Source organism: Cucurbita pepo, chromosome LG04 (assembly GCF_002806865.2).
Source record: "Cucurbita pepo subsp. pepo cultivar mu-cu-16 chromosome LG04, ASM280686v2, whole genome shotgun sequence".
NCBI lineage: Eukaryota > Viridiplantae > Streptophyta > Magnoliopsida > Cucurbitales > Cucurbitaceae > Cucurbita > Cucurbita pepo.
In genome coordinates, this window is record NC_036641.1 from 1052908 (window position 1) to 1175450 (window position 122543).

At 36.0% G+C, this 122543-nt stretch overlaps 14 protein-coding genes across 16 annotated transcripts; 7 read left to right on the plus strand and 7 right to left on the minus strand.

Annotated features, from left to right (window-relative positions):
* The first annotated feature begins 14388 nt into the window (after nucleotides 1-14388).
* On the plus strand, nucleotides 14389-15076 carry LOC111793825 (protein RADIALIS-like 3). The gene is made up of 2 exons (XM_023675876.1): nucleotides 14389-14748; nucleotides 14874-15076. Exons 1-2 carry the CDS (start codon nucleotides 14486-14488, stop codon nucleotides 14899-14901), a joined length of 291 nt encoding a protein of 96 aa, XP_023531644.1. The 5' UTR covers nucleotides 14389-14485; the 3' UTR covers nucleotides 14902-15076.
* A 6966-nt stretch (nucleotides 15077-22042) lies between these two features.
* LOC111793856 (protein RADIALIS-like 3) lies at nucleotides 22043-23508 on the minus strand. The gene is made up of 2 exons (XM_023675918.1): nucleotides 23062-23508; nucleotides 22043-22301 (listed from the first exon to the last, which is right to left on the minus strand). Exon 1 carries the CDS (start codon nucleotides 23477-23479, stop codon nucleotides 23063-23065), a length of 417 nt encoding a protein of 138 aa, XP_023531686.1. The 5' UTR covers nucleotides 23480-23508; the 3' UTR covers nucleotides 22043-22301; nucleotide 23062.
* Nucleotides 23509-40342: 16834 nt separating this feature from the next.
* LOC111793790 (probable LRR receptor-like serine/threonine-protein kinase At2g16250) lies at nucleotides 40343-45741 on the plus strand. Its single transcript, XM_023675832.1, has 4 exons — nucleotides 40343-42579; nucleotides 43604-43732; nucleotides 43880-43902; nucleotides 44988-45741. The coding sequence occupies exons 1-4, from the start codon at nucleotides 40763-40765 to the stop codon at nucleotides 45599-45601; spliced, it is 2583 nt and encodes an 860-aa protein (XP_023531600.1). The 5' UTR covers nucleotides 40343-40762; the 3' UTR covers nucleotides 45602-45741.
* A 1112-nt stretch (nucleotides 45742-46853) lies between these two features.
* LOC111792175 (NADH dehydrogenase [ubiquinone] iron-sulfur protein 8, mitochondrial) lies at nucleotides 46854-50190 on the minus strand. Its single transcript, XM_023673509.1, has 8 exons — nucleotides 50031-50190; nucleotides 48956-49034; nucleotides 48712-48765; nucleotides 48506-48597; nucleotides 48305-48418; nucleotides 47491-47558; nucleotides 47315-47426; nucleotides 46854-47230 (listed from the first exon to the last, which is right to left on the minus strand). Exons 1-8 carry the CDS (start codon nucleotides 50082-50084, stop codon nucleotides 47135-47137), a joined length of 669 nt encoding a protein of 222 aa, XP_023529277.1. The 5' UTR covers nucleotides 50085-50190; the 3' UTR covers nucleotides 46854-47134.
* Nucleotides 50191-50636: 446 nt separating this feature from the next.
* LOC111793910 (protein NUCLEAR FUSION DEFECTIVE 6, chloroplastic/mitochondrial) lies at nucleotides 50637-51984 on the plus strand. Its single transcript, XM_023675980.1, has 3 exons — nucleotides 50637-50846; nucleotides 51000-51118; nucleotides 51746-51984. The coding sequence occupies exons 1-3, from the start codon at nucleotides 50710-50712 to the stop codon at nucleotides 51763-51765; spliced, it is 276 nt and encodes a 91-aa protein (XP_023531748.1). The 5' UTR covers nucleotides 50637-50709; the 3' UTR covers nucleotides 51766-51984.
* A 402-nt stretch (nucleotides 51985-52386) lies between these two features.
* Nucleotides 52387-55123, minus strand: LOC111793973 (BTB/POZ domain-containing protein At3g05675-like). Its single transcript, XM_023676067.1, has 2 exons — nucleotides 53768-55123; nucleotides 52387-52909 (listed from the first exon to the last, which is right to left on the minus strand). Exons 1-2 carry the CDS (start codon nucleotides 54929-54931, stop codon nucleotides 52640-52642), a joined length of 1434 nt encoding a protein of 477 aa, XP_023531835.1. The 5' UTR covers nucleotides 54932-55123; the 3' UTR covers nucleotides 52387-52639.
* A 5474-nt stretch (nucleotides 55124-60597) lies between these two features.
* LOC111792269 (probable receptor-like serine/threonine-protein kinase At4g34500) lies at nucleotides 60598-64726 on the plus strand. Its single transcript, XM_023673632.1, has 7 exons — nucleotides 60598-61434; nucleotides 62483-62587; nucleotides 62666-62788; nucleotides 63323-63493; nucleotides 63580-63709; nucleotides 63792-64001; nucleotides 64392-64726. Exons 1-7 carry the CDS (start codon nucleotides 60647-60649, stop codon nucleotides 64500-64502), a joined length of 1638 nt encoding a protein of 545 aa, XP_023529400.1. The 5' UTR covers nucleotides 60598-60646; the 3' UTR covers nucleotides 64503-64726.
* A 4164-nt stretch (nucleotides 64727-68890) lies between these two features.
* Nucleotides 68891-72175, plus strand: LOC111793886 (guanine nucleotide-binding protein subunit beta-2-like). The gene is made up of 6 exons (XM_023675953.1): nucleotides 68891-69259; nucleotides 69387-69481; nucleotides 69984-70408; nucleotides 70700-71051; nucleotides 71256-71369; nucleotides 71926-72175. The coding sequence occupies exons 1-6, from the start codon at nucleotides 69154-69156 to the stop codon at nucleotides 71959-71961; spliced, it is 1128 nt and encodes a 375-aa protein (XP_023531721.1). The 5' UTR covers nucleotides 68891-69153; the 3' UTR covers nucleotides 71962-72175.
* Nucleotides 72176-72561: 386 nt separating this feature from the next.
* Nucleotides 72562-80315, minus strand: LOC111793291 (coatomer subunit gamma-like). 2 transcript variants are annotated; one of them, XM_023675114.1, is made up of 18 exons: nucleotides 80146-80315; nucleotides 79593-79690; nucleotides 79430-79480; nucleotides 79132-79245; nucleotides 78844-79044; nucleotides 78650-78751; nucleotides 76670-76777; nucleotides 76359-76592; nucleotides 76021-76271; nucleotides 75703-75874; nucleotides 75440-75595; nucleotides 75292-75342; nucleotides 75022-75162; nucleotides 74754-74951; nucleotides 74509-74640; nucleotides 74247-74420; nucleotides 73703-73942; nucleotides 72562-73352 (listed from the first exon to the last, which is right to left on the minus strand). In XM_023675114.1, the coding sequence occupies exons 1-18, from the start codon at nucleotides 80189-80191 to the stop codon at nucleotides 73158-73160; spliced, it is 2664 nt and encodes an 887-aa protein (XP_023530882.1). In that variant the 5' UTR covers nucleotides 80192-80315; the 3' UTR covers nucleotides 72562-73157. The 2 variants fall into 2 exon arrangements, with proteins under 2 accessions (XP_023530882.1, XP_023530883.1); XM_023675115.1 differs by lacking the exons at nucleotides 79430-79480; nucleotides 79593-79690; nucleotides 80146-80315 and having other exon boundaries at nucleotides 79115-79245.
* Nucleotides 80316-83629: 3314 nt separating this feature from the next.
* On the plus strand, nucleotides 83630-89060 carry LOC111792307 (ras-related protein RABG3f). Of its 2 annotated transcripts, XM_023673684.1 has the most exons (7): nucleotides 83630-83836; nucleotides 84249-84275; nucleotides 84419-84518; nucleotides 84935-85081; nucleotides 85188-85268; nucleotides 85358-85503; nucleotides 88624-89060. In XM_023673684.1, the coding sequence occupies exons 1-7, from the start codon at nucleotides 83784-83786 to the stop codon at nucleotides 88688-88690; spliced, it is 621 nt and encodes a 206-aa protein (XP_023529452.1). In that variant the 5' UTR covers nucleotides 83630-83783; the 3' UTR covers nucleotides 88691-89060. The 2 variants fall into 2 exon arrangements, with proteins under 2 accessions (XP_023529452.1, XP_023529453.1); XM_023673685.1 differs by lacking the exons at nucleotides 83630-83836; nucleotides 84249-84275; nucleotides 84419-84518; ... (1 more) ...; nucleotides 85188-85268; nucleotides 85358-85503 and adding exons at nucleotides 86244-86353; nucleotides 86497-86596; nucleotides 87013-87159; nucleotides 87266-87346; nucleotides 87436-87581.
* A 148-nt stretch (nucleotides 89061-89208) lies between these two features.
* On the plus strand, nucleotides 89209-91015 carry LOC111792309 (ras-related protein RABG3f-like; the record flags this gene model as incomplete). The annotated part of the gene is made up of 3 exons (XM_023673686.1): nucleotides 89209-89301; nucleotides 89391-89536; nucleotides 90579-91015. Coding segments are annotated over 3 exons (306 nt in total), but the record flags the coding sequence as incomplete, so codon positions are not given.
* Nucleotides 91016-91221: 206 nt separating this feature from the next.
* LOC111792306 (SWI/SNF complex subunit SWI3D-like) lies at nucleotides 91222-102423 on the minus strand. Its single transcript, XM_023673683.1, has 7 exons — nucleotides 101809-102423; nucleotides 100088-100605; nucleotides 99277-99915; nucleotides 98272-98435; nucleotides 97476-98197; nucleotides 91843-92030; nucleotides 91222-91769 (listed from the first exon to the last, which is right to left on the minus strand). Exons 1-7 carry the CDS (start codon nucleotides 102275-102277, stop codon nucleotides 91503-91505), a joined length of 2967 nt encoding a protein of 988 aa, XP_023529451.1. The 5' UTR covers nucleotides 102278-102423; the 3' UTR covers nucleotides 91222-91502.
* Nucleotides 102424-109909: 7486 nt separating this feature from the next.
* On the minus strand, nucleotides 109910-110766 carry LOC111792174 (organ-specific protein S2-like). Its single transcript, XM_023673508.1, has 2 exons — nucleotides 110700-110766; nucleotides 109910-110585 (listed from the first exon to the last, which is right to left on the minus strand). The coding sequence occupies exons 1-2, from the start codon at nucleotides 110736-110738 to the stop codon at nucleotides 110118-110120; spliced, it is 507 nt and encodes a 168-aa protein (XP_023529276.1). The 5' UTR covers nucleotides 110739-110766; the 3' UTR covers nucleotides 109910-110117.
* A 4771-nt stretch (nucleotides 110767-115537) lies between these two features.
* LOC111792698 lies at nucleotides 115538-117004 on the minus strand. Its single transcript, XM_023674255.1, has 2 exons — nucleotides 116903-117004; nucleotides 115538-116737 (listed from the first exon to the last, which is right to left on the minus strand). Exons 1-2 carry the CDS (start codon nucleotides 117002-117004, stop codon nucleotides 115538-115540), a joined length of 1302 nt encoding a protein of 433 aa, XP_023530023.1.
* Nucleotides 117005-122543: the final 5539 nt, after the last annotated feature.

Consider the following 122543-nt stretch of genomic DNA (forward strand, 5'->3'; position numbering starts at 1 on the left):
AAAAGAGGAAGATAGGGCTATTTGCATGGAAAGGATGCATGAATATAGAAAGGAAACCAAAAGGGAAAAATGGGTCAACCTTATAATAATGGTAAAAAAAAAATTAAAAAAAAAAACAATTAATGCCAGCTCAGCTAAAAAAGACAATTAATGCCAGCTCAGCTCCCTCTACCAAAAGACATTACATTGTAATGTCCCATCTCATTCTCTCACCCTTCCATTACTCATCCATACTCTCTCTTCATTTTCTTTCATTTCTAACACTTTTTCTAAAACTCACTTTAGAAAATTAGAAAGTTGAAAGCTACAAGTTAATAATATATAATTATAAGTGAGCGGATAAATTACGAAAGCTAAAATCGAAATCGTTATCTAATAAAGTTTACGGTTTACAAACTTCTATTTTTACGAAAATGAGATGTGATTTTGATTGTACCTTAAAAGTGTTATATGTAACGGAGTCAAAAGAAGATGAAGTTAAAAAAAAATACTTGAGCTAATAGCTTTGAGACGACAGTGTTGCACGTGATTACGCAATTGAACACATGTAGTAATGTTATGATGGTGCGTGTTTATCCAAAGAACCGTGCTCGATGCTATGGTTTTCCTTTCAATGCTACACTCAACATTGGTAGTGTCTTAGCACTCTACACAGTGTCTTGAAGATGTAAACATGCATGCCCGAGTTTCATTTAAAGTGTCTTGACTCTGTCAAGCTTTCATGTCAGAATCCAATTTTCGAGGGTTCGAAAGTTGGACCCTGACTAAAAGGAAAGAGACCAAAAGCAAATAAAATAAAATAAAATAAAATAAATGATAAAAATGCAATAAAGTTTAAATCAAAATAAAGACAGGCAACACTATGATTAAATTCAAAATGAAATCATATTATAAGACGGTGTTGTTCAAATTTACAAATGGAGAAACGAGTTTGAGATATACAAAATATTAAAAATACAAAAAATGAACTGATGCTCTAGAAAAACACGCTCTGTGACTGCGTAGCACTCGAATGCTCCTCTACCTCAACCAGTGGTCTATGAACGCTTGGAAAAAAAAGGGTAAATATAAAAATACTTGATAAGTAATAATCGAGTAAGTTACCACGTACTTTTCTTTAGGCACTATGAAGGACAGACCAATTCAAGAATCACTGGATTGTCACCCTACTCGTTAGTGGTATGTATTATGAACTAAATTTTTTATGTAGTCCCTCGGTGGGTTTATCCTACACACAATAGTAGTTCCTCATTTTATCCCTTTATGTAGTCCATCGTCCCCTCTTAGGGAGGGGTTATCCTACAGTACAATAACAGTTTCTCATTTTATCTACCTATTCAGTTTTTCGTCCTCTCTCGAGATGGGTTGTATTCTACATACTAGTGGTTCCTCATATTATCTACTTATGTAATCTCTCGACCTCTCTCAAGGAGGGTTGTAGTCAACACACAACAGTGGTTCTCATGTTATTTACTTATGTAGTCACTCGACCTCTCTCAAGGGTAGGTTGTATTCTACACACGATAGTAGTTCTCATGTTATCAACTTATGTATTCCCTCGACCTCTCTCAAGGTAGATTATACTACACACAGTAGTAGTTCCTCATGCTGCCTACTACGTAGTCATTCGTCCCCTCTTAAGGTGGGTTTCATTCCACATATAATTCCAAATACTTATGTTATCTGCTTATGTAATTCTCCGTCCCTTAAGAAGGTAGGTTTCATTCTATACATAATAGCAACTCCTAAGCGGGCTCATAAATTCTCTCGTATAGAATTCAATACTTTATTCCAACTAGCTGCCCACCTCTCATCTAATCTCCAGCTAATATTTGTCCAACCATATCCATTTGGTTTCCCTAAGTCACCAAACACAAAACATAAAAGAATTTAAGACAACCTTTCATTCCTGTCTAAAACATTTAATGCGAATGCTTGTAGAATCCAAGACAATAGGAGAAAGCAAGATCCAAGTTATAATAATTCTTTAAAGAGTGGATAAACTTTCCAACGTGCACTAATTGTTTTATAATATTAATTAAGAGAGAGAAAGAGACATGATCACATGAAGCCTATTTGGGGTACCCCTTCAAAACAAAGGATGTCGAATGAAAGAAGTGTGTATTTAAGGGCTGTCAAAGAATTTAAGGGTTCCTCTTTGAAGGGTCTTTTCTCTTTGCCTCTTCTCTCCTTTACCCGTCAATTGGTCTAAAAAAATACCTTTAAACTTTCTAAATTTCAATAATACTTTTAAACTTTTCAAATAGTATAGAAAATTACGGTTAATTTTAGTTATCTTTTAACTTTTAAAAAGTTTTATTAATACTTTTAATTTTTTTAAAATGTTAAAAAAAAAAATACTCTTATCGTTAGTACATGTTGAAAAAATACCTATTAAATTTTAAAAGTAGCTTTAATATCTTTTACTTAGGTAAAAAGAACGATTACAAAACGTCAATATATGAACAAAAATGGCCTATCGATTCTTCATAGATTATCTCTAAACTTTTTAATGTTACTTTGAAAGTCTCGGAGTATCTTTGAAACGTGGTATTTTTAAAATTTTTAAAAAAGTTTAAAAAAAAGTTTAAAGTTATTAATGAAATTTTTGAAAACTCAAACGTATTTTTAAATATATTTGAAAGTTAAAAGGATATTTTGAAACCCTTTTAAAAGTTTAGCAATATTTTTTAAATAATGGACTGAGGTTTTCGTCCAAAACTCAATGTATTAATAAGTTTGATTCAGAACTATCCATATTTTTAATATATTTTTTTTTGAAAGGGTAAAATTATTATTGAAACATTTGAAACTTCAGGGATATTTTTATTAACTTAACCATAAAATTTTTAACCATAAACCACTTTGGTTAAATAATGAACTAGATATATAACATGAAGGTAAATAAAACATTCAAAACAAAACTAGGTTTCGGTTTAAGACACACCATTTATGTACATCTAACATCATTACATTACAACGTTAGATCATGGACAGTTGTGTCATATGTCCGAATAGAAAGAGAGAAAGGGAGAGAGCTCATAATGATCCCTCGTTTCTTTTAAGTCATGCATTACTTTCTCTAACTCAAAATTTCATCATTCAACCCTTTTCAATTTTTATACTCACTCACGTGATTCTATTAAAAATGTGTACGTGTTTTTTGTGACAATCATTTGTTTGACCATAATTTTATATATTCTTAGTTTTTTCTCGATTTTTAACTATGTTATTGATGATGGTGTTAGTATAGTTTTAAAGTGTGATATGTGAGCTCAAAGCAAATGGATGTTTCGACTTTTTGTTTTAAAATTTTAAATTGTGAGACTTTTTTTTATTAAGAATTTTAGAACTTAATGTGAATGGTGTCACTAGAGCTTCTGCCTTCTATCTCCTACGGTTCGTTGTTAGTGCTATTAGGGACCTAGATCAAACATTTAATGCCCTACCAAGTAATAGGAGTGCAGGAGTTGTATTGTCAAGCGCCAAGCCTAGGCTTGATAGTGTAGCGTGTCAAGGCGACTGGGTTCTTTATCTTGTTGAATGACCAAGGGTCTTCTGAATACAACCTTTGCGCTATAAACCCATCCTGGGAAGAGGTTGTAGGGACTACGTAAGTAATTTAGTAGCTGACAAGCACATAAGGTTGCTCCACTCGACTCAGAATGATTTTATGATCCAATGGAAGGGTCTGCCCGTTAACCTTCTAAAGATGATATTAAGACCAATAGTGACTATACTTTTTTATCAGATTTTATAAGGTAGTGGCTCAATCGAAGGTATCGATCATTTATGGTTGTGGCAATACAAGTTGACTAAGTCAAAAGAACAGTAAAGATAGTTCAGCTCGAGATAAGATATGTCATTTAGTAGATCTTCTACTCCAAAAATGGGTGAACTGCTTTCAAACTGAAAGTGAATTTGCTACGAGTAAGAGAATTGCTTATAACTCAGAGACTTTCCTACAAGCTCATATAATTATAAAGCTAAGGCGCGAAATTCCTACCGCTCAAAGAAAAACTCGTAATAACTTACTAGAAATTGATGGGATGAGAGCTTACCGGTAGGCTTCTTATTGAGTATTTTTATATTTATCCTATTTTACATTTCTTTTTTAGGTGTTACCGGACTATCAATGGAGGTGGGGTAGCATTCAAGAGCTGCGCGATCACAGAAGAGGTCGTTCTGGGGTGTCAGTCCCTATGTATTTTCGATTTTTTTTTTTCATTTATGGAATTTTGCATCCCAAACCCGTTTTCCATGTGTAGACGAACTTAAACAATGTCATCTTCCAGTAGATCTTGATTATTTAAATCTTATTTCAAAATTAAATTAGTTCAACCTATTTCATTTTCATGCATTTGTTTCTAATTATCTCAATGTCAATCCATCATGTGCATGTTACTAGGTATGCATGTTTTGTCGGTACGTGTTAAAGTTGTTTAAACGAACATTTTTTTATTCATTATGAGTGTAGGGGGACGGATTCAAATCTTTAACGTATTAGCTACTGATATATGTTTTGTGCCAAGTGGAACTATACTCACGTTAACCACAGTTATAGCTTCTTCCTGTAACAACTTTATTATCGCTCATAAATAGTATATAGATCTAATCCACCTGATCAAAGCTTGACAACAAGCGATTAGTCGTTTCTCAAAAGCCTCTTAACTGTTATCGGATGGATGTTTTAATTGAACTAAAAAAAGAGAGATGCTTTGGGTCGATCACCAAAATTTTCATTTACTATCTATACAGTTTGTCGTATAAAAACTTCCAAAATATATACAAATTCAATAATTACTAGTTAGAGATTGAAGTACTGATCTTTAGAATAAAAGTGTTAGATATTAAATTTCATAGTACGTTCTTCTTCTCCTACACAATTACTTTCTACATCTTATAGATCATATCGATACAAAATAAGATCATATGGATACAAAATCAGGTATGGGAGAAATATGCTTTTAACATAAGATTGAGCCAATGAAAGATGTAAGTGTCACCTCAAACTCAAGAAATTCATACAACAGAGTTAGTCCTCCAAGACAATCATTTTGTTTCTTGTTTGTCGAATTGTTTGTCGAAGTCAATCTCATCTTTCATACACAAACCAGCTGTTCCACCATTTCTGTTCTTAACAATTTTCTTGGGGGGCTCACCCTAAGACCAACAACATGTTTTTGTGGACATGGAATCTTAGGACCCATTTGAAAACACTTGCACCAACTATTTTCTATTCAATCAAAATAGGGAAATTGCAATTCTCCATTTAGAAATGATTAAGGATAATGTGTTATCTCTATAATTAGGTTAACATGCAAATATTCTTATCCCGTCTCTAGCAAGGATTACCTGGCAGACATGCTGGAGTTGCTTAGAGTGAAGAATCTCAAGTAAAATCAAGCTTACGAGAGAAAATGTGAATCAATAAACTTGATTTAAAGAGAATTGTTAGTAGTTGATGAATTCTAGAGAGTCTCCCCTCAAGGTGTTCTTTATGCTTCACTCATTTGTTTCGGTGTACTTCGATCAAGGGCCAAAATCAACAGTGACTAGCTATTAATTCCTCCTTCCTGAAGTTATATGCTAGTTAAGTTGTTGTATTGTCTTTCTTACTTACTTATCTATAAAATTGTGAAAAAGGTTTTAGAAAATAAGGACAGTTAGGGCAGAGGCTTGTGTATAATTCGTCCGGCCGAGGCGACATGAATTTGATTTGGTTGACTCATTTAGTAGTGAGGATGAGAGTACAAACGTCATAAGAAAGTGTGATTGTGACATTCTACACTGTCATCAAGCTCCTATAGATGCGAGCTTTTACCTTCACTCATGGTCACGTAATCAACATCGACAATGCATGATTTCCTTTTTTTTAGCATTTCACACGGTGTGAATTAGATCCTCAATTGCGATTCTCCCTCGTGAATTTCCTTTTATTGTTTTTGAAACCTAGAATTAAAAAATTTTGTAAGCTCGATTCTTAATTATTTTTAGAAATTAAAAAATACAGATTTATAGAGAGATGGAACGATCAACTTGGTTGAATCTCATAATCCATCTTTTTCCTCTTTTTCTTCTTCATTTTTTTTTTCCTTTCACAATAATCAAATTTCTCTTACTTATTTGACAAAGAGTGTGACTGACAAGAAAAGTATGTCCTATCAAGTCAGACTCTTCGTAACGGGAGGAGTAGATCTTAGGAGATCAATAGCTTTATTTTTAAATCATCAAAAAGCCTAATCTCAATGGAGATACACAATATCATACCATTGTTGAGATATGTTAAGAGTTCGCTATCCTCGATAATTGATATCAAACCTATAATAGCTGCTCAGACTCCAACTAATAGAATTAGAAAACTTTAGTCTAAGTGCTTAGCACTCTGTTTGAGAAGAAGATCGTTGAGAATACAAACAAATAAGTGAATGCCTAAGAAAAAATATTTGTATAAATAACCAAGCATGCAATAGAACCATAAATTGTTTTCAAAATTCGAGAAAATGTATATAACGGGAATGATATAGAAAATTTTGATCAAAAGAATGATTTTGAATTATGTAAATTAGCTAAAGTTAAACTTATATTTGAACAACAGAAAGCTATTGGAGCCCTATATTTGAGACTTTGTAGTGTGAGAGTTTGAGACGATGCGAGAGTGTGAGATATACACTTTGTAAATACTTTGATTATTGTGATTGGTTCCCGCTCGTGGGTGCAAGAGAATTTCTTCTCTCCAAATCATTTAAATCTTTGTGTCTCTTTATTTAATTTATATTTTTGGGTGTGTGAGTGTGATCGATCTTGATTCGATTTTGCTGGAACAGTTGATGGTTTCAAAAAAAATTTGTGAGGGGAAGAGAATGAGGTATTTATGTTGATAAACTCCTTCCTAGATGCCATGGAGTCCTATGTTAGTTCCAAGTATATGCGTCCACGGTCCTAGCCCAATTGTGTTGGTTGGTTGGCTCGATGTACTTATTACATGATTCAAGATATTGGGACCTAAAGCTTTGCCTCTCTAGTTTCCACTCTTCTTCCATTTCTTCAAATGTGCATGACTTTCATATCAAGTATTAGTCAACAAAAAAGAAAAAAGACAAAAGAAAGTTAAAAAAAAAAAGTAATCGTCATACGTGCTTCAATTTGGCTAATTAGAGTCGTTATATGGTCAAGATTCATTCAAACCAGTCAATAAACACTTGAATCGTCCAAACCAGTCAATAAACGAAGAAGATCGAGAGGTAAGCCTTTCGAGATTCTAGCCTTGACTTTTCCGTAGTTGCGTCCGTTTCTTGAAGTTTTAAGTTAATTATGTTAAAATATTTTAGGAAGTAATTTTGCTCCACTTTCATAGAGAAATTTTGAGAAGGAATTGAACAGAAGATGGAGTTACGACAAATCTCAAGATCAGTAAGTTTTTTAGTTTTTGGACCAATTTTAAACGAGATTATTTCTCTCCATAGTTAACAAACGATAGGAAGATAATCTTTGAGAAAGTTGGAATAAAAATCTTCAACTTTGGTGAAGGAATAGTTGAATCTAGTTAAATAGAAAAAAAAAAATACAAACATTAGGAAAAAAAAACACCTAAATTCGATGAAAATTCGTTGCAGACTCGTAAAGAGAGAATAGATCATGACAGAAGAGACATACAATAAGAGTCATAGTATTTCGAATGTCAAAAAAAAACTTTATAGATCATGTCACGAGGTCGTTTTATTTTTCTTGTAACTTGGTGCACTTTTATGATATCTAAGTATCATATGCTTTTTGGGCACCCAACTTTGGTGGTGGATTGCTCCTTTTGCCTCTTGAAAAGTCACAATTCTTAGCCTAATGTGATTACATCCCATTTGATTTTGATACATACACTTTCAACTTCTCGAAGGGCTTACCAAAAGGTAGCCTCTCAAACCAAATTCAATACATCAAATTGCCACTTGAAGATGATGAAAGGATCCTTTCTATGGTTGGCCATAGATGTTGACATGACTAGCAAGAAAAAATGTTATCCAATAATTTTAGGACCACTTTGTTATTGTTTTCGATTAAATTCGTTTTAGAAGATCAAAATCGAATATTTTTTGGATTTGTTTAGTTTAGTTTTCCTTATATTTTCATACTATTAGATTCTTCGTTCTTATTTTTTTGAATTGCGTATAACTTTCTTTTTCATTTTTGTCATTTCTAGTTATGTGCTAATGTTGTTTATATTCGTGGATGATGTCTTCGGGAAAAAAAATAATATTTGAAGTAATGTGGTTTATAGAACATTTTAAAGTTAGATTTTGATTAAAATTTCAAAAGTATTATTAAAAAGTACGAAAATAATAAAGAAAATGCAAGTATTTTGCAAATTTAATTTGGATAACACATATGGTCTTAATGAAAATTTGATGTTGGATGAAAAAAAAAAAAAATCTTCTACTTAAGATGCATTTAAGGCCGTGAAATCAGTGTCATCGATTTCTGTGAGTGCATGTTCAATCATCTGTGACATAACTGACTTGCGACACTAGACCAAGTCATTCAGCTTGACCTTACTTCTATCTAGAGCGTAGGTCTCTCAATGTAACATCGCATCTCATAATCTAATTTTGATTTGCAACTAACATGACTCATATCCGTGACGTTTTAAAGAAGAAGAAAAAGATGGAGGAGGAGGAAGATTTAGTCAAGAGAATGAGAGGATTTAGTTAATACTTCGATCGAGCTTCTAAACCCACGATGTCGGCAGCTACTTCTATCAAAGATTTGCGGTTTTTTGATAGTTGATTCTCCAAAAAAGTTTAGAGATTTTGACCCTTGAACAAAAGGCTACAATTGCTCGAGCTCTAGATAAAGAAAATAAAATTTAGGTATAGCTATGACCTTTCATAGAGAAATTTCTTGTAACACTCGAGCTCAACACGTATGTAATATCTTTGACTTTTTTCTTTATTTTTCAAAATTTTGGGATTTTATCGGAAGTGGTAGAGGTTGAATTTTAAAGAAATGTAGAAGGAAAAAAAATTCTCTTGTATGACCTAGAAAAAATGAAATAAAAATGTCAAATTTTTTTTTGGTCAAAGTCAACATTCCGGCAAAATTAATTTTTTCTAACTTGGTTGTTTTGAGGAGTGTGAAGAGTAAAGGAGAGTTAGAAAAAAAAAATTAGAGTTTGTAGAAGGGGAAGGAAGAGGAACTCAAAGAATTTGATCGAACACTAGTAGAACGAATCGGGCAAGGATTCCTCTCAAGAACTGCTCAATGAATCTAGGAGAGTAGGTTTGGGCATTTTGATCAATCGATTTCGCCATGAAACGACCCAGAACTTGAGGGAAGTTCATACGACCAAGAACTTGAGGAAGCTCATAGGTATTTGGTCTCGAATTATCTTCAAGATTCTAAGAGTTAATGTTGATATTAGGTTCTAATACTGGAATATGATAATTTAGGAGAGGCTTCTCACAAGTTTCGTGTTGAAGCTCAATTAAGAATCACATCAGAATCTAAGTTTTGGGACATCGTTAATACCGGTAAGAAAGAATAAAATTTGAAGTTTCAATGCTTATATTAAAGTGTGTGGCTAACTAAAAATTGTATATAAATTACTTTGGGATTGCTAGATATGAGATCTACAATTTTCACGAAGGAAGTAATTCGTTTCAAGTTAAGAATCGAGAAGTTAAAAAGCAAAGAAATTTGTTTGGAATGTAGAAACTAAAGAAAATTTGGAAAAAATTATGCACGAGTGTGGAAGAACATTGGCCAATCTTATGTCGACCAATAAGGGCAAAAGTGTATCCCATCTAGAGGCAGACATGTGTCACATGCATAGCGGAGAAACGTGTTCCCCCCTCAGTAGCGACATGCGATACAAAACTCATTCAACTCGAGATCTGCACACGACCCGAACCCATAACCACGACCTGAGAGCCGACCAACGTAGCAACCTACATCCAAGACTCAAACCAACCCATTATACCGACCCGCGACCTGCAACTACATTCCTTTTTCCACGCATGGTAAGTGAGTGTGAGACCCCTTCCGGCGCGTGAGTTCAATTTTTCTTGTCGTTCGATGCTCTTTGCCCATTTTTTTATCCCAATTTTGATGTGAATTAGGTCCCACTAGAGAAATTTTAGAATTTTTGGATATCTACTTAGTGAGGAATCGTATCTGGGAAGGCATGTGACAATCTTGTAAATAACCACACGAAAATTAGGAAGAAATACTTGTAGAAATCATTTAGTGTTGCATGCATGCTCGTAAAACTACATTCTATGCTGCTAGTTTCGGTAAGACGCGCTTAGGTAAAATAGATACAACATGAGATTAACCAAATTGATTGATTCTTGTATCAAGAATTGTACTATTTTGCTGCTTGTACATTATTATGCTGAGACGATGGATGAAAATTTGTGTATATGCACTTTAGTGCTTGATGGATGTTATCACCCCATTCAACATATGTAATTGTATGCATGATTAATAGTACATTAGCTCAAGGTGATTTAATGTATTAATTCTTCCGATAGAGAATGAGCAGTAGAAACAGATTAAGTCTAGGAAGAGAGCATTAGTTTAGCTAGATTGTGACCTAGGATGGAACGCCTCTAAAGATATAAGCGTCGTAGAATCATGAGAGATAATTAGAGGGTGAAGCCTTAGTACTCTGACCGAAACAGACTCGGGGAGTCGGAACTATGAAACCTGGAGACGTGAATCTTTTTCAAGACTGCCAAACCATCCTAAAGACCAAAAAGACCACTATGACATTCCTAGAAGACAATGGTAGCCTCCTAGGTCGATAGTAGCCCTATAATATTTGAGGAGCTTTTGCTTCCCTTTTTACTCTAATATGGTATTGAGGTCAATGAAGGTCGTGCTACTCACTAGTTTGATCGACTAATCTGCACGATGGATCTGTTTTATGGGTGGACGTTGATCACATGAGTAGTTAGTGGTCACCCTGCACCGAGGGTATTGATCAAATAGGTAACCAATGGAGCTAGCATGTACCATGGGGTAGCGCCCCCAATCTTGGGCGACTTCATGATCTATGGGATGGGTTGGCCAACTAGCCTCCCATGGAAGATGAGCAAACTAGTACTGACCATACTTTCCCGCACCTTGTACAAAGTTATTTCCGATAGTGTCTAATCTTCGAATATTAGTTATCATTGTGAAGGCTAAGCTAGCTTCCTAGATCTATGAACAATAATAGTGGAACCTCTAGAGCATAGAGTAAAGTCCGTGATTTTTTACTAGGTTAAGGATGTGATTAGAGACTATAAATAGGTTGCTTAATGGTTTATTAATAATTCATCCCTTGCTACAATTTTTTTTCAGGTGCATGATGCTCTTGGGGCATCTATCTCGTCCACGTATTTTTGCAGTTTGTAATATCATATACATCTTTTGTATCTTAATCTTGTTTCCTCTTTTATGAACAAACGAAACTATGTACATGTATAAAGTTTTATATTTGTTTTGGAAATATCGTTCAATGGTTAAAAATCGTGTGAAATTTTATGGTAGATTTTCATTGTTTTCTCATATATTCATGCATGCATTGTATAGTTTGTTAGTCCGTCTTACTTTTAGATGCCTCAAATTTCATATCGTAATAGCATTAGTGTTCTTAACTACTCTATTGTTAACCTAGGCCACGACATACATATGACCCTATTTCACTGGCTCTTTTATCTCTCCCACTCTATTTTAAAGAGCAGATAAGTACTTCAGTTTCCATGCGGGGGTCTTCAACCCTTCCATTTTATTCTCAGCCACGGAGTTCTATCTCTCTATCGGGAGGGCTCACATACTCCTCTTTCGACTTCAAGCCTGCCACAAAGGTGGGAGTTGGGTTGGTAATTTCTATTACCCTCACTTGTGGAAGCCTCGTTCAGCATTATGTCTTGAGATTGATCGTTGATAAGGTCAAATAGTCATTCGACTATAGCATAGGCCATGGAAAGATCTTGAACTCTTTCTTTGTAGAGCTTGGTCTTCGCCCACGACTCAACCCTCAACAAAACTAAAGACCTTGTCGCATAGTCTCAAATATTCTCAATATGCCTCAGTTCCCTTAACTTTCTTCTTGCTTTTATCTTAGCATTCTCTAGAAGAACTATGAGCGAAGTTCTTGTATAAGCTCTCAAAAGTGTCTATAGTACATTGACCATCTTGAATGTTCATGTACTTGGATCTCTATCATAATTTTGTATCATTAGATAGATGCATTGTTGCCAACAATTTGCGGCTCAAATGTACTACTCGAAGTCAAAGATAAAGTTCTCTAGAGTCTTGGCATCTTGAACTCCACATAATGACTTAGGCTCCAAGACCATTACCTTGTTATATTGGATTGCACCCGTAGCTAGGTTTTGATTCCCTACCGCTCTCATGGTGAGGTTTAGTCTTGGGCTCATACCACCACTTGAGTCATGACCACTTCAAAAGTTGCTTTTAAGTCCTTAGATATTTTTTAGACCATATGAATGATCGCTTGTTGGGTATTGTCTTGGCCCTCCATACGTTCATCTATCCAGACAACAGAGCCCCTCCAATTATCCCCACATTTCAAGCCACCAATAGTTGTAAACTTGTCTTTTAGGGTCTCACCTTAACATTAATTCATGGATGGGCATTGTATCAAGGCAGATGGCCATCTCTTTGACCATTCCAACCGGAATTTCAATAAGGTATAGCAACTGATCTTCGATCTCTACCAATCGGTCAACCTGAGACTTGCCTAATTAATTTTCATCGGGCTTGTTTGTTTACTAGATTCAAGGAATCGACTCAGTTTTGACCACTTGTCACAATCGCACTCTTGTGGCAGCGGGATAACGATGGTGCGACATGCAAACAAGTCACCCATGTGAAAGTCGAATTTTGTGGATAATCTTGACGTATGATCGAACCTTAATTCATGTTTGAGAGAAATACTTTATATAATGTGAGGGGAAAATAAGTGGAAAACAATTTAAAAAAAAAACAATGTTATAGTCTAAAAAGGGAATACGCAACGACTATAGTTTTGATAGCATATAAACTAGGTAGGAATAATTAACAACTAATCACATCTCAATTCCAATTCTTTCTTTTTCTATTGACTCTTTCCCAATCAAGATGTATGGATCCATGGGTCCTTTGTCTATATAAATCATCTTCATGGATTAACTAAAATGTGCACTATTTGCCTCTGTCATTCTGTAAGTCTTTTCCTTTTTACGTATGACATCACCACTCCCCTTGGGAGCATTCGCTCATTAGGAACTTAATTTGAAAGTCATATTTCAACCCGAACATTTTTTGGATGCCCCTAATAACCAACGAATGACAAGTACTTTTCCTTGTGTAGACATGATGTTGGTAAAAGGTCAGACTCCCCCGGTTGACACAATAAAAATAGTAAAGACCTAACTAACGTGAAAGCAAGTAAGAGGAGTTTGGACTAGATGGAAACATGTGTTAGACAAGCATGATTAGGACATCTGACGCGACCATAAACAGCAAACCTTATTCACTCCAAAACACACTAATTTCCCTCGAAGGACAAAGAAAAACTAATTAACGCTTCAAATCCATCTTCCATTAACTAATTAAACCAAAAACATCCTTCGAAGTTTCTCAATGAACACTTTAGAAATATTATTAAGCGCTCTAGATGCCTATTTAACCCAACTATTTTAATAATTTAAGTAACTCAAAATTGTGTTATGTACTAATGCCACGACCAAAATGCTCTGATACTATTTGCTGTACAAAATATCAGAACATTCAATGCTATGATACCACTTGTTGTGCACCAATGCTACAACCTTCAAATGATATGATACTCAGATGTTGTAGTGGAATGCCATAACTAAAATGCACTGATATGACTTGTTACGTAAAATGTCAGAACCTTCAATACTTTGATACCACTTGTTGTTCTATAATACCACAACAAAAAATGATTTGATACCCGTTGTTGTAGCGGAATGCAACAACCAAAATGTTTTAATACTCAATTGTTGTAGCAGAATGCCACAAAAAAAAAAAAAATGTTATGATACCCAATTGTTGTAGCAGAATGCCACAACTAAAATGTTCTGATACCCAATTATTGAAGCGAAAGCAGAAGTAAGATCGATTCCACTCACGCACCCACAAACAAAAACTAAAAAAAGAGACACAAAAGTTTTTGTGGTTTCGAGAAAAGAACTTCTCCTACATCTACAGGTGGTAACCAATCATTTTAACCCAAGTGTTTATATTACCAATCCCATCCAACAAAACTTTTAACAAAAATCAAATAGCCTTCTCACCTTTATAACTTATTCTTCACTTTATATCTTCACACTCATCCTCCTCTCACTTTCTCCTTTCGCCAACACACAGATTCTTCCAACTTGCATCCAATATATGTATATCTCTCTCAGTTTCTCCATTGATCACCATCTAAACCAGAACCCCATCTCAAAATTGTTCTTCTCCAATTCTTTTCTCAATGGCTTCGAGCTCTTTGAAGCATCTCCGACCGGAAGCAATGTGGACGGCAAAGCAGAACAAGCTGTTCGAGATGGCATTGGCTTTGTACGACAAAGAGACGCCCGAGAGATGGCAGAACGTCGCCAAGGCCATCAGCGGGAAGTCGGCGGACGAAGTCGAAAGACACTATGAGATACTCTTGGAAGATCTCCAGCGGATTGAGTCGGGGTGTGTTCCTATTCCAAATTATAGAGCTGCCGGAAATGGTGATGAAGAATTGAGGTTAGTGATGAAGATGATCAAAGATATGAAATATGGTTTATAATTTTTGTGTTGTACATCAATGAGGGAATAGAAGGTTGTGCTTTTTTCTTTGAATAATTTGCTTTTGCTATTGCTATTGCTAGGCTGCTCAAGTCGCTTAAGTTTCAATGAAGTTGGCTCAAATGGCTGCGTGGATTCATACCTATTTTACTCTACAACTTTATCTTTTAAAGCCTTTTGTGTACAATTAACGATTTGCTTCATTATTATTTGTTAATTATATATTACCCTTTGTTCAATATCGAAAGATTCTGTTGACATGACTCTGATATCATATTCGGAATCACGAGTGTCTTCATCGGTATGATATTGTCCACTTAGGCTTTGCGAGATAGTATTCCTTACTTATAAACTCATGTTCTTCCTCTTAATTAGTCAATGTGAGATTACTTCTCTCAGTAATCTTCAACGTCAAACAGATCAAATTTTCTAAAACTCTAAACTGATCAACGTTTACATTATTTTTAGGTGAAGAACTAAAAAACGTGCACGTTAGAAATTCATAATTTTTAATAGAAACGAGTCAAACTTTATATGAGTACCCTTTTAAAAGTAAATCAAAGAACGAGATTCATTCCATTGAGATAATACAAAACCTCACTAACTGAGTTTGCATATTACGAACAATCTGACTGCCTATTTATGAACAATTTGTTTACCCGCGTGGTCTATAGAAAAAAAAGACCATAAAGTCAACATCTAGAGGAGCGACCATGTGTCTGCCAGCAACTTAGTTTACTCGTGTGGTCTCTCGTTTCTCTCAAGGCCGGTTTTATAGTATATCGAGCCCGCTTAGGAGATTCCTGATTGTTTCTACACACGATAGTGGCACCTATCATGAGCAAAACTACTTATGTAGTCTCTCAACCCTCTCAAGGCGGGTTTACGGGTCATGACCTGGGATCTTGACCCATTTGTACATACAATAATAACTCTTCAAGTCAATACTGCTCATGCGGCTAGCTGTCTCATAAGGTTTCTTAACTTTTCTTCGGTGTCGTGGAGGTTTACTAGGTTCTTAGGGCGTTTAAACGGTTTAAATCTCATCACATATTTTTAGGATGCTTGAGACTAACTCCTTGAGGCTAATTCAATCTCTGGGTGCACTCAGGTCTAGATCTCTGATTTTCGCTCATGATTCTAGGTTGCTCAGTCTTCTGGAGACGTATTGACCTAGGTCAATGTAAAAACCATTTTAGCTCTAGCATCCTAATCTTAACTTGGTTCTCTCATGCATGCGTGTAGAGAGATATTCTTATCAATAACCTAAAGCACGGGATATATAATTTAATCATTCACAACAGTAAAAACATAAGCTAAAATATTCATGCAAACTCAACGAGTAGTTAACATTCATCCGTGACACAGAGAACATATCAAAATAGCACATCCTTCTTTCTAACGGAGCAAAAAGCATATTAAACAACATTCATCATAAAACTTGTCGTATATTTTGGTAATTTCATACATCTTTCCTAGCTTACTTGTCCAAATTTCCCAACTTGAAATCGAGTCCGGCCATCAGTTTCTAACTCTTGGGGAAAGTATAAAAATAGCATGATTTTCATAATTTCATTCTAGAGTTATAACAACAGTTATCCATAACATACATACAATGCATTCTCATCCAAAATTTGCTTTTATGAAGTCTTAAATATGCATATTCTAGCCACCTAAGGTAAGCAATGCTCATATGCTAACACGTCCTAGCGATCCTTACAAGTATTCTTAAAAAAGTTTGAGTGGTTACTTACTCGATGGATCGTGCCATTTCCAAGCTTGCTTTTCCTCTTGTTGAAAGCTCAAAATTTCTTAAAAATTCACTGGTAGGTTCTAATTCAAGTAAAATTGAGGTAAGTATTGAAACCGAGATGAAAAACAGTCAAAGAGGCAGAAAAGAAACTTACACGCGCCTTCAGGTGTGCAAATGGGAAGGAATATGCATTGCTTCACTCATAAGTAACCGCACACGTTATAGTGCAACATGTGGCGTGCTTAGAGAGGCATGGAAAGATCGCATCTGGTCAGGTGGTCAACTAAGGTTGTAGATGCTAAACCAGGTCGAGAATGGGTTAACGGATCGTGGTTTTAGGTCAAACCTAGGTGTGGGTCAAATCGGGTCATGTGACATGCGTCTTCACAAGATGCCAATGTATTGCTTTACTCGTTGTGCAACACGTGTCACATGCTCGATTAGTCGCACTCTCCCTCTCTCTGTCTAACATGTGTCTTCTTTAGTTTCGCCACTCCACCTGCATGAAGTGATTTCTAGTTTATATATATCCTAGTCATGCTTGTTCAAGAAGTCGTGCCCATGACCCAATGCCAGTTTCAAACTCCTTTGCTTTTAGATGCATTAGATCTTTACTATTCTTGTCATATCAATACAAAGGTGTAGGATCATTCATCAAATTCATGTCTACACCTGTCAGGGCTAAAATACCTCAAAATGTACTCCATGGGGATGTGATTAGTTATCAGTTCTTTCTACCCGGGTTATAAGCTATCAAAGTTATGGTTGTTGCTTATTCGTTTTTAGCCTATAACATTGCTTTCTTCAAATTGTTTTCAACTCATTTTCTCGCTCACATTTTCTAAAACATTTCTCTCAAACGTGACTTAAGGCTTGATCATACATAAGATTATCTGCAAAGTTCGACTTTCACATAGTTGACTTGGTTGCTGGATTAGAACAAATGTAATACAATCATTGTCTCGCTGTCGAGTGCATTTGTGACATTGCGTACGTGGATGACCTCCAACCATGTGAGGAGGCACGTGAATGCACGTGAGGTGGGCTTGTTTTCCCGGTCGGTCTCTAAGGTCTAGCCTCAATAAAATTTTGAAAGTTTGAACTTAAAACAATAAATAAAAAAAAAATTAGTCCTTGTCCGGGTGCAATTGTTACAAAGAGGCTTCCCAAATTCTTAATCGTATGTTCAAGTCATACCCAGTAAGACTTTATGGAAGCATAGAAGAATATTAAAAACCAGTCATAACTCTCCCTATTTATCTAAAAAATATGATCGCTTAACACAAGAACCCAACTCGACCCAACCTAAATTACAAGAGTTTGAATTGAGTTTGAGTTGGATTCATTTAAATTATTGAATTGAGTTTGAATCATGAGTCATGTTGTCTGCCACATGGCGCACTTTGAGGATGCGACACCCTCTTTTGCTCTTCGATGCACGAGATTGAATTAATAACTCTTTCTCTCTTTCTCTTCTCTCGGGATTGAATTAATAATTATAATAATGAAGTACACTTTTTCATGTTTCTCATCTTTCTCGTTGTCTCTCTGTTTTTCGTCTTCATCGTCATAATCTCAGAGCGTTCGGCTTCGTCATTCGTCTTTTTATTTCTCTATTGACATGGTTCTCATCTCGTAACAGACGTCGACGTCGCTAACAATCGTCTCTTTATTTCTCCTTCAGACTCTCCTCTCAATTCTCATTTCTCCGCACGATCTTGTCTTTGTGTTTTTCGTCGGACATCATCACCGACTGTCTCTCTGCTTGGTGATCCGTTCCACTTATATCGGACTTCTCCGCTCGACGCTACATTGTTTCTCTGCTCGACTTCTTTTCTCTTATCAGTTTGGAACAACCCGAACTCAACTCGAAAATTTTCGAGTTGGGTTGGGATTGGACCAATCCAACCAATCTGAACTTTTGGATTGGTCCAAAAAAATCTTTCAACCCAACTAGACCCGAACCATGTACACCTCTAGCAAACAATACCACAAAATACAAAATAAAATCCAATTCTTAATTTTCGGGACTTTGAAACTCCAGACCATGAGTAAAAAGAAAAAGACAAAAGAAAAGAAAAGACATTAAAATGTAAAAAAAAAAAAAAAAAAAAAAAAAAAAATAAAAAAAAAAAAGTCAANAACTAAAATTAAAATAAAACCAGCAAACACCACCACAATAATACGAAAGGAAATTCAATTACAAGGTGTCATTGAAAGTTATTATAAACGAGAAAATGGTTAAAATAATAATAATAATAAATAAAGAAATAAACCAATAAAAATAATTATAAAAATAGTTAAAATAATAATAATAATTAATTAATTAAGAAAAAAAACATTTTCCCACTTCTCTCCACTAACCTCTCATCCCTTCCAACAATTATCTCTCCTCAACCCATCTTTACGCCAGAAGTAACAGTTACTATAAAAAAGAAAGAGGAAAACAATAATTGTCAGATTTACTTGAGAAAAAAAAAGAAAATGATCTTTACCCAGTTGAGATTCACTGGAGATTTACGTAAAGATAGATATGATCAAAGGTATATCTTAAATCTTCATTTTCTTTTATCCTATTTTTTTTAGAAATCACAATCCATTATAGTTAGATTTCATTGAATTATTACAATGATCTACGTATGAGTTAGAAACTAAATGTCAATCATTTGTACAATTCCAGTAAATCACGTCAGATTAGTAATATTAGATTAAATTTTTATCACAGCCAAATAAATAGATTAAAGATAGAAAGACCAAATAAATAGATTAAAGATAGAAAGGCCAAGAAAACTTTTGAATAGGAAACAGTGAGATAAGAAAGATTAAACAGAGATGATCACTAGAAATTTGGAATGCATGAGAACAGAATGAAAAGGAAATGGATAAAAAATAAAAAAAAATTAGAGAATTAAAAACCACACACTAAATATAGAGGGAAAGGTAAACACAGGTTAAATACAGAGAGTAGTAAAACGCAGAATAACTTGAAATAGCTGTATCTACTTTCTTATACAATAGTAACCATGGAAAATAAGATTGTTAATAAAAATATAATTATAGATATATAATATTTTTAACCATGGACCAATGTAAATTAGAGAAATAATGTTGTAGAGTTCAAACACGAAACTAATGTCATGGGCTCATATAGGTTGACCCGGATTTCAAAGGACGGAATCAAACTTTCATTAAAGATATATTCGTGACAACAACTTAAGCTAGCCAGGTAAGTGGCTCACCCGTCGTAGGATACGCGTTATTTGCTGTATGTTGACATGTGCCTGTGGATATGCACGTGTCATTAAATTGTATGCTAGTTTAATGTGCTTAAGTACGAAATCATGTGAACGTGAATGTATGTTATGTATGCTGCTTAGTTGATGTGATATGTTATGCATGTGGCGATGCGTGGCCCTTGAACGATTATGGCTTGTTTGTATGAATATTTGAATGTAACTGCATGAATTGTATGACATGAAATACGGTAAATTGCATGAAACATAATCTCGCTAGGAATATGTATGATATGTAAAGAAATGAGAATGAGAATGACATGTAAGCATGAAAATGTGACTCGGGATTATGTTCATTAATGATAACTATAGGACTAGCGGGACCTCATGCATATTGTGTGTTCATGCATTTGGGGGGATACCCCTATCCCATCACGAGGGTACGGACGCGTACATCCAATGGCAGGACAACGATCGTTATGCCTTGCATAGCGCTGCCGTGACGGTTCTAGTTTTAACGGGTCCCGGTATAAGGGCTCCCAGAGTATGCCCACCGGCTAGGGACAGTGGCCCAGCGGTGTGCGAACTAGCTGGTGAGCCCATACTCACACGTATGGGCTGCGTGTAGAATATATGGTACACGTCCACGATTACCTGTTAGGATTACACCGTAGGGAAAACGAAACGAAACGAAAGATAGGTCCCATCATTTCATTGCATGTGATTGTTGCATAACCCCGATAGGGGGTCACTTACTGAGTATTCTAGAAATACTCAAGCCTCGTGCTACTTTACTTTTTTAGGTTAAGGCAAGGCATTCCTGTACGGCTGACGACGGCATCGCAACTCGAGATCATGGCACATGCATAGGGTAGTAGTATTTGTTTTCTTAGACTTAGGCTAGACTAGGATGTTTTTAACTTAAACCCTTATTCATTTTATTTAGTCTTTTGTTGTGTCATTTTAAAAATGTTTTCGAAACACGTAAGTCCATGGCTGTGTTTCAAGATAAAGGTTATGTTTTATGGAATTTAAATGAAGTCTTCCGCATTCAATGTTTATGGTACGTATACAGTAGCGACCTTAAATTAAGTAGAAAATTTGAGGTCGTTACATAACTTAATAAAAATAGTTATTAATGTGAATAAGTTTAAAAAAAAATGGGAGAGTATGCCGATATAGTTAAATGTTTATTCTTTCATATCCTTTATAGAAAACCAAAATCATAAATTTAACACTTTTAACAACATCGACAATTTATTAAGTTATTAATTCGTAAAAATTATGAAAAAACTGATTTAAAGGTATTACAAGTTTTTCAATCTTTTATAGAAATAAGTCCGAGTTGAATTATTGAAACGGATCAATGATTGACAAATATGATATCAACTAGATAAGCTTCGAGGTCGAGAAGATAAAAATTTGATTGAAAGTAGATTTCATTGCAAAACAACATAAATATTCATTATCCATCTAAAAGAATCGGATAATTCTTTCGATCTTTTCCTCTCAAAATTGAAAGTCGATGGAATTAATAAACTAACTTCAAGCTTAACACGAATATCAAATGAAATATAGATATTATAACTCTTCAAATCATTAGCAAATGGTTCTTCCTCCAATCCTTTTATTTTTCTATTACTTCACGATCATGATCAATGGAGCTTCTTGTTTCTCATCCTGAAATTAAAAAAAAAAAAACATTGGGTTACAATCCAACATGAACAATAATATAATATTATTCTTGTTTTTGTTGGGGGTGTGAGAGCCAATGCTGAGACATTGGTGCAGCTTTAGTTTGGAAGAACAAGAAGGGTGGCTTTCAAAAAGCTTACAAGACGATGAGTTATATTGTTTTTTTATTGAAACATATAGCCATTCATTGACACAAGAATCCAACCCAAGTGTGGGGCCTCTATTCATCGATAATGACATTCCTCTGCTCATNGAGGTCGTTACATAACTTAATAAAAATAGTTATTAATGTGAATAAGTTTAAAAAAAAATGGGAGAGTATGCCGATATAGTTAAATGTTTATTCTTTCATATCCTTTATAGAAAACCAAAATCATAAATTTAACACTTTTAACAACATCGACAATTTATTAAGTTATTAATTCGTAAAAATTATGAAAAAACTGATTTAAAGGTATTACAAGTTTTTCAATCTTTTATAGAAATAAGTCCGAGTTGAATTATTGAAACGGATCAATGATTGACAAATATGATATCAACTAGATAAGCTTCGAGGTCGAGAAGATAAAAATTTGATTGAAAGTAGATTTCATTGCAAAACAACATAAATATTCATTATCCATCTAAAAGAATCGGATAATTCTTTCGATCTTTTCCTCTCAAAATTGAAAGTCGATGGAATTAATAAACTAACTTCAAGCTTAACACGAATATCAAATGAAATATAGATATTATAACTCTTCAAATCATTAGCAAATGGTTCTTCCTCCAATCCTTTTATTTTTCTATTACTTCACGATCATGATCAATGGAGCTTCTTGTTTCTCATCCTGAAATTAAAAAAAAAAAAACATTGGGTTACAATCCAACATGAACAATAATATAATATTATTCTTGTTTTTGTTGGGGGTGTGAGAGCCAATGCTGAGACATTGGTGCAGCTTTAGTTTGGAAGAACAAGAAGGGTGGCTTTCAAAAAGCTTACAAGACGATGAGTTATATTGTTTTTTTTATTGAAACATATAGCCATTCATTGACACAAGAATCCAACCCAACTGTGGGGCCTCTATTCATCGATAATGACATTCCTCTGCTCATATACTTACAAACTGTATAATGACATCCGTTTCAAGCTAGCTAAGGGATCATTTACAACCCAATGGTGTGGCTAGGGTTTCTTCAACCCAACTAACCAACTATTTTATATAAACATGGTCGAACGGATGAACGTATGACCTTCTACTTTGATCGATACGTTTAGCTACATTACTATTATAGATTATGATCAGATATTGATTGAAAGAAAATAAATTTCAAAGATGATATGATGATGTAAACGTTCTACATCATCAGGAACAAAACTTAGATATGAATGAGGAGAACCTAATGAATAGGATATTTTGGTTTTATGTACTTTTATTAACCTGTTTCTATTGCAATGAATAGATACGGACTTCTACTAAAACTTTTGAGCCATTTGAAAGTTACGAGGAGTTACTATTGACCAGGGTGTATAAACGAGTGTTTTCAGTAACGACATTATCATGATTCTTTTTGTATGCATATTTTTGTCATCAGTGATCATGTTACCTTAGCTACTGGCTCCTGAGTTTCGATACGGGTAGGGAACACGGCCCGACTCAATGAACTTGACATCCTCCACAAGAAGTTGGTAGTGCCTTTTGACCTCCTCTTCGGTTTTTCCACCGACAGCTCTTGCAACATTGAGCCATCGGTCAGGTGTGTCTCGGTCATACCGTGCCAAAGCCTCCTCAAAGGCTTTGTTTTGCTTTGCAGTCCATGAAGCAGAGCCATGGGAAGACATGGAAGCCATGATAATAGTATAAAAATAAGGAAGAAAGGGCTCAAAAGGTTGCAAGGGAAAGAATGGCAATGTGTGTGGCAAAAGAGAGGGCAGTGGGTGGTCTTTATAAGAAGGATTGAGAAGGTTGATAGGTGGGGCAAATCCAATTGGGCAATGAGAAATGTTATTACCTTTAAAAGGCATTTCAATGATTTGTCTCCTTACAAACCATGAGATTTAGTAACGACAAAAGATGCAACAACACTTGGAAATGGAGAATCAGTATCTTCCCAAGACTTATTTCCCCTCCTACAAGTACTATTCTAGAAGCACTAGTATATTCTAGAGTGTATTCAAGTATTTCCGAGTAAGAAAAGATCGAAGATCGATGTTTCTAAACGGAAAGAATCGTGGTTGAATAAATGGGGAGAAGAGCGATTCAATTATTTTAAGAAGAAAATGAGGGTAAGTTTTAGAATGTACTTTTAAGATAATAGAAACTTATCTTCTCGAGGAATCACTGACCTACTCAACTATAACAATCGAGTTGAGGTTGATTCTCCTCACAGAACATGTAGCCCTAGATGTCAAGTTGTCACCCTAGCTTGACTTCTTGGCTAACGTTAATTTTCCTACATCTTTCTCTCATGTGTTCGATACCTGTTGATATTAGTTTAGTTTTTCTACTCTTTTGAGCATCCATCATTGATCACTATCATCTATCCACCTCAAATATAGTTGTTGTACCACTGTTGTCGGTCATCGACACAACAGGGAGGATTCCAATGCTTCAGGTTGGTGGGTTTTCTCTTTGATTTTCAATCGTTGCATATCTTGCCTCTCCATCGAACATGGTGTTCTCTATGTTGGACGTTAACCAAAACTACAGTGGTAAAAAGGACAACACAGTGAAGGTTTTGTTGTCTTTTCCCTTCCTTTATCCCTCCCGGGTTGTAACTTGTTTCTCTAATACTTTTGTCCGAACTTTGGTAAAATAGCTAATGATTCTAAATCTTGAACATTCAACGTACTGTCTAGCAAAGTTTTACAATCTTTTGGTGAGTATCAGGATTCTTGCCTCTCTTGAATTTAGTTCAGCTATTGTGAATTGAATTCTAACCCCAAATCTTATTGTCTTAGGCTCAATTGTTTACTAAAAGGGAGTAATCACATTATCCACCACCTTCCCTATAAGAACTAATTTGATCTCGACTTCTTTCACAGATGTACCGTGAGTAATAAATCATGAAGTGTTCCTTCAATCTATTATTTTATGTGAAGAATGTTGACCATAAGTTTTAGTCTCCCGTTAAGAATCAACCGTTCGTGTAAAATATACTTTAATACAAAAAATAAAAAACTAAGAAATCAATGATGAAAGAGTTGGGATACTTGACAACTATCACTATATTATTATGGGCCCATCTTATGATTGATTGAAGAATACTTTTTGGGAAATATTCAATACAATAAAATGATTTATACAACTTGGAACATGTTTGCTTCTAGTTTCCCATACTATATATATATATTTTGAACACTTTATACCAAATTTCTTCATCCATTTTAATTTGACTCGTACCAATAAAAATATTGACATCTCTAATAAATCTTCGATAATTGTATCGTTTATTGTTTATAAAATTAAAAAAATAATAATAATAATAAGTTGAATCGAGTAGGTAATTTAGTAGATTAAAATATTAACAGTCTTTCTTACATTTAACGTTTAAATCCTTAATTTTATATACTTTTGATAAAAAAAAATTTGATGTTCGAATTCATCATTTTACGCATTTTAAAATAAAATAATAATAGAAAAAGGTTTTAAAATAAAATTCTGTATGGTAGGGTAAGCTTTTGTTGGCCTCTTCCATGGAGGTTGGTGTGGACCAAAAAGGCAAAAACCAAGAATCAATCCCATTGACCGTACACAGCTATTATGCACCAAACGGTGAAAAATAAATGGATTCGAGCTTTTAACTTGGTAGTTGAAATTATACACGTCTATTAAGTTATAATCAACTTAGTAGAATTGAGTAGAGTTCGATCTTTGTCTACTTAGTCAGATGCATTATAATCATAAAGTATCCTACGACTAATATTTCCAAGCTTCCTTTTGGCCAATTTTAGTTCTTATGAATGATTTTATTCAAGTGATTAATCATCTTCGATCCAGATAAATGTTACGATATTTAGCTGATTACTCAACTTCTCTTAAAATAAAGTGTCGGGTGAAATAATTGTAGCTTTTAGAATAGTTTTTGACAAATATGCTTTTAGATCAACTCTCATGTAAAAACAGACTAGGGGTCTTGATACTTTACGAATGTGATCAAGAAAACCTATCACTAATCCCCTAAATAGCCTACTTTTTGGATGAGAAACTCTTGTGTTTTGTACCACATTTAAATGATTTTGATAAATACAAAGAATCTTGTGCACTTTTTTGGGAAGAAGATTCAAAGGGAATTGTCAAGAATATTGCCCACTTGGAGTTTTGTACACTTTCCTATTAGCCATTATTACCAAAAGGCACATCAATTACAAAGAAACATTTGATTATGAGAGTTTGGTAAGGTATTAATAAAGTTATATTTGATACTCATATGAGTTTTAATGTTGAAGAACACATAATTTGATAAGCAATAGGCTACACTATAATATCTATTGGAATATATAGTAAAGAAGGCAAGGGAAACAAAACAAAGGCATCAGGATCATAAAAGCTACGGTTGTGTCCTTCCTTGGCTTTAGACTCCAACTTGCTGCCCCTCAACAATAGTGTGATGTCTCACATTAATTGGGGAAGAGAACAAAACACCCTTTATAAATTGTGGAAACCTTCCCCTAACAGACGCGTTTTAAACCTTTGAAGGGAAGCCTGAAAGAGACAATATCTGCTAGCGGTGGGTCTGAGTCGTTACAAATATCTCCTCACAATTGAGTTTATTTTATTCATTTAATATAGAATCCACTAAACTTGTTGGGTCAATTTAAACCTTAGGGATGGGAATTAGCAAACTATGAGTCATAAACACTAGGACTTTATATTAGAGATAGCTCTCGTAATCCTCGTTACTAGACTGTTTAAGACAGTGTTGGGGTCTAGATCAGACCGACCTAACCTTTAATAGTTACGCCCATGTCCTAACCTTTGAATTTGACTTATTGGTTGAAGTTTAGGTCGACTTGTTAGATTAGTTCTCATTGGACCAAATAGGGCGACCTCGATCTTCAAACTGATGATCTATATCCAATCCAATAAATAAAAGGGTAGAGTCACGTCGGTCAACCTTTAAAATTGAGCTAATCTTGGATTAAGCCTGGACTGGAGTCGGGCAAATACTCGGGCTTTAGGTCCGTTGATAAGGTTGATAAGATGTCTTTTATTTCTACACTAATTTTTTTCTTTTTTTCTTGTTGAGCTAATGTCGAACTTTAATCGTATTTTTAAAAATTTGCAAAAAATATAAGAAGGAGACGACATATCATGATAATAAGATTCTCTAGTGATGATTAGTCGAAAACGACATCAAATAAACTTTTATTTAGAATCTCTTTCAAAGGAAACGCTTATGTTTTTACACATCCTCATATTATAACTTGGATGCTTTATGATACCCAATTCCACCCTCCATTCAAAGGCCACGTTTATACCTATACACACTATTCCCTTCTTGCGCGGTCCTCTCGAACATTTACTTCAACTTGTTATGAAAAACTAATGTTATGATTCTCGAGTAAATGAGAGATACATGAATGAACTGATACTATATCCAAATGAGAACAATTTTAAGGACATATGACTAAGAAAGGTTTAAAATAATTAAAGGTTACTAACTACGCACCATCCTTTTCAATGACTTAATCAAATGAACTCCAAAATTAAACGTGGTTTGTTTGGAGCATTTATATGCTAGGTGATCTCTTGACAATTTTCCTAGTGACTCAAGAAAAAACATATGGAAAAATTTTCACTCTTAGAAGTAATGGATAACTAACTGAAAGGGATGTAGAAAAATATCGAACCCTCAGGTGTTAACTTCTGTAACGGCCCAAGTTCACCGCTAGTAGATATTGCCCTCTTTAGGATTTCCCTTTTAGGCCTCCCCTCAAGTCGGACCCTTAGGTGTTAACTTCTGTAACGGCCTAAGTCCACCGCTAGAAGATATTGTCCTCTTTGGGCTTTCCCTCAAGTGTTAACTTCTGTATGGCCCAAGTCCACCGCTAGTAGATATTGTCCTCTTTGGGCTTTCCCGTTCGTGCTTCCCCTCAAGTCTTTAAACGAGTCTACTAGGGGAAGATTTCCACACCCTTATAAAGGGTGTTTCATTCTCCTCCCAAACCAATACGAGATTGTGTCCAAGAAATGTGGGATTCTCACAACTTCGAATTTCGAATCCTCATCCAAATCTTGAGCCTGAGTCATTACAATTTGCATTACATTTCTTTATTTATAAACAAAATCGTTATCGACAAGTCCAAATTTTAACCGAAGTAAAAATTTAAACTAAACTAAGATTTAAACCTCAAACGTAATTGAACATGTTCACACGAACAAGGAGATATCGTTGTCGGTGAAGAAAATACCAAACCGACCTAAGCAATTTTTGTCACCACCTATATATGGTCCTTCAATTGGGTGCAAAAAGCATAAAAGATTGTGTTATATTCATGCAGAATCTTTGAATGAAAGGAGCCAAAGAATTAAGAACTAAATGGCAAATGCAATACGTTTGGATTATGAAAATGAGGCATTCTCAGCAGATAATACACTTATCACTAAATGCATTTGTTAGGATTATTGTAAGGAACGTCAGCTAATTAAGAGAAAGATCATGAGTTTATAAGTAAAGAACATTATCTTCGTTGGTTGGAAAACTTAAAACAAAATCATGAGAGCTTATATTCAATTCTAAAATGTTCGAACAAAAAAGTTGTTAGCCTCGAAGGGAGGGTTTACCTCGGTGAACAATTAAATACCCGATTTTCCTTTAAAGTTAAAATTCTAAGACTTTCTTAACGGCTTTATAGACGGAATTTCAAGATAAAATAGAAGAGAAAAATGATTAAAAAATAAAACTCGAACCACTCAAGAAAATTGGGTACTTAGATCATTAAAGAGGAAGAAAGGAGAAAGGGGGAAAAAGAAAAGAGGAGTTTTAGGTTTTTTTAGACCGAGAAAGTCGAAATTCGCTCCAAACACTAGCTTGAGATTGGAATTTTACGTGTGCTTCTTCACAAGACTTGCTCAGTAGGTTGAGGACATCTATTCTAGGCTTTTGAATCACTCGATTTTATCAAGAATCGAGGAAGAACGGAAGGTATGAATTTTAGGTTTTTGAATTTGGTTTTCCTTCAAACCCGAGAGTTTTTCTTGGAATTAGATTATGATTTTTAAATATGTTGTTCCCGGAGGAATCTCACATAAGATTAAGGAAGGATGCTGGAGTTAGATTCTAATTGGAAGATGACATTCTAGCAATCATGAAGAATTGCAAGATTTGGTAAGTTCTTAGTTTTGACGATCTTTGAACGTGTTTATTTCAAACTATAGTTAATAATAAATTACAAGAAAAATACTTATGAATTAAAACTCTACAAATTTAGTGAAAGAACTGATTCGAATTTTATATAAAAATATATGAAATTTCAAAGAAATTGGTTTGAAACATAAGGATACGTGGGCGGAGAAGCATGGAAAGCGATGGTCAATTTGTGGAGACGTGTCGTCTAATCTCCCAGAACTGGAACTGAGGCACGACTTACTCCAACCAACTCAACCCAGTCCACACACCTACCAACGGAATTGCGTCACATGTTGCAATAATGAAAATTGAAGAAAAATATGCACTCGCAAAGAATCGAATTAAAGATGCGGTAACTGAACGCATGGTTAACCATGCATTAGCTCCAAGTGATTGAATGGTGATTATCCCTGTAGAAAATGATAATAGAAGTAGAAACGGATTAAGACTAGGAACCTTTGTCTTCCATACTTGAAGTTTTTTAACTTACTTGAATTATTAAACGTAGGTCGAGTATTTAAAAATACTTAGTAAGCAACCGTAATGTTATGGTCAAAAAAATACAACCACATGTATAGTACTCTTATATACACGGTTTACCACACAAACAACTGTATNATTTAAAAATACTTAGTAAGCAACCGTAATGTTATGGTCAAAAAAATACAACCACATGTATAGTACTCTTATATACACGGTTTACCACACAAACAACTGTATTATCTATGAGTTAGTGCACGCCGACCCTTCCAAAAGTCATAACACGGCTTCCAATTTGACTTAACCAATTGAAACTACAAATGTCCTAAAGGTTGTAGCCACTTGCCCAAGTGCTTCAAGAAATTCCCTATAGGCTCTAAGACAATCCTTGGGCAAGTTGCAACATTAAATCAAAGGCAGGACAAGCCTAGCTAGAGAATATAATGCGAGTATGATTGAATTCCCCCAATCATATACAATGCAAAAAGTGGGTATATAAACCAATAAATTCTTCCAATTATATATTGTCTTATTGTTGTTGCTATATCTTGTGGCTTGTAACAACACAAATCATTCAAATTCCCTTTCAAAAAACACAAATCTTTTCCTTGCAAACTTTTCAAACCCATTAAACCCTTTGTCTTTGAGGTAGCAATGGCTTCAATGTCGGGTCACGGGTGTGATGTATGAACAGCAAACCAAAACAAGGCGTTCGAAGAGGCTTTGGCAATGTATGATGAACACACACGACTGCCTCCCTACCAACTACGCTTGAAAAGTCGGTGATAAGCAAGAAGAAAAGAAGAATTCATACACATTTAGTGTTAAATTATGGAGCATGCTACTTATATAGGGTTAGGGTTTAGCTTATTTACAGCTTAATCAATGGTTATACACAGTAAAGCTATACATGGTAAATGTAAATTGTCATAAAGTTATGTACACGAAAAAGTTATATCTGGTGAAACTATATAATTATTAGATTCAACCATATATATATATATGTACCCTTAAGCAAAAGTTTGAAAATGTACTTTTTTGTATGGTCTGTATTCAGTTTAATTGGAGTCATCAATATAAACCTTTAGCCAGTATTCTTCATTACATATTCTCTTTATCGTTCTTTGTGTTTTTCTAGATCAAGTGGGTGCGTTGTTGTGTCATCTTAACATTTCGTTGCGTTGATTTTAATCTACTATTCGATGTTGCTTTGATTGTTCGTGATGATAGGCTTGACGCTCCGTGGAGCCATCTCGTGCAAGAAGAAAGTCGTTTTCTAGATGTGCGCCTTCAAATCATATTGTAATTAAACTCGAAGGAATCTACCCCCATCAACACTTTTGGTCCTGCCCATGCTTACCAACTTATAATTATATCAAATCAATCTTATGGTTTTTGAGACAGGAGATGTTTATGATACCTGAGTAAAGGAAATGTGTAACGATCCTATACTTCAGCTACCTAAAGTCGTTACTGTCATCTTAACCTAATCTCGAAATTTAACTTTTAAAACATCATCTTTAAAATCATAATTTCAACATAAACATAACATTATCAATGAAAGCACGGTCGTGGTCCTACGTATTCAAAAACATAATTTTGAAATAAGATTAAAAAGATAATAATAAATAATTCAAAACATGAAAAGCATAACAACCTATTCTAACCTAAGTCTATGAATTTAAATATGCTACTAGCCTATGCACGTGTTATGGTTTCTGATTGCGATACTATCGTCGTACAGATGCACCTTGTCTTTACCTAAAAAAATGATGTAGCACATAGCCTTAACATTTACCAGAATAATCAGTAAATGACCCAAAATGCAAATTGGAGGGGTAATCAATTTGAGGGAGTAAAGAGACGAGAAGTGGGGGAGAGAATAAAGAGAGATTTCTCCCCATTAGCTAAAGGGGACGGAGGACAAGTTTGTTATTAATGTATTAAGAATAATATTAGACCTAGACATGTCATTTAACTTCAAGGGTGAATCCCTCGATGGATGGGTTAGTTACGGGAAAACAATTTCTCTAGATAAATGGGCCGGAGAAGAAGAGTATCCCTTATCTCCATCCAATATCGTGTCACGTCTAATTTTCCCACAAAAATAAATGAAAATAGAAAATGAAATAAGTTTCGTAATTTCCACCACCTATCCAAGGTTGAGCCATAGAATTTGACGGACTGAAAGAGGTACTCACATACGCTTTACACCCAATCATTTTGGATGACACTTGTATCTTCTATATTAATTTTGAGTGGTTAACATAAACCCTTTAAAAAAAAAGTATAATTGAATTATCTAAGAATACTTGATTTTGATATGGCAACAAATTGTAAACGTTTTATATCATATAACATAGCCATCGTCTAATTGTTGTAGTCTCTTCGTCTTACAGGAACTAAACGGAGCTGGAGACTGGGATTATATTCCTCATCCCTATCCCCGATCCACCAAATCCTCTCCTCACCCCGTGGAGATCCCAATATCCGCGAACTATTTCAAGAGAATTCTCACCAAAATAAATGGAGAATTTCGTGAAAATAGAGATTGAAATAGGAGGTAGTGACAGGGATTGGAGACCTGTCCTCGCCCCGCTCCATGGCATTCATGATTATATCGTATTAGTTGTTGAAAGTTAACCAAAACCTAATCAAAGACACCTATAACATATTTGTCTTCATCCTTGTGGATCTTCATAGACAGCCGTTGGAGTATAGTCCAATGGTTCACATTCGTCAAACCTGGGCGTTGACTGACATTATCGTTTACTTTTGTTTTGTTTTGTTTTGTTTTTTTTTTTTTTTTTTTTTTTTTTCAATAGAAAAGCAAAGCAAAAATCCCTATGATTTGGAAAACCATTCACAAAAGAAGTGAAAGCTCTTCCACTTTTTTAATATCGCTTTAATTATTGAATAAAAATCAACGCGTAAAAAGCTTTAAATAATTATATACTTGTCGAAAAATGTCAATTCTAAAGAAGAAAAGTAGGATGAACATGTTGACCGAGTAGATGCTACTGTTAGACGAACACGACTCATGTCAATTCTAAGGAAGAAAAGTAGGATGAACATGTTGACCGAGTAGATGCTACTGTTAGACGAACACGACTCATGTCAATTCTAAGGAAGAAAAGTAGGATGAACATATTGACCGAGTAGATGCTACTGTTAGACGAACACGACTCTCCACGACTCTCCACAATGATATGATATTGTCCACTTTGAGTACAAACTCTCATGGGTTTACTTTGGGCTTCCTTAAAAGGCCTCATACCGATGGAGATAGTATTTTTTGAGTATAAATTCATGATCATTCCCTAAATTAGTCGACGTGGGACTTTCATCATCTAACAGCTACAACTTTGCCTTTACCTAAAAATCATTTTAAAAACAAGGTGAAAATACTCACTAAGGAACTCCAAGTTAGATATGCAAACTATTATATGGTTAATCAAACGAAAACGAAGAATCTCATTGGATAGTTATTTGTGCACCGCAGGTAGTCTTTCCATGAAAAAAAAATTTCACGACCCCACGATGACCATAATAATAATAATTATGAATAACCCATTTGCAATTAACGCTAATTAGTTATCATCGTCTGAGGTGTTGTGGTGGTGATCACAAATAACTAACGACCCACCATCGACAATTAAACATCATCACCTGAAAGTAACTATGACGATAATCGTAAAATAACCGATAATTGTTTATGTCTTTTTTTTTTTTTTTTTTTTTTTTTTTTTTTTTTTTTTTTTTTTTTTTTTTTTTTTTTGAAGAAATAATAATAATAATAATGAGAGTGATGAGTGAAATGGGTTCACATTGACTGACTTTTCAGAGTGTTGACCACTAAAACTGGTTTATTGTCACCTTTCCAACCATTTTCCAAAATCGAAAACTTGCATTTATAAAATTAAAAATTATCATGATATTTATAAAAATCACCCGTTGTAGGTTTAGAGAGTGAGGTTTGAGTTTTAGCTTCTTTCGACCGAGTTTTTACATTCTATCGATGTTTGAGTTAACCTAGAGTTTTACCTTCTCTCGGTAGAAAGTTTTAGAAAAAGGTTGAACCGGGCATCTCTCGAGTTTTATATATTGGATCATGAGGGTGTGAGGTTTTTTGGGCTATTCACCCTAGTAATATCTTTATTTGGATTCAGTCTAACCTCGAGTTTTATAAATTTTGTGTTTGATCTTAAGTTACCAAATTCTCCAAATTTGATATTCTTAAAATTACTGTGAAAACCATCTCGAGTTTCTAAGCTAACAAAATCAACTAAGCAAACCCGTTTATAAGATTCAATCAATCTTCCAAACTCGTATCCTTCACAAGTATGCAAAAATTTGCATATTTTAATTTTTAGGTTACAAAGATGAGTCGACCAAACCTTTTTGAGATTCAATCGATCATTCGAGGAATTTCCTCGGCAAAAACAACTCCATAAAGCAGGTTCAGGACACCAGTGGCCTATAAATGGGTATGGGCGTGTGTTGGCACATGTCTTGATGCGATCTAATTCGTGTTATTCCTACAATGCACTTTGGTTCACTTCATGAGTTGGGTTGTGTACTCTATTTAGGCTACTCTAGTCAGCAACTCAATCACTCCGAAATTTCGAGTTAGTCTAATAGATTTCCTTAACCCAACCTGTGTACCTTGTTATACATAAAAATCATAAAAAATTAAAAAAACGGTGCAAATAACTCATCAAACTCAATTATTATTTAGATTCTTCAAGTCATATTTATTTTTAAAGTGTGATGGCTTATCGATTTGATGTGGTATGTCGCATTCAAAGAATTAATCAATCAATTTTTTGAATTAATGGAAACGAAAGGGTACCAAGAAAATTCATAAAAAGGAAACTTCAAATGAACATCCACATCTATCAATTATGAGGACATCAAATTCAATGCGAAGAATTTCTGCACGGTTGTCTGATCTCAACTTTTTTATTTTTCTATCGGTTTGATTCTCTACTATTTTCTTCCACTCTAGGAAGATTTCGAGAACCTTGTCTTTGTGCCTCATGAGATACATCCAAACTCTCCTCGAGTAGTCATCAATAAAGGTGACAAACCACCTCTTTTCTTCCAACGAGACATTCTTCGTGGGACCCCATACATCAGTGTGAACATAATCAAACACATTTTTTTTTTTTTTACCAAATATACAATGTTCACAAAAATCAATTTTACCAGTTGTGGTACCCTTGAAGACTCCTTGATTCACCAATGTTTGGAGCGTCTTCTCACCAGCATGCCCGAGTCGCATGTGCCATAATTTCGATATGTCTTGTTCTTTCGTACTTGCCACAGCAGCTGTTCAGGTAGTATATGCTACCTCTTCTAGTCCCTTTAATTGCCACCAAAGCTCCACGAGCTACTTTCAAATTCCCTCCTTCCAAAATAATACGATAACCATTCGCATCTAGAACGTCAAGGAAAATCAAATTTTTCTTCAAGTCAGGGACATACCTCACATCATTGAGTTTTCGTACAACCCCATCAAACATCTTGATTCGTACTGAGTTGATTCCCATCATCTTGCAAGTATTATCATTGCCCATATAGACAACTCCACCATTGAACTCTTTGAAGTCCAAGAAGATCTCTCTATTGGGACACATAGGGAGCATCTAGAATCAAGAATCCATTTACTGATTTGGCTGATAAGGAGATCGTCAAGGCATTATTTGTATCAGTGTCGTCATCTCTAACCACTTAGGACTTCAACCCTTCTCTTTTAAGATCCGACAATCTTTCTTCCAATGGCCCTTTTGTCGACAATATGCACACTCATTTTTATCAAGCTTTCTCCAATTTTTAGATCTACCTCTCGACTTGGATCAGGACTTTCCACGTTCACTCTTTTTCCAAGTAGAAGTCCTTCCATGAGTAGTGAGAACATTTGAGTTAGAGTCTTGATATGCCTCATTGTCCTTCTTTCTCAACTCATTATTCATCAAGGCATTTGAAACATCTTCAAATTCAAGATCAATGATTACATGTAGTAGGGTGGTTACGAAAAATTCGTAGGATTCCAGTAAAGAATTCAATAACAACAATGTTTTGTCTTCGTCATCAATAAAAACATCCAGATTGAGCAAATCGGTGATGATTTTGTTAAAATCATCCAAATGTTAAGCCATTGAGATACCTTTCGTGTAGTCAAAACGAAAGAGTTTCTTATTCAAATGGAGTTTATTTTCCACACTCTTCTGCATACATTTCGCCTCAAGTTTGTCTCATAGTTCTTTCACCATGGTCGCCTTCATAAATGGATGTTTCTGATCCTTGCCAAGACAGGATCGAATAATTCCACAAGCTTGTCGATTTAACTTCTTCCATTCGGCGTCTGTCATGTCTTCAGGCATCTCCTCTTCGAGAGAAGCATCAAGGTCTTGCATGGCCAGCAAATCGCTAACTTCGTCTTGCCAAACATCAAAATTATTGGTTCCATCAAATTTCTCTACTCCAAGATTAGAACTCAAAATTCTCGGCCCACATCGTGATTTAATTCCAGATGACTCTGTCATTTGTAACAAGTAATTTGGATGAAAGTAGAAAAACACAATTCTTGAAAAATTGATTTTCAAGAAGATAAGCACGGTTGTGAGCACGTCTAGTGGTTGATGAGATCAAAACTTTTACAATACCCCAAATACCACAATCAGGCTCTGATACCACTTGTTGTGCGGCAAATGCTACAACCACAAAATTATGATACCGATTGTTGTAGCGAAAGCGGAACGAATGTACTCACAACCACAATGAACGGAATTACACAAAGAGACACCAAGATATTTACGTGGTTTGGAGAGAAGAAATTCTCCTACATCCATGGGTAGCAACCAATAACTAATAATCAAAGTGTTACAAGTGAATACCTTACTCTCACACTACAAAAACTCTCACCAAAATGTCACTCAAGAAATGTAATGTGACACACAAAACTCTATCAAATTCCGATATCAACAACCTCAGAGACAAGCCTACCGGGACAATTGTTTGAATATCACATGGAATTAAATAAGATTAATATTAAAATGGTTACAAAATTAATAACCAAATTAATAATATTCTTATTTAATCAACGGTTATAAATTGATGAGTTAACGACAGAAAAGTGAATATGTGGTGCCCAATAGAGACAATAGATCAAGTAGTCTTCGCAGTCAAATGCCGAACTTTAATATACCTCTTATTCATCCTTTGACCTGACTAAATATTCCCGGTAAAAAAAAATCTACTAATTGATGTTCCAGCTTAGAAGGAAAAGCACTACACTATTGTGCAAGAAAAAGACTTAGAAACTAAAATTAGGGTCGGTTTGGATTGACTTTTCAAAAATGCACTTTGTTTTAAATATTTTATATAAAAAATTGTTATCAATTATCTCTTACGGATTAGATATAATTAGAACGGTTCATAGAGATCAAAGAAGATGTTTGTAATCAGACGCTGCAACTGGTGAGGGAGTGTTGCTCGGATCAGCTACATCCAACCGATCTGATCTGGTTCAACTCACATTGATTCAATTTTTATAAAAATTTTGGTTGGTTTGAACGGTACTATTTTTTAATATGATTTTAGAGATGATTTCATCTCGGACAAAACCGAGGTGATGAAGACCAATGTTGAGTATCTCAATCATTGGATTCACGTATTCGAGCTCTTCTAAATTTATCTCAAACATTGAGCTCACTCAGGTTCATACAATCTGGCTATACTTTTTACTATTTCCTACCATCATTTAAAATCATATATAAGTGAGACGTGATTTCATAACCGTTTTAAATCGTTATATACATACAGATCCTGTCAATCTATATAAGAATCATGAAAAATGGCTATGGAGGAAGAATTTTGAGGAGAAAAACCTCCGTAAACTACAGGTAACTCCTCGGTTCCTTTGAATAATGGTTCACTCCTCAGAGTGAGGCTCACATGCGCAACCACAACATTTTCTCATTGTAGCCGATGCACTGACGCTCCTCTTTGTATTGCTACAACTTTATTCTTCTATATCTTTTACTATAACGGCCCAGATCCACCATAGCAGATATTGTCCTCTTTGGGTTTTCCCTTTCGGACTTCCCCTCAAGGCTTTAAAACGCGTCTACTAGGGGAAGGTTTTCACACCCTTATAAATGGTGGTTTGTTCTCCTCCCCAACCAATGTGGGACATCACATTTACATACAGTTATGTGCTCTTTCTTGAGTAAATGTTGGTCTTGACATTTCTTGTGAAACTACCCACCTTAAACACGAGACGATGGCTCAAGGAATACACTTGTGATCACTTCTTGGAGCGCTTCTACAGACATCGTTTGCCTCTCTCGTGCTTACTCTACTCGGAGCACTTCTACGGGCGTCGCACCTCTCGTGCTCACTCCTCTCATAACACTTCCACTTTCTTGCTTCATTGATGAATAAGACTCCTCTCAACCTAAGAAGTTTGGCTTCAACCAAACCCGTTTTTTATTTTGACTTACACAACTACCGTGTCCAATCTGGCACTCATGATGCATTTGTGAAGTCTTCAATTAACATTCAGATTCATTTTTCTAACTATCTTGTGCAATAGTTTTTTTTTTTTTTTTTTTTTTTTTTTTTTTTTTTTTTTTTTTTTTTTTTTTTTTTTTTNTTTTTTTTTTTTTTTTACATATTCAATAACGCCTTCAATAAATCTGACATTGTCTTCTCTTTGATATTGAACCCCACATGTCTGAAAAATGTCAACTGGATCAACCCTAGAGCCTAATAATGCTTGAACTTCCACTACATTTCTAGATAGCATCAAATGGATCAACCCTAGAACCTACCAATATTTGAGCTTCCATTACGTTGTTGGACCGCATCAAAATTATCTAGAGCCTACTAATCCTTGAGCTTCCCTATACTATGGTCAGGGAATCCAGCTTCACCCCAGACAAGAGTTCATGAAGATTTTCTGGCATAAATAATCTTCAATCTACATCTTCTAATAAACGATATTGGATCCGTCAATCTTCTTGATCTTGATCTTTGAACTTACATTTCTAAACAATGTCAAATGGATCAACCTTAAAGCCTACAAAACCTTGAGCGTCCACTACCTTTTTGGAAACCATCAATTGGATGAACTTAGAAATTACCAATCCTAGTTTCCACTGTACCATGGTCATGGAATCTGGTTTCATCCCAGACAAGAGTTTGTGAAAATCTTTCTAATATAGATAGTCTTCCATCTGCATCTTATAGAGACTAATAGCGAATCCATCAATCTTCTTAAGCCCGATCTTTGAACTTTTCATCTTTATAGATTATGGTGACTCTTCTAACTCTGATACCATTTTTTAGGATCGGACTACTCATACACTTGATCTACATAAAGAACACAAAGAGAGAAGGAGAAATATACATGGTAATACTAGGATGGAAAATTCTACGACGACGAACGACTAGGGTTTATATAATTGATGAATACAAATAGTTACAAAAACAGATAAGATAATTCCTCTTAAAAACTAAATAGGAGAATATATAATATTTTATTTTAGAAACTATTTCCTCAAATTACTTAGCTCTCGAGAATGGTATAATATTGTCCAGAAGTCTCGTATCAATAAAAGATAGTGTCCCTTGTCTGTATACCCATGATTTTCCACTAATTGAGTTTCCTCTTAAATATTCATATCTATATGTTGTCTAGCACTATCTAGACGACTCCTCTTCTCTAGAATACCTCATATCTTCACCATTTCTACACCGAGGCTCACAACTTCTTTGTTTAACACTTGAGAGTTCTACCGACATGACTAAGTTAAGATAAAGACATGACTCTAATACCACTAATATGAACAATGGATTCCCACAATGATATGATATTGTCTACTTTAAGTATAAGCTATCGTGACTTTCTTCGACAATTACAACCCCTTAAATCCAATTGGCTTACACATGTGGCTACTCCAAAACCATGTGGTATGAATTATTAAATTCTTACCATTATTTGATAATATATATATATATATATCTTTGAAGAAAAAGGTAATTATTTTTTTTATTGCAAAAGTTGGAGTCATTTGGTAATGATTAAGGCACCCTCCCTCAAGATTAAGCCTCATTTCATCATAGTTCTCACTTGTTCATTTGATTTTTTTTATTTATTTAAGCTAAATTAATAAAAATTTGTATTTATTTAAAAATGATTTTTAAAATTTTTAAAGTTTTAATAATATTTTACATAGTTGATACTTTATTTTTAAAATATCCTCACTTAAAAAAGTCCGTAAAAAATATTATTAAACTTTAAAAAATTTCACGAATATAAAAATTAAGGTTATTAATTGAACGTTTAAAATTTAATAGGTATTTTTGAAAATGGTACTACGATAATAGTATTTTTTAAATTATTAAAAATTTGAGAGTCCTAATTTTTAAAATTTAAGTTTATTATTAAAAGTTTTAAAAGTTTATAAATATTTTTTAAAAATAAAAAATAAAAAATTTATCAATATTTTTACTAATTTAGCTTTCATTTTTAATAACACATAAATTTTTCATTTCTCAATTTATTTTTCTAAAACACTTCAAAAAAACTACCAAAAGAATATATAATTTTTTTTAATCTTCCTCATTTATATATCACTTCAAATATTAAAAAAGAAATTATTTAACGTAACCGTCACATAATAAAATTTTAATTTTAAGTTTTCAGTCTTACGTCAAATAAATTATATTTCAATATTAAATAATTTTAAATAAAAAAAAAAGTATAATCTTTAAGACATGATCGATCCAAACATAATTAACTAGATTCATCGATGTCTCGATATTGTACTCGTAATTGTTGTATAAGAAAAACAGTTGAGTTAGCTCCATTTGAACAAAAATGCTGACTTTAATGTTCATAATTTAATGCTTTGACCTCTCAAATGATCACAACCCCTTTTTTCTCATCACCTTCTTCAAATTGACAACTACACAGCAAATTGTTTTAAATAAAGTTGCAATTTTTCATTTAAAACATACAAACCCCACTTCCAAATCCCCTGTTTTTCCTCCCCTCCGCCGTGAACAGCCGCAGAAGTTGGAGCTATTCCAGTGCCGGCGTTTCAAAGCCACCAAGTTTCTGGCGAAAGCCGCCGTGGACGGTGGCGGATACACCAAGTTTCCGGGTTGGCTGTTGGGAAAGAGGGAGAGAAAGTGATAAACCACTCTCTTATTGCACTAATTTACATTCCTCTTTCTCTCTATCTCTGTCTAAAATTGATATATTACTGTCATTTCTCTGTTTTTCTTGGTGGGTTTTGGTTTTTCTTTGATACCCATCTCTTTAAATCAGAGAATTTGAAGAACAAAGTGGATTTTTGGGGAACAGGGGAAGAACATAATGGAATTTTGGGAGTTGAGTTATAGAAAACTGTGAGAGAGGGATGGGAATTTGTAGGATTTCAGTGTTGGATTTTGTTTATGAACAATGGCTTATGATAAGCAACTTATGATACACTTTGCATTCTTGTTGTTCTTGTTGTTCTTGTTGTTCTTTGAGCCCACATTTCAACAACAAGATTCACCGAGTTCTTCCCGGGCCGAACGAGCTGCGTTACTCGAGCTCAGGTCGTCGTTGGGTTTGAGAACCAAGGAGTGGCCTATAAAGCTTCACCCTTGCTTAGGCTGGAAGGGTATCAAGTGTATTAATGGTAGAGTAACTGATATCAATATTGCTGGCTTTAGAAGAACAAGTATTGGTAGGAAGAACCCTCAATTTGCTGTTGAATCCTTGGCTAATTTGACCCTTTTACAGTCCTTTAATGCTTCTAATTTCATTCTTCCTGGTGTGATTCCTGAGTGGTTTGGACATCATCTCAGCTTGCTCCAAGTGCTTGATCTACGGTCTTGTTCTATATTTGGTTCTATTCCATCGTCACTTGCATCGCTTCGACATCTATCTCGGCTTGATCTTTCTTCTAATTACTTATCCGGGTCGATCCCTCCGGGCGTTGGGAGCCTATTGAAGCTTCGGTATCTAAACCTTTCGAAAAACATGTTGTCTTCTTCAATACCAGCTCAACTTGGAGGGCTTGTTAGCTTACTTGACCTTGACCTGAGTGTCAATTCTTTGTCTGGAACATTGCCTTTGGAGTTAAGAGGATTAACGAGCTTGCGAAGTATGGTACTCCGGAGCAATTCGCTCGATGGTTCGTTGAATGACGGTTTGTTTCGAACGTTAACACGGTTGCAATCCTTGGATCTGAAAGATAACAACTTTACTGGCTTAATCCCTGATGGGTTATGGTCAATGTCTGGATTGCAGCTTCTTGATGTGTCTAGGAATAGTTTTACAGGATTGCTACCAAATTATAGCTCGAGTTTTAACATTACTGATGCTGTTCTTAATGTATCTCAGAATGCATTTTATGGGAGCCTTACAATCATATTGAGAAGATTCAGTGTCATCGATCTGTCGGGAAATTACTTCGAAGGAAACGTTCCTGATTATCTACCTACCGACGTATCTTTCGTTAGTAACTGCCTCCATAATGTGTCTAGACAGAGGACGTTGGCTGTTTGTACGTCATTCTATTCTGCAAGGGGACTCATCTTCGATACTTTCGGCTTTCTCGAGCCTACCGAACATCCAATAGCAGAAGTATCATCGAAGAAGAGCAACAGGAATGGTGTTATCTTAGGCAGTGTTATTGGTGGGAGTGTTGTTATCTTCCTAATAGTGTTGTTGATACTAATCTTCCTATGGAGGAGGAAGAGAAGAACTACTAATCAAAGACGAGGCGTCGTGGGACCTGTTCTTCCTACGGAGGCTGTCGAACCGACTCCTCGGTTGTTGATTGATTATGCAAGTTTAGGAGAAACGTTCGAGTATGAAGAGTTGGTTCAAGCAAGTAATGGTTTTAGTGATTTGAACCTTGTTAAACATGGTCATTCAGGGGATCTTTTTTATGGTGTATTGCAGAACGGGGTTCGTGTCGTTATCAAACGTGTCGATTTGCATCGAGCTAATGATGGTTACTTGGTGGAATTGGAACTGTTGAGTAAGGTTTCAAATGTAAGATTGGTTCCTTTTATTGGTCAGTGCTTGGAGAATGAAAATGAGAAGTTTTTGGTGTATAAATTTGTCCCAAATGGTGACTTATCAGCTTCGTTGTTCAAGAAAGTTATGAGTGATGAGGAGTGTTTGCAGTCGTTGGATTGGATTACAAGGCTTAAAATTGCATTAGGAGCTGCTGAGGGTCTTTGTTTTCTGCATCATCATTGTACTCCTCCTCTCGTGCATAGGTATACCTATGGCTTTCCCTTTCGAGCTTTCCCTCAAAGTTTTTAAAACGCGTCTGCTAGGGAGAGGTTTCCACACCCTTATAAGGAATGCTTCGTTCTCCTCTTCAACCGGTGGGATCTCACAATCCACCCCCCTTGGGGGCCAGCATCCTCTCGGGCACACTTTATGGTGTCTGGCTCTGATACCATTTGTAACATTCTAAGTCACCGCTAGCAGATATTGTCCTCATTGGGTTTTCCCTTTCAGGGTTCTCCTCAAGGTTTTTAAAATACGTGTGCTAGAGAGAGGTTTTCACACCCTTATAAGGAATGCTTCGCTCCCCTCTCCAACCGATATGGGATCTCACAGTCCACCCCCCTTGGAGGCCCAATGTCCTCACTGGCACACCGCCCGGTGTCTAGCTCTGATACTATTTGTAACAGTTCAAGCTCACCACTAGCAGATATTGTCCGCTTTGACCTGTTATGTATCGTCTGTTAGGGAGAGGTTTCCACACCCTTGGGTGTTTCCATCTCCAACCAATGTGAGATCTCACCATCCACCCCCCTTGGAGCCCAGCGTCCTCACTGGCACACCACTTGGTGTTTGGCTCTGATACCATTTGTAACAACCCAAGCCCACCGCTAGCATATATTATCCTTTTGGCCCGTTACGTATCGCCATCAGTCTCTCTCCATAGTAGACGCGTTTTAAAACCATGAGGCTGATGACTATACGTAATAGGCCAAAGCGGACAATATCCGCTAGCGGTGAGTTTTGGCTGTTACAAATGCTATTGGAGCCAGACATTGGGCGGTATGCCAACGAGAACGTTGACTCTCAAGGGGGTGGATTGTGAGATCCCACATTGGTTGGAGAAGGGAACGAAGCATCCCTTGTAAGAGTGTGGAAACCTCTCCTTAGTAGACGCGTTTTAAAACCGTGAGACTGACAACGATACATAACGAGCCAAAGCGGACAATATCTTCTTAATGTACATCCTAACAATAAAAATATTAACAATGCTTTCTTTTGGTAATGAAGAGATGTTCAAGCGAGTAGCATACTCCTTGATGATAAATTTGAAGTGCGGCTTGGAAGCTTGAGCCATGTCTGTGGCCAACAAGGGGAAGCCCAACCGAGCAGAAGTAGCAAGCTACTGAGATTGCCACAGTGAGTACCTTTTCAACTCATGAATCTGCTTATTATCATTGTCTGTTCTCTATTTGTGATATCTGTTTCTGTTTGAGTTCTTTGATCATTGTATGATAATGTTCTTACATTATTTTCTGATAGTACTCTTCTCCAAATGATGTGCAGGTCATCTGAGGAGGCCTCTTTAGGTACGTAGAAAACTAGTTCGATTTTCGTGTTTATAATTGTTTTCCCGACACCGGTTTGTGATTCATGTCAATATTGAATCGTTCTCATTTGGAGGAAAATACCCTTGAAAGGAGAATTCAGCATGAATTGGGTCTAAATACCTAGTGTAACAGCCCAAGCCTACCGCTAGCAGATATTGTTCTTTTAAGCTTTTCCTTTCGAGCTTCCCTCAAGGTCTTTAGAATGCGTCTCTTAGGGGGAGGCTTCCATACCCTTACAAGAAATGATTCGTTCTCCTCTCTAACTGATGTGAGATCTCGCAATTCATCCACTTGAGGGTTCAACGTACCAGATATTGTCCTCTTTGAGCTTTCCCTTTCGAGCTTCCCCTCAAGGTTTTTAAAACACGTCTCTTAAGGAGAGGTTTCCACACCCTTATAAGAAATGTTTCGCTCTCCTCTCAAACCGATGTGGGATCTCACAATAGCCCAAAGAGGACAATACCTGCTAGCGGTGGGCTTGGGCTCTTACTAATGGTATCAGAGCTAGACACCGAGCAGTGTGCCAAAAAGGACATTGGGCCCCAAAGGGGGGTGGGATTGTACGATCCCACCTCGATTGGAGAAGGGAACGAGTGCCAGCGAGGACGCTGGGCCCCGAAGAGAGGTGGATTGTGAGATCCCACATTGGTTGAAGAGGAGAACGAAACATTCTTTATAAGGGTGTGGAAACCTCTCTCTAGCATACGCTTTTTAAGAACCTTGAGGGGAAGTCCGAAAGGGAAAGCCCAAAGAGAACAATATCTGCTAGCAGTGGGCTTGGGTTGTTACACTTAGTTCTTAAACTTAAGGTATAGGGTGAAGTTCGAGCATCAACGACGATAGTTGGACCCATATGGACTGTATTGATCTGCGCGTTTTTACGAAACGGTCGACTGTTGCCTAAACATTGGAGAATTATTGTCATTTGCTTCTCTCTATTTGAGAATTGTGTCATAATATTCAACCTGAAAAGTAACCATTTGAATGTTCTCAATAACATAATTGAAACAATGTCCTTCCATATTATATGCGTACCAGAATAATTCATCCCTTTTAACAACCAGGTTTGCAGACAGCAGTTTGTACCTATGATGTTTATTGTTTCGGAAAGGTGTTGCTCGAGCTCGTAACAGGAAAGCTCGGGATCAGTGCCGTCCCAGATGCCGAAATCAACGAATGGTTAGATCAGACCTTACCCTGCATCAGCATAAACAACAAGGAACTCGTGACAAAGATCCTGGATCCGTCATTGATCGTGGACGAAGATCTGTTGGAAGAAGCATGGGCTGTGGCTGTTGTTGCCAAGTCCTGTCTCAATCCGAAACCTTCGAGGCGACCCGTGATGAAATACATCCTCAAGGCTTTGGAAAATCCATTGAAGGTAGTAAGGGAAGAGAATTCGAGCTCGAGACAGTTTCGATCAACTTCCATTGGAAGTTCTTGGAATGCTTCTTTGTTCGGTAGCTGGCACCAAAGCCTTTCGGATGTTACGATGCTTCCATCAGCCTCCTTGTCTAAAGCAGGCGGAAGTAGTTTCAAACGATCAGGAACGATGGGTTCGCAAGGAAGTGATCGGAATGGTGGAAGCGAACGTTCGTCGTCTCGTCGACGACATTCGAAGGAGATATTCCCAGAACCAGCTGAAGTTCAAGACATTGAAAGATTGGAGAATAAGTAGGAGGGACACATTGGTTTGGTGTTGATTGTTTGTTAATAACACAGCACACTTTGAGATTGAGCTGGTTTTAGCTTGCATTTTTTCTGTAATTGATCATTTGTTTCTTGTAGTTTTTGGAATGTAAGCCAATTCTCTTTTGTTGGAGAAGGAAAGTTCAGTCTATAAACATATCATACTTCTCTTCTGCAATTGCACCCCTCCCAATTGGAGGGGATAGCGAGTTGTACATACATGATATATATCCAATTTTCTTTGGAAGAAGGGTCGGTCACTTGTGTCTGTCTTAGATTAAGTTGTCTAGCTCGACCTTAATTGACAGATAGAGACCTTAACTGACACATGTTTATGATCAGTTTCAAAAAATCATGGACCATCATCATATAGTCAAAATCGAAACTCGAAACTCTGTTCCCTTTTTAAATATAGGCTCAGCCCATATAGTGATCACTAATCATTCCTTCTAATGGCCTCCGTGGTTAATTTCATAGTACATTTGAACTCTCTTATTGGTTAACTCTTGTTTTATAGGTCTTTCCATGGTTAGAAATTTATGAACTTCTCTAATGTTGTGCATGGTTGAAATTGACTCTTTTGTACATTGTGGGACCTTTTGTGAGTGGCTAAACCAAGGATAAGTGTGAAATGACCAAAATGGTTTGAAACCCAAGTGGCTCTAAATGATTTGGAATATGTTAAGAACTCAACCCAAGATTATAACCAAAATCCTGCTAAAAGAATTATGAGACCACATCAAGAATGCACAACCCAAGCCCTAAACCTACCATGATAAGAAGACAACTAGTACTACTCTACCTAAGATACCCTAAATACCCTAAAGACCTCATGTGTAGTCCTCATGCGTAGTGTAACATGGTTTTATGATACAGACTACGTCACAGATAACACATGAAGCATGAGGTGTAGGTATTCAGAGAACGCATGAAATTCTGGACATAGATATGTAGATTGTAATCAAGGGGACCCATGAAGCCCTAGATGCGGGTATCAGGCTATATCGCAAGAAACGCATGAAGTCTTGGGCATACATTTAGATCGAGTTGTTCACTGACCATAAGACCCACAAGTCTCCTAGGGGAGGGAATGTTTAAAGGGGCAAGAACTAAAAGCTTGAGAACTCATGGACCAAACCTTCTAAGTATGACCCTTGGTTAGAAAATCTTATCTATCCAGCATCGAATATTAAGGAATGCAGTCTAGTGAACTTTGATAATCAAATTGACACATTTCTGATGCTTTCTGGAAGAACATTGATGAGATATTGATGACATTGTTCAAATATTACCTACATTACGACTGTTCCATGAGAAACCATACCATTCCCATTTTTATTGGGAAGAAAAACAAAAGATATCAGAAAAATCCCAGACTTGGGCCGTAGTAAGAAGCAAGAACTATGTTCTCAACTCATGTATACCAAGAACACAAAATAATTTCAACAGCATGCTCAGGTTTATCTTATTATGAATGCCACTAAAGAAAAGTTAAATGCAGAGTGCACCATTGGCAAATGTATCAGCGATAGAGGCTTTCAGATCTAAGGTTCTCTGCAATCTCAGTCTCCCAGCGGTCTCCGTTCTCAAGTAACTTTTCTTTGTCATAGAGAAGCTCCTACAAAATCACAGAAACTATGAGCATACATTCATCACCAACGTTGGTAGCTTACCATAACATTCAAAACGTAATAAGATCAACCTCGTGAGTCTCTGTGGCAAACTCGAAGTTGGGACCTTCGACAATGGCGTCAACAGGGCATGCCTCTTGACAGAATCCACAGTAGATGCATTTGGTCATGTCAATGTCATACCTGAAAAATAAGATTAATTAGGGACACGGATAATAGAATAAAGAGATGTTGTGGAGGTGATCACCTTGTGGTCCTACGACTACCATCTTCTCGTTCCTCGGCTTCAATTGTGATTGCTTGGGCAGGGCAAATCTAATAAGAAAATCAAATAGAATAATCGAATAACGAGCATAAGTTCAAAGCCACAACACAAAGTAATGATCAGCTAAGCTTATGCTCAAATGTAGCACATTTTAAAATATCGAATTTATCTCAATAATTGTTTAGGAAATAAAAACCAAAAGTATTCCAACCATGGCCGGCTAACATATTATGTAAACAAGATAAGTGCTTCACTTAAAACCATTTCATTCATAATGCATCCTAAACTCACCCTAAAGTAACCATTTCTACAAACTTGAATTCTAACCATCACAGAAACTTAAATAACAGGCGATCAAAACAAGAAATAACATGGCTACTAAAGACCTTGAGACTATATTACCTAGTAAAGCATGAGTTTTATGGATCAAAAGAGCATAAATTAGCGGCTGAATAAACTAAACACTTTAATCTTAAAAAAACACATTTTCCCATTCATATAACCAGCAATGTTTGAATATAAATTTTAATTTCCCAAAGGATATAAGGAATCCTTCTCAAACATACTTTTTAGTCAAGAATTAATGGCGTGTCTAGATCACCTTAGATATATTCTATCCTCGTAAGACTCTCAACTTGACTTAAAATGACAATATGTGCTTCAATGCATTAAGAGATGGTAAAATAATGACCAAGCTATAGTGCTACAGACTTCTTTAACATTTTGTTGTAGAAATATATTGTCCAAACCAAAATGATTTAAACTAAAACTTAAAAATATAGATCCAAATTCTTACAGCTTCACAAAGTTTGCATGCAATGCATCGTTCTTCTCCAGTTGCATATCGTCGGAGGGCATGCTCACCTCGAAAGCGAGGACTTAGTGGGCCTTTCTCAAATGGGTAATTGATCTACATGATACATGAACAATAATCAGAAATCAGGATCAACAAGAATTTTAGCTTAGTGCTACAGAAGGTTGTTTGGAAGACACTTACAGTGACTTTTTTCTCAAAGAAGTATTTAAGAGTCAGCATCAGACCCCGTACCATTTCAGTGAGAAATAGAGTGTTTATGCTACGCTCAAAAACTACAAAGAGCCAAGAAATAAATTTTTGTAAGAACCGTCAAACCTAATAGAACGAACAACTGAAAAAGATTTAAAAGGAAACAGTGAAGAAACAAGAAGAAAATATAAAATTACTAGAATTCCAGTCCTTCGACATCTCCTTGGCAAGCTGCTCTCTTTCTTCATCCTCTGCAGAAGTAATGAGATGGAAAAGAATTCGAAGGTAAGAAAAATACCCAACGCACCATTATGGCAGGAAAAAACGAATAAGTTCGCATCCTGTGGATCATATGCACACTGCTTGGTTCAGCAGTGATTAATTATGCCAATATGGATATACGAGTATAATTATTAAGATGATGAGAATCAGAAAAAAAACCTCTTTTGGTACTGTACAAGTGTGCACTTGACCGGAGACCATGAAACGGAGAACCTTGCAATGCTTGCCCAGAGATGGCCTAACAACAGTAGATTACATATAATAAATAAAATAAAGGGTACAAAACGTTCTTACAACTACAAAAATTGAGGAATATGATTTATATGGCATGATTACTATCAAGTTTTCAATCAATATTGTGAATACTTCCATTGACAACTAAAGCTCAGTAAATAATATGTTTCATCAAATATCAAAGTGAAATATTCACAGCAAAGAAAATAACACTTTTTTTAATAAACAAACAAAGCAAATAACACTAAAAGACCTTCAAAGGTGAAAATTGAACAGAACCCTCCCATCCCAACATAGAAATAGATAAATAACTGGTAATCCAGTTACAAGCAAAATAAGCCACACAACACCATAATTCTAATCTCCTTTAGTTTTCCCAACCGCAATTCAAGGAAAGAACATACAAGATATCTTAAACATCACCCCCAAAATTTCGGATACCACCCACAGATCTTGACGACCTATCTAGAAATAGCCTACATTTTTCCAGGAAAGTTCTGGATATTGCACTGCATAAACAGACTAACAATCAACTGCCTAGTCGGCAGTAGTTAGTACTTCAAGTTCTCTTTCTAAACATTATCTCCCTCCAAATGGGACATTAAAATTACAAATCCTTCCTTGTTAGGGGAAAGAAAGGACAGAGTCTCAATTCCATATCGAAAAGTTTGTCCCAATTGAATTAGCAATGAAACACAAACCCAACAGAACAGATAAGCTTCCCATAACAATTCCCAATGACCATAATTGTATGATAAAAGATAAAATTTAAAAAGAAAAAAAACCATCCGTTCAACGATTCGAATATCTAAACTAAAACAAACAAATTGCCACCGAGAAAACCTCAATTCAATTGCAAACGCCAGAAAGCTCAAAACAAAATAAAAGCACAACGTCGTCCATATTCAGGCAACTAGCTCTTACAAGTCTATAACCAGCAAAAGGGGGGGAGGGGGCGGAAGATTAGAAAAATTAGGGCAAAGAATAGAAGATTGCTTACAAACTGACGAGCACGAAGAGCAAGAAGGGATTTGCGAGCTAAGATCGCAGCCATCGCAAACGTTGGCTCTGTCTAAGCAATGTTTTCCACCGCTACTCACAGGGGAGGGATTCCGAAATGTTTCTGTAGAGACTGATCTATGTGATCACCGAGTCCCTGAATCGTTCCGATTTCCCGTCGATAAAACGCCGCTTCTTGGGCTTCGGCCTGGTCTTGGGCTTTTATATGGGCTGTTATATGGGCTTTTATATGGGCTGTTATATGGGCTTTTATCTGGGCTTTGTTCTGGCAGAAATATAAAAATAGCCCACAAAGTGTAAAATATTTATTTATTACTTTATTTTTTTCTATTTTTTTATTTTATAATTTTTCATCAATTATTCGTTGACGTCGATATTTATGAATATTTTTATTGAAATTTCAATAAAATATTTTAAATATTGAGGTTAATTATATTTTGGAAAATGTATATAATAAACTGAATAATTAAAATAATTTCAAAATAAAATAGATTATTTAACACCAAACACAAAATAATTACGCCCGCTAAAAATTTTATACTTAATAACTTCATAGAGTTTAATATAAATAAGCAGAGAAAATTTTCCCGTTATAAAGTCAGTTCCCAAGGCGGTGTGTAGGGAAAAACCTGCGTTCCGCCTACTCCCGAAGACCAGAAATGGCTTCCGTTTGCCGATCAGTTCTCACGGCGACGGGTTCAAGGTCCATGGCCGGCCGGACCAGAACACTGCTTCGTAAAACCTTAAATCCAATGCCGGATTCTTCTTCCTCCAAAGGCCTCACTTCCGTTTCCAGGTATTTTTACTTCAAATTCTGCAATTTCATTCAGTCGTTGACGTGCTGGAATTTCTTTGCGATCTGTTGATTTACTGTATTTGAACTTTTTCGGATCTTGAAAATACTTGATTTGCTTTCATTTTTCATCGGTCGTACTTTATTTTACTCTAGGATTGTTTCGTCTTTGGCTACTGTGGAGTCTCTGATGCCACTCCATAGCGCCGTCGCCTCAGCTCGGTTGAAGTCCAAAATTGCCGTCGATTCGCATTGCTGGAGCTGGCTTTCTGAAGGTTTTTTATTCGCCGTTTCTCTATATAAACTGTTCTTATGATTATGTGCATATCCTTGGGCGATACGGAGAGGATTTTTGTTCGTATGATTTCGGATCTTGTTTTGTTAACTCTCTGTTGTGTTCTCGTTGTTCTGCAACACTTCTATCAGGAAATTTTGCACTATTGTTTCTCTTTCCCAGTTTTATCTCTTAAAGGAAGTGGAAGAAGTTCGGCAATGGTCTTCTTACCTGCATAGACTATGCAATGTGCTTTGAACTTCGATTGCCTTGAACTCTCAACCCTGGTCTGAGAACGATTTTGTTCTCATCTTTTTGTTTTTGAAAAAAGTAAAATAGTTCATGTTTACTAATAACTTCTTTGTTTAGTTTCTTATTAGAAGAATTCTTTTGAGTTTTGAGATGTTCGCCCAATTTCAAAAACCAAAATCATAAGTATGTCCAGAAAGAGTCCATATACGCTTATGCATAAAACATGGAGAACTAAAAGCAAAATTGACTCTGTTATGAAATACACTAAGATAAATGATAATCCATAACTTTCATCTTGAATGGTCATCCATACTCATAAATATCTTGTATAGCATGATTTCATATCCTAACTTCATCATTATACCTTATCTTATAGGATTTGCAACACCTTTGTGACATAAAGACCGGGAAAACAAATTTGAATCGACTATACAGCTCAATGACTGGTAGCTGAGAGGACACCTTGTAAGACTTGCGAGGTTTTTCATCTTTCCTATTAATCTTTGTAAGATACCTTTAAAACAAGGAAGAATTATATAGACAACTGCTTCTAAGTTTTGATCATTGTTAATGCAACGCGGCCACCTTTTCTGGATATGCTGAGAGTTATTGTTTTGAGAAATTGAATTGTTATTAGGCATCTCTTTGTTGCTATGGATTTTGTTCAATAACATGCATGCAATTTTCTCTATGCTCTAGATATGCGGCCTTGAATTGAAACTTCAGAGTGTTGTTGCCACCGATTACATTACCATTTTTCATATAGGTTAGATTATAATAGGATACCTAACAAGCCTCCCATAAGTCAAACCAAAGGGGTTCTCTTTATGACAATATCCAAAGAGTAAGGTTAAACTAGAACTCACGCCCGCCCGCCCGCCCGAGTTTACAATACCTACAGCCCTTCTATCTTTTAGCCTACATTTTACTTGAATTAACATTTCTCCAACAACTCTGTTCTGAAATTATTGCCCAAAACGATTTGAACATGCTCAAAAGAAAACAAACAAACAAACGAAGGGAAAAATATCAGTTGCCAATAGATTTGGATAACTATAAAGCTTCTCATCTAATTTACATCACAACTGCAGCCAAAAAAACAAAAGTAACATCGTGCTTGTGAGAAAAAGTACACCAAGAGCATCCAAGGAGACCATTTTAGTTGCAGAAGGAAAACCTTTCTGGGTTTATATACAAAGTTTAAGTTTCCACTTCCTATATGCACAATACTAAAGAGATGGGAAATCACAACTCACAGTTTCCTTTTTTATCAAAGTTTCTCTGGCTGTGGTGGGTGCATTGCGCGTCGAAACCAGGTGTTAAATGCTTTGAATAGGTGAGGGCAATCATCAACATTTCTAGTGAAGCTAAGACACTGCTGCAACAACTCCTGTGCATCAGACAAAGGAAGGGTAGAAATGATTCTTAGGAATGTTTCCTCCAGCTCCATACACAGATTCTTGTTGCTGGAAAGCAAGGGGGAATGGTCTTTGCTGACAAGCAGAACCGGAAGCCAATGCTTGACCAGCTTCTTTCTAACCTGAAATGTTAGAACCCCAAGTGAAAACCAAGTATAAATTAAGCAGTTTTCTAATCAATCCACACGCCCAAACAGCTACATTAACAATTTGGTTTCTCATTACAAAAGCAAGCAAGAAAGAAAAAAGGGGCTTCGTTTTTCCTCAAAAATGCCTTTAGACTAACTCGTTACTCTTGGACCTTCCAATTGTAAACACGCAAGAAATCTCAAGCAAACCATGATCCTCCATTAGAAAATTAGACCAAATTTGCTAACTACTATGTTGTTAATAACTTGTATGTTGTTAATAACTTGTATGTTGTTAATAACTTGTAAGATCTTACATCAGTTCGGGAGAAAATCGGAACATTCTTTATAAGAGTGTGAAAACTTTTTCCTAACAGAGACATTTGGAGAAGCTCATAAGAGAAAGCTCAAAGAGAACAATATCTGTCAGCTGTGGACTTGGGACGTTACTAATGGTATCAAAGCCAAACATCAAGCGATGTGCCAGCGAAGAGGCAGAGCCCCGAAGGGAAGTGGACACGAGGCATTGTGCCAGCAAGGACGCTGGAGACCGAATGGGGTGGATTGGGGGGGTTCTACATCGATTGGAGAAAGAAATAAAGACGCTGGCCGTAAAGGGGGTGGATCGTGAAAATATTGGTTGGGAGGAGAACGTGAAAATCTATCCCTTCTGCAAGAAGGGGAAGTCAAGAGGGAAGGAAAGCCCATATTGCAGGCGGTGGTGGGTTTGGTCTGTTACTATAATCAGATTAACACCAAAAGAGACCTTTGCCATCTTTCAAGAAATCAAAGGGACAGCACATTACCATAAACTGATGAGAAGTTGGAAAGATTGTGCAAGATGGTTGATACCTGTTTAGTGGCCAAAATGGTACCAGCAGCAACAGCATTGGCAAGCTTCGAGGTACATCGCAGAAGAACCGAAGGAAACCCCGGGACAATGCCCCGCCACGCATCGTCCCGAAACGCTCTCTGTAAATCTGCAGTAAAAGAAGCCTGTTCACTCCATTCAACCACAGCAACATCAGCCACCCTCAATTCAATCATCCTCTCAACCAGCCACGACAAATGCTTAGCATTCGTCATTGCAGTATGCAAATTCAGCCTCTGAATGGCCTCCGTCTCGTTATGATCTCCTCTAAAATTCGGGCTCGAATATTCCTCCAATGACTCCTTCACGACCTTCAAGCTCGTCTCGAATGCCCGCTTCAGCACTCTCTTCGCCGACTCCTTCGATGAAAAATCCTTCAAAAGCTTCGCCACAAATGCCTTCACGAAAGCCATGTTGGGATAATTATGAATGGCTGCTAAGATCAGTCCCTGCAACATTTCCTCGCAGGAATCATTCCGGCCAGGCGAAACCCTAGAAAGAAGCTCTCTGGATTCCTCCTCCTGCAGAAATGGTATCAAATTCATCACTCTCTTCTCCTCCTCGTCCGTCCACGGCACCGCCTCGAGGAATCGAACGCAGGACTTCACGCAATCCTCGAAAAGAAATTTAAGCGCGACGGGGAGGAGATCCAACGCCGTCTTCGCGCTATCTATAGCCTCCGTCATATCATCGACATAAAGAAGCTCAAGAACAGCCAAATGGTTATCCATGGAGCCATGCGCCGCCGGGACACCAAAACCTAATCTCAAAGGACTGGAATCATCATCCTTCTGAGGCTGCCATCGATCGGATAACAGAGCAGAAAAGTACTTCGATCGGCGAAGAACATGCGAATGGAGATAAATCTGGACGTCGGAAGACGTAAGAAACTCGGAATCAGACGAATCGAAAGGAGTAACCTCTAAATACAGACGGAGGAGAATATCGGCAGTGGAGGCGTCGTTGAAGGCGGCGATGGAGGAAAACGATGTATTACGGCGGAGATTAAGGGGCTTTTTAGAAACTTCTGTGGAGGATTTATCTGGTAAGGAGGAGCAGTCGATGGTAGGGATGACGGAGGAGTGGCGGCTGGTGGAGGCAGAGTGTTGAACCCGCTGCCTCTTCTTCGAAGGTCCGGCGGTCATTTCCTTGCGAATCGGTGGTGGAATTTACAGTTCCCTCACGAAAGAATGGATAGGCGTTGCAATTCGCTGATGAAATTTACAGCTTCCTTACGGAATCAAGAATACATTATCAGAGAAGAATGGAGATTGTTCTAGATATCGAACCTCCCATTGAAAGGGAAATGGATAATTGGATGATTTTGGGGAGTTATATAATTGACTATATTACAAGGGATAATCTTAAAATTCTTATATGATGTTTAATATAAAATTGCAAATACAATAATCATATTTAAAATCTTTCCAGATCTAAAAGAAAATCAAGATCTCTTTTGAATCAATCGTCCTTTTTGATATAATCGTTCATCTTTTCGTTGTTCAACTTACCAAGACTTCTCTCAAACAATTAACTACCATGTTCTTGAAAATATCCAATCTCTAAGTTGGAATAACATTTTATCAATCATCGATAACGTCCCGACAACCTTTAAACTTAATCCAATTATTCTCGAGAATTTTTCATTCCTTCGAACGTTCCAATAAAGTATTTTCATTGCGTGTGGTCGGGTTGAGTCGAAGCGTCCTACTCATGGTTTTCCCATACTCAAAATTCCACACTTATTCGACTCGTTTTTGTATAGAGTTTTCTGTATTTGATTCTCCTAAGCCAAATTCTTGGGATGCTTTAATTTTTTTGATTGCGCACGCCGAAATGGTCATTGGGCTATTGTCGTATTGGTCGTCCCAGTGGCTATAATCTCCAAACCTATGAGACAACCAAAACTAAATTAATAAAAATACGTCTAAACTTTATACTTTGTATAAATAAATATTCTTAAATTTTTAAAAGTTTTATTAATACTTTTAAACTTAAAATAAATAAATAAATAAATTATGATACCATATTTAAGAAATATTTATTAAAATTTTAAAATAACATTAACATTTTTTATCTTTTATAAAAAAAATATTTAAAAAAGTTCTTAGGGCTTCAAAAATCATTTCCAAACTTTTTCACGGTTACTTTCGAAAATGATATTTTCAAAACGTGATACTAAGGGTAAAAATATTTTAAAGTTTTTAAAAAAATTAAAAAGTGAGTTTTAGCGTATCAAACTCTTAATAATATTTTTTAAATATTTTTTTTTTTAAGATAAATGATATTTTTTTAATTCTTTTTCTTTTTAATTTAAGGATATTTTTTAAAAACAAAATTTTAATAGTATGTTTATTTGCTCTTAAATTTTCTACCATAACTTTCCTCATTTTTTAGAAAATATTTAAATTCTTAATTAAATTCTAAAAATAATATATTAAAATTTTATTAGATTCAAAACGGTAGGTTTGAGATTTATTAGACATTTTTAAAATTCAATAAATTAAAATTTTTAAAATTTATTAGACACTTTTTAAAATATAGGAGACGAAATAAAATGTAAATATAAAAATTTAGGAACTAAATCTAAGTTTAACCTTTAATCTTTTTAACCCTTTAATTTAATATAGATTTTATTATATATTGCACTCCCATGTAGTGCCACACCGTGTTTTGTCGACACCGACACCAATACCAACCAACACGACCCTTGTCCCCTAACTATGGTGTTTCATATAACCATCGTCGAGCCAATCATGACCAAGATTCCAAAGAATTTTGGTCAGCCTTGTACCGAGTTATGGATGCATTACATCCTAGCACTCGAATTTTGACCTAATCAACCTTATTAACCTAGGCCTTTGTAAGACTGCAACGAATGAGTCATGCAAATTCTTCTACGGTCCTTGTAGCTGCCATCGAGATTTAGGGACACTATCCTTCTAGGCACTCTTTCTCGTTGCAATCCTAAGCCCGCAATTCCCTATGTCTTTGCGTCGATTAGTGGCATCATTTGCTCATGGTGTTATGATCCTTAACTTGTTCAACGAGCTTCGGTTATGTTTTTCTTTGTTCTCTTGACATCAAAGATCTTCATGGGTTTTTCGAAAATCAACCCACAACATCTATTTAAAATTCGTGGACGCATAAATCATAAGGTTGCTACTTCATGTTCTTCCTCACTTACTTGGACGTGACAAGGCATTCTTGAGTTGAGATAGAAGGAACTCGAGAGCTATATATCTAGAAAAAGTCTACAAAGCCTATAGTGTTCTTATACCAATATATAATCTCTCACTTCTCGATGGACTTGAGCCACAGATTGATACATACCTGCTCCTATATAGCAGCATAGCTCCAATATGCATCTGCCATCAACCTCCTCGTTTATGCTCAATTAAAAAATATACTCAATAACTAAACTATTTACCGGTTCTAATCGAACCTTAATTTTGTAGCTAAATGCTACATATCGTTCAAAGGCTATCTCTAGACAACCATCAATTTTCTAGCTTTATCAAGCTTCTAAAAGGTTGCTAAACTCGCTATGATATGGAATCAACCCATGGAACAGATTACCTTGATGATCGTAATCAAGAGTAAAGAAAACTCGTTTCTAAACTCATGATTCGAATCACTCTATAAGAGGTTTGATCAATACCACTTGAATGACTCTAACATGCAAGTTCTAAACACAAGAATTTGCAAAGAAAATCTTAGCTCTCAACAAATCTAAAAAAATAGAAATTCTATCATTTTTAATTCCAGAATGTGATGTCTCTAATCAAAGAAAATAAGGAGTATATAGCCTTTACAACCTTAACCTATGTTACACATGACTCCCATATTAAATTCGCTAGTAAATGAGAAATAAAAAAAAAAAAAAAAAAAATGGCGCTATTTGAAAAAGAATTCGAAAAATAGCATTAAACATAGGATGTATTGTTGGATGTGAACTCCCAAATTGCTCGTGATTTTCATTAAATTTACGCGTTCTACCCTTCCCTTTCTCCCACTTCAAATTCTATGGATATTTAATATACTAAATTTATTGTATTTTAAAAATACCTTTTTTATAGCAATTTTAATATATGATTGATTTTGGTTTATATATTACCAAATTAGTAGATGCTTATGTGTTCGTATTTTTAAAATGTGTCTAGTTATCGCGATACGATGTGACCACGTACGGAGTAGCAGTATAACGACTGTGCGACACTTGTTCTAATTCGACGAACAAGTCAGTCATACAGAAGTCGGGACATTGCAGACAATCTTGACATATGATCGAGTCTTGGGTCACGTTTGAAAAAATATATTTTAGAAAGAAATCACATTCTGTATAGTAAATTTTGGGGCATTTTAGCCCTATTAGATGTGGACATGATTTTGGTGACCAATCATACACTCCCGTAATTGACACAACAAGAATAGTAAACGTCTATCTAACATGAAAGCACAGCTTACGCGCCATGAATGGTGGGGTTTGAAATGGGCATGCTATATATATATATATATTTGTATTATTTAAATTCATAATTACTTTTTTATTATTTATTCTCTATTTTTACATTCAAAATACATATTTGTAAATTTAAATTAAAGAATTAATATTATGAAAACAAAAACTTTAAATAAATAAATCGAACAACCCGAACCAACTCACCCAGAAAATTTATGGATGGGTTGGGTTAAAAATTTTACGATCTGAACCATTGGGTTAGGTCAAAACAAATGTTCTAGCTCGACCCAACCCAATCCACGAATACTTCTAGTGGCTATACTAACTTGATTTTACGTAACATTTGATCAATTATCTCTTTTACAATAAATAAAAGTTTTATTATTTAGTTACGGATTTATATTGTTATTAAATATTAATATCCTATAATTAAAAAATAATTAGTTAAGTACGTCAAGAGGACAAATATGAACTTAATAATATTAAATGATTCGAGTTTCATATATCGAGAAAAACTATATAATATATGAATGAAAAAAGAAAATATATGATGAAATGTGGATTATAATATAAGGTAATTAAAATATTATGCCAATTTTTTTTTTTTTTTTAACTTTTTTATAAAAATAAAATGAACCAAAATAAATAAAAATTTAATAAAATAAGGCGAATCCAAATCCAAATTAATTTTTTAATTTTAATCTTGTAGATAAGTAATTAATTAAAAAATTAATGTAAATTCAATTTTACATAAAATAAATTTATTAATTAAAAAATTGATTTCTGAAAGCGAGTTACCAGGGGTTATTCTAATGGCCGTTGTTACCGTCACTATACAGTGGCAATTCCGTAATAATCCACTTTCCCATGCCCCAATACTCAACAACGTTCCTTCTCTTTTCCCTTCCCCTTTTCACTGTCTTTTTCAACTTTGTATCCGTTGAAACCCCATTTCTTCCGTCACCCAGAAATCTCTCAACTCCGTTCTTCTNGCATTAAACATAGGATGTATTGTTGGATGTGAACTCCCAAATTGCTCGTGATTTTCATTAAATTTACGCGTTCTACCCTTCCCTTTCTCCCACTTCAAATTCTATGGATATTTAATATACTAAATTTATTGTATTTTAAAAATACCTTTTTTATAGCAATTTTAATATATGATTGATTTTGGTTTATATATTACCAAATTAGTAGATGCTTATGTGTTCGTATTTTTAAAATGTGTCTAGTTATCGCGATACGATGTGACCACGTACGGAGTAGCAGTATAACGACTGTGCGACACTTGTTCTAATTCGACGAACAAGTCAGTCATACAGAAGTCGGGACATTGCAGACAATCTTGACATATGATCGAGTCTTGGGTCACGTTTGAAAAAATATATTTTAGAAAGAAATCACATTCTGTATAGTAAATTTTGGGGCATTTTAGCCCTATTAGATGTGGACATGATTTTGGTGACCAATCATACACTCCCGTAATTGACACAACAAGAATAGTAAACGTCTATCTAACATGAAAGCACAGCTTACGCGCCATGAATGGTGGGGTTTGAAATGGGCATGCTATATATATATATATATTTGTATTATTTAAATTCATAATTACTTTTTTATTATTTATTCTCTATTTTTACATTCAAAATACATATTTGTAAATTTAAATTAAAGAATTAATATTATGAAAACAAAAACTTTAAATAAATAAATCGAACAACCCGAACCAACTCACCCAGAAAATTTATGGATGGGTTGGGTTAAAAATTTTACGATCTGAACCATTGGGTTAGGTCAAAACAAATGTTCTAGCTCGACCCAACCCAATCCACGAATACTTCTAGTGGCTATACTAACTTGATTTTACGTAACATTTGATCAATTATCTCTTTTACAATAAATAAAAGTTTTATTATTTAGTTACGGATTTATATTGTTATTAAATATTAATATCCTATAATTAAAAAATAATTAGTTAAGTACGTCAAGAGGACAAATATGAACTTAATAATATTAAATGATTCGAGTTTCATATATCGAGAAAAACTATATAATATATGAATGAAAAAAGAAAATATATGATGAAATGTGGATTATAATATAAGGTAATTAAAATATTATGCCAATTTTTTTTTTTTTTTTAACTTTTTTATAAAAATAAAATGAACCAAAATAAATAAAAATTTAATAAAATAAGGCGAATCCAAATCCAAATTAATTTTTTAATTTTAATCTTGTAGATAAGTAATTAATTAAAAAATTAATGTAAATTCAATTTTACATAAAATAAATTTATTAATTAAAAAATTGATTTCTGAAAGCGAGTTACCAGGGGTTATTCTAATGGCCGTTGTTACCGTCACTATACAGTGGCAATTCCGTAATAATCCACTTTCCCATGCCCCAATACTCAACAACGTTCCTTCTCTTTTCCCTTCCCCTTTTCACTGTCTTTTTCAACTTTGTATCCGTTGAAACCCCATTTCTTCCGTCACCCAGAAATCTCTCAACTCCGTTCTTCTCCAAAGCATTTCCTGCAAAATTTCTCATTATCCCAAAGGAACCCACCAACCATATCTCCTTTCTCTGTTTGTTTCCGTTTCTTCTCCTTTCGCCGGAAACAATGGCGGTTTCCGGTAGCAATTCGACGGAGATTCACCCCGTTGACGAATCTTCATCCAGTTCTTCTACAACTTCTCTATCTAACTTGAAAATCTACGCTGCAATCGGTGTAATCGTTGCGTGTGTGATTGCGGCTTGTGCTTTGATCTTCCTCTGTTTCCGCAGAAATCGGGACTCGAGGAAGCACAAAATGCGGGTGAAGCACAGCTCCGGATTGATTCCTTTGGTCTCCAAGGAGATAGCCGAGATCAAAGAGTCCGATCGGACTGCGGATTGCGAGAAAGGGGAAGTGGTTAGGGTTGAGAAAAAGATGGAGATCGAGTTCGAAAGTGGAGTAGGTAAAAAGAGTCAAGAGAGCGACGTATCCGGAGGGGGTCGGAGCGACGTGTCGGTGGAGGATCAGAACTTAGGATGGGGACGGTGGTACAGCTTGAAGGAACTGGAAATGGCCACCGATGGATTTCTGGAAGAGAATGTGATCGGAGAAGGAGGCTACGGTATCGTGTACAGAGGAGTTTCGCCGGACGGCTCCGTCGTCGCCGTGAAGAGTCTTCTTAACAACAAGTAAGTGAAACGAATCATAACATTCGCTGTAAAGTACTTGCCATTTCAGAAAAATCCTGCACTGTTTTGGTCATTATGTGCACTATAATCCATTAGAAAAGGAAGAATTGCACGTCACTTTTGTATTTCATAATTTTTTATTAGCAGCATCTTGGTGGGTGGATAGTGGATTATACAGACAAATTCAATCATTTCATATCGATTATTTTACATTTTTTCTGGGAAATCCGCGTTGAATTTTCCTCTGTTTTGATTATTTTATTTCCTGTTCTGCTACTGGGTTTATTTTTAATCTTCTTGATTTTTAATAAGTTCTTCAAATTCCCCATGAAATTCTAGTTTTGACCGATGAAACAATGATCCGAACTTAGTGGTACTATGTCGGTTGTGGGTTTTTTTTGTTTCTCAGCATTACGTAAAAGCCAAACTGTCATTTTGTTCTTTACTGCTTTAGTGAGTTCTGATACGTTATCGACACATTTCGCTTACTTCAAATCACATGTCCTTACCTTACCCTGTAATTATTAGCTTTTTTCCCTTTTTCTTTCCTGGGTTCAGTGTAGATTCTCTCTCAGAAACTGATATGGCCAACTAGATGGTGTGGTGCTTGCCTTAATTAAAGTTAATATTAGACTTTTCTGTTGTTTTCTGTACGTATTTGGTCTAGCTTAGGCTTCATGGACCACGTCCTAACCCGACTACATTTGGTTGCTAAGATAATTCGTACGATTTTTAATCTTAGGTAGAAAATCACCATGGCTTGAACTGATCTGTAGGAATCTGAAATCTGTTCTTTAGCATAGGAAGCCTTGTTATTTATTTGTAGGCGCTTATCAGCTCGGTAGTCTTCCTTAAAACCGCTACCGATTCTTCTCATTTCTTCATTCTTGGCTCATCACAGACTAAGAAAGAATAGCCAGGAAGGATTTGGTTGTTTTTAATTTGGGACATATTCTCTATTATGTCCATGACCTCTGCTATAATACATTTGGCACACATCTCGTGATAAAAAGAAATGAATTTATCTGTTTTCATAATTTTGTTACAGGGGTCAGGCAGAGAAAGAGTTCAAGGTTGAAGTAGAGGCCATTGGAAAAGTAAGGCACAAGAACTTGGTGGGTCTGATAGGTTTTTGTGCAGAAGGAGCACAGAGGTACATTATAATTTAACACATGAACCTTGTTGGAGTTTATTGTAATCAACTTAAGTCTGGGATTTTGTGCAATTTTAGGATGCTCGTGTTTGAATATATTGATAATGGCAACTTGGAGCAATGGCTACATGGTGATGTGGGGCCTGTTAGCCCTCTAACATGGGATATTAGGATGAAGATTGCTCTTGGGACAGCAAAAGGGTAACCTGTTCAATACTTGTTCTATACATGAGAATTCCTTCTCTTACTCTGTCATGTAACATGTGAGATCTCATATCGGTTGGAGGGGGGAACGAAACATTCCTTGTAAGGATGTGGAAACCTCTCCTTGATAGCAGACGCGTTTTAAAACCTTAGCCCAAAAGAGAAAGTCTAGAAAGGACAATATGTGCTAGCAATAGGTTTAGGTTGTTACAAATGGTATCTGAGTTAGACACGGGTTGTGTGCTAGAGAGGACCCTGGCCCCTTAAAGATGTGGATTGTGAGATCCCACATTAGTTGAAAGGGAAACGAAACATTCCTTGTAAGAGTGTGGAAACCTCTCCCTACCAGACGTGTTTTAAAACCTTGAGGGAAACCCATAAAGAAAAGCCCAAATAGGACAATATCTGCTAGCGGTGGGCTTGAGCTGTTACACACGTACCTTCTGTTTTTATAGGAAGTTGGCAATAAATATGTTTTAGTTGTATTTTTAATATTTTGTTGCTGATTGCCTGGCCTTATTTGAAACACAGCTTGGCCTATTTGCATGAAGGTTTAGAACCTAAAGTCGTGCACCGTGATGTAAAATCCAGCAACATTCTTTTAGATAGAAAATGGAATGCAAAAGTGTCCGACTTTGGACTTGCAAAGCTCTTACAACCCGAAGCTACCTACGTAACTACTCGAGTAATGGGGACGTTCGGGTATGTTTCTACGTTACTAACAACATTCTATCCAATTTTGCAACCTTAGTCATTCTGGTTTGCTAAGGTACTTTGTCATGCTATAGATATGTGTCCCCTGAGTATGCAAGTACAGGCATGCTAAACGAGGGAAGCGACGTATACAGTTTCGGGGTTCTACTTATGGAGATCATTACCGGTCGAAGCCCAATCGACTATTCCAGGCCCCCAGGAGAGGTAAGACTGTTAAGCCAAGTGCCTCACTGGTTTCATACATATTTAAGTTATCCAATTTAATTTACATTGGGTGTGTTTCTAGATGAACTTGGTGGACTGGTTTAAAGGAATGGTGGCGAATCGACGAGGCGAAGAGGTTGTGGATCCATTGATTGAGATTCCACCCTCTCCAAGAGCTCTAAAGCGACTGTTGCTTGTTTGTCTACGCTGCATTGACTTGGATGCCAATAAAAGGCCAAAGATGGGGCAAATCGTTCACATGCTAGAGGCAGATGACTTTCCTTATCGTTCGGTAAGCACTTTTGTTCACCATGCTCTTTGAATTATTTGACTCAAGATTAGCTGATCGTCATTCTAGTTCATCTTCATCTGCTGTTGTTCTATTTACCCCCTCATTTCCAAAGTTTTCCATAAACCCAATGAAGATAATGCTTGAAACATTTGAACAAATTATCCATTCTCGTCATCTCCATGAAATATGTAACCGTTCAAGTCCACTGCAACCAGATAAAGTCCTTTTTGAGCTTTCTCTTTCGAATTTTTCCTCAAGGTTTTAAAACGTGTCTGCTAAGTAGAGGCTTCCACACCCCTATACAAAATGCTTCGTTCTCCTCTCCAACCGATGTGGAGTTGTAGATTCAATAACGAGGGATTGTAACGTCTCTTCCTTCTCAATTTCCAGGAGCTTCGATCGGTGCGAGACAAAGACAGCCAGCCTTCACGACTAGACGTACCGAGTAAACTTCCATCAAAGCATGCTGGTATAGATGACACGGAATCAAGAAAGAGATAAATCTCATTGCTGTAAGAGAAGCCAGTTCCTAGAGGTCAGATTATTTTATACTAAAATATTTCTTCCTTATAAGTTTTCAAAGATTTAATAGGAGGCAGCGCGGTGTATATCTATGATCTCCCTTATGTTTTTTTGCTGTTGTTTTGGTGTTAATGGATGCCTACAAACATAAGAAATGAGCTTTTTGTATAAAGAATGTCCTATATAAGTCATTAGTTCAGATAGTCGGCCTACTCTTTGTGTCGTGCTAAATTATTACTCATTAGTTCAGATAGTCGGCATACTCTCTATGTCGTGCTAAATTATTACTCATTAGTTTCGATAGTCGGCCTATTCTCTATGTCATGCTAAAATCATTACTCGTTAGTTCATATAGTCGGCATACTCTCTATGTCATGCTAAATTACTACTCATTAGTTCATATAGTCGGCATATTCTCTATGTCATGCTAAATTATTACTCGTTAGTTCAAATAGTCGACATACTCTCTATGTTCATGCTAAATTATTACTCGTTGGTTCAGATAGTCGGCATACTCTCTCTATATCATGCTAAATTATTATTCGTTAGATCATGTCAAGGTCAACGAATCTCGATAGCTTCATGCCTCTAAAGTCTTTGGCCCTCAAGAAGTAAGATGTCTTCTTCTTCTTGTCTTCTACTTCATATCATGTTCAGTTGGTTCATAAACATCCATCACTCAAACTCCCACCATAAATTGATTATTATTAGCTTTGTATTACATGAAATTTATTTATTTGTTTGTCTTTATTGGAACACTTCTAAATGAGATCATATCAAGCGGTATGTAACAATCCTAGATTTCTATTTACCTAAAATCGCTACCATCATCATAATATAGTCATTTTGTGTAGAAATAAGCGTTTAAACTTCATCTTAAAATGTTATCATGGACGTACGTGTTTGAAAACGTTTTTAAAAAGAAATAACGAATTACTAAATGAATATTAAAATTAAAAACGCTCTATTCTTACCGAAGTCTAAGAAAATAAATACAACTACCCTATGCATGTGTCATTGTCTCGAATTCTAATGTTATCGTCAGTTGTACAAGAGCGCTTTGCCTAACTTGAAATAGAAGTAGCACGTGGCTTTGAGTATTTTAAGAAATAGATACAATCATGAGTGGATCTATCATATCATTCTATATTTCCTTAGGTGGCTATCCTGAATGGGTTAATTGGATGTGTATTTATTGTTCTACACATGGTGCACATGTGCGAGTATGGACCCCCCAGTCGGTTCGCACACCTCCTAAGCCCCTTTCATGGTCATACGAGTATTCTTTGAAGCTGTTGATGTTAGAGACCCGTTAGCTATAGTGATCGTTGCAGCATTATGATAAACATAATGATTGTTTTCCTGTATCGTAATGTACGCGTCCAAACCATCGTAAAAGAGGGGTATTCCTCGATGCATGAACACACAATGATGCATGAGGTCCCAACATTTCATTCATTATCATGTAAAACAACCCCTTCCATTTCCCTGGGGTTGTGCATTTTGTCGAAACATCTTATTGCATGTCATTCATAACATACATCTTATCATGTCCCATGTGTCACATCATAAGCATATCGTGTTTCCTAACATATCATAAGCATATCATGACATATCATGCACGTATCATATCATGAAACATATCACAATATGATCTTCCATTTTTTGACTCTGATATGTTTATTAAATGTTTCCGTTGTACTAGAATGTAGTGTAACAGCCCAAGTTCACTGCTAGCAGATATTGTCCGCTTTGACCCGTTATGTATCGGCGTCAGCCTCACGACTTTTAAACGCAAGTTAAGGAGAGGTTTCCACACCCTTATAAGGAATGTTTCGTTCCCCTCTCCAACCGATGTGAGATCTCACATGGAGGATGGGAAAACTGTGATATGCGCTCTGGGTGCTAGATGGACATTATCTCCCCGTTGAGCATGTTTGAATTGTAGGATTAAATTGCATGCAACATTTAGGCGAAAGTATTTATGAATTATCTATGCTTACTTGATTGATAGGAATATCTCTTTATTAAACATGCATGAACGTTTAGACCATGATTTCTGTACACTAGGTGATCGATAGAATACTTCCCTAGTAAAGCATGCATGAACCAGGGTACGTAAGTTTAGGGCGGAGGAACCCAAGTGTTATGTAACGACTTAGGTTAATATATTTCCAGTATGCCAAGTGTCACAATCGCACTTTTAATGGCAGCGGACTTGCGATTGTGCGGCACTCACTTTCCAACGACAAGTGAGCTAAGCCAATTCGTTCTTGCGTCGCCTACGGCCAAGCGACGTATGCTCGAGCCTCTGGCCTCAGTTTTAAGAGAAGGTTTTAGAAAACGAGGGTAGAGAGAGATTTTTGAAAGAGACGTTATATAAGCAAGCAAGAGAGAAATAACAACGGCTTACAGTATATAACCTTGGGTAGGGAGAAGTTGACAACTAGTCGTATCCCCCTATAGTACATTCTGATGCATTTCATGCCTGACAAGTCTAGACATGATATTTTTGAAACGTCATACTTCTTAAAAATACAAAAGTAAAACACTAGAATATGAAAAGACATAAAGGGTTGGGCTTGTCATGGGCATGCGGCCATGGGCAACACGCCTTGGACGAGCATGACCGTGACACCAAGCACCCTAGGATTGTAAGCGGCAATGAGAGACCTAGGTGCACCCCGAGATTTGGCTTAGCCACAAAGAGCTCACCTTGAGCGACTTGAAATGCAAGTTGTGACCTAATCCACCTAAAATGCCCTAGAACCTAATATATCTCCATGGCACAAAGGTGAACTACGAGAACTTATAAGATGGATGATAACGCGAACGAAACTATTTGAGGAGTCACTATGTGTAGGATATAACTTGCCTTGATAGGAGATAGGGACTACGCTAATAGGTGATATAAAAAACTACCACTATATATATAATAACCTGCCTTGAGAAGGGACGAGGGATTACATAATTTGATAGCGTGAGGAATAGCTAGTGTATATAATAACCCGCCTTGAGAGGGGACGAGAGACTACACGAGTAGTTGATTAAGTATATATTATTGTGTGTAAAACAAACCCGTCCTGAGAGTGGATAAGGGACTATATAAGTAATATATTGGGGAGCTACTAGCGTGTGTAGAGGAAATTTACTTTATGGAGGGACTACACAAATAGATTAGCTTCAGATACCTAAAAATATTTTTCTTTTATATACCTAATATCTAATACAGTAAATATTAATTTGAACCTTCAAATTGATCAATGTTATTATTAGCCAGCTAAAAGACGTCGCGACGAACTTAATACAAAATTAATTAATTAAACTTTTTAATTAATCATAGTTTCATTCACGAGTTGTCAACTTCTCCCTACCCGATAGTTATATGCAGTAAGTCGTCGTCGTTGTTGTCTTTTGCTTACATTCCCATATAACACCCATTTCAATTTCTCAAATCTTGCTTTCAAAACTCTCTTCCGAAATCTCTCTGCCCCTGTTTTCTAAAACTTTCTTCTTGAACCGGCGCTAGAGGTTCGAGTATACGTCGCTTGGCCGTAAGCGACGCAAGAACGAATAGGTTTAACTCACTTGTTGCTAGGAAGTGAGTGCCGCACAATCGTAAAGTACAACTAATTCTTTGATGAATAATTTATTTATGATCCAATCATAAATTAAATTTCTCTCGAGCAGAGTGAAAAGGTGGGGTCCATTGTTAATCTCAAAATTAGTACCGAAGAGAACAACTAATGTATTTACTCGTATGTAGGAAATGAGTGAATTTCATGTCGTAGTCTAAAAACTAGCAGACTTACTGAACCGACTAGAAAAGTCACTCTCACCCATACTCTCGTAGACAGGAGTTTATAACTCAACAAGATTAAGATCGATCAATATACAGTCATCTTGTGAAATATTAATGGATTTATAAAAAGAGGTTAAATATTTCGTGTTTCAGTCTTATATGGAATAATAAATGACGTTTCTAACAAACTACTGGTTCGGTTGATTTTTTTTTTTATAAATAAATTATAAATTTAGTTTCTATTTGAATTAATTATAATGATTGGATAAAATCTTAAAAAGTATCGACCAATAGGAATATTTCTTTTAGAATTTCATCAAATTATAAAAAGTAATTATTAGATTTTAATTAAATTAAAAATGAAGTATAATAATTATATTTGGGGCTAATAAATGAACACAATTATAGTAACATGGAGTTGGCCTATGGGATTAGAGCCTTGGTGGTCCCACATGACACGGTGTCTTTACACCTGTTATTAGTACAACACGTGGGACAATGTGGGCCCGGCGGTTTACAGTAAAATTTAAATAAAATAAAATAAAATAAAATAAATAAAATCTTCATTTTTTCAGCTTTGCTTCGTCTCTTTTCGTCTTCCTCTCGATCGGCCCAAAAATTCCCTCTGTTCTTCTTCTTCTTCACAGACGATCTTCAATCTTTTCGCCCATTCTTGCACCTGTAAACCCTAGTTAAACCCTAGATTTCTCGACGATTTCGCCTTAATTTCACTTCTTCCTCTCTCATTTCAGTGTTTACGGCTTCATTGAAGCTCGATTTGGGCGTGTCGATGGCGTTTCTTGGTTGAAGTTTCTGTTTTCAAGCAAAATGTCTGTTTCCGAGCTTAAGGAGCGGCATGTGGCGGCCATTGAGATGGTCAACTCTCTCAGAGAACGCTTGAAAGAGAAGAGGCGTTCGTTGCTCGACACTGACGGTGAGCTTCTTGATCACTCTGTAACTTCTTTTTTTATTCGGCTGTGTTGTTGTTTTTTTTTTTTTTTTTTTTTTTTTTTTTTTTTTTTTNGTTTAGATCTCATCCGTTTTGGTGGTTGATTCTGCAGTAGCTGCGTTTGCGAGGTCTCAGGGGAAGCGTCCCGTCTGTTTCGGAGCTACGGATCTCGTCTGCTGTAGGACTTTGCAGGGTCATACTGGAAAGGTACGTTTTCTTTTTGTGGATAACTTCGAGGATAGCCGTGTTCTTTTTTTAACGTTGACTGTTGTAGAAATCTTCTTACTGTGTCGTGAACAAGATCTTAAATCATTTCTTTAGTGTAAACGAATGTTGGAAGAATGTTAGGATTGAATTACACCATGATACCATTGAAAGTGTTTTTTTCTGGATTATCTGGTTGAGAGTAGCTGATTTCGTAGGGATTGTTTAATTAGTTCATTTATTACTTCATAGTCTTGTAGGGAGGATAGGCCTATAAGCAAAATGATGGAATTAGAAACTATCTACAAGAGATAGCTTACTCCGATTGTTTATGTCATTTAATGGTACTCAACTCATTGTCTAAACTATAGAGCCTAGATATCAAAAATGGTTTCTACTCTTGCGCTTCGGTGTTTTTCATTCGATGATCAAGTCTCTGTTTCTCTTCAATTTAACTCTGAGATTCTCCATTGGGGTTGGAAAATAATTGCTGTAACTCCTGCAGGTGTACTCGTTGGATTGGACTTCGGAGAGGAATCGAATTGTTAGTGCATCTAAAGATGGGCGTTTAATAGTGTGGAATGCTCTAACAAGCCAGAAGACTCATGCCATAAAGCTACCTTGTCCATGGGTCATGACTTGCGCTTTCTCGCCTTCTGGTCAATCTGTAGCGGGTGGTGGTCTGGACAGTGTCTGTTCTATCTTCAACCTCAACTCTCCAAATGACAGGGATGGCAATCTGCCAGTGTCTAGAACTCTTAGCGGGCATAAAGGGTATGTTTCCTGTTGTCAATATGTTCCAGATGATGATAATCACCTCATTACTGGTTCTGGGGATCAGACTTGTGTCTTGTGGGATATTACTACTGGACTTCGAACGTCTGTTTTCGGAGGCGAATTTCAATCCGGGCATACAGCAGATGTATCAAGGTATTTTTCTCATAACATCCTTATGAATTTCATTTAGAGATGAACAATCGAGTTCATTGGAATTCGGTTGTCCGGGCTTATTATGGTATGATATAAAGTTCCATTATGACTATGCTATTTGTTTCATTAACTTGTTTTCTTGCTTATATTACGTTTTCCCTTCCATTAGCCCATTTGATTTATGTTGTAAAGATGGATGATTATAATTATCTAATGCGAATACATGTATATTTGGATTATTCATATTACTTCTGTAGTTGTTTGACTATTTTGTTTTTATGCATGTTTTAGTGTATCTATTAGCGGATCCAACACATTTATTTCTGGTTCTTGTGATGCAACTGCTCGCCTCTGGGACACTCGGGTAGCTAGTCGAGCAGTGCAGACATTCCACGGACACGACGGAGATGTTAATACAGTAAAGTTCTTTCCGGATGGTAACCGGTTTGGAACTGGTTCTGATGATGGAACTTGCAGACTATATGATATCAGAACTGGGCATGTTCTCCAAGTTTACCATCAGCTGCACAGCGATGATACCAACCCACATGTAACCTCCATTGCATTCTCTATATCTGGAAGGCTTTTATTTGCTGGATACAAAAATGGCGATTGCTATGTGTGGGACACTTTACTTGCACAGGTATTTCATGTTTTAATGTCAATAAGAATACTAGAACATCCACCTTGTTCAAAATACGTCCATGAAGACGACGAACCTCTTGTCGAATACTTTTCGGTAGCATACCTAAGTTAAAAAAGAAATTTCCTTTAAATATTACTGGATCCTTTAGCAGGCTATATATTTGGGTGAAATGATACCTATCATTAATTTTGATGATTGCAGATGGTTTTGAACTTGGGAACACTTCACAACTCACATGAAGGGCCAATTACTTGCTTGGGTTTGTCTGCTGATGGAAGTGCTTTATGTACAGGAAGTTGGGATTCAAACCTGAAGGTTAGTATGTTTGTTAACATGGTATTCTGTAAAATCCCATATCGGTGGGAGAAGAGAACGAAGCATTCCTTGTAAGGGTGTGGAAACCTCTCCTTAGCAGATGCGTATAAAATCGTGAGCCTAACGACAATACGTAACGGGCCAAAACAGATAATATCTGCTAGCAGTGGGTTTGGACTTGGGCCGTTACATATTTAAATGTCCAAATCATGCTAAAAAAGTACACAATATCTATATCACCTGTTTTAAGGTTGGGAATTGATTTCATGAAATAAAAATTATGGTCTGATGAATTTTAACTTTGAAAACGAATTCAAACGAAAGAGACTGATACTGATTTTTAACCTTCTTCTTCAAACCGTAGAAAACAAATTTGTAATCTAATCAATTAAACTTCTATGGTGATCGGAAACAGTCCGAGACCCTTTCTGCTGATTGATGAACGATAATAGTTATGCATATCAATAATCAAAATCTAGCTCGGATAATTAGTAGCTACTTTTATTCCCAAGTTCATAAAGTATATATGTTTAATTTTTGCACTACTTGTATGTAGATTTGGGCTTTTGGAGGTCAGAGGAAGGTAAATTAAGGAGGGAAGAGGTGTATTTTGTGTAAAAGGCTTCCTTGGGCTGTGTTTTTAGTGTATGGATGCAAACTCATGGTGAAATCCTTCAAATTGTATTGTTGGTATGTAAATCCATAGTCGTCTTCTCTCCAAATTAGACCATCTCAGAGCATTAACAAACATGATTGATTATTCCAAACAAATATATGATGAAAATGGCTTTCTTCTTTCTTGTCAACTTTTACTCTATGATAAATAATAATGTAATGCAAATTTTCAGTTATTATTGGGTATAACTGAAAAATGGTTGAATTAGAGACTATTTTTTTAACACTATATATATATATATATATATATATCTTTTTTCTTTGGTTCAAAAGAAGCCGGTTTTTAAAATGAAATTATCATTAAATTATCCAAACTTTAAAAATTGAAACTATTTCATTTTTTAACTTTTAAAACATATCTAATAAAATCAATTTTGTCTAATAAGTTTTCTAAATAATTCAAAAAATTTAAAATTAATTAATTAATTATATATAAATTTAAATTTTATATTCAATAAAACCTTAAAATTAGAAAAAAAAATCAAAATTCAAAAATAAAAGACAACTAAATTTGTAATTTAACCTAAAAAAGAAAATTCATTTATTCAAGTATGTTTGTCAAACATTTTTACATCACAAAAAATACAACAATTTGCTAATAGACATCCAACAAGTTAAATTCCTTGCCCACAACAACTCATCAATCAACTAAACTCAAGTAGCAGCATAACCCTCATTAATTCAACTTTGACAGCTTCTCAAACCAACAAATGCCGACTTCGGTGAGAAAGGCAAACGGTACTTGGAAGATCGATTTGAGAAAAACCATCACATTCACATATAATAGACACGGAGTGAGTAACGAGGACAACCATATCAGTCATTTTTTCTCTAAGGGAAGAGCACGACGGAGCGGAGCGAGACGTGTCGAATAGCAAGATGAGGAAATGACTCTCAAAGTCGACCATTAAAACAGGGATGAGCAAATATAGACTCAAACTAATTCAACAAACGCTCCCATGACGATGATGCCCATGTCCTGAATGGAGTTTGCCTCAAACTTCAAAACTCTTTATACAAGATTTGACCCTTTTCGTAGCCCATCCCGAAACCTGTGACCTAATTTTGCTCACAAACAAAAATGAATAAGATTTAGTTTCCTTACAGTGCCAACTAGCCGCTCGCAACTATCTCGTGAATGACATCGCTAACAATTTCATCTGATGATCTAACAGCCAGCTTCATTGCAACCTCTCTTGAAGAATCGATTCCGAACGATAATCGCACAAGTACCCTCACGTTGCCAATGTATACTCCAGACAACAAGCAGGTGTGTGATCTCGAGTTGCTTGCAACAACCTCGGTTCCCTGAAAGAGAGAGCAAACATGAATTGAATGGAAAGACCAATAATTCAAAATAGTTGCTAATCCATGAATTAAAATTATCTAAAATCTAAGCTTATAAACACTACAATAATGAACTTTTTTTTTCGCTTGGCTTATTTTTCATAAATGTTTTCAAAATCCAAAATCCAAAATCCAAAATCCAAGTTAAGTTTTGAAAACTAAAAAAAGAAGTTTTTCATAAAGTAGTTGTTTATGGAATTTGGCAAAGCATTCATATCAAGGTTATCGAATCTCAAACTGCATAAATATAAGCTTAATAAAATTGTAGTCAAATTATTTTCCCTGGATGATTATGCAATACGACTACTAACCTCACAGGGCTGCATGCCGAGAAGATTTATGACAGCACCTACAGCTTCAGCCAAGCTTTCCCTTGGTCCAAGACCGTATTCGTCAACTCTCTCGAAGTCCGGACCCAAGCTATCCCATGCATTTTTAAAATTAGAGACTCCTTCTTTCAACATGTAATCAGCTGCAACAACCTCCAGATCCTCCAACTGATATTCATCCTCCACTCCATCTTCTTCAGCCTCCCCAGTGCTTGGATCAACCTAGACCAAAGAAGTGAAATACGAAATCAAAATCATTTAACGAGCATACTTCACGAACTAATTTTATCTCCAAATATAGTTTTCAAGGAGGTTAAATTCATGAGTTAACTCAAACCTAACAACGGAATTAAATTAGAAATATTCAATTTCTCACTCAGGCCCATATTTTTCCTGTGCTATCGAATCTCTATTCCCAGTTTCTTTTTTTTTTCCTTTTTTTTTTGTAAAATAATAGTATGCAGATGCGCTAATGTCAAATTGTGATATTCGCAAACTCTGGTTTAATAAAATTTCTGCAAATTACCTCTTTAACAATAAATCTCAACATGTTTGAAAATTTCCCAACAGCAGGAACCCCTTCAGGCTTCTCAAATGCCACGAAGGTTTGTCCAGGTGAATTATAGGGAAGTGATCTGAGAGGTCTGGATATCACTTCAGTGAATTCTTCTGCTTCAGACGCATCAACAACAACAGTGACCTGGCAGAAGGCAGAAATAATTATACAAATCTGGATGCAGTTTAACCAAAAAAGAAAAGAATACTATTTTCCTTGAATTAGCCCATACATTTTCGAGTAGTTGTTCTGGAATTGTATTAGTGCAGTTGTATTGAAACACAACGTGGCTATCAAAAATATGCTTAACAACATTAACTGCATATTCCGTTTCTGCTTCTGAAAGTTCCACAGGTGCTGATGACTGAAAAGATCAATACCATCACAATTTCAACATTGAAGAAGTACTAATAAAAATATATATACATATATAGCGCAAACACCACCATGCATGATTAAGGATAGAAACAATCGAACCTTGAAAAGCTTCCCAAAGGCAGCAAATTGTGGAATCGAAGAAAGAAGCTTCTCATATGCATCAACAGTGGCTGCTGGGCCAGTTGGAGGAGCACCAAGGCCGGTTGGCTTTTTACCTGGGGCTTTCTTCTCAGCAAGTTGCTGAGACTTGATTTCCTTGGGCACAGAATCAATGTCAAAAGGTTCCTCAGAAGGCTCCTACATCCATAGGCAGAACACATGAGCGATGATCTCCATGGTACTTGATAAACTCACTGAAATAACTTACATAATTCTTCAAACTTGTTTCTAGATTGATCAGTGGGACATCCAGAGACCCAAAAAGGAAGTCAATGGCATCCTTATCAGTTTCAGTAACTGCATCATTATCTCCAAGTGTTTTCAAGTATAGGGTGGCCCTGTCTCGAACCTGTACAAGAAATTCAATATACAGTTTCAAACTAGAACCATATATAAAATGGTATCAAATCTAAAGTACGCCAGAATTTTTAAAACAATCTACGCATGGAAACCTCAACAATTGTGACAAATAAGATACCTCATCATCATTGTCAAAGAGACATCGTCTCAACAGAACAAATATTTGGGGCTGTACAGAGAGAAGTAAAAGCAACATAGTTAGTTGAGTGATAAGAATAACAAATAGAGTTCATACAACTTACAAGAAAGGGAGACGGAATTTGTACCTTTAACGATTCAACTGTAACACCAAATCTTGCTAATGTGCTCACAGCACTGGCACGAACAGTTGCATTTTCAAGATGTACTCGGTTGTATATGTATCTTATATACTTGCTAGGATCAGATGTTTTGGGTCCTTCAATCCCCAGAAAGTGAAGGATCTGATATTATGGGAAATTAAATAACTTATAAAGATCATATAGAACATGAAGGCAATAAGAATTAGAGCTTAACAGATCCTGAAATAATGTAAAAATGTGTGAATAACCTGTGTCGAAAGATAGGTGAATTCACAATCTTCAATGAACTCACACAAATGAAGCAACCCACTCTCTTTAGCATCAGGAATATCTCTTATCAGAATCACAATTGAATCAACAATAGCTTTTTTATAATCAAAGCCCCCTTCTTCTCTAAGAATGTTGCTAAGGAAATTCATCCTAAAAGAGTGACAAAAGAAAGATGTCCAACACTCATAAATCAAACATATATTGCCTGAAATAATACATATAAATATTGAATAATCACAAATTCTTGAAAGATATTTTTTTAGACAAGACAAAAAAACGTGTAAGATATTACTCACAGAGATCTATATTTCAATGGGAACTTCAAACACAAAGATCTAATAGCTTCTACCACAACAACTTTAAACTCATCTGCAATATCTGACATAAAATTTGTTATCTGCTTCATCAGACGGTCCACACTTGTTTCATTTCCTGTTTTTAGAAGTGTGGTTATTGCAAGAGTTGCAATGCTTCTGTTTTGATCAGAAATCAAGTTCTCCATATCAATATTGCAGTTAGTGACAGCCAATGGATGAGTCATTGCCACCTGCAAGACAATATATTTTCAAAATATCAAAAGAGAAATGAACAGAAAATGAATCATGTTTGAAAAGTGAATAGTTGAAGATGTTACCTTGTTCAAAGTGCGAACAGCAGCAAATCTCAGCACTGGCTTTGAGGAGCTTAAAAAAAGCTGAAGAACAGTAATGGCTGGAGTCAATTCTCTGCTTGTCACACCCTGCAGCTCAGTGATTGCTTTGGCAGCTTCAAAGATCACCATCTCTGCTTTGTGCCGAAGGCAACCCTCAAGAAAATCATAGAACGGCCGATCACCAGTTTGAGTACTGGTAGCTGATTCACGAATAACCTGCTTGCAAAACCCTAAATAAGATAATGAACAAGAAGCAAAGCCCCATCATGTATAAGAAGAAGGAAATTACATACCTGACTGGTATAGCGAATCAAGAGACATTGAGCCAACGGAGACCGAACAGTACCCCTTGTCAGGCTAGTAACCAGTTTGCTAACAGCTAGACGATCATTTTGACGTATCTGCAAGTAGAAAACAAATTATAATTTCATCAGATTGCATAAGCAGAATCTTTCTTTTAGAAAAAAGGACAGAATTTCATTGGTATGGAAAGGAACAAAAAGAGTGGATGACGGGGGATAAAAAGCCAACCCACAACAGGGAAAAGTGGCTGCTAAAAAACGTACTCCAGAAAGAGTAATCATAAAATAGTAACAAAATGACCAATCTCAAAGGCAAAGTGGAAGACAATAATCACACATCATAAATATCCCTTTCATTATCTCTCCCTTCCTTCATCTCAGGGTGAAACCTGTGTACTTTACGTTTTTATTGAAAAGTTATTTTTTTTTATCGAAAAGTTATTTACAGGTACATGTGACTGGAATCTAGTTGCTTGAAATTATGTACACAACAAAAAAGATTATGAGAACAAGAAATACCATCCTCCAAAACGAAAAATTAATAAAAAATACCTCAATAATCAAAGTGAGAACAAACATGAATGCTTCAAGAAAAAAACATTACATAGGCAGAAATAATGGATGAGGCCAAATATGACAATGATAGGATTATCAATGTCGACAAATACTCATAGAATCTTTTTTAATTCTAAACGCAAATTTTTATATTATATTGCACTAAACATCTAACAATTTTTGGTATCATCAGATATCTGAACCAAGGCATCTCAATCATGCAATATGAACTTCACATATAGAATCGAGGATGAATCCTCTTGGAGTGGAGAATGATATAAACCAAGACATCTCAATCAATGCAAAAGATGTGAATAAAATATTGTTCAAATTATCACAAGAAGTTGCAATTCATGCCTCATTAAAGAAGAATGAAACTTCATTCATTCTTGGATGGTTACAAATTTTCGGTGGATGATAATCTAGAGTTATGGTATTTTATTGATGTATTTTAAGACATTTTATTTACTTTAAGGTTACATTTACACAATGGCTAATTATGGCCATAAAGTATGAAAGTTACAACTCTTGAGATACCTCATAGAAAGTCAAGGGTCTTCATTTTGAAGCTATATAAAGCCATGTATGTTGACTTTGTAAGGTAGACTTGGGAAATGTAGTAAAAAGAGCTTTTGTGCTTTCTTTTGGCCAAGGGCTATTGCAATTCTATGCCGTTTAGGTTTTGTGTGTAGAATCATTCAAGTCTGACATGATCAATCTTGCTTGTGGAGTGATTCAAATCTCAAATAAATGTTCTTGCCTTGCGATATTCGATCAACAAGATAATCTAGATCTTACTTTCCCTTGGAGTGATTCCTTACCATTTTGAGGTTCTTGGATATTTAGATCTAAAGGTCTTATTCTTCAATCAGATTGTTAGATCAAATTCCCAAGAGCTACCATCACTTGGAATGAAATCAAATTGATTGGGGTTTTTTTGCATTTGTGAACTAAGGGTTAGGAGCTTATGAAGGTTCTTACATTTAATTGGCTAAGATTTCCATATCATCATCTCCCATGTATTAGATAAAATTAGTCAAAAGATTAAAACTTAATCAGAAATAAATACTTTTTTCCTTTTGATAAAACCATTAAATATTGAATATTTAGATATTACCAACAAAATGCCATAATCGTATATGTACACACACGCTCCAGCTAGAAACAATAATGGCTAGTATTTAGTCTTCTTTATAAATAAAAAGAAAAAAAAAATACCTCCACTCTTCCTCTTTCCATTAGGAAAATCACAGAAAATAAAATGCATATTTATCAAAACTTGATAGCACAAATTAACATAAAAAAGTTTAAATTTCTATGCACTGCAACCATCAAATGATGAAGTTCAATTCAATAACATTCTCCAGCATTCAACATAACACCCAAAAACGGACACAAGAGGATGATCTAACATACTTGATGAAGTAAGGCAAGAGCATGAAATTGAACAAGTGCTGCCCTTGACTGAACAGCTTCCTGGACCTCATTACTCCACCGCTTGACAATTTCTGGATTTGTCTGCCATTAGAAGTTGCAAAGAAGAAATGTAAGAGAAAATGATAGAAAAAATTGCTCATAGATGCATATCCTTGTGTTTGGAAAATTAATACCTGGAGCAAATGAATACCACTAACTAAGGCAGAACTAGCTACCACAGGATTCTTATCTACAATTGCTTGTTTCAGATACCTCTCGATCTGGGTAAGAAGGGTTCCATCTGTAATCCGACAAAGCACACGAATGGCATTTGCCCGATACATATCAGTCTTACTATTCATGTCCTTCATTAGGCAGCTAGTCACAATAATAACCTTTAAAAATGAAATGAAATGTGTCAGTTCATAATTTTGAATGTACAACTACAGAAAAATTCAAGTTAACCTGATTATGGTGTTAACCTCATCAGCACATGGAGACAGTTCCTTTATCATCAAATAAACCATTCTTCTCAACCCTATATCCCTTGACTGGAAAAGCTTTGTCACAGCAAAGAAAACTTCGGTGGCTTCAATCTGTTAACAAGATTGTTGTGCATTGTCAACATTTGAACAAATTATACAAACATCCATCAGTCAAACTCAACATCCTTGAAAACTAACGCATTGAAAATGCATCAACTAATACTAATACCTATGAAGGATGTGCTATTAAATGGAAAAAAGAAGAAATGAGACACCAAGACAACATCAAACTGACCTTTGTGAAGGTTTCACCCTGGTTCAGAAGGTATAAAAGCCTCGTGATAACCTAAAAAATAAGACATGAACCCAGCAGAAACTATGAATACAGAAGAATTGTGTAGTATGAGGGAAGTCAGAGGGAAACTATCGCAAGTAATTCCATAGCACAAAACCTATACCTGAGAGCATCTTCTTGGATCTAACTGAGGATCATTAAAAACCCTAGCTTCCTGAAGAACAGAACCCTTCTCAATCCCCATAAACGGAGAATATTCATCTGTAAATGCCAGAAACCAAGAGTAAACATCATACTGCCTCGTGCTGATACAGAATTGCAATTCCCAAACGGAACAGAAGATCCAAACAACAGCACTATCTTATCCAGTCATCAAATGAACAAAAAAGCACAACAGAGATGGAAAATACACAAAACGATATCGTATCCAAAGCAACAGGCACATTACAAACTGCAATCCAACAACTCAACTAGAATAAACGGAACCAAATTGGATCAAAGAGAACTCAAAGACCAAGTTCCTTCAAGTTTAAAACATAACGCAAAAGGCAAGACCAAACGACGAAGACACATAGATCTACCATCCAAAAGACTGATCCAGAAGTCCGGAAGGATCAAGTTGAGGAATTAAGTAAAATTGAAATGAGAGAAGAAGAATTAGAGTGATTATGGGTGCAAATGAAAGGACATTCGAGGGAGTGGAGAAAGCGCAGTACCTTCGTCATCGCGGTCGTCGTCCTTCTTGATGAAAGTCTGAGCCATGGTCGAAGGATTTGAATCTTAGAGATCTTGAGACGACCAGCAAAGAAAAGCAAGCTTTGAACTGCCTGTGAACAAAGAAGAACAACTACTAGAGAGAAGCTGAACTGCTGAAGTTTGTTCGATTGAAGTGAAAGCTCATCAGAAGTTGAACTATGGATTGGGCCTTCATCTTCAATCAACGCTGTGGGCTTAATCAATATGGGCCTGGCCCACACTATGCCTTTTCTCTTTCCTCATATCATGCTTTATTGGTGTTCGAAAAACCCGAGTAACCCAACCCAACCCAACCCGTATGGTTTGATTCGTGTTTGGTGCAATTCTACTCCTAATCATTCAACACACACCCCAAAACTTCCTTGGAGGCGTCGCAGTAAACCACATAATCTTCTAAACCCTCTCAAACCATGAGCACTAGGCTCGTGTCACTCACCTGTGTTTCAACACGACACCCTTCTTGGTCAATTAGAAGAGTAGTGAGGCTATCTTGGCAAAGTCTCGTATGAAACACCAAACTACTTACCTCAATAACGGTAGTCGGGATAAACCCACTTGGTGATTACTTCTACCTATTTGGGGTCCACTGAAACCCCATCCTTTGACACCACATGCCCTAGAAACGGGACCTTCCGTGACCATAATTCACACTTGGAGAATTTTGCATACAGTAAGTTCTCCCTTATGATTGTCAGGACTTTCCAGAGGTATACCTTGTGTTCCTAGTCCATTTTAGGTGTCATCAATGAACACGATAAAAATGTGTCTAAAACATTTCTTGAACACTTGGTTCATCAACTCCATGAACACTATAAGGACATTGGTTAATCTAAAAGACATGACCACAAATTTATAATGATCTTATCTCGTTTTGAATGTTGTCTTTAGGACATCCCCCTCTATAGTCTTAATTTGATGGTAGTCTGACCAGAATCTATCTTGGAGAATGGAGAACATTATTATCAATACATCCTTCTTATTGACAAATAACACAGACACACCCTAAAGGGACACGCTAGGGCGGATGAAACCCTTATCCAACCAGTCTTGTAAATGTACTTTGAGATCTTTCAATTATACTCGTGCCATGCGGTACAGGGTCTTGGAGATAAGGCTAGTACTCGATTCGAGCTTTATGCAAAAGTCTACAGTTCGAGAAAGGGGTACTCATGATAAACTTTCAGAAATACATCTGACAACTCGTTCACCATTGGAATGACGTATGGAGACTTTTACTTCCCTCTTTGTGTCTATGACACTAGCCAATATACCCTAGACTCCTTGCTAGATTAGCATCTCCACTTTCAACATAAAAAGACTACCTGGGATAGCTCCAGTACAAGTGCCCTTAAATTTGAAGTTGGTTTGTGACGGTGGTGAAAACACTACTTTCTTTCTATGATAGTCTATACTCGAATTGTTCTTGGCTAACTAATCCATCCCGAATATTACATCAAAATCACTCATATAACAACTATCAGAGTTATATATAGCGGTCTACCTTGAATAGACCCTTAACCCCCTTCACTCTATTCCTTGCAATTAAGCTACTCCTACTGCGGTATTAACATAGAGTACATGCAATAAAGGTTCTAACTGAATTTCTGTCTGATTAGCAAATGAAAACATATATAAAGAATGGGGTAAACCCCAAATCAAACAAAGTTGAGAGCAAGATGCCCCATAACAGACAAAGTGTCTGTCACTATTGTGTCGGAGTTTTCAACGTCTCTAGTATGCTCTTACTTGGGAGTGGGTCTGCATAGGCCTCCCCACCTAGGTGTCTTGGCTAATCGGGTTCTCAATGCTTTTTTCTAGGCAAGTCATGGCAATGTGTCCATTTTGGCCACACCTGAGGCATACTCTAATCTGGCCCAAACATCGTCTCCTGTGTTTCCTACTATACACATTACAGAGGTTTTTTTTTTTTTTTTTTTTTTTTTTTNCCCTATCAGCTTGGTTGCTGACCATGCCCGGGGTTCATGCGGGGTTTGCCAGACTATTATTGTTGGCGCATCGGTGGCTAATAGTGTGGTTCTGTTTGGTCATATCGCAGCTTCTGTCCTATTATGGTTGTCAGTGCTACTAGCCCTCAAAGTTCTCCAGCTATAGTTTCCTTCATAGCTTTAACCGCTCTTAGAGCAACAACATAGGTGGTAGAGGCTATGACCTTAACCACACGACCGATCCTCTCATTCTAGCCTAAGGCAAACCTCTAAGTCATATTCATCTTTGTGCCAACCACGGGGTCTTCATTCTCATAAACTCTCTCCCATATTAGTGAAGGAGCGTTCATTCTACATGAGACAGGTGAATTCCCATTGTTTCTAAAGTCGGGCCACCTTTAAGTAATTTACTTTCCAAAATGCTTCCCTAAACTTAAACTAGAAGATCACACCTTCATCCAGACTAAAGATATCCTGAATGGACTGCCACCATATTTCAGCGTCAACTTGCACATAAGCGATGCACACAACACTTTCTGGTCATTCAGGCAATTCATCAAACAAAAGATCGTCTCCATCGACAACATCCATAGTTGCACCACCGTCATATCCTCCAAGGTCCCGTTAAAGATACAAGAGTCGCACCTCCTAAAATCTCACAAATACCTAGCCTCTTGTGTTGTTGGCTTACAGGATGACCAATATGGTCTGCATCATGGCCTAAAATGACTCGAACTCAGGGTGGTTGTAGGGTCTAGTCTAGCTACAAGTGCTGCTACCTCTCATCTTATAGGGGTCATCCTCCTCTTCGACCTTTTGCATATCCTATAGCCGGCATAATCTAGTTTATGAAAATTAGGGAGCTAAAATTGATTTTTTATTTATTAATTCTTATTTATGTTTTGTCCAACTCTTTCATGAATTTTTAAAAAATATTAATTAGATAAAAAAATATTTATTAAATACAAATTAATAATTTAGTAAATTATTATTATGATTATTGGTTATAATAGAATTTCTAACCTAAGAGACTCAATTATTCGTAAAATATGTCATTAATTACTTCTTAGTAAATTATTATTATGTTTAAAAATCTCTCAAATTTTCACGTTAGAAATGACCAAAATACCCTCACACTGTTGTGCCTACCGTTGACGACCACTATTAACAACATCTTTGGCAATCACTATCAGCAACAATGACCAACGACCATCGTGGCAATTGATGCATACAACGACCATTTCTAACTATTAAAAGCCATCGTTAGTGACTAGTACCCACCACTACACGACAACCTCCAGTGATCATCTCTAGTAATACATTTTTTTAAAAATATAACTAATCAGATCAGTTATATATATATTATTATTATTATTTTAAATACACAATAATAATAATAATAATAATAATAATAAATAATTAATAATAATAATAATAATAATAATTAATAATAATAATTATTATTATTGAAATAAAAAGAAGAATGGGGGAAATGAAATGAAAATGTTCGTAGGCTTTCCCAATCACAGATCCCTCCAGCTTGGCTTCGTCTTCTAATCAGAGAGAGAGAGAGAGAGACTCGAAACCTCTGTTCTTCCAATTCTCTCTCTCTGTGTTGTCTACAGATTTGAGTTGATCCCTTTTCCCTTACGATGCCTTCCCGCAGAAGAACCCTCTTGAAGGTCATAATCCTTGGGGATAGCGGGTGAGCAAATCCCTCTTCTTATTCTTCTTCTTCTCTTTCTGATCTTTTAATATTCGGATTTCTTTTCAATACTCGTGGATCCACTCAGATCGTTACTTCCCGAGCTTTGGGAATTTTCTTTTGTGGATTCTTGAATTTGCTGCCCTTTGATCTGGCCGGGATTCAAATGGGGTCTCAAGATTCTGTCTACTCCGATTTTGAATTGCTTCATGCTTTGAGTTTCTTGGATTTTTCTTGCTTCTTTTTGTTGTTTACTTTTTGGAAAAGGGGCTTTTGTCTTGTTTGGTTGATAGTACTGGAGAAAATTCAAACGATTAGGCTGTTATTTGTAGGTTTTGATATGGGTTGCTGTATTCTGGTTTGTTTGAAGTCTAAATCTATGATAACTTGAAACTTGGCTTTGAATTTGCAGGGTTGGGAAGACCTCTTTGATGAACCAGTATCCTGCTTGATCATTGAATTATAACTATGTTATAATGCAACATTTTCCATTCGTGTTTCTTTTTTTGTAATGATTCTCCTAGTTTATAGAGTATCAGTTTCTTGATTCTCCGTGTGGTTTTCTTTAGCTTTGAAAAACAGATATGTGAATAAGAAGTTTAGTAATCAATACAAGGCCACTATTGGAGCTGATTTCTTGACTAAAGAGGTGCAATTCGAAGATAGACTTTTCACTTTGCAGGTTCGTGGTGATGCTCTTTTTTATTAGAATTTGGTGAATTCCCGTGAATTGATAGTGATCAAAAAGTGCACAAAGGCACCTCAATCTAGTGTGTGTTCATATGGAAAATGTTATGAACTCGATCGATCCATCTGGGAAGATACCAATTTCTTGGATGACCTTTCGAAATGGATACTTGTGTTGTAATCATTTATGATTAGCAAGAACATGGCTATGAAGGCTGCATTGTTTCGTGTATTGGACTCGGTTTAACCTCGAGTGATTAGTTCCCATTTAGTAGCATTTCATTGCCATCTCCTGAGAGCTGTGGCATATAGATTTAATGTAAACCCATGAAGCCAACAAGCAACAAAGAGACTCGATACGCCCCGTTTTTCAATGGCTAGAAATGTAATTTGTTCCTTTATGCCTTACAGATATGGGATACAGCAGGCCAGGAACGGTTCCAAAGTCTTGGTGTTGCTTTTTACCGAGGTGCTGATTGCTGCGTTCTGGTGTATGATGTCAATTCAATGAAATCATTTGACAACCTTAACAACTGGCGGGAAGAATTCCTTATACAGGTTTTTTCATCTGTGTTCATTGATTATCTCAAAGCCATTAGAAGAATTCAAATAAGTTGAAAAGAAACCTGAACATCTTTTGACATTTTTGTAAAACCATCTGCAGGCGAGCCCTTCAGACCCGGAAAATTTTCCCTTCGTTGTTTTAGGAAATAAAGTCGACGTTGATGGTGGAAACAGTAGAGTTGTAAGTATTACCTAATTTTCTATACTGTATCATTTCCTCTTTCTATCTCCAGAAGATAGTGAAATGTTCTGTTTTTCTGAATATTTCAGGTCTCAGAGAAAAAGGCACGAGCTTGGTGCGCGTCGAAAGGAAATATTCCATACTTTGAAACGTCTGCCAAAGAAGGCATTAACGTAGAAGAAGCTTTCGAATGCATTGCGAAAAATGCCCTCAAGAGTGGGGAAGAGGAAGAGATGTAAGTTCATATGCCAAACCATAATTTCTGAGAATCAAATATATAATTAACTCTCAGTCTTTCTGAATTCTATTCTCAGTTACTTGATGAACGCGTACATAAAATACAAAGCAAAGTAACCGTTCGTTACATAATCATGAAATTCACCCAGCAATAACAACTCGAGTTGATATAGGTGTTGATGTTGAGGATTGTTGGGAGAGGAGTCCCACATCGGCTAATAGGGGTTGATCATGGGTTTATAAGTAAAGAATACATTTACATTGGTATGAGGCCTTTTGGGTAAACTAAAAGCATACCATTGTGGAGGGTCGTGGTTTCTAACATGGAATCAGAGCCATGCCCTTAACTTAGCCATGTCAATAGAATCTTCAAATGTCGAAAAAAGAAGTTGTGAGCCCCAAAGGTGTAGTCAAAAGTGACTCATGTGTCAAACAAAGGATGTACTTTGTTCAAGGGTTCCAGAGAAGGAGTCAAGCCTCAATTAAGGGGAGGCTGTTTGAGGGCTTCATAGGCCTCAAGGGAGGCTCTATGGTGTACTTTGTTCAAGGGGAGGATTGTTGGAAGAGGAGTCCCACATCGGCTAACTAAAGGGTTGATCGTGAGTTTATAAGTAAGGAATACATCTTCATTGATATGAGGCCTTTTGAGTAAACAAAAAACAAAGTCATGAGAGTCTATGCTCAAAGTGGACAATATCATACNACTGGAGAAAATTCAAACGATTAGGCTGTTATTTGTAGGTTTTGATATGGGTTGCTGTATTCTGGTTTGTTTGAAGTCTAAATCTATGATAACTTGAAACTTGGCTTTGAATTTGCAGGGTTGGGAAGACCTCTTTGATGAACCAGTATCCTGCTTGATCATTGAATTATAACTATGTTATAATGCAACATTTTCCATTCGTGTTTCTTTTTTTGTAATGATTCTCCTAGTTTATAGAGTATCAGTTTCTTGATTCTCCGTGTGGTTTTCTTTAGCTTTGAAAAACAGATATGTGAATAAGAAGTTTAGTAATCAATACAAGGCCACTATTGGAGCTGATTTCTTGACTAAAGAGGTGCAATTCGAAGATAGACTTTTCACTTTGCAGGTTCGTGGTGATGCTCTTTTTTATTAGAATTTGGTGAATTCCCGTGAATTGATAGTGATCAAAAAGTGCACAAAGGCACCTCAATCTAGTGTGTGTTCATATGGAAAATGTTATGAACTCGATCGATCCATCTGGGAAGATACCAATTTCTTGGATGACCTTTCGAAATGGATACTTGTGTTGTAATCATTTATGATTAGCAAGAACATGGCTATGAAGGCTGCATTGTTTCGTGTATTGGACTCGGTTTAACCTCGAGTGATTAGTTCCCATTTAGTAGCATTTCATTGCCATCTCCTGAGAGCTGTGGCATATAGATTTAATGTAAACCCATGAAGCCAACAAGCAACAAAGAGACTCGATACGCCCCGTTTTTCAATGGCTAGAAATGTAATTTGTTCCTTTATGCCTTACAGATATGGGATACAGCAGGCCAGGAACGGTTCCAAAGTCTTGGTGTTGCTTTTTACCGAGGTGCTGATTGCTGCGTTCTGGTGTATGATGTCAATTCAATGAAATCATTTGACAACCTTAACAACTGGCGGGAAGAATTCCTTATACAGGTTTTTTCATCTGTGTTCATTGATTATCTCAAAGCCATTAGAAGAATTCAAATAAGTTGAAAAGAAACCTGAACATCTTTTGACATTTTTGTAAAACCATCTGCAGGCGAGCCCTTCAGACCCGGAAAATTTTCCCTTCGTTGTTTTAGGAAATAAAGTCGACGTTGATGGTGGAAACAGTAGAGTTGTAAGTATTACCTAATTTTCTATACTGTATCATTTCCTCTTTCTATCTCCAGAAGATAGTGAAATGTTCTGTTTTTCTGAATATTTCAGGTCTCAGAGAAAAAGGCACGAGCTTGGTGCGCGTCGAAAGGAAATATTCCATACTTTGAAACGTCTGCCAAAGAAGGCATTAACGTAGAAGAAGCTTTCGAATGCATTGCGAAAAATGCCCTCAAGAGTGGGGAAGAGGAAGAGATGTAAGTTCATATGCCAAACCATAATTTCTGAGAATCAAATATATAATTAACTCTCAGTCTTTCTGAATTCTATTCTCAGTTACTTGATGAACGCGTACATAAAATACAAAGCAAAGTAACCGTTCGTTACATAATCATGAAATTCACCCAGCAATAACAACTCGAGTTGATATAGGTGTTGATGTTGAGGATTGTTGGGAGAGGAGTCCCACATCGGCTAATAGGGGTTGATCATGGGTTTATAAGTAAAGAATACATTTACATTGGTATGAGGCCTTTTGGGTAAACTAAAAGCATACCATTGTGGAGGGTCGTGGTTTCTAACATGGAATCAGAGCCATGCCCTTAACTTAGCCATGTCAATAGAATCTTCAAATGTCGAAAAAAGAAGTTGTGAGCCCCAAAGGTGTAGTCAAAAGTGACTCATGTGTCAAACAAAGGATGTACTTTGTTCAAGGGTTCCAGAGAAGGAGTCAAGCCTCAATTAAGGGGAGGCTGTTTGAGGGCTTCATAGGCCTCAAGGGAGGCTCTATGGTGTACTTTGTTCAAGGGGAGGATTGTTGGAAGAGGAGTCCCACATCGGCTAACTAAAGGGTTGATCGTGAGTTTATAAGTAAGGAATACATCTTCATTGATATGAGGCCTTTTGAGTAAACAAAAAACAAAGTCATGAGAGTCTATGCTCAAAGTGGACAATATCATACCATTGTGGAGGGTCGTGGTTCTTAACCGTCGATTGGAAAAACTCACCCAGTTTTTCATGTGTGCAGGATCCCAAATGCATCGTATAGCTTATAGCAAACGTAACGATGAGATATAGTTTAGCTCTAGCAGTAGAATTAGTTTGTAATTTTGACCCGAGGCTGTGGATATGTAGAATCTAGTTCTTCCTAAATGGCTGTGTTTCCTAATTGCTCTTCAAAATTCTCTAACTTCGTTGCTTCAAATTTTGTACCATCAATGCTTCATTGGTCCACCTTCTGTCTATTAACTTTCACTTTCACAAAACCTTTGTTGATTGATGGTTGCCATGTTATTGCAGATACTTGCCCGACACGATCGATGTTGCAACCAACAATCAGCGAAGATCATCTGGATGCGACTGCTGAGTTCGATACACCGAGTTTCTTCTTATTCCATTTCATTCTCCAGTATAGCAGAAGTCTTCTATAAAGGTCTTACGGACTCAGGCTTTCTACGCGTTCCTATTTGTACATTTGGGTTTTGCATTCGAACGAGTCCCGTCATTATCAGTTCAGTTGTGTTTGGTCTATGAAAATTGTGTTTACTGTCTTAGGTATATTCATTATCCGTCTGGTGATTGAATCTGTTGTGCCTGAGCCTCATTTGTTGATGACAATCAGTTGTTGCATAAGTTCATATAATTCTTCCTTCACAGTCAGAGTTTTTGGGATTTTTTCTTTAAGAGAACTTGTGATTCTTGTTTCTATGATAGGATGATTCTGGTTCTTCTGTTCATGCTTTGGTTCATGCTCCAATATATTTTCAATCTGTTTTCAATCTGTGNTACAGGTTTTTTCATCTGTGTTCATTGATTATCTCAAAGCCATTAGAAGAATTCAAATAAGTTGAAAAGAAACCTGAACATCTTTTGACATTTTTGTAAAACCATCTGCAGGCGAGCCCTTCAGACCCGGAAAATTTTCCCTTCGTTGTTTTAGGAAATAAAGTCGACGTTGATGGTGGAAACAGTAGAGTTGTAAGTATTACCTAATTTTCTATACTGTATCATTTCCTCTTTCTATCTCCAGAAGATAGTGAAATGTTCTGTTTTTCTGAATATTTCAGGTCTCAGAGAAAAAGGCACGAGCTTGGTGCGCGTCGAAAGGAAATATTCCATACTTTGAAACGTCTGCCAAAGAAGGCATTAACGTAGAAGAAGCTTTCGAATGCATTGCGAAAAATGCCCTCAAGAGTGGGGAAGAGGAAGAGATGTAAGTTCATATGCCAAACCATAATTTCTGAGAATCAAATATATAATTAACTCTCAGTCTTTCTGAATTCTATTCTCAGTTACTTGATGAACGCGTACATAAAATACAAAGCAAAGTAACCGTTCGTTACATAATCATGAAATTCACCCAGCAATAACAACTCGAGTTGATATAGGTGTTGATGTTGAGGATTGTTGGGAGAGGAGTCCCACATCGGCTAATAGGGGTTGATCATGGGTTTATAAGTAAAGAATACATTTACATTGGTATGAGGCCTTTTGGGTAAACTAAAAGCATACCATTGTGGAGGGTCGTGGTTTCTAACATGGAATCAGAGCCATGCCCTTAACTTAGCCATGTCAATAGAATCTTCAAATGTCGAAAAAAGAAGTTGTGAGCCCCAAAGGTGTAGTCAAAAGTGACTCATGTGTCAAACAAAGGATGTACTTTGTTCAAGGGTTCCAGAGAAGGAGTCAAGCCTCAATTAAGGGGAGGCTGTTTGAGGGCTTCATAGGCCTCAAGGGAGGCTCTATGGTGTACTTTGTTCAAGGGGAGGATTGTTGGAAGAGGAGTCCCACATCGGCTAACTAAAGGGTTGATCGTGAGTTTATAAGTAAGGAATACATCTTCATTGATATGAGGCCTTTTGAGTAAACAAAAAACAAAGTCATGAGAGTCTATGCTCAAAGTGGACAATATCATACCATTGTGGAGGGTCGTGGTTCTTAACCGTCGATTGGAAAAACTCACCCAGTTTTTCATGTGTGCAGGATCCCAAATGCATCGTATAGCTTATAGCAAACGTAACGATGAGATATAGTTTAGCTCTAGCAGTAGAATTAGTTTGTAATTTTGACCCGAGGCTGTGGATATGTAGAATCTAGTTCTTCCTAAATGGCTGTGTTTCCTAATTGCTCTTCAAAATTCTCTAACTTCGTTGCTTCAAATTTTGTACCATCAATGCTTCATTGGTCCACCTTCTGTCTATTAACTTTCACTTTCACAAAACCTTTGTTGATTGATGGTTGCCATGTTATTGCAGATACTTGCCCGACACGATCGATGTTGCAACCAACAATCAGCGAAGATCATCTGGATGCGACTGCTGAGTTCGATACACCGAGTTTCTTCTTATTCCATTTCATTCTCCAGTATAGCAGAAGTCTTCTATAAAGGTCTTACGGACTCAGGCTTTCTACGCGTTCCTATTTGTACATTTGGGTTTTGCATTCGAACGAGTCCCGTCATTATCAGTTCAGTTGTGTTTGGTCTATGAAAATTGTGTTTACTGTCTTAGGTATATTCATTATCCGTCTGGTGATTGAATCTGTTGTGCCTGAGCCTCATTTGTTGATGACAATCAGTTGTTGCATAAGTTCATATAATTCTTCCTTCACAGTCAGAGTTTTTGGGATTTTTTCTTTAAGAGAACTTGTGATTCTTGTTTCTATGATAGGATGATTCTGGTTCTTCTGTTCATGCTTTGGTTCATGCTCCAATATATTTTCAATCTGTTTTCAATCTGTGTAGTGGCAATTTAAAGTTATACGAACTTATCTATACCTCTCAACTAAAAGTTCAGATATTTGAATTTTTCACTCGAACACGAGCATATTCTTATGGCAGCTTGAACTTTTAATAATCTAAAATTGATAACGAGCTAGTTAGCGGGCATAGCGATAGGCTTGTGGCGAACAGATCTGGCAAGCTAAATTATACTCTTTTTCCTCCCAAATTCCAAAATCTACTAATACAACACAAACATCAAATGGGTTATACAGTAAACTGAAGTGAATTCTGCTGTATTACAATGGTTGCAATCTCTATCAGTAAGCTAATATTTGATTTACTTGGAACCAACAGAAGAAAGTGTGTCCTGATGATTTGCAGGTGAAATGAACTTACAGAAATTGTGGTACTGGTGTTGGTTGGTTGCATATTTCGGGTTAGGATTAGTAGCAGCTAGCTATACCCGTGGTCCAGAAGTCGGTGGCCTTTGGGGCGCCATGCCCATTGGAGGCCTTGGAACTGAGATTGGGAAGTTCATAGCCATTCTGTTTCCTGGTGGTGCCACACCTCGTGATGCTGAAGCAGGTACGCCGAGTCGAGCAGCAATTATCTGCGCACGTTCCTGGAAAAGCCTTTGCTTTGACCTGTCCAGTTGCTCCCTGATTCTCATCGACACATTGTCCATATCGTTGAAGTATGCTAACTTTCTTTCCAACTTATGCAGCTGCCCAAAGAAGGGGTAATAATTTCATCAAAATGTAATCAAAATCGATCGAAACCAACTTTGATCGAGATACCTGTTTCTCGATTAATATCATGGCAAGTTGACGAATTTGATCCTCTTCCTGATTAGCCAGAACTTTTGCCTTCACAGCTGCTGCTGCAAGCGTCGTAACTGCAGCACGCTTCAGCTTATCGATTTTTTCCTCTTTCTTACTTGTACATTTGGAATTTTCTTCTTCATTGTTCTTGCTTTGATTATCATCTGTTATGAACAAATAAACAGGTACGATAAATAACACAGGCAGTCAGTATATAAATCTAAAAGAACTACACATTTTGAAACCTCAGAGAACTTCTAGCCGATCCTAAAAAATGAAAGTGGCAAATGAAAGAAGATTCATGGTCTGCTCGTGTTATTTAATATCCTTGCAAAAGTATCGATCCCGGCCCGGAAAAGTGACCGACTAGGATCCTATTGATGAATGAAAGAAAGGGTTTATGAGCCCTAGCCCTATAAGCCCACACTTGTGTAGAGTAGATTGTTCAACACCTGCGGCACAAACCCATTTTTGACCTATTGGTCCTAGTATCATAGGCGACCGAACAGCTGCCCACTAATTACTAGACCGACCCTGAGTTTTCTTTTTTACTCCCTTTCTTAATTTGCTTTTTATTTTTCATTTGTAATTTTATTTTGAATATAATTAATTAATTAATTGATTTTGGTTTACCAAAATTAATTTACTTAATTATTTTAAAATTATAACTAATTAATCGATTATTTATAATCAATTAACTATTTCTTTGACTAATTTTGATCAGTTCATTCATTATGAATGTATCATAATTAATCAATTAAAATTAAAATTAATAATAATCATATATTTATTCAATTAATTTTGTCGATAAAAATATATCAATTAATGAACTTATCTGCTAAAATCATATTCAATTATCCAATTAAAAGGATTTATTATTTTTAATAAATTAATTTTGGATTTTAAAAAATATTAGTTTTTAGTGATATTTTGAATTTTTTTTTATTGTTTTATTAATTAATCAATTAAATTATATATAAGGTTATCTCCATTAGTTCCATAAATAAACATAAACATAATATGTTCTTGTAAATTCCAAATAACAAATAACGTTATCATGCACAATTAAACACAATAATCTTTTATACCTAGCAATCTTATTTCCAAGCATATCAATGACAGATACCCGCTAATTCCAAACATCTATGAAGTCTTAAACCAAACGACTTCTTAGAAGATATCACTAAACCCCAATACACTTTGTACCATGTTCATTTTCGAGCTTCTTGGTCGTGTCATAGTAAACCAAACGACCTCTTAGAAGATATCACTAACCCCAATACTTTTTGTACCACGTTCATTTTCTAGCTTCTTGGTCGTGTCATAGTAACAACTAATTCTTTTCGGGGGAGAATCTCCCTTTCCCCTGCCCTTTGGCGTGCATATATATATATATATCTATATATAGACACACACAAATGGTGCCCACAGCAGATCAAACACAGTTTTCATCATAATATGTTATACTAGAAAGAAACAAAGGATGAGAAAACCACAAGAAATTATACCATCTTGTTCACAAAGAACCAAAGGTAATTCTGTGATCTTAAAGCATATGTTACAGGACTCATCACCTTCAAATCATTCTCTACAACTCTTTCAAACAAGTCTCCTAACCTTTAACACATCCAATTTAATACTCTCCCAACACTCTTCAGACAAGGTCATCAAGTATAAACAAAACAACAGTAAAGAGCCTTTCCAAATGATCCCCTATTTCTACTACGCATAGGCTGCCATTTTAACTCATCCACAAAAAACCTAACAACTTGGGGTGGAGTAAAAAAACTTGTGCTGGCTACTCCAAATTGGAGATCATGAACTTTATAAGGTCCCAAAAATAATCAAAGGAATTGTACTTATATAAGATGATCATACCATTTCTTTCCTTCAATAGCAGCCACATAACAGCCTTCCAAACTTAACTGGGGGGTTTGAGGAGGGCATTGTTTTGAATTCAGGTGGTTTGTGAGACTTGAATTCAGGGTGGCTTCTACATTTTTTTTCTTTCTATTGTTTCAATTTGGAGATGTAGCAAATATTGTTACTTTTTACTAATTTCTGTTCTGAGGGGGAAAAAAAAAGAAGGAAATTCCCACTTTCCTGCCATATTTCTCAACCACCACTGAGACATGGACTGCTTAATCACATTTTTGTGAAGATCATTGCAATGTCAAGAGACCTTAAGAGACTGAGTCACTCATCTAAAGGAGGATCCTACTCCTTTAGCTGAGACTACAAGGTTACATGAAGATAAACTTCAAACACTTAAAGATATCGTGGAGGACTTCATGAATCAAACATAGGGGCACCTAAGTGTTGAGGATTGTTGGGAGGGAGTCCCACATTGGCTAATTTAGAGGATAATCATAGGTTTATAAATAAGGAATACATCTCCATCAGTATGAGGCCTTTAAGGGAAACTAAAAGTAAAACCATGAGAGCTTATGCTCAAAGTGGACAATATCATACCATTGTGGAGATCTGTGATTCCTAACATGGTATCAAAGTCATTCCCTTAATTTAGCCATGTCAATAGAATCTTCAAGTGTCAAACAAAGAAATTGTTAGCCTCGCAAGTGTAGTCAAAAGTGATTTATGTGTCGAACAAAGGGTGTACTGTGTTCGAAGACTCCAGAGAAAGGAGTTGAGCCTCGATTAAGGGGAGGTTGTTCGAAGGCTACATAGAACTCAAGGGAGGCTCTATGGTGTACTTTGTTCGAGGGGAGGATTGTTGAGAGGGAGTTCCAGATTGGCTAATTTAGAGGATGATCATAAGTTTATAGGTAAGTAATACATCTCCATAGGTATGAGGCCTTTTTGGGAAGGAAACTAAAAATAAAGTCACGAGAGTTTATGTTCACAGTGGATAATATCATACCATTGTGGAGATTTATGATTCCTAACACTAGGCACCTTCATCGCCAAGATGGGGAGTCTTACATCAAGCATGACGATCAACTTAAATATGATGAAAACTGGACTCAAGATGACAAGTAATAAATTATCTTTAATTAGAAAAAGGCCTTGGCAGGTACTTCTACTAAAGAAAATGCTCGATCGAAAGAAAAGATACTGAAGCCTTCATCATTCAAAGGTTCAAGAGATGCCAAAGAGTCATGAGAATCTTTAAGCTAGAAGACATCACATCAAGCTTTAAGGAAGAATGCCATAACCACTTAGCAATGAGAGCAATGTTCTTCAGCTCTGAACGCCCAACCCCTAAACCTACCTCTCCTCCCCCCGGCCCCACATACAAAGTTTGTTACAATTTCTCTAAATTGGTATAGGGTACTTTGAAGGATAAGAAATAAAGTGAATCTTCACTATGATTGGTTTTGTCGAAAACAGTATGATTCACCCAAGAAAATTACACTTTCCGCCAAGAAGAAAAATACTGCCAATCGTTTTAAACACTAGATCAAGGATTTGTCTCTCATGCATAAAAGTGGATAGATTTCTTGAAATAGTAGTACTAAACACTTTTTTCCAATGTATAAGTACCTTAATGTTGCACTTATAAAGATTGGCGTTTGTACTAATGTGCCTGAACTCTTATAATATCATAGTACAAGAATTTTGTAAAATAAAAAGAAATATTTGTAGAATTGGAAGGTAAATCTACAAAGCCATTTCTATGAAACTCATTAGAACATCTAATAAGTCAACTTCGGCGAGAATCTAACACCTTTTGAAAGGAAAAAAAAAAAAAATCATTAAAAAAACACCAGGATCAAGGGCCATGTGTCACCACAAAAGTAACAAATTGTCTGACTTCCTGAATTAAGTGGCACGTTAAAGAACATGGAGCCAATCTAATCCCTCCAATTCAAAGGAGATGATGGAAGAACTAGACGAGAAAAGTTGATGATAGTGGTTAACTACTTCTGTATAATTTCTAATAGAGATTCAACACAAATTCCATCGTTTCTGATCAATTTATATCCATTTCTCACACTTCCTTCCACTGAACTATTATGGAAAGATAAGAGTTAATTTCCTATATGATTTTAAACCGTGTTCCTTGGAGGAAATATATGATTTTATTGATGAATGAAGTGTACAGAAGAAAGGATTAACCCAGCCACTATAGCGACTAAGGTAGTTGCAAAAAAACCCTCCAATTAGCGACTAAAACTACAATGAGAATAAAAATTCAGCTATTCCTTTTTTCCCAATGATTCCAAAAGAAACTATTTGATAGCTAACCAAGCTTATGTTAGATAAAACCTGAGTTTTTGAGTTTTTCCTTATTTAGATTCACACGATTTCAAAATACCTCCGTTTGACCATTTGATAAACATCCAATGGATCACCAAAGTTTTAGACGGCAATTTCGTAGAGAGTGACACAAATTTAGTTGGCCACTCTCCAGCCATTTTTAGGATAGGTTATATTTAAATAGGAAATCTGGAAGATTGAATAACCTGATTTTAAGCGCAGTCAAAATTTCAGCCATTCTCTCTCTTTGTTATTTTACGCATTTTATTTTTCTTTCAACAACCTCCTGTCGACGATTTCCTCTCACCAAAAAGAAAGGATTTCCTTCGCCGATTATCGAAAAACAACAGCTTATTCTCTAATGATTCAAAAAGGGTGTTCCAAGAGAAAGATGGCTAAGAGATCTTGGATGTTTCCCGTCACCATGAACCAATCAAAAGCAGCAAGCACAAACTCCCAGAAATTTCTTGCAAAGGTGCAATAGGCAAATAAAAGGCAGTGCCATTCTGTAGCCTTCATGCACATAACACAATTAGGTGATATTGCAAGATATTTATGGCAACCTTTTTTAAGTCTAGCAGTTGGGTTAATACCTCCATGTCTTAGCTCCCATAAAAATAAAAACTTCGATTTTCCTCGGGTAAAAACCTTTCCTCATTACCTTGTACAGGAGATTTTTTGTGGAACCATTAAGGTTTAACCTTTTATCTGGGCAATTCTTCTCTGGTATGCAACCTCTCAAACTATTCTTTCAATCCAAGCCCCTCTTCTCTCAACACCTCGGACCTTCACTTATAATTTTTTTTTTCCAACAAACTTTTCTCTTCTGTGTTGCCCATAGACTTGTTTATTCAGTTCCAGAGTTCAAGACCACTTCAGGTTTTTTCATTAAGGAATGTCCAAGCAAACCAGAGAACTCTTGCCAACTCATCTTGTGAGTAGTATAAAAGGGTAAGAGTTTATAGTCAAAGCCCATTTTGAACTCTTGCCAACTCTTCCATCCAAGCCTCTTGTCTAATTTCAAGGAAATAATCTTCCTATTGGCAGGTAGATAGAAATTTATCCTACCTTTAATGAGCAAGATTTTCTCTAAGATTCGACCAAATAAATTGGCGTTAAGACATTGGACATCCCAAGTTCAGAGTTCCTAGCAAACTTAACAGAAGTCCTAAACTCCTTTTGCGGTTCTTGATGATCCTTTTTCTCATCAACATACATCACAGTGCATGATAAAGGAAATAACTTGTATTTCCCCATCCCCTTGGAACGTGCAAGCTTTGGAAAGCCTTGAACAGTTTCTTAAAAAACTCAAAAATGTAACCTGCCTGGTGGGAGGTCCATAGACTACAAAATTAAAACAAGAGGAAAACTACAAAAGAAACACGCACCTGTTCCTTTATCAATAACTGGATTTGGTTTAACTGGCTGTGGAGTTGCATTCTCTTCTGTGGGCAAAGAATCAGAGACCTTGCTTGCTCCCTGGTCAACCACAGATTTAGATGTTTCAGTTTGTGCAGGTTCATTCTTATCTCGAGGATCAGACACCATAGCTGCATCACTTGAGGCTACTTTCACTGAATTGGCAGCAACCAATGGCTGAAGTTCATTCACGGAAGGTAAAGGATTTGGCACATCATCTATTTTTGAAGTATTGACAGAAGGAGATGGAACAGGTTTCTGAATCTCAGTTTTTTCAGCATACTGTAGATCTGACATATGTATATCCTTTGATAACAACGTAGATTGTGATGGCTTTTCAACAGAAGTTTCTTCTCCCAATTTTTCAACTGTATTTGTTGTCAATTTTGATTCCATATTTTCAGTTTCCTTAACAACGCCTGTTCTATCATCCTTGGGCACTTCTGGTTCTGTCAGTTCTTTCAATTTATTTGTTCCATCTGAACCATGATTAACCATTGGATCGTGTTCTTTAGTAGCATCTGCAGAATTTCTATTCTCCATTGTAGTTTCCTCTGTCACAGATTCTCCATTTTTGTAACTACTGTTAGTAGTTGATAAGGCTCTATCATCTAAAACTGAAGTAGAAGTGTCTTTCCTCTGTTTTTCACACTGTTCATTGACATTTTGCTGAGCTTCCACATTGACAACCCTGCAAAAGTATCAGTTGTGATCAAAGAATAGAACTAAACTGAAACAAACATGTCAAGTCTCAACGTCAAGTACCTCTCTGGATTAGCTTGTGCCTTGTCATCTAGTGGATCTTCTAAAATAAAGCAGTGTCTTGTAGCCAGATCTAAACTGGGAGATTTCTGAGACATGCTTTTCAAAGAAAAATGAGCTGATGCACTGGCAACATCAGGTCCAACTAAGCGTGCAAGGAATGCAGCCTGAAAAGGAAGTATTTAATAATTCAAACAACCAGGAATAAAATTTATGATTATAGGGACTGCTAATTCCAGATAAGAACGAAGAGTATAGACTTAAGCATTTCTGCTCCATCTATAAATATGATAACCATGATAGTACCTAACTGAAGGTAATTCTGGGCAACAACAGAAGTCAATGAATGAGAACTTGTAATAAAGATAACTGCCAAAACTTGGTTATGTAAACACATATCTCACAGAAAACTTCTAGAAGGGTAAAGCAGGTTCAAGATAAACCGACATTTTCTAGCTAGGATAGAAAATTATTTGAATTGAATATAAAAGAAGAAAAGGAAAAAGATAGCAAGAATCTAGAATCAACAAAGTTGTCGTGCACCTCCAAGCAAAGTAGTAAGTTCATACAAAGTGAACGTCAAACTGCTCCTTTGCAGTGCAGACCTGGTGCATCTTATAGGCTAACAAGAATTAAAATGCCTGCCATGTCATCCAAAAGATTCATCACGTAAACAATCATCTTCCATTTTTGGGACTTAGAAAATTGAAAGAATGCCAGAAACCAAGTTCAACAGACACAAGGAACCTACTTAAGTGATGACTTAAGTTTTTGGTTCACTGCACAATTATAAAAAGTGGTTATACTTTTAGATGCTTTTTAATGAGACTTAATCCTAAACTGGTTCAGAGAAACAATGGAAACACCATATATTGATCCGACAAATGAACAAATATACTATAATTGATTTGAGATATACCAATGAATTAAAAATTATCAAGATCGATCAAATAAAATGAGGAAGACTACCTATTTCATTAGTACTTATAACTCTAAATTTCAACTTACCAGTGCCATGACAGGGTTCCCTACATCAGAAAATGAAAGTGGGTGCTGATCAGATGTTAATACATAACCAATGGCTTCAAATGCCTCCCTCAAAGCATTCAAGGCAATGTCTTCAGAAGCCTTCTGACCACCATCTTCTGATTTCGAGTTGTCTAAAGCAGCTTTTACTTCAACATCCTTTGATTTTGAATTATCCTGCCCAACTTTTACCTCAACTGTATCTTCCTTGGTGGCATTTTCTACATTCGAGGCCTCTTTTCCAGTAGTTTTATTATCCATCGATTCAGTGATATCCATGGGAACTGACGAATCATTTTCAATTGACGGCGGAACAACAGTTTCTTTAGCACTGACTTCATCGTTGTTCTCAGATTCAAGAAAGCTATCTTCAATTGGCATTTGAATGAAGTGCAATATACATTGGGCTTTTGTTTTGGTGGCCACATGTTCCGCAATCTCATTCCAGTTTTCCTTATAAAGCTCTAAAGCCTCAAGGAGGAGGAGAGTTTCCTGATCTGTCCACTTACCTCCACTAGCACCAGGAACCTCAGCAGACTCCATGAGAATAAAATCTGATGAAGACATATCAGAATCAAATTTCCCATTGTTAAAGCACTCCGAACATAAATCAAAATCTGCCTGTCAAAGATGAATACTATTAGTTGATATGTAAATGATACATAACATTTGACTCGTGAGACAACTCATGAAATTAGATGTCATGATTATGCATCCATGTGATTCCTGAAATACGAATTTGATATTCCAACAATAAACTGTTTAAGGAAGGAGTTTTGAATTGAAAACCAACCTGCTTCTGGCAGTGGTACCGTTTCCGAGAGCAATCACCAGAGCACGAGTTACAGTGGTACTCAACAGATGGACCCTCAGGCCTCACCATCTCTTCAGAAATTGCAGATTCTCGAAGCAATCTTGGTGGAGCGGTGGTAACATTAGTCTTTGGAACAACAGATGGAGAGGATTCTAATGTTTCAAAGTGAAACAACTTCTCAACCGAAGAGTCCTTTTGATTTTCATCATCAACATCACTTGTTGAAGTTGAATCTGCGGATAGGAAAGGGTGAAAATTAATCAAACCCCAATGGTCTAGAAACTCCATCACCTCCTGTCTAGCATCTAGTTCTCCGATTTCCATCTCTGATACATCTTTTGATTCAATCTGCGTACTAGGATTTGCATGGAATTTTTTCATAATCCAATTACGTATCTCAATATAAATATCAGGATTTCGAGTGCCAGACTTTCCACCGAAAAAAGAAGGCATCGAGCGTTCCTCAATCGGGTGGACTTTTGTCCATGAAAACCAACCTGAAAACAAAGACCAAATCAATAATCAATGAACTAGTGGATATCTCTTTACTAATGAAAGAAAGCCTTGGATTAAGCTTGTTCTAAGGACTAGAAAGATAGAAAGGAATTTTTTGTCAAGAAGAAGAATTAAGCTTATTGCATGGCTGGTTATTCTGAGTCAAATCAATCTCAATACATATTTTAGATAATTAAGAATCTTTAAGAAATAAACCATGAGCAAGAAATAGAAGGGCAAAAGAAAAAAAAAAAAGGAAACAGAAAATACTGGTTGAGAATCCCTCTCCATGCCCATGAAGAAGATCTGTCTATGTACTTGTCCAATCCAAGATAACAGGCATCATTCAAATAATTTCACATATCATAAGATTATCTCCAGGGTAATTATATGCTCAATCTGAAACTTTCGAACTCTCGTCCTCCGCACAAATAAATTAATGAAAACTAATGGACCATTAAAGAAGAGTTGTACTGCAGTGCAGCTCTATTTTTACGCTACCACCGATGCAAAAATGACTAATTCGCGACCAATAAATTTACAAGGTTGAAACCTTACATCTAGAGGTTCATGCACAAATGCATGGGAGGCCTAAACCCAATACGCCTTTGAGTTTCAAAATAAAATCACAGATTAAAAAATTTAATAAGCTGAATTTTTCTCCTCTTTTTGACAGACTTTTTTTCTACGAAATGAGAACTGGAACAAAGCCAACACAAATGAGCTAGAAAGTTAAGAAAGGGGCCTAATTTCCAGTTGTTTAAGCCATCCTTCCTCACAATTGATTCGGATAATAAGAACTTTCAGAGAGCTTTAATTTTTCTCATGTTCTTGCATTCAATCACAGTTTCAGAAAGGCAGAAGGAGCTCAAGATGTAACACTATTATTTCTTCCACCACTTTCTTATACGTAGCTTTCTTTAAACTACCCTCGATTTGGTAATAAAATGTTTAGAACAATTTAAAGTATACAAATGTGCACTGAACTTGATTGAAACAGATACACGAAGCCTAATGTAGAGTTAGATATGCATTACTGAGATACTGCATTCCTAATCACAAGAAAGAAAATTGGGGAGCTCTCCTTCATCAAGCCCCTCAAAATTTCCTCCTATTACTCCATTTTCTCAACAGGAAAGTCATCTCAATAAGCCTCTAAAATAATTGGCATAAACCAGGATTTTGCATGTGTAAACCAAACTCACCGCAATGATTCGGGACGACGTGAGCATTCGTACCCCGAGATTTAATAGATTCGAAATCAGCTACGAAAGACGCTTCCAAATTCGCCAATCTACTCGCCTTGTTCAATTCCTCCGCCGCGGCAACCAGTGTGTCTCCACGCTGAGCTTCGGAATGAAGAAAAGATCCCTCCACCTTAACTGATCCCGCGGCGGAGAGACCTCCAGCCGCATTACCCGATGCTGTTCCAGCGCCATTGTTAGGGCCAAGTCGAGCTCTAGTGAAAGGACCGTTGTGATTTGGAGGATGCGAAAGAGCAAATTTGTCCCGAGTAACGCGTTTCGAGGGAGCGGATGAGGAGTTAGAGCCACCGAGAGCGCTGACCTTTCGCTTCTGAGCTCCAGCTCGACGGCGAGACGAAGGCGGCTCCGATGAAGGCGAATCCGTGGTGTTCGCCGGTAAGTTTCCGGCGTCTCGGCGCTTCTCCTCCATTTCAGTACTTACTTGGAGGTTCCTGGATTCAGTGGTAGATGATGATGGCAGTGTTTGCTTTTGAAAACTCCATTGTTGCTGATTATACTGTTATTGGATGACCCAGATTTCATGCTCCCATGATGCATTTAACTTGAGAATTCCAACTTTTTGCTTCATTTTACTTTTGTTCTATGATTTTTTTTTTTTTTTTACCAAATCTATGATTATGTTAACATGAATTAGAGAGAATCCCGTTACCAAATCTATGATTTCTTGTTACCAAATCTATGATTTCATAGTTTGTTACAATGTAATTCTCATTATACACATCTATAAATACATGAGGTCGAGACCCATGTAGGTCACAGTGCCATTCTTGAGCATTTCCTTGTAGCACCTAGTTCTCCAAGATGATGTTGCTCACATGCTTCTTAGAAAAAAAATTAAAATATTTAAATGATCGAGACTAAAATGATATATTCATATTAAAAAGAAAAATCAGTCTTGAATAACTTAGTGAGGCGTAAGTGTTAGATGTATTATCTAACACTTATGTTAGATATGTCCCCAGCTAAAAGAAGAATATGATCTCCATTTGTCAATTGGACAATATAGAACGTGACACAAAATCTGAAACCTTATACACCACTGTAAGGTGTATAAACATGGTTGCTATTGCTAAGAGTTCTTCCAGCTCAAGTCTATGACACAATAGATTTGGACATATGAACGGTGAATGAAGATGTTGGTTACGAAAGAAGTTTTAGAAAGTCTGAAATCTGTTGATATGGATTTTTATGAGAGCTGCATTATGAGCAACCAGAAACGAGTTCGCTTCATAAAGATTATTAGAGAACCAAAGAAAGTACGGTTGAAAATGATCCATACAAACGTTTGGGGATCATCTCCAGTTCTATCACTTGGTGGATCTAAGCTCTATATCATCTTCATGATTTCAGTAGGAAAGTTATGGGTTTATTTTCTGAAACACAAAGTCAAGATGTGTTTGTCACCTTCAAGGAGTGGAAAGCTGAAGACCATGTTACTCTACATACTTGAAGCTAGCATTNTGTAGGTCACAGTGCCATTCTTGAGCATTTCCTTGTAGCACCTAGTTCTCCAAGATGATGTTGCTCACATGCTTCTTAGAAAAAAAATTAAAATATTTAAATGATCGAGACTAAAATGATATATTCATATTAAAAAGAAAAATCAGTCTTGAATAACTTAGTGAGGCGTAAGTGTTAGATGTATTATCTAACACTTATGTTAGATATGTCCCCAGCTAAAAGAAGAATATGATCTCCATTTGTCAATTGGACAATATAGAACGTGACACAAAATCTGAAACCTTATACACCACTGTAAGGTGTATAAACATGGTTGCTATTGCTAAGAGTTCTTCCAGCTCAAGTCTATGACACAATAGATTTGGACATATGAACGGTGAATGAAGATGTTGGTTACGAAAGAAGTTTTAGAAAGTCTGAAATCTGTTGATATGGATTTTTATGAGAGCTGCATTATGAGCAACCAGAAACGAGTTCGCTTCATAAAGATTATTAGAGAACCAAAGAAAGTACGGTTGAAAATGATCCATACAAACGTTTGGGGATCATCTCCAGTTCTATCACTTGGTGGATCTAAGCTCTATATCATCTTCATGATTTCAGTAGGAAAGTATGGGTTTATTTTCTGAAACACAAAGTCAAGATGTGTTTGTCACCCTCAAGGAGTGGAAAGCTGAAGACCATGTTACTCTACATACTTGAAGCTAGCATTTTCGTGTGAGTTGTGCGATCCTAACCGTCTAAAAATTCTTAGGGCATGCTCGTTTTTATAGGCGCAAACTCTTGAATTGTACCTAAGGAACTAATGAACTAATTATGTTTATTGAAGGATAACTACGACTTCTATAGAGCCTTACACAACAGAATAACAAACAAACACAATAAAAAAACAAATCAACTTCTGCAAATTAGCTATTTAAAAACAGTCCGAAACTCCAACAAATGGAAAACTACTGCCTATTAATTAGCTATAACGTTGCAGACCAAGTTAGAAACTCCAACAAATTCCTCCCCGTAAACTGAAGTATGCTGAAACAACATCAGTTTACTCAAGTTGTTGAACTCCAAGCATGCCTCTGAATTTCACAAATTGGTCTAGCTTAATTGGTTTAGTCATTATGTCTGCCACTTGATCTTCAGTTCCGCAAAATACTAACCTCACAGTCCCATTAGTTGAAAATTACGCAAGTAATGATACCTGACATCAATATGTTTTGTGCTTCGATGCATAATTCGGTTCTTAGACAATTTGATTGGTGAACTACTGTCACACATGATATCGATGCACTTGCTGCTTAGAACACCTAGCTCCTTTAGAATTCCCTTAAGCCAAGCACCATGACATGCACTCGCAGTGGCAGCTACATATTCAGCTTATGTAGATGATAGTGTGACAATTCCTTGCTTCTTTGAACTCCAACATATTGCTGCTCCATTTTGAAAGACAACATAGCCTGAAGTGCTCTTCCTGTCGTCAATATCTCGTGCATAATCACTGTGTGTATCCCAAAAGATATACATCTTTACTCCATTTGTAATAAACTCCAACATCTAATGTGTCTTTTAAATATCCCAGTAGCCTTTTAGCAATCATCATATGTTCTTCTTTGGGATCAGCCATATAACGAGAAATCAAGCAAACCATAAACATTAAGTCGGGACGAGTTACCGTAAGGTACATTAAGCATCCTACTAGTTTTTTGTACAATGTTGCATCGACACTTTTGCTGCCTGACTTTGACAAGAAGGTGCCAGGGACTATAAACTTCAACTCAGAACTTCATTTTCCCTAAGTCTGTCATCTCAAACTCCTGTTGCATTGATAACTTGAAACATTTGCACATATTCTCATCATCTCCTTGTAAATCAAATCATCAACGTATAGGAAAACCAACAATAATTTTCTTCCAATTTTCTTCGAGAACTAGGTGTGATCATAATTACTTTTCTCAAATCCTTCATTCTTAAAATAGCTCTCGATTTTGCTGAACCAGGCCCTTGGTGCTTGTTTCAAGCCGTAGAGAGCTTTCCTCAATCGATAAACCTTGTTCTCTTCTCCCTTTTTGACAAAACCTTTAGGTGGATCAACATATACCTCCTCATTTAATTCACCGTATAGAAAAGCACTTTTGACGTCAAGTTGATAGATGCACCATCCATGTTGAGCTGCTACTGCCACCAGAATTTTGATTATATCCCATCGAGCTACTGGTGCATAAACTTCATTGTAATCTACTCCAGCCTTTTGTGAGTATCCCTTAACGATGAGTCTTGCTTTACATTTGTCTACTTTGCCTTCTTCATTCAGTTTCGTCTTAAAGATCCACTTGACACTGATTTTCTTTGCTTGATGTGGCAATGTCACAATCTCCCATGTCGGATTTCTTTCAATAGCTTGAGTTTCAAGCTTCATAGCCTCTTGCCACTTCTTTTCCTTTACTGCTTCTTCAAAGTTCATAGGATCATCATTGGAGATGTGAAAAGCAAACCCTTCCTCGACTTCTTCTTCTTCTTTAAATAGGTGTTGACCTGTTTCATAATCGCGCATCCAAACTGGCTCTCTCCTTTGTCTTGTTTGTTGTGGCAACTCTAGGGAAGATTCATCCATTTCTTGGATTTCTTCTAACCTGTTGTTTGCTTCTTTATTTGAATCTCCTTCTCCATCAGTCTCTCCTCCTTCCGATTCTTCTGAAGTAATATTATCATCATCTCCCCAAGCCAACACATCCTGCTCTGCATTTTTTGTACTTGAATTTCAATCCCATTTTGCACATTCTTCAAATATGACATCCCTGCTCACAATTATCTTCTTTGTTGCTGGATCATACCGGCGATAGGCCTTAGATTCATCACTAACTCCAAGTAAGACGCATTTGAGACATTGATCATCAAGTTTGGTTCTCTTCTGTTCGGGAATATGGACATGTGCAATTGAACCAAATACTCTGAAGTATTCCACATTTGGTTTTATGCCCGACCACTTCTCCTCAGGAACCATGTCCTTGATTGGCTTTGTGTAATTGCAATTCAAAACATGAACTGTCTATCTAGCTGCATCCAGCCACAACTTCTTTGACATCTCTTTCTCAGATAAAAGACACCGTACCATGTTCATGATGGTCCGATTCCTTCTTTCTGTAACTCTATTTTGCTGGGGGGTGTAAGCAGCTGTTAGTTGTCGCTTGATCTCGTTATCTTTGCAGAACTTGTTGAATTCATTTGACATAAATTCTCCTCTCCAGTCAGTTTTGAGTCCATGTATGGCTGTTTTTGCTTCATTTTCAACAAGATTTTTGAAGTTTTTGAATGTTTCAAAAGCTTCTAATTTATCTGCAAGAAAATAAATCCATGTCTTGCGAGAAAAATCATCTACAAGTACCAGCAAGTACCTTTGACCACTGTGAGAGGTTGGAGTGATGGGTCCACAAAGATCTTCATGAATCAATTCCGGTTTGTTTGATTCTCTCAATTTTGCAAATTTTGACAGCATCCTTTAATTTGGGTAATTCTTCCACCATTTGTTTTTGTTACATGATTTGAATAGACTATTCAAATGCCCATACCTCTGGTGCCACAGAGCCTCCAAGTCTTCATCTTCCATTTTCAAACATTTGTCAACCAATGGCTTCATCTTTGCACGAACTGAGAACATGTGATTCGCCGTCATTTGTGTGTTCATTATCAGGCCCCTTTGTTGATGATAGATTCTGCAGGTTTCTTCTTTAATTAAGATCACCAAGTGCTTCTCCTGTAGTTGCCCTATGCTTAGCAAATTGTTGGTGAGATTGAGGACATAGTAGACATTTGTCACGGTTTGTGTGATACCTTCAACTTTGAATCTGACACTACCTCTTCCTTCAACTGCCAATTTTGAGCTATTTCCCAACCTGACAGTGTGTTTCATTTCGTCAAGCTCAACGAACCATGTTTTGTCCCCTGTCATATGATTTGAGCGCCCGGAATCAAGAAACCAAATGCCTTCTCTTTCAACTTTACTTTTCTTTGTGTACGCCATCAATAGCAGTTCTTCCTCCTCGTAAAATTCAGTATAATTGACAGCTTCTTTTTCTAAGTCCGGACATTTAAATTGGTAATGTCTTTGCTTTCCACATCGAAAGCAATTGATGACCGACCGGTTCACAAAAGATCTACCTCTTCCCCGTCCTCTAGAGTAACCTCTTCCTCTCTGAAATGTCCCTCTGCCTTTTCCTTGTCCATACCTTGGTACATTCTCCACCTCCAGAACTTGCTCTTCACTCCTCTTATCAATCACCTTTTGTTCATGTACAAGCAAAGATGTCTGTAATTCATCGACTGTCAATTGGTCAATGTCCTTGGATTCTTCAATTGAACATACTACGAAGTTGAATTTATCGGTGAGACTTCGAAGTATTTTCTCAACAATTTTGACATCCGGCATATCCTCTCCGCAATTCCTCATGTCGTTAGCAGTAGACATAACTCTTTTAAAATACTCAGAAACACCTTCTCCTGCTTTCATCTCTAAAGTTTCGAATGTTTTGCGAAGTTGTTGTAGTTGGGCTCGCTTCACTCTAGCATTTCCTTGATACTTGAGTTTCATGAATTCCACAATTGCTTGGTATTATCCTTTTGAATGATGGTTTTCAGAATACTCTTATCAATGGATTGAAAGAGATAATCCTTTATTTTGAGATCTTTAAGCCTTGTTTCATCGATTGCCTTTTGCTGGGCTGCGCTTAGTGCTTCGTTTCCTTTTGGTTCCTCGAAACCAGATTGAATAGCACTCAAATATTCCTTGGAACGCAAGAGATTTTCCATGACCAAATTTCAATGCTCGTAGTCTCCATCGAATTTAGGAACACATGGTGTAGCAAAGCTTCCTAACTTGCCATTTGTTCAGTGTTTTGAGTTATTGGAGAAGGAATGCAAGTCCATTTTTATAATTAATTGACACTAAAGTCAAAGTATTTACTAATCACACGATGCTTAAGTATTTGATTATCAAGGATGCCAAATCTCGACTAATTAGATGATTAAGTATTTGCTACAAGAGTTCGATATAGAGGTGAATGATCGTAAAGGCATAGAAAATCATACGTTGCATTTCAATAATGCAAGTGTAACCAATGTGTCAAGCTGCCAAGCACGTTACTAAATTGGCTAACTCTAAGACCCTAATAGAACCTATCTTGTGTTTGATCGGTATGACAACCCTAGAGAGGGATGAATAAGGTTTCAAGGATAAAAATATTTAAGCGTGATTATGAAACATTTTACAAATAAGTAGAAGATGATAATTACTCGAACAAAATAGTTCAAGTCAAAAATCATACCATAAATCACAACTGAAATTAAATAGAAAATAGTTAGAAAACATTATAGTTTTACATTAGTTCGGTCAAACTTGACCTACTCCACTACCCAAGCGCCTTTTGGAAATTTGAAAAAATAACTTTCTAGACTCTTTCCACGGATCAGAGCCTAACCACTACACCGCTCTTTTTACGAGTTCAATAGCAAACTCAATCCTTTCAATGGGGTAGGATCAAACTGATATAAGTATTTGAATCTGGTAGGAACACACCACAACCCTATAAAAGAGTAGCTCGGAATTTGGAGCACTCACAACTATTTCTTCATAATACAAAATAAAATCTCTCTCAAGAATAAGATGAATAAAAATAAGATTGAAGCTCAGACAGCGATGGAAGCTTTAGAAAATTGGAGAGTAGATTTTTTTTAAAAATATAATAATATAATAATGTAATATAGTAACAATAAAAATCGATGTGTGCAACGGTTAGATTCAAATTTATATTTTGTATAAACAATTTTATTTAGAAATATAATAATAAGAAAAACTCTACTCTTGGTTACTCTTCTAAAATTAGTTGTCCAACATTTTGATTTAGCTGTCACGTCATCACGTCGGGTATGTTGTCTCGACTGTAATTTCTTTGTTTTAGCTCTGATTTGAGTGATTGAAAAGTCGTTGAAATTGTCATTCCCAACCTTATATTGTTGACAGTTCAAAATACTGAAAATTGTTAATAATTAAGGTTCGATATCATCAAAAACATTAATAAATTGATTAAAATTAATTAAAATGAGATTAATGGCCAAAAAAACCAACATCTTGCACTATTAAGAGCCCAAAAAGGGTAGAAATAGGGAGATTGTTAGTACCACGAGAAGAGTTTTCAGCTAGCACTCAATAGTAGACACATATAGGGTTTTAGAGAGACTGAGGTTATCTATAGAGAGCGACGACTTGTCCATACATATTAAACTCACCTGTGAACCCACGATAGATGAGGGCACCTCGACTTATATGCACGAAGCGTAATGATTAGATGGACCTTAGAGAGAAGGAAATGAGAGATTAAAGGCACCTAAAACCCCGAAGAAAATCTGATGGGTGACTTACACTCCTGACATAGAAGTGAGTTGAGTACATGAACTCAAGAGTCATGACATTGGCTAACTCTCGAACGCTGATAGAACACGTAGCCTTAGAAAACACTTAATAGAAGAAGGCTTGACGAGAGTTTATGAGTAATTTTACACTCAGTCTTACTATATCTTAAATCGAAATAGATCATTCTTAAACATAAGTTATTTATTTATTTTACAAATCACACCACATTCAACACAAACGTAAATTACAAACCACAAGTAGTTGGATCATAGCTTAAGGTTTCTTAAAGGCTCCATTGTTTTCTTGCATCATAATCTTTCCACACCCACGGTCGATATTGACATAACACTAGGCTCGTGTGATCTGTATGTCATCTTCATCGTGTATGTCATCTTCTGTTTTCACTTGGGTAAGACGAGACGTTTGGTCGTGGTTCAATATCTTTAGCGAAAAGCTTAGCTTTCCCATTATCTGGGTAGAACGATACACTTGGTCGTGGTTGAATATCTTCGTCAAAAAGTATGGCTTTGACATGCTCATTTGGATAAAACGTTAAACCAGGTCGTGGCTCAATATCTTTATCAAAAAGTATGACTTTGACATTCTCATTCGGGTAAAACGTTGCACCTGGTCGTGGCTCAATGTCTTTAGAAAATGATTTCTTTTCAGCATCGTTTGGATAAAATGAAACACTTGGCCTTGGTTCTATATCCTTGACAAAAAAATTTTCATTTAGGAGCGGTTTATCTTCAATGCTATCTTCTTTCACTTTCGTTGCTTCTGGTAATGCCTCATCTTCAATCACATTACTCCAACGTTCTCCCGGTTCATGCCTTGATTCTATATTGTCGACCAGCTAAACAATTACCATAATAAGAAAGAACGAAAAGAAAGAGATCAATACCGTTTAATAAATTATAGTAAGAAATTTCTCGAAAAAGTTGCAAAGAAAATAAAAGGAATTTGATACCAAGAGAAGCAAAATGAGAGTGATTGGACTCATCTTCATATCTTTTCAGCTCTTTCCTTTTTCTTACATATTGCCTCAAAACCCATATTTATTTATAGATAAATTTTCAAAAAGCAATCTCACTTTTATTTTCTTTTTGGAATTATTTTAATTTCTATAATTTTGAACACGACCCTCTGGAGTGGTATGACATTATCCACTTTGAGTATTACTTTCATCGCTTTGCTTTGGGCTCCAAAAGGCCTCCCCCTTAATCGAGACTCGACTCCTTTTTCTTGTGGAGTCTTGGTCATTTTTTTACTATGCCTCGGAGGAGGCAAGCCTCCTTTTCTTTTGGAGTCCTTTGTTTGACATTTGAGGATTTACCAATCTATTGGCATGACACGACTAAGTTTAGGGGATGACTCTGATATCAGGTTAGACGAACACGACTCTCTACAATGGTATAATATTGTCCACTTTCAGCATAAGCTCTAATGGCTTTGCTTTTTGGAGTTAGTATTGCTCACTTATAAACATCATTCTCTAAATTAGCTACTACGACACTATCATCATCCAACCGTTATTATTTTTTTAAAATTTTATTTCAACAACACGACATAGTATTATTGAAAATTTTGAAAGTTTAAAATATTTACGAAACAAGATACAAAATTTAAATATATTTTTTTATTAATTTAGTAAAAAAGAAAAAATAAATCTTTAATTTTTTTTCAAAATTGTTATTATTATTATTTATTATATTTAATTTTTGTTATAAAAATGGAGAGAAATGTGATATTTTTCAAAAATCAAAATAATAGCTCTTGCCGGTATAGACATGATTTTGGTGACAGGTCATACACTCGGTATTGACGCAATAATAATAATAAAAACCTATCATGAAGTAAAAAGAGTTTAGAATGAACATGCAGCCATAAACATGTCCAAAACAAGTATGATCGAGACATCCGACATGAGGCCACATACAACACGTCTTAGACATCTTAAAAGAAGAATGACCCGACTCGTAATATTTGAATAATAAAAAGGCAATATTTTTGTGTGGATATTGTCTGCTAAATAATCCAATAAACTCGTGGAGAGCATATGAATTCATTTCCAAATAATTGAAGCAATGAAAAACATGAATTTTTTTAATCATAAAATAAAGATAAGATATGATCAACTGCTCCCAAGTTGAAAAGGGTTTCTATAAACTCCAACAAACATTGATTCTCTCAATCTACTTTATCATAATTTATAGCCTTATGAATCGAGAATATGATGTACCAAAAAATTAAGGGTTCCTAACGGAATAGGTAACAAAGTAACTTTGTCGCCCACTGTCACTAAATCACCATCCCTCGAGTCAAACTGGTGCTTGTTGTTGCACCGGGGGCCGTTATACTAGGTGCTAAAACATGAGTGTTTTGTATCCATTGAGCAAAGACGGGTTGTAACTGTATAGCGGTATCGGAAAACATATCTTGGGGACGCCCTATTAGGAAATCCCTATTAAATAAAATAAAAGAACAAATTATTTCTTCACCAAAATTTGGCGGGCTAAATTATATAAAATACCTCTAAATAATGGGTCTCGTTTCAAAAATACCATTTAATTTTAATTTTTTTATTTATAAAATACTCTTGTAACGACTCGATTTTCTAAAACCCTAAAATGATTTAGACTCGTTACCATATACATGCTTACATCATTTAAAACAAAGAACAAAAAACATGCGGGAAAAGAGTCGAACTTTATATCAATTTTCTTCTCAAAATCAAACAATATAACATTTTATTTAATTGAAAAACAACTTACAATTTTACCGTGACTGCAATGAATTTGCGTCGCGACCCAATTTTTGAAAACGAAGGTAGAAGTACGGTAAAATTTTGAGCAATTTAAAGGCATACAACACCATAGTGGAAATCCAAAACCCAAAACGGAAATTATACAAGACAAATGTTCTTCAAGTTATTTACAAACCGGGAATGAGAGCCGGATACAAATGAATACAAATGACAACGCACAAATTATAAATTAAATTTACAGCCCAGGTCGACACCCCTCTATGATAGCATAGCTCTCGAACACTCGCTACCTCGATTGGTACTTGAAGAAAAAGGAGAAAATGGCGAGTATAAAAAATATTCAATAAGTAAGCTACTTGCCGGTTCTCATCCCATCTAATTCATAGTATGTCACATCTCGATCTTCAAGCTTTCGAGAAATTGAGCAAAGTGAAAACTATTTAAATAAAAGTAAAATAGAACAAACAATTAAAACATGAAAATGCATCGGGTCAACACCTTTAGCTAACAGTGCAGCTCTCGAGCATCTCCTCACCTCAATGGTATCCGAAAAAGAAAAGAGGAAAGATGTGAGTATAAATTTTTTTCCGTAAACAATTACTTGTAGGCTCCTATCGCATCTAATTTTTAGTACGTTTCCACGGAATTCTCTCTAAACTTTAGAAAGCTCGCTCCTATCCTTTATAGCAATCTAAGCTTCTTTGTATGTCTCAAAATTCTAAATTGTTCGTTGATGTCATGAGAGCTTATAAGTAGGTTGCTCATTGAGTTTATTTTTATACTCACTCCTTTCTACATTTCTTTTTTAGGTAATTAATGTTCATGTACGCACCGATGCTTTTCTCCAAAAATCCCAATGACTGTTCTTAGTTCGAGTCACATTAAGGTTAGCATAAAATTCGAATCATTTGACTTGCTCACACACAGACACATGGTATAAACACACCATATCCTCGATTTGAGTCTTGACTGAAGTAAGATCTGATTTTTCTTCCCGGCACCCTCTTAGGGTGTGCTAGAGCCAATTTCAAAGTAAGGACATGTCTCGATTCTTATCATGTAAGGACATGTCTCTTAATGCTATACAAAAATGGTGTTCTAAAATTCACAATCCATATCTTCGATTCTAGCTCGATTCCTATCGAATCCAAATTTTGATTCAAGTTTATAAACATAAAATTTTGATATACAAGTGTTTGATGACTTAAATTCAAATAAATAGGACAAAAAACCAATAATTTATAAAATCCAATAACATTTTGTTTTCAAAATTTGGTAAGAAGCGCAGACCCCAATAATTGAAGGAAGTTTATTTGGTACCTAAAAGAGGAATGATAAGATTCCTAATATTTGAATAATAAAAAGGTGATATTTTGGGAGATCTTGCTAATTAATTAATTCATTCCATTTTTTTTAATATAAAATAAAAAAGATGATAATATAACCGCTCAAGTCCATCACTAGCCGATATTGTTCATTTTGGTCCGTTACGTATCGCCGTCAGGCTCATGGTGGCTCATGGTTTTAAACCAGATAATATCTTGATGTATTGGTCGAAGTAGGGCTTGAGTAGGGCTTGACCCTCTCCATAGTAGATGCCCACCGCTAGCAAATAGTGTCCTCTTTGGGCTTTCCCTTCCCGACTTCCCCTAAATAGTATGATATTGTCCACTTTTAGCATAAGCTCTCAGTTTTGTTTTGTGCTTTCCCTTCCCGACTTCCCCTAAATAGTATGATATTGTCCACTTTGAGGCTCTCCCTTTCCGACTTCCCCTAAATAGTATGGATATTGTCCACTTTGAGGCTCTCCCAAGCTCTTATAGTTTTGTTTTGTGCTTCCCCAAAATTCCTCGTATCAATGTAGATAGTATTTTTTTATTATAAACCCATGATCATTCCCTAAATTAGTCGATGTGGTACTTTCATCCCACCTATCTTACTTTACATATGTGGGCTATATTTTAATTTAAAACAATATAATTTGTATGGTTAAACTAGAGTGACCTAATGGACTCTTTTATTGCCACCCAAAAAAGATAGGGAACGGGAGGACCTATTAAGAGGTCAGGTCGACAAAATTATTTTTCTTATTTTGGATTATAATTATACGCATTTTCTAAGTTCCTCTGTACAAAAAGTAAGATTCAGATTACCTTGTTAACCGAATATCTCAAGATAAAGAAGAACACTTGTTTCATGTTCGAACCACTCCACAAACAAAATTGATCATGTCAATTGAATGTTTCTACCTGCAACCTAAACTACATCGAACTGCAAAGGAAATTTTCTAAGTTCCTCTGTATAGAAACTAAGATTCAGATTACCTTGTTAACCGAATATCTCAAGACAAATAAGAACACTTGTTTAAGGTTCGAATCACTCCACAAACAAAATTGATCATGTCAAGTTTGAATGTTTCTACATGCAACCTAAACTACATCGAATTGCAAAGAAAATTAGCTATTGGCTAAAGAAAAGCACAAACGCTCATTTTACTACATTTTTCAAGTCTATTTTACAAAAATAACATACATGACTTTGTATAGCCTCCAAATAAAACTCTTGACCTTATATGAGACATTCCAAGAGTTTGTAACTTTCGTACTTCATGACCATAATTAACCACTCTGTATATTTTATGATTATAATTAGCACGGTATAAATGTAACTTTAAAGTAAATAAAAAGTCTTAAAATATATGAATGAAACACACTAACTCTAAATTATCATCTATTATAAATTTATAACCATGTAATAATAAATGAAGTCTCATCCGAAGTATTTTGAAGTTTTTAATTAAATGGGACATTAGATTGGGATGTCTTAGTTCATATCAAAAGTAAAATATCGAGTTGAAACCGTTCATTCCATCATTCTTGAACACAAATTTTTTATTTATTTCACAAATCACACTACATTCAACACAAAAAGTAAATTACAAACCACAAGTAGTTGGATCATAGCTTAAGGTTTCTTCAAAGCTCCATCATTTTTATTGTCATCATAAACTTCCTTCTCCCATGGTTGTTATTGACATGACGTTAAGCTCGTGGGAGCTGTATGTCAGCTTCGTCGTGACAATCAGTAGAGGAAACTTTTGGGTTGTGATCGTGAGGATACGTTGTGGTACTTGGGTAAGATGAGATGCTTGGTCGTGGTTCAATATCTTTAACAAAAAGCTTGACTTTTTCATCATTTGGGTAAAATGAGATACCTGGTCGTGGTTCAATATCTTTCTCATAAAGTATAGTCTTGACATTGTCATTTGGGTAAAAGGAGGCACTTGGTCGTAGCTCAATATCTTTGTCAAAAAGTATAGTCTTGACATTGTCTTTGGGGTAAAAAGTGGCACTTGGTCGTGGCTCGATATCTTTGTCAAAAACTAAGGTTTTAAGATTGTCATTTGGGTAAAATGTGGCACTTGGTCGTGGCTCGATATCTTTGTCAAAAACTAAGGTTTTAACATTGTCATTTGGGTAAAATGTGGCACTTGGTCGTGGCTCGATATCTTTGTCAAAAACTAAGGTTTTAACATTGTCATTTGGGTAAAATGTGGCACTTGGTCGTGGCTCGATATCTTTGTCAAAAACTAAGGTTTTAACATTGTCATTTGGGTAAAATGTGGCACTTGGTCGTGGCTCGATATCTTTGTCAAAAACTAAGGTTTTAACATTGTCATTTGGGTAAAATGTGGCACTTGGTCGTGGCTCGATATCTTTGTCAAAAACTAAGGTTTTAACATTGTCATTTGGGTAAAATGTGGCACTTGGTCGTGGCTCGATATCTTTGTCAAAAACTAAGGTTTTAAGATTGTCATTTGGGTAAAATGTGGCACTTGGTCGTGGCTCAACATCTTTGTCAAAAAGCATGGTTTTGACATTGTCATTTGGGTAAAATGTGGCACTTGGTCGTGGCCCAATATCTTTGTCAAAAAGCATGGTTTTGATATTGTCATTTGGGTAAAACGTGGCACTTGGTCGTGGCTCGATATCTTTGTCAAAAAGTATGACATTGACATTTTCATTTGGGTAAAATGTGGCACTTGGTCGTGGCTCAATGTCTTTAAAAAATGATTTCTTTTCAGCCTCTTTTGGATAAAAGGTAGCACTGGGTCTTGGTTCTATATCCTTGACAAACCGTTTTTCATTTTCAGGTTGCTTGCCTTCAACGCTATCTTCTTTCCCTTCCACATTACTCAAGCGTTCTCCTGGTTCATGTCTCGACTCTATGTTGTTGACAAACTAATGACCATCATAACAAGAAAAAAACAAAAAGGAAAAGATTATTACACTTTATTAGATTCGGGTTCCATAGTTTATTTTCAAAACTTTAGAAAAATTCTCGTAAGTTAAAGAACGAACTCTTAAAAGACTCGAATAAAAAAAAAATGATGCAAAAATTCATACCATAAGAAGCAAAATGAGAGTAATTCCAAAGATTGCACCCATCTTCATATCTTTCACAACTCTAAGCTCTTTGCTTTTCTTGCATATTGCATCAAAACCCATGTTTATTTATAGATACATTTTCAAAAAGTAATCAAATGATTTTTCTTTCTTTTGGAATAAAAACAAATCACTTTTCTTTTCCATTTGGAATTTTAAAATATAATGCGGGTTGGTTCGAGAAATGATGTCACAATTTTTGTTCAATAAGATACCAAAGTGGATGATTGATTCATTCCATACGTGAAATAATCGTAGGAAATCCTTTGGTAACACGGATTCCTATTTCTCAATGCTATCCTACGATCAAGACTCTAACAATCCTATTTTTCCTAATAAAACAAAGACGTCACTACATGTATGACGTTCCTAATATGTGAAAAAGTTTGCGAAAACATTTCATAATGGATGCCATAGAGTTCTGTTATAAAAAAAACATAGCGGAAAAATAGGTAACATCTTGATCTGACCTAAGAGCTACTTAACTTCCATGACCTTCTCAGCGATGTCCTCATTTGTACATGGGTGCCTAACCTTTACCTCTAAAAAAACGTAGCACGTGGATTAAGTATTAAAAAAATACTCATTAAGTAGCCCCCACTATTGGGGTCAAGAAATGCAAACACATGCAATCATATGGGGACCTATCATTTCATCATCATCGTGGTCTTGGTCTCACTTTCCAATCCAGACCGATTTGGATGTGCAATACTTCTCTATACATGGCTCCCACACACATACATAGACCCTAAGGCAGACTCGTATATGCAACCCCTAGACATGGTCTTCAACTAGCATACACTCATGGTATTAAAATGTCATAGAGGGAAAGGAGCGCGCATGATATCATGGTGTACGTAACAGTGTAATGGACACGTCTATACTAATCATAACGAACAAGTATCCCAATGCACGTAACATACAAAATGCATGAAGTCCTCATGGCCTTCAATCATGACATATACATATAATGCAAGTCGTACCTCTATTGTTTCATAATATAACTTCTGTGAATAATATATGTGGCTTAACATTATTTCATAAACCTAAAGGGAATATGCTAACATAGTGTGCATAACATAACATGTAGCGGTATCATGCATCGTATAACATTAAAACCATAACAAAATACATAACGTAAACACAAACGTCCCATGGTATAACATAATATAACTTATGTCATTGCATAATACAATATAATACACGTCAAATAGTCACAAAGTATGGCGTGTGGAGTCACAAAGCACGCCCATTCATACTTCGTATAATTCATCCAACCAAACCAATAATAAAGTCACTTATCTCGTTGGCCTAACCAAAGCCATTGCACTCCCTAGCTTAAAAATGCTACTTGAAATTAAGTCTCACCCTCGTAATTTAGAATTTACTCGGGAAGTTGGCTCATTTAATTTGCAAATTAACTAAAAATAGTCATATATGCCTCATGAAGAGTAAAAAATGATAGGAAAGAGTTTGAGCATATCATATCCAAACCAGATCAACAGCAAAGTCGAAGTCGTCGTAAAATGCATTCTGTAACTGACTTCAAACCGTTCAAGTGGGATGAAAGGAAACAATTGTTGTGACTTAATAAGCTAATTGACCTCCTTTTTATATTGGAGTCGAACTCCACACTTTTTTAATCTAATGGACGTGGGATAACTTTTAAGACAATTGACTAAATTCCGTGAAACCATTTCATAGAAATTCAATTACACTTTTATTTTCTAAAACGAATCTGTTAGGGAGAGGTTTCCACACCTTTGTAAGAAATGTTTTGTTCCTGTCTCCAATGGAAGTAAGATCTCACACTCATTCAGATATGATCTCGCTTGATTCATATACTCCTCTTTTACTCAGACGTAAACATTCTAAATCTTGATTTAAATCTTAGGAATTTGGCTTATTTGATTATGAGATCTACCTTATATTATTTGACACGTCACCTCCCATGTTTTTTATTTAAAAGAAACCAACTATACTCAATAATTCAAAAGAATCCAATTATACTCACAATAATTCAACTAACATTTAATATAATTTTAAAATATGCCCACATAAAAAAACATTAAATTTCAAGATTCTAACATATGACACCAACGTTGTTTTTTAATTTAAAATTCAAGCTTATCATCCAGAATGGTCGGAGTCCACGTTAGCTAATTAAGGAGGAGATCAGGAATATACAAGTAAGAGACATTATCATCAGTAGTTCGAGGCTTTTTAGAAAAACTAAAAGTAAAGTCACGAGCACTTAAACTTAAAGTAGACAATATCATATGAATATGGAAGTTCGTTGTTCCTGTCATCTCTACTCATTTGGTGAATGACGAGTCCTTGAAGAAATAATGCAATATTAAAACAATAAAAAACAATTTATAAACAAAAGAAAAAAATCTCGAAAGATTTAAATTATTTTAATTAAAGCAAAGTTCATGTAGTACCAAAAAGAAATATTTGAATGATAAAAAGGCAATAAACTCATTGAGAGAATATGAACATTTGCAAAATATTAAACCAAAACGATTCATAGAACTTTAAGAAAAATATGACTTTTTATTATAAAATAAAACAGATGATATGATCACCTGCTCCAACGTTGATAAAGGTTCCACAAAACTCCAACATTCATAGATTGTGTAAATCTAGTTTATTGATTATTTATTTGTAATAACGTAACGTTTTGAAAAAAAAAAAAGAAAAAAAACGTCTGGAGGTTGGCCTCCACCGTAAAAGGGAGGTCCCTCACTTCATTTTAGCACCCCACTTGAACGATTCGAAACTAGTCGGAGAACACACTTTTTAATGGCTCAAGGCCGATATTTTGGTTGATCTGGCTTGAGTCTGATACGCTCGGACCCTTTCCTCCTAGTTTTAACTCGTTGGAAGCGTTTAAAGTTAGTACGGTTACCTTTTAGTTAGTTTAAATTATTAGGTGGGTCAATTTCCATATTACAATTCTAATTTATTATCTTAGACTCCTTATGCATAATTAAATTTCAGAGAGCAGCGTTAAGCTAGGATCATCAAGGGGTCGTAGTAGCTTCGGCCTAGGCCAACCAAGTAAATGGTCTTACTATCGGTTTGGTTAAAAGTTGATGTTGTATGATGATATGTGCCCCGTGAATTCTGCACATGTCATATGTTGGACGTGTGTGAAATAATTATGAAACGATATGACTATGATGTGTTGTGTAAATGTTATGTTATGATATGTGAATGATATGATAATTGTTATGATACGATGCATTTGATGATATATTTGAGATATGATACGAGAAGGATAAGATATATGTTATGAAACGATATGACTATATGTTATGACATGATACGTTTGATGATACGACGCATATGGTGATATGCTTTATGACATGATACGTGCATGGTATGACATGATATGCTTATGATATGACACATGTGACATCTTAAGATATATGGTATGAATGGCATGCAACAAGACGTTTTTGGCATGAGATACAACCCCGATACACGTATGGAAGATATGATAAAAATGTTATGATATGAAGGAAGATGCTAGCGTGGTTGTAGTACATGATAATGAAAATGGAAAAATGTGAGGACCTCATGCATTATTGTGTGTTCATGCATCGGGGGATACCCCTTCTCCTTTTACGATAGTACAGAGCGTACATTACGAGGCAGAGAAATGATCATTATGTTTACCATAATGCTACCATGATGGCCGCTACTCCTAACGGGTGTCCGACATCAACAGCTACTAGAGAATACTCGCCCGACCAGAAAGAGGCCGAAGAGGTGTGCAAACCAACTGTGGGTCCATACTCACACATGTGGACCATGTACTACTTTTATTTTAGGTAAAGGCAGGTCATCCCTACACGGTTGACGACGATATCGCAACTCAAGACCATGATACATGCATAGGTTACATTTATTTTCTTAGACTTAAGTTAGAATAGGATGATTTTAATTTAAATGTTTATTTATTTCATTTAGTATCCTGTTGTGTCATTTTAAGGATGTTTTCGAACACATAAGTCCATGACAGTGTTTTAAGATGAAGTTATGTTTATGAAGAAGTTCAAACGTTTATTTTCGAAAAGAAATGATTACATTATGTTGACAGTAGCGACTCTTGATACGTAGAAATCTAGGGTCATTACATTATTAAAGATGATTAAGTAGAAATCTAGGGTCTTCGTTGGTACGAGATCTTTTAGAAAAACAAAAAACAAAGTCACGAGAACTTATCATTAACTATTTATTTATTCATTTAGCGAAAGACGACGAGGAAGACTCGTAATATTTGAATAATAAAAAGACAATAATACTCATTTGCAAATAATTGAAGCAAGAAATTGACAGATCTTTAAGAAAAACATGGATTTATGATAAGACAAGATATGATTAACTTCTACAACGTTAATAAAGGTTTGTGAAAACTCCAAGAAACATTGATCGTGTAAATCTACTTTTATCAATAATTTATAGCTAATGAATAGTACTAAGTTATCCTAGCTTGTCGTGGATGAACATAGACAAAATATTTATGGTCATTTTGTTCTAATTTTTGAATTAATTGGTTAAATTATAGAAAATAATTTCAAATTTTGATCGAAAAATCGAAGATTCGAGGCTTTCTCAGAAGTTTAGATAACTATTGAACCAAGGACCGAACTTCCTAAAATCTAAAGATAAGCTCGTGGTAACTTATTAGGACAAGGATGCGATGAGAGCCGACAAGTAAATTACTTACCAAGTATGTTTATAATCACAAGGTTCTACGTTTCTTTTTCAAGTCATCATTAATGGTTAGTCGAGATGAGTCGTCTCAGGGCATCAATCTCACATTAAATCAAGATCTATATAGGTTGATTATGTATGGACTGCAATAGCATGATATGTGAGTTTCTAAGTCGTACACTATGTTATGATCATAGTATCGATTTTTGTTCAACTACTGTGTCTCTTCATGTCATCAAGTTACTATGATGGGACGAAAAAAGAGTCGCCAAATAACTTACTATGACCTAATTTTCAAGTTCGAATTTTGACATGAATAGACACAGAGTTATTATAAAAATACGATAAATTTTTTTGCTTATGAAAACAACTATACAAGGAGACACGAGAATTTAAACATATATACATACGTACAAAATCGAGAGACAAAATATAAAAGATAAGACCGTGATAAAATCTAGACTATCTCTATGGTCAACCTGCTATAGACCACTCGAGACCTCGACCAACTATTAGTTATTACTTGAAAACGAGTAAACAACTAGAGTGAGAATAAGAAATAGTTGGTAAGTAGTATATTTGTTGGCTCTTGACCATATCCACTAGTCTAGTTAAGTTAAGGTTGATGTTTTTATTTTTTTGATTCATATTCATAAGTTCACGAAAGATTCATCTTCGTCATCATGTATGCTCAGTTCTTGAACCATCTATGCCTAAGCACGGGTCCTACTTACTCCTACTGTTTACGGAGCATGAGTCCGATATGGAGGCTCATGTCCATTTATATGTCTCGAATACAGTCATGAATCAAGCCTTGTCTTATGTGGTCCCTCACCGAGCAAGAGCCTTATCTAGAAGCCTATGTCCATTTTCGCAC

Bases quoted from the DNA above. Each gene is read 5' to 3' on its own strand.
- LOC111793825 (XM_023675876.1), top strand. From the start codon at position 14,486: ATGGCTTCGAGCTCTTTGAAGCATCTCCGACCGGAAGCAATGTGGACG. The intron at 14,749-14,873 runs GTTAGTGATGAA...TGCTATTGCTAG, and splicing joins AATGGTGATGAAGAATTGAG to GCTGCTCAAGTCGCTTAAGT.
- LOC111793856 (XM_023675918.1), bottom strand. From the start codon at position 23,479: ATGCCTTTTAAAGGTAATAACATTTCTCATTGCCCAATTGGATTTGCC.
- LOC111793790 (XM_023675832.1), top strand. From the start codon at position 40,763: ATGGCTTATGATAAGCAACTTATGATACACTTTGCATTCTTGTTGTTC. The intron at 43,733-43,879 runs GTGAGTACCTTT...AATGATGTGCAG, and splicing joins AAGCTACTGAGATTGCCACA to GTCATCTGAGGAGGCCTCTT. The intron at 43,903-44,987 runs GTACGTAGAAAA...TTTAACAACCAG, and splicing joins ATCTGAGGAGGCCTCTTTAG to GTTTGCAGACAGCAGTTTGT.
- LOC111792175 (XM_023673509.1), bottom strand. From the start codon at position 50,084: ATGGCTGCGATCTTAGCTCGCAAATCCCTTCTTGCTCTTCGTGCTCGT. The intron at 48,766-48,955 runs GTTTTTTTTCTG...TTACTTCTGCAG, and splicing joins CTTGTACAGTACCAAAAGAG to AGGATGAAGAAAGAGAGCAG. The intron at 47,427-47,490 runs GTGATCACCTCC...CTTATTTTTCAG, and splicing joins GGTAGTCGTAGGACCACAAG to GTATGACATTGACATGACCA.
- LOC111793910 (XM_023675980.1), top strand. From the start codon at position 50,710: ATGGCTTCCGTTTGCCGATCAGTTCTCACGGCGACGGGTTCAAGGTCC. The intron at 50,847-50,999 runs GTATTTTTACTT...ATTTTACTCTAG, and splicing joins GGCCTCACTTCCGTTTCCAG to GATTGTTTCGTCTTTGGCTA. The intron at 51,119-51,745 runs GTTTTTTATTCG...CTTATCTTATAG, and splicing joins CTGGAGCTGGCTTTCTGAAG to GATTTGCAACACCTTTGTGA.
- LOC111793973 (XM_023676067.1), bottom strand. From the start codon at position 54,931: ATGACCGCCGGACCTTCGAAGAAGAGGCAGCGGGTTCAACACTCTGCC. The intron at 52,910-53,767 runs GTATCAACCATC...CTAACATTTCAG, and splicing joins CCATTTTGGCCACTAAACAG to GTTAGAAAGAAGCTGGTCAA.
- LOC111792269 (XM_023673632.1), top strand. From the start codon at position 60,647: ATGCCCCAATACTCAACAACGTTCCTTCTCTTTTCCCTTCCCCTTTTC. The intron at 61,435-62,482 runs GTAAGTGAAACG...ATTTTGTTACAG, and splicing joins AAGAGTCTTCTTAACAACAA to GGGTCAGGCAGAGAAAGAGT. The intron at 63,710-63,791 runs GTAAGACTGTTA...GTGTGTTTCTAG, and splicing joins ATTCCAGGCCCCCAGGAGAG to ATGAACTTGGTGGACTGGTT.
- LOC111793886 (XM_023675953.1), top strand. From the start codon at position 69,154: ATGTCTGTTTCCGAGCTTAAGGAGCGGCATGTGGCGGCCATTGAGATG. The intron at 69,482-69,983 runs GTACGTTTTCTT...TAACTCCTGCAG, and splicing joins TGCAGGGTCATACTGGAAAG to GTGTACTCGTTGGATTGGAC. The intron at 71,052-71,255 runs GTATTTCATGTT...TGATGATTGCAG, and splicing joins GGGACACTTTACTTGCACAG to ATGGTTTTGAACTTGGGAAC.
- LOC111793291 (XM_023675114.1), bottom strand. From the start codon at position 80,191: ATGGCTCAGACTTTCATCAAGAAGGACGACGACCGCGATGACGAAG. The intron at 75,163-75,291 runs GTATCTTATTTG...TTTCTTGTACAG, and splicing joins TCTTTGACAATGATGATGAG to GTTCGAGACAGGGCCACCCT. The intron at 74,641-74,753 runs GTTCGATTGTTT...TGATCTTTTCAG, and splicing joins CCTTTGGGAAGCTTTTCAAG to TCATCAGCACCTGTGGAACT.
- LOC111792307 (XM_023673684.1), top strand. From the start codon at position 83,784: ATGCCTTCCCGCAGAAGAACCCTCTTGAAGGTCATAATCCTTGGGGAT. The intron at 83,837-84,248 runs GTGAGCAAATCC...TTGAATTTGCAG, and splicing joins ATAATCCTTGGGGATAGCGG to GGTTGGGAAGACCTCTTTGA. The intron at 85,269-85,357 runs GTAAGTATTACC...TGAATATTTCAG, and splicing joins ATGGTGGAAACAGTAGAGTT to GTCTCAGAGAAAAAGGCACG.
- LOC111792306 (XM_023673683.1), bottom strand. From the start codon at position 102,277: ATGGAGGAGAAGCGCCGAGACGCCGGAAACTTACCGGCGAACACCACG. The intron at 100,606-101,808 runs GTGAGTTTGGTT...CTTTGTTTTCAG, and splicing joins CGTCGTCCCGAATCATTGCG to GTTGGTTTTCATGGACAAAA. The intron at 99,916-100,087 runs GTTGGTTTTCAA...CATCTTTGACAG, and splicing joins GGTACCACTGCCAGAAGCAG to GCAGATTTTGATTTATGTTC.
- LOC111792174 (XM_023673508.1), bottom strand. From the start codon at position 110,738: ATGAAGATGAGTCCAATCACTCTCATTTTGCTTCTCTTG. The intron at 110,586-110,699 runs GTATCAAATTCC...GTAATTGTTTAG, and splicing joins CTCTCATTTTGCTTCTCTTG to CTGGTCGACAATATAGAATC.
- LOC111792698 (XM_023674255.1), bottom strand. From the start codon at position 117,004: ATGGGTTTTGATGCAATATGCAAGAAAAGCAAAGAGCTTAGAGTTGTG. The intron at 116,738-116,902 runs GTATGAATTTTT...GATGGTCATTAG, and splicing joins CTCTCATTTTGCTTCTTATG to TTTGTCAACAACATAGAGTC.